Source organism: Anser brachyrhynchus (assembly GCF_964034855.1).
Source record: "Anser brachyrhynchus genome assembly, chromosome: 2".
In the NCBI taxonomy this organism is placed as follows: Eukaryota; Metazoa; Chordata; class Aves; order Anseriformes; family Anatidae; genus Anser; species Anser brachyrhynchus.
In genome coordinates, this window is record NC_137695.1 from 101,102,094 (window position 1) to 101,246,272 (window position 144,179).

Here is a 144,179-nt window from a genome sequence, read left to right on the forward strand (position 1 = left end):
CATCTGCTAAAGGCTGAAATGACTGTGAATGAATTGTGACTTTGTTTAGAAATCTGGTAACAGTTATTTATGAAAAGAGGTACAAAATTTTATTTTTTAAATTTTTATTTTTATCGAGCCTTTTGATCTTTGACAAAGTTTGTGATGTAGAAAGTGAAACAGAAATCTAATGAAAATGTATATGGGTGATTTTATAATGAAGCATACCAACAAAAGAAGTAAAGCAATAAAAATGTCCATTAAACATTCTGATATTTTAATTCCATTCCTATTTAGGCCATGTTTTGAAGATAGTATTCGTTCCTCTGTACAATACTGTGAATATAATAAAGAATTTACACTTGATTTTAATTTTCCTGGAAAAGTGATTAATTTGTGATTTATTATTATTATTTTTTTTAATATATATTCATTTGGAGTTACATCTTTTGACATCTGTTCCACAGTGTTTGAACCGTATTGGAATCTTTATGCTTTTAGTAGTTTATACTGGTAGCAAGTGGCAAGGCAGACTCCTATGTGCTCATTGTAAAGACAAAGCAAAAGTGTGTCCTGCAATTGGTTTAATTAGCAGAATATTGCTAGTTCCTTAAAATGTCCATGCACAACGAAGTTTTGTAGTTTCTTGATGACAAGTATGCAGGACAGATGTATTTAGTCAAGAACCCAAGATTTTGGTTATGAACTCAAGCATGAGAACAGTGCTATAGAAATCATGACTCATTTTTTCTCAGCAACAATAGTGTTTTCCAAGGCATGCTACAGAATAAACCAGTATGTGATATTTGTGCACATTCTTTGTGTTTTGTTCTTATTTTCTGCCTAAATAGAAAGGAGAAATAATTTGTATACAGGAGTGGTCTAAATACCTTATTGCTATTATGATTCTAAGCAACATTTATTCTTGTGGCAATGGATGATCATCTTTGTTATTCTCATCTATGTTTGAAATCATCTCTTGTGATGCATATTGAAAATTCAGAACAAACTAAGAACATATCCAAACTTTTCAAAGATCAAAAATCATCCTTCATTAACGGGGCTAAATTCAAAAAACATTTTTTCTTTGTTAATAAGAGCTAACAGCCTTTCCCAATAATGAATGTAGTCTTCCAACATGTTTTTTAGAAATATGTATTATACTTCTTCATGATTATCAAAACATTAGTCATTCTTAAAGGTTTCCAGAGCACTAATAAGTTTGGGGACATAGTTCTCACGAGGTCACAAGTTGACAAATGAATACAGCTATACCTTATTCTGTATTATCGTTCTATATTATCCTTCTGAGCTTATCCCTTTGCAAACTACTACCAGCATCTCTGTTCTAGAAAAACATGTCTTTATTTGTACTTGATGGTAGCCATTTATTCTGCAGGACCACACCTATTGTGAAGAAGAAGGTGTGAATAAGAGAACAATAGAAAAATAAGAGCCTTTAGCAGTTCAGTCTTTAAGCTGAAACCAAGAAAAAAATAAGTAGATTTTTGTGGTTCTTGGTGGCTCTGATACAAAACTCCTATGTATTGTTGAGGAAAGCTATCATAACACCTATACGCTAGAGGGATAATTAAGTCTAACTTTTGAATGTTTGATTTTGCAACCTTAATGTTCTTTTAATGCCTTTTGTATGCTTTATACATCTATAAAGTTTCCATTTATTATTAAAAATTGATAAAGCACTAGCTTTTAATGACATGAATGCTTAACTATGCATCCTTAATGTTCTTGAAATAATTTTTAAATGGGATTCTGCATTCAGTAGTGTCATTCTTTAATCACCTAATATAAACAAGGGTCCTCCCTTGTTTAATAAATTGCAAGAATGGGTTATTAGACTCTAAAATATCTCTGACTGTAATTGTATTTTTTTCATCCTGGGTATCAAGATCCATAATCCTGACTGAATACTCAGTGGTATACAACATTTGCAGCTTATTGGCCTTGCAAAGTTGTGACTGCCTTGGTGAAAGATGCAATCACTTATCTTGCTATTCATTGCAGAGATAGATCTGTTACTCTGATAGCACCCAAGGAACTGCCCTTGTGAAAGGAGATTTTAATTTTCCATGAATGCAATCCATAAGTTGCAGATGGTTACGAATAAAAGATAATGAATTAGACTGATACCTTGATACTTGCAGGGTTAAAATATGGACAGGCAAGCAATGAATAAGAATGAGCACAACACAAGATTTTATGTGCTGTTGGAGGAGTATAAAATCTCCAGAGGTGCTCTGTTGCACAGCCATATGTTGTTTTTGCACTTAAAGCTTGTGAAAGTTTAAAAGATTAATATGATTACTAATATTAAAGTTTAAGCCCAGAGAGTTCCCCAGAATCTTAAGTGTAAAAAATAACTGACAAATATGTGAAAAATGTTGTCTGAGGGAATGAGGGGGAACACATCAAAATTCATGTTAGCTTTGAAAAGAATTTCATTATTTGTCAATAGAATAGACTTTCATCTGCACTAGTGCTTTCAACTTTATATGTTTATCTGTTTGATATGTGTCTTAGTAAATAATGAAATGAGTTTTTTTTTTAAAAAAAGGAACAGTCTGGGTATTCTTTCATTTTCTGCAAAATTGAAAGCAGTTAAAAATACCACAAAAAGTTTTGACAGTAAGCATATATTTTATAAGACGAATCAGTATCTTGGTTAAACACTGCTTATCTTTGAGTCTTGTATCACGGATCTAGGTTAAATGTAGTCCTTCCTGGACCCTTGGTTTAGGAGCACATTTGAGCACTACTACTACTACTACTACTACTACTACTACTACTACTACTAAATGGAAACACGTATATTTTTTCTCTTCCAAAAAATAATATATATATATATAATATATATATTGTGAAATATCTGAAGGCCTGAAAAAGTTATATATGAACACAAATGCCCTTATAAGTTTTAATTATATCCAGTATTACATCACTACGTTTTTCAAAGATTAGAATAACTGTTGTGGGGAAGGTAGTATTCCATTCCCAAATAAATATAGATATATATTTATTTGTTTGTTTACTTGTTTGTTTTTCTTTTCAGTGGACACATTTGTTTCTTTGGCCAGGCTAGCACAGCACTGAGTTGAATCTGTGTCTGTCAGGTGGTAAAGCTGCAGATGGACTAGTTTGGTCTGCTTCGACATGACCTTCAGAATAACAACCTGAGTGCTCCCTTGCTTTGTGATGGTCTGATTGTTTCTCCTCTCCATGTCTGCCTTTTTCTGTTTCTCCTCTCCATGTCTGCCTTTTTCTATATGGTTAATTAACAGCATGGAGAGGTGATTTTCTCTTTTAAACATTCTTTAAAGGGGTAACATTATTTGATTTACAGTGCCAGTTCTCCCAACATACTCTCAAAAATAAGTTACATGCTCAAAATTTAGATCTCTACATGTCTACCATATAGTGTCTTCTCCAGCAAAACTTCTGATAGTAAACCTGTGTAGTCCAGTACTAAGAGGCATTTTGCTGCTCCAAATATTTGTATACTATAGGTAACTGTGATAGTCATGCCACTTTTGGTAAACAACTGAACACCATTTTAGAAACAAAAACTGATGGGAAGGTCCCCAGTTCTGCAATCTGTTTTACATGATTGCAGACGTACTAATGAAGGGGACTTTCACAGTATGCTTCACAAAGGAACATCAGGTCACTCACGTTGAAGAAGATTACAGACTGGAGACCAATACCATGGCTTCACCAGTTAAGTGGTAAACAGACCTCAGCAGACCAAATAGTTTGCAACAAACGAATTACCTAAAAGGACAGCCTCTTTATATAAAACCATTTATCATTCTAAATAGATGTATTAGTTAAAATATTATATAAACTTATAATATGAAAGTTTAGTGTTTTCTTAAAAGTACTGACAAACTGATCTGTATTTAAAAAAAAAAAAAAAAAAGCTAGTTGAGCTTTATTGTGTTACTGACTGTGAAAGTACTTTTACAATAAAGATTTTTTTTCCTATTTCTGCCACTTTATTTCAAAGAATATTTGTGGAACGTATGAGATAATGTATGTATAATACATATATACATGAATCATGCAAGAATACAGCTGAAAAAAATGAATTACATATTTGATGAGATTTCATAAGAAAAATAAGTTCAGGTGGATTGATTTTATTCATAAATCAATATCACACGAGTGACAGTCATACTTTCTACTTTTATATATGCTGTGCTTTCATTTTTATAGTGAAAGTGTGTATGTAGTTAGTGAGCCAATAGTTCAGGACAAAAATTTAAATATATATATATTGTTTTCGTATAGCTTAAGTTCTCGTGATTAGCTTTAAATACTCTGAAATAAATAAAATTAGTTGGGAAATTAGAATACTTTATTTGAGAAAATTTTTAGCTGCAAAACTGAAAAATATTTTAGTATTTTCTGAAGCTAAAATATGTGAATAGCTTCACACATGAATGATAATTTTTTGAAGAATTGATTGCCCACAGAGAAAATATTACCTATATGTTATACATATTATTAAAATAAGAATAAACTATTAATATCTATAGATGAGTAACACATTTAGGTATTCGCATTTTTTAACCAAAAAAAAAATCACAGAAATGAGTGTCAGAAATAATACTAATGTTAGTGCTAGTTCCTACAAATGTTAAAATCTTATTGAAGAAAAGAAAAAATATATTTTATTTTTTTATATAGAAAAATGAAAACTAAGTTAATAACTTTATTTATACAGAGTATAAATAACATTAAAAAATTAGAGAGCACCTTTTCAGCTGATGTAAATTAGAATTTTATTAATAGGCTTGATTTCCTGACACTGAAACGTGGATTTTTATTTAGAAATCTAGAAAAGCTTTGGTTTCTGTGATAATTCTCATTGAATGAGTAGTGTATAGTTAAAATATTACATCATTGATTTTTTGCTTGTGTTTATTATTGATTATGTTTAATTTGTGGAGATAAACTGTTGACATAGGGAACAGTAGAGATTTCATCCAAATGGACCTTGAGAAATCTGAGAAACTGGTTGATAAATACTTCATGAGGTCAACAAATAATGCAACATTTTGCACTTTACGTGGAACAAGCAGCCCTGTGGATCTGTATAGGCTAGGAACCACCCTTCTGAAGAGCTGTGAGGGCCATGGCAGATTTCAGACTAACCATCCTTGGATGTTACAAAAGGAAAGCTAGGAAAAATAGAGCTCTTGCTGAATGAGGCGAGAGCCCTGGTGACATAGAGCATGGAAAAGTATGAGGTCCTGAAGTCTTCATTAGCAAGACCAGCCTTCAGAAATCTCAGGCCCCAGAGACCAGGGGAAAAGCCTGGACAAAGGAAGAGATATTCCAACAAGATCAAGTCAAGGAATACTTAAACTGAACATACATAAATGCACGAACCCTGATTTGATGTACCCATGACTGCTGAGGGAGCTGGCAGATATCATTGTTAGGCCACTCTCCACAAACCTTGATCAATCATGGCATCTGGAAAAAGTGCATGAAGGCTGGATGAAAGCAAACGAGATTCCTATATACAAGAAGGGCAAGATGGAGGACCTAGGGAACTAAAAGCCAGTCAGCTTTACCTTGATCCCTAGGAATGTGATGGAACAACTAAGTTTGGAAAGCATTTCCAGGTACATGAAAGGTAAGAAAATCATCAGGACTAGCCAATATGGATTCACCAAGCGGAAGTCATGCTTGACCAATTTAGTAAGCTTCTATGATAAATTAATTAGCCTGATATATGAAGGGAGAGCAATGTCCAGCACCTTGAATTCAGTAAGGCCTTTAACACTGTCTCCCATAAGATCCTCACAAACTGTTGATGCATGGGCTGGATGGGCAGACAGTAAATAAATAAATAAATAAAAGTATGTCTGAATGGCTGAACCCAGAGGGTGATGTTCAGTGGTGCAAATTTTAGTTGGAGGTCAATAATTAGTGGTGTACCCAAGGGCTAATACTAGGTGCAGTCCTATTTGAGATCTTCATAATGATTTGATGATGGAGCAGAGTGTACGCTCAGCAAGTTTGCAGTGGACAAAAAACTGGGAAATGTGGATAATGGACCAGGTTGTTGTGCTGCCATTCAGAGGGACCTGGACAGGATGGAGAAATGGACTGTCAGGTACCTCCTGAAGGTCCTGAAGGTTATATGCAAAGTCCTGAACCTGGGGAAGAAAAACACCAGGCCCCTGCAAGTGCTGGGGACAAAACTACTGGAAAGCAGCTCCTCAGTAAAGTACATGGTCATCCTGGTGGACATCACACTGAATATGAGCCAGAAATATGCCTTTGCTGTAAAGGAGGCTAATTGTATCCTGGGTTTCATTAGGCAAGTATTGCCAAAAGGTGAAGAGAGTTGATCTCTAATCAGCTCTAGTGAGGCCACACCTGGAGTACTATGGCCAATTCTGGGCTCCCCAGTACAGGATAGAGATAGACATGGAGCTACTGGAAAGAGCCCAACAAAGGGCCACAAAGATGATGAAGGGTCTGGAGCACCTCTCCTATGAGGAAAGGCTGAGAGATCTATGATGGTTTAGCCTGTAGAAGAGGAGTCTCAGGGGGAACATTATCAATGTATATAAACACGTGAAGGGAGGAGGGAGCAAAGAGGATGTAGCCAGAGTTTTATATATATATATATTTATTTTTTTTTATTTTTCCTCCTCTCTCTCAGGGGTGCCCATGGCCAGGACAGGAAGTAAGGGGTGCAAACTGGAACACAAGAAGTTCCATCTAAATATCAAGAAACAATTTTTTACTGTGTAGGCAATTGAGCACTGACACAGGTTACCCAGAAAGGTTATAAAGTCTTCCTCCAAAAGCTTCAAAAACCATCTGGAGATGGTCCTGGGCAAACTGCTGTATGTGACGCTGTTTGAAGAGGGGGGTTGGACCAGATGGTCCCTTGCAACCTCCAGAGGCCCCTTTCAACCTCAACCATTCTGTCATTGTTTGATTTTGTTATCAAGGCTTGATTAAACAAAACTTTTGCTGATATAACCTGTTATTGGTGATTCTGTTTGATCTAGTGCTTGGACTAAATGAATTCTAAAGATTTCTGTATTCCTTTGATCATTATGTTTTCAGGGGACAAGAGAAAGTAGGTGGAAGTAATCTCTGATTATATACTTGATATTCTCTTAGCAGAAGATAGCTGAGGAGTTTGTCATTCATGCTGAGCTCAGGCTGAAGTTTTGTTAGAGTGTAGTATTAGGAAACTTGGACAAATTCCATTGATTATTTTGAGTTTGGTCAAGTTACAAAGAACTCTGAAATTGCTTTAATTTAACACACTATCAATATATTCTTAAGAGAGCATAGTAGCTATGGCACTGTTGAACAGATGCAAGTTAATAAAATACTGTGATAAATCCCTTTTCAGACTATTGTAGTCTGTAGACACTGCGTTGTAGCAGTTTATTAGCCTGCCGTAAAGATCTAAGAAATAAAATTGTCCAACATTGCTACAAAAAGGAAATATGCTATAAACATTTCTCAGCAAAGAGCTTTCTTAGTATCTGTGAATTATGTAACAAGAAAAAGAACTAAAATTCAGGATACTTAAATGACATGGTTATGTTTTATTTAGCACCTAATACATTTGGTTTGTTTAGAAGCATATGAAGTTAAATAAGGTGCTACAGGGTGTACAGATAAAAGTACTTTGGGTGATATTACTTTAATCTGGTGCCTTAAAGACTCTAATTTGAATTCCTGTTTTGCTGTTTCCAGGTCTCTGTTAGAAACACCTGTGTCACTGCTTCATTGCTTAGTTTTTAAAAGCGCTGCAATGCAGAGAAAAAGACGTGTGCAATAAACTGAATTTTAAATTTCCATCAGTTTTGTCGGAAGGCACACTAATTTTATACTATTATCTTTCAGTCATCCTATCTTACAATTGAATCACATATACACCATCTGTGTTAAAATGTCTATGGGGATATTAACTTTATAAAGTGTACGAACTTTACTGCTAATTCTGTCTCAATGCCAAATAACTAAAGAAATATGTTTTCTGATGTTGTGTATACATCTAAGTGTTCTGTTTTAAAAATACTGCTTTGACAATGGGACATACTCATTGGTCAAATCCAAAGAGCATTGCTGGTATTTATATTGGTTGCAAACTTGAATTAACTTTTTATTTAATGCATGTCTTTGTTGATAATGTACCTACCTTTTACGCTGCATTCTTAAATAACTGGAATAAAATGAAGGAAGATTATCTTCTTAGTTGAAACCAACCAGAAATTTTTCTTAACTGTAACAAGCTTCCTATCCACTAGAAATAAATCAAATAGGACTAAGGTTGTCCACACAAGGATTTTTCCTTCCAAATTCTGAACTGAGCTCTTAGTGTTAGCAGCACTTTCTTTCTAAAATAGTAAAGGAAAGTCAGATAGGTACCTCATGATGCTAGGATGGCCAACAGTGAAAACAAAAAGGCTCTCTTCAGTACTTCAGTGCTGATGGAGAAGATATGGAGGACTTATTCGGAACTAACTTTACTTACAAGCCTCTGTTTCTGCATTAAATGGGTTATCTCATGTTGTTATTGACGACTTAATTCATGGAGTTGTTCAGCATTATCTTTTAATGGTCATCTCTTGTGTATAAATTGACTTTTTAGATCTAATTTGGCTTTTTATGAAGTATGAAGATGTAGTTTTCTTGTTATGGATACATTTGAAATGAAAATTATCCTCAAAACACAGACACTGTGAGAACATTGTTTCCTGGACTCATTCATTACCATTTCTCAGCTGTGAGTCTGTAATTATAATGTTACAAATCTATGCACACTTAGTACCAGCTTTTAACACTGTTGGAAGTGACATCCTCTGTTTTGCAGGTGAGAAAGTACAGGAGGAAATAAAGAAGAAAAAAAAAAAAAGAGAGAGAGGAAAAACAAACAAAAAAAAACAACACACTACTTTTCCCTTCACCTAATACCTACTATAGCGGATATCCAAGGGTTGTTGGACCCTTATTTCAAATAAGGGCAATGGCCTCCACCCCTAGAAACAAATTGACTGGGAATTAGCCCCAAGTAAGGCCACCTTGGATTTCAGTAAAATAGTACAGATACCACAAAATTGTTAACTGGGGACATAATGACTGAAAATGTGAAACAATATTTAGCCTTCTGGTATATCACAGTCATATGTATTAAGGAAATGGTGTATAAATCTAAATGCTATTCAAATTGCCAAATGTCATCTCAAGGCCTATATTCCTACCTTGTTTTTGTGGTGCCAGAATTGATAATGACATTACTTACTAAACCGTGAATGAACACTGTCTATGTGCAACTGTCCTGTCTTTTCTGTGATTCTTTTTGTTTGTTTGTTTGTTTGTTTGTGTTTGTTTTTTACTGAATTCTGCTAATGCAGGACAAACATGACTGAGCCAGCTGGATTTTGTTATCCCTTTTTGCTGGCTGCTATACAAGTCTTATTTGCAACTCTCCTTTTCTCTACTGCCTTGTCCTTGAATGTTGTTGGTTGGAGGTAACTAGCAGGTTGCTTGAATAACTTCATCTTCCCTTTTGCTTACTACGAGATTGATCTTGGTAGTTCACAGATCCTTCAGAAGTAGCCTGGCATGAAGAGACATTTGTGGTACTTTTTCTTCTTTCTGACTTCTTTTCAAACTGAGATTCTTTCCAGTGAATTATTTAAACCAACATAAACTTACTTTTTTTAAAGGGACTAAAAATACTTCTGCTTATATATCTGCCATGTGTTGCTTTTTTCTTCAAGACATTTGCTTTTGGCCACTTTCAAAGATGATATACTGGGTAAATGTTCTTCTAGTCTGATCCACAGAAATTTTTCTAGTGTTCTTACTAAAATAAAAGTATCAGAGACAGCCATCAAAATAATATAGAAAATGTAATTTTTGACTAAATTTTTACATTTAATGTAAACACAGACAATTTGCAGCAAAATATTGAGTAAACTTAATTGCTAGAAAACTGAATTTCACAATATTCAAATTTAACATAGATTTGGTTTGGGGAAAATGGTGTGAACTGAGTTACATGGCAAAGTCAAGTCAAATTTAGTGACTGCAATTATGGAGATTCATGCAAAGGTCTTGATTCCTCTTAATGACAAACTCACAGTTCTATTCTGTGTGCAATCTTTAATGAAATAGAACAGCTTGAATTTGAGTGAAAATACAAAATTTTCTACATTGGAAGTTCCTTTTGCACTCTGAGAGGACAGTAAAATCTATGAAAATTAAAATGAAACCTAAAATTGAAACAGATTTAGAAAAAAAAAAAAAAAGAAAAAAATACATTCCTTCATTAGACTCATTAGATGATGACTCTTTGACATTTATTTTGTGTTACTTTTCTTATTATTAATTTAACTCTTAGAGAAAAAAACACAAACTTGAACAGTATTTTACCTCCTTAAATAGGAAGTAAAACGAAATGAAATCTGTTTTCTGTGTTTCATATTGTTTTACTTAAAGTCTTTTTGCCTCTAAGTAATATCCTAATAAAAATCAACTTGCAAAAAAATCAAATTTTCCTTCTTTTTTTTTTTGGGGGGGGGGGGAGGGGTGTTTTTGAAAGAGTGGGGTTTTGTTTCTGTTTTCTGTTTCCATGTTTACTATTTTAATAGAGTGAAAGTTCCCAGCTTGTGGCTTGCATTGTGAACCATAAGCTTTTATAATGTTGAACATAAAAAAAAAATAAAATAAATAAAGAGTTTTAGAAATGTTGTTTATGTACCTAATGGATATTCATCTACAATATATTTATTCAGAAAATTAACACTTTTGTAAAGGTAAGATAATAATGAAGCTAAAAAATAACCTGATATGGGATTTGTACCTCTGTGCTACATCACCAAGTGGCTGAAATATTATTACAATTACTTAATATTATTCCACATATTGAAGAAATAAGCATAGAGTCCTGATGAAATGTCGCAGAAGAGATTTGCTAAAAATTCCTGCTTGGGTGTTGGATCTTGTTCTCCTGGTTGCTCAGCCCATGTTGTAGGTAAAATATCCTAAACCAACAGGTCTTTCCAGTGACAACAGCAGGATAGGTTGCCTGGGGGCAAACTGGGTCACCTGGAAGATATTTCATACAACGGTCTTGCCTCACACTTTTACAGACATAGCAAATCTCTAAAAGAATTTAAGTTCTGATAAAGACTTTCATAAAGAATATGTTTTCCAAATAGAACAACAGTGACAACAACAAGGAGAAAACAAAACAAAACACCGGAAGATTTGTGAATTTAAAACAACCTTTTCCTTCAAAATTTCTTCAAGGAAAATGTTCATTTTTAGATATATATTTAATCAATGTCTATATTGGTGTATATCTATGTTTCATTCGGCCACTGCTGCAAGAAATTTTATGTTACAATTTGAACATATCTTTCTCGTCAGTGTGATTTTCTTTAATGTCAAGAAATTTTACTAATTTCAATGTTATTTTTACTAAAATTTTACCTGAAATATGAATTTTACCAAAACAGTTTTAGATTTCTGGGGGGTAGAGGGGTGGGAGTAAGTACTGCAAGCAAAATAATATATATATATATATATCTGTTTAGATAATCCAGAATGCTTTGTAGTGATGTTTTTCACTATAAAAGTCAATTTTCCTGTACATTTATATATGTATGAAGATATTTATTATAAATATTTCTGTGTGTATATATATATATATATTAAAAAAAAAAAAAGTTTAAAACACTAAGTCAGCTTGTGGCACCAAAATAAGATTTTCATGTTCAGACAGGTCTCCTGGTGCTTAACTAAGTCTTCAACTGTCCTTAGGGCTTAAGTATCCTCAGATTTAATTCACTTCTAATGTTAAAATGAACAGTTTATATGAAACTATCGTGTTACATTACTCAGTTATAGAAGGAATGCTACATTATTATTTGATTTTTATTAAGGCTTAATGATCTTTTACTAAGATTGTTCCATAGGCATTCCTTAAGACATAATGTTAAAGAGCAGTAAGAAGACTGGTTATCTTGAAAATACAAATTAAGCTGATGTAAACTTTTTATGGGACAGGCTGGAAAACCTAAAATTTTCATGTAAAGATTCATATATAATTTTAATATGTAAAACAATAAGCACATTGTTTATATAAAAGCACATTGGCATTATTTTGTCAGTGCATATTCGGATATCCAGATTCCCTGTCTTGGATTCAGTATTCAGCACAATCTTCTGTTGCTACCCTGGTGACAGAGAGGGAGCTCAAAAAAAAAAAAAAAAAAAAAAAAAACCAGTCTTCATTTACTTTCAGGTTTCAACTACTGTGACATTTCTAGTCAACTTTAAGTAAACCAAAGCAGCTTCAGCTAACTGATATATATATTCAGCTAACTGGCCTGATTTGTGATTCATTTGGATCCTTTTTTCAGCTTCGGTTAGTCTGTTCTTTTATTATTGACTGTTGGGTAATCCATTGAACCATGGATTGCTTTATTCAAGGTAGACCTCAAGTGCCGTTATTCTACAGACGCACAAACACACAAAAAGAGCAAAAAAAAAAAACATCATCCAAAACTACAGCAAGACTGTTGCAACAAATATATGAGTAGTTAATTAATAAGAAAGCTGAAATCTAGAAATAATAGGAAATCTTCCAGATTGTACAATATTTTTCTTATTCTTTTCCTTCACATTAGAAGATATATAGTTTGTGATCCATTATGGAATCATTTGTATACTCTGTACATTATAGGTCAGTTTATAATTTTAAGCTTATATAGATATCTGATCCAAAAATATTTGATGTTATAGTTAATTATTTGGAAAATTTTTAAAGTAAACCTTGTGTAATTTCTGGCTGAATTGAGTTCTATATCAAGAACAGTCTGTTTCCAATAATGATATTATATAGTGATATTATATAGGTAATATCTGCTTTTTATATAAGTCAGAATGTTTTTTCTTTTTGTTTTTCTTTGTTTGTTTTTTAATATATGTCCTGCATTAAAAAAAAAACTCTTTGGTCATCCAGACGGCATACTCAAATACTAATAAAAATATGCCGTGAAATAAACTTTTGTATTATAAACAATAAGAATATTTTTCAGTTTATTCCACCATTTTCAGCACTCTTTCAGATAGCACTTGATGGATCTGAAAGTCAAAAAGTGGAAGATATTCTTCCAGCTGTGGCATCTGACAAAGCCAGAGGCAAATCTCTGCATAAGCACACTGGGCAGTGATTTTGACAAGTCCAGAACTGCCTTTGAGTCTACCACATAATTATACTCCTGACTGGTTTCCCTTTTAGTTCTATTATTTTATCCTCTTTTGATTATTGTTTTACTTAGGAAACACTTCACATTCTCATTAAATTAATTAACAGATTCTGTGGAGGTTTTCCTTTCCTAATGGAGGGAATCCTTTTATGTTCACATATTTCCTTTAAAAAACTTTTCTTAATTTTTGCAAGCGATAGCTAGATGTGTGTTCCTGTGACTTTCTAGCAAGACATTAAGAATTACAGGTAAGAGTTATTTTTCTGTAAAACATGTTAGAGATTCACAACAAAAAATCAAAAAAAAACATTGTAAACCAGTACAAATGTGAAGAGAAGGCAAATAATATTTTGTTGCTTTTCCTCAGATGTATCTATATATTTAAATAAGTAAATATATATATGTATAATACCGATGTCAAACATATTTTTATTAATCTGAACCATTCCTAAGCAATTAATATGTCATTCTGATTGCTCTGTGTCCTCTGCAGTGTGCTTAGTGGAAGTGTAACTCCTGGTTTATGCTTCACTGCTTAACTGTAAACAAATTAATCAAGTATGTTTCTCTTATCCTTTTAAGACATCCTCTTAGCTACAGAAGTGAAATGGAAACATAGCAGAATGAGAAGCTTTGTAATTAACAATCATACTTTTGTTTGTTTTCAATATGTTATTCATCTCAAATACAAAAATACTTATACAATATTTAACAGTTTTTGAATTAGTTGACTTTGTGAGACAAGGAAGCCCTGCCAAGTAAGCCTGCAGGTTTACCCAAATAAAATATTGCTTGACCTTCAGTATCTTATTATATAAATTATATATATATGTATATATACATAAAACAAACAAACAAACAAAGGTAAAGCAATCTGGGATTATCTTTCTTATCTGCCAATTAAAGCTACTTAATCTGTATGTACATGAATAATTTAGTAGCTTAAAAAGAAGATGAATTTAGAAAAGTGCTTACTGCTGAGATTATGGATAATTAGTTGTTCACTTGTTCACTTTAGTTCACTTGTTCCATTTGATAGTTCTTCATTCTTTTTTTTTGTTTGTTTGCTTGCCTTTTTTTTTTTTTTTTTTAAGTACTGGAAAAGTGAAATCCTCATCCAGTGAACTTAGCATCAGAAGAGTGTGCACTTCTAATTAGGCTAATAATTTAGAATTTTTTTGGTGTTCCTTTTTTTTTTTTTTTTTCTTTTTCTCCACTTTCCTTAAAAGTACTTAATACCTATAAAAATGCATGCATTGCTATTTACTCTTTAGGCTATTAAACATTCTCAGTCAATGTGCTTATCTCATTTATAACTTTTATGTTTAACTAAGGACAGAAAACCTTATTTTTTTAGTTCTTAAGGACAAAAAAAAAGAGAGAGAGAGAGAAAATATGCCTCATTTTCTTCTTATTTTGCTCATATTTGCATACAAACAGCACACAAAGTTCAAACTTTGATGTACTGTGAACACATATTTTACAATATATAATTAACCACTGCATAAAACATAGATTTCATGAAAACACTAGATGTGGAATTCTGCTATATTTATTTATCAAGGGGAACAAAATCTTCCAAAAGGGTTTATTGAAATAAATCATTCATTTTTTTCTCTAGAACTTTTAAAACATAAGCTTTCAAGAAATTTAGTCCCAACACATTACCAGAAAATACCTGTTTTAACTGACATTAAAACAAAAATTCTCTGTCAGAGAGTTCCTTTTCTTTTTCTCTACATTTTCTTATGCTCATATTCATGGGATAAAAACAGACAAACATTTTAGTTTTAGCTGTATGTATTTTTTTTTTCAGACTTTATTTTTAAGACTTTCTATTTTTTTTCCTGCCTCTGTTATTAATTCAGAGTATAAAGTCTCATGAAAAAGCTATAGGACCAAATTTTATGTGTATTTTGTTTATTAATGTTAGCCAAACTTATTGGATGGATGTTTCAAGACAATCATCATACATTCTCTTTTTAATCAAGGCCAACAATTTGGAGGCTCATATCTTGGGGTATAACATAAGATTCGCTATGTCTTCTCTTTGCTGTCTGATGGCTAAAGAAGTTGTGTGACTAGTCTTTTCAGGAATTCTACTATCCAGAAGACTTAGTTTAGCCATCACCAAGCTCTAGGCTGGCCTCTGTAGTTCATGTTATTTTTGAACCTTAGCTTTGAAACTTCACTGTTCTTCTTAATGAAGCCACTTAGGTGATATACAGTGTAGCAATCTACTTTCAAAGTGAACCTGTCTGCCTCAAATACATACTTTTACTCTTTTACTGCTACAGGTTTTTCCATGATTTCTAGCTGTAATTTTGCTTCCATTACCGTTTTTTTTTTGTTTGTTTGTTTGTTTTTTTAAGTTTGAAATCCTATTCTAATCTACTCTGACCTGTGTGGGCCATAGAGACTCACATATATAAATCACATATATAAATGTATGTGTTATGGGGAATAAACCCTCCACTATGACTAAGATGGCAACTAATCGCCACTTCACCCATGAGACCCTTTCTGTTTACAAGTAACAAATCTAGGAGGGCACCTTTTCTAGGTGGCCCCCTTAGTACCTGTACCAAAAAGTTTTCATTAAGGTGTTTTAAGAATCTTCTGGACCTGTTAGTATCAGTAGTGTGTTATTCCAAGTTAATATTTGGCAAGTTGAAGTCACCCATAAGGACAAGGGCAGCTGATGTGGAAGTATCTCTTAGTTCCTTAAAGAATAATTTATCAGTGTCATTATCCTGGCTGGGTACCAATAGCAGACTCCCACAGTGACATCTGTGTTATGTGCTTGTTCCTTCATCCTTACCCAGAGGCTCTCAACTCTGTCATCACCAACTGCAAGATCCATACAATCCATCCTCTCCATTACTTATAGCACTACCATCCTGCTTCACCTATCATTTCAGCAGGGCTTATGACTATCCAATGGTCAGACACAGAACTCTCTTCCCACCAGGTTTCACTTATGTCAATGATGTTATTGCTCTGGAACTCAGACAAGGCTTCTAGCTCCTCTTGCTTGTTCTTCATGCCACATTGTTGTAGAAACATTTTTATCTTTTAGTCTTTTTCCTGAAGTACTTTGGAAGAGAACTGTTAGCTTACTAGGATTCTTATTACTAAATTCTTAATCATTCTTGTTGAAAAGATGATTAATATTTAAGTAATGCTTGCAACACTGACAGGAGGTATACTCAATATTCAGTTTCAATGCAGTATAGTGTGAAATATTAAAATATGTCATCAGTGTATCTTAAATTGTTAATTTCTGTGTAAAACCCTAACAAGACAGAAAGTTTCTGTCTCCTTTAGATCCTCTTCTGCATTAACAGGGATACACCATGCTGATATTGAGCCAAATTGATTTTTGTGTCACTTCACAAAAGAAGAATATTTGCAGTGTTACATTATTGTCATGTATCCACCTGTCCAAGTGTAACTATTGTCATTCTCTTTCTTGTTGTCCTGGTTTATCATCTGGTTTTCTAGGACGATAAGTTAGTACAGTCAGCATCTTTTTAGTGATTTCATGAAGTATCAATCTTTATCATATATATACATTTATACATATTACTTATGAATAAATTTACATTCAATAGCCATTTATAGCAGTGGTACACATCCATACCCTATTGTTGTATCTTCAGGAATAGAAAGAAAATTAAAAAATATATTTTCTCTCTACCCCTCACTCTACCTCTGTTACAAGTTTTGAAATAGTATTTATTTGTAAGGAAGATCAAAGAACAGGAATGGCAGAAAATTGAATCAATTGACTTTTCCTGAAGAGCTCTGAGTGTGTAGAGTGAATAAGAGAACTGTGCATTTCAGAATTTCAGGAAGAAAGGCAATGTCACAGTCATTTTGTTCTTGCACCAAAATGAAGAAGAATATTTTTGTTATGGAATATTGCTGTCTGAATCACATAATTACAACAGACCCATTCCTTCTCAGCTGGATTGGAGATACATTCACAAACTCTTAAGTAATTCTGAATGTTTGGTGGAAATCTTGTATTGATGTTTTACAAATGGATGGTGAAATAAGTTGCCTGTGCACATCTATTTCCCTACCAGTGCTTTTCATACAGCACAATACTGAATTTAGAATACTGAATTTAGAACTAAAGCATCTATATGAGTCAAATATCTTCTGGAAGAGAATTCCAGGTCAAAGTCATCTGCTAGCTTATTGACTTCCAGTCCTGGCTTTGCCCATTGTATCATTTACATCACATAACACAGTCCACAGCCTTGATTTTATCTGAAGAGGAAACAAAGAGACTTGCAATTTACAGGCTGGAACAATGAATAAAGAATAAGGAGTATCCTGTTTTCTAATCTTGTTGAACCAATGACTCACTGTGACAAGCTGGTAAATTGACATTGCTCAACCAAGAAAGCTGACTAGCAAGACTAGCAAGCTGAATAGCAAGAAATGGATTCAAAGTTTGAAGCTATATTTCCTGAGTAAAGGAGAGTAAAAAACAGCTATGACATAGTCCTCTATGAGATCTCAGTCTACCATCACAGAGCAGAGTATCTAAAATTATTGCTATGTTATGAATACTATTATGTAGAAAGAGAACACTTATAAATTTACTGGGTGTTTATGAATTTCAGCAGTGACAAATGCCACAGTAATATCAGATTAAGTTAAAGATAGCTTTGCTGTTTGAGTGTAGTGATCCCAGAAAAGAAGCATTTAATGGGTCTCATGGGCAAATTGTTGATTTGTGGGTGAAGTTGTGATTGCTGTCCATCTTGGACACAGTGACCATGAAGTAGTGGAGTTTAAAATCTTTGGTATTAAATAACAAAATAGATAGAAGGAGGACAAGAGATAACATTGGTCCATTACTTGATGAGGATGGTCACCTCAAAAATAAGGACATACCAGAGGCATTTAATGCCTTCTTCACATCGGTCTTTGTCATGGTTTTGTGTGGGACAGAGTCAATTTTCTTTGTAGAGAATAGAACTGATCTTGGCAAAGGATGCAAGCAATAACAAGAAGAGATTCTATAAGTACATTGGGCAGAATAGGAAAGCTAGGGAGAGTGTACACCCTCTGATAAATGAGAAGTGAGAACTGGTAATGACAAGCATGAAGAAGGCTGATGTACTCAAAAACATCTTTGCCTCAATCTTCACTGCCAGTTAGGCTTCTTACATCTCTCATTTCCCAGAAACTCTAGGCAAGGAGTGAGGGAGAAAAGTCTGGCCCACTGGAAGCAAAGAACAGGTTTGAAACTACCTGATGAAAATGAACAGATATAAGTCTATGGGGCCTGATGACATGCACCCAAGGGTCCTGAGGGAACTGGCTGATGGAGTTGCCAAACCTCTCTCCATCATATTTGAAGTCCTGTCAGTGTGACAAAGTCCCTAGTGACTAGAAAAAAGGAAACATAACTTCCATTATTATAAAGGGTAGAAAGGAGGACTAGAGGAACTACAGACTGGTGAGCCTGACCTCTGTGTCTGGAAAGATCATGGAAGAGGTGGTATAATATCTTTATCAATGATATAAACAGTAGGATCGAGTACACCCACAGAAAGTTTGCAGATGACACTAAGCTGAGTGGTGCAGTTGATACAACAAAGGGAAGGGATTCCATCCAAAGGGACTGGACAAGCTTGAGCAGTAGACCCACATGAAACTGATGAGGTTCGACAAGTCCAAGTGCAAGGTGCCGCAACTATGCCAGGGCATTGCCAGACATGAGTATGTTAGTGTTAGGTCAGAGGTTGGACTAGATGGTCTTGGAGGTCTCTTCCAACCTAGATGATTCTGTGATTCTGTGAATACAGACTGGGAGAAGAACTCATTGAGACCAGCCCTGCAGAGAAGGCCATGGGGGTTCTGGTGGATAAAAAACTTGACAAGAGCCACTAGTGTGTGCTTGCCCAGAAGACCAACTGCATCTTGGGCTGCATCAACAGCTGCATGACCAGAAGAAGGTTGAGGGAGATGATTGTCCCCCTCTACCCTTGTGAGACCCCACTTGGAATCTTTCATCCAGGCCTGGGGCCCCCAGAATATGAAGATATGGACCTACTTGAATGGGTCCAGAGGAGGGCCATAAAGATGATCAGAAGGGCTAGAGAACATCTCCTGTGAAGACAGGCTGAGAGAGCTGGGGCTGTTCAGCCTGAAGAAAAGAAGGTTCAAGGGAGACCTCACTGCAGTCTTTCCATTCTTAAAGGCTTTTAAATAAGATGGGGAACAACTCTGCTCAATCAGGTAATGACAGGATGAGGCGGAATGGTTTTAAACTAAAAGAGGGAAGATTTAGATTAGATGTTAGGAGGAATTTCTTCACTCAGAGGGTGGTAAGGCACTGGAAAAGGTTGCCTAGAGAAGTTGTGCATGCCCCACCCCTGAAAGTGTTCAAGACCAGTTTGGGTGAGGCCCTAGGCAACCTGAGCTAGTGGTTGGCGTCTCTTGCCTATGGCAGGGAGGTTGGAACTAGATGATCTTTAAAGTCCTTTCCAAACCAAGCCATACTATGATCCTATGGTTTTAGGTTCACACAATTATGGGTTTTGGATTTCTGATGAAAACTGTGGTGATAACACACCAATGTTTTTAATTGTTTCAAAACAGTGTTTATATAGAACAAAGTTTTTTTTACTTCTTATGCTGTCCTGCCAGTGAGGAGGCTGGGGTTGCAGAATAAGCTGGAAGAGTGCAGTTGCTGAGCAAAGACAGCCAGGACAGCTAACCCAGGCTTACCAAAGAGATATTCCATACCATATGATATCATGCTCATGATGGAGGGGGGGAGGGGGCGGAGACATGGATGACAGGACATTGGGCATGATGGCATTTGTCTTCCCAAGAAAACATTATGCATGATGATCCCTGCTTTCCCTGAAGTTGCTGAACATTTGCCTGCCAATGAGAAGTAGTGTAGTGACTTCTTGTTTTGCTTTGTTTGCATGAACAGCTTTTGCTTTATCTAGTACGCTGTCTTTATCTCAACCCATGAATTCTTGGACTTTTACCTTTCCAGTTCTCTCCCTCAACCCACTTGAGAAGAATTAGCCAGTGGCTGTGCGGTACTTAGTTGCTTGCCAGGGCTAAACCACAACAGTCTTCAACACCGATGACAGGCTCTGGGACCCTTGAGCCCTGAGTTGGAGGTCCATGACTGCAGAAATGATAAACTCCCAGACAACCCCAAACTTGTGCAAGATTTGCTGCTCCAAGTGTAAGCATATAAGTCCACATGGCCCAATGGGATTCATCCCAAGGTGCTGAAAGGGCTGGCTGATATCATCTTGAGACCTTTCTCAATTATTTTTCAATGGTTTTGGGTATATGGAGAGGTCCCAGTGGACTGGAAGATGGTAATCGTTGTTCCAATATTCAAGAAGGGTTAGAAAGAGGACCCTGGTAATTACTGTCCTGTCAGTCTTGCTTCAGTGCCTGGTAAAAGAGAGAGAGAATCTTTGCAGAGAACATTATTCTGAGAGCTATTGAAAAACACCTGAAAGACAATGCAGTCACTGGTCACAGCCAATGTTCACGAGGGTAAATTCCTATTGAATTAACTTGATTTCCTTTCATGACAAGGTTACCCACCTAGCTGACCCAGGGAAGCCAGCTTATATAACCTTTCTGGATTTCAGCAAAGTTTTTGATACTGTTTTTGAGTATCCTTCTGGACAAAATGTCCAGCATGCAGCTAGAAAATACATAATGTGATGGGTGAACAATTGGCTGAAGAGTCAATCTCGAAAGGTTATAATAAATGGAAGGCTGGACTGGCTAGTGGCCAGTCACTTGTGGGGTACCCCAGGGCTCCATTTTAGGGTCAGTTATCTGTAATCTTTTCATAAATGACTTGGATGAAGGACTTGAAGTTTGCAGTTGACACTAAATTGGGAGGAGCTGTTGACTTCCTCAATGATAGAGGTCTTGCAGAGAGAACTTGACAATTAGAGGGCTAGGCAATCACCAACTGTATGAAGTTTAACAAGAGCAATTGCTGTATTCTGTACTTGGAACAGGGCAACCCTGGAAGTATGTGTGGACTGAGGATGAGAGGCTGGATAACAGCCTCCCAGAAAGGGATCTGGGTGTTCTGGAAAGTTGAGTATGAGTCAACAATACATACTAGCAGCCAAAAGTGCCGATCATATGCTGGGGTGCATCAAGCACAGAATTGCTAACATTTGAATGCAGTGATTGTCCCACTCTACTCCATGCTGGTGCGATCTCACCTCAAGTACTGTGTGCATTTTTGGGAACCATAATATAAGAAGGACATAAAATTTATTAGAGAGCATACACAGGAAGGCTATGAAGATGGTGAAACTTTTATAGGGGAAAAAAATACAAGGAGCAGCTGAAGTCACTTGGTTTGTTCATCCCAGAGTGAAAACATTAAGGGAGACCTTATGGCAGCCTACAGATCCCCCGTGTGGGAGAGTGGAGAGGGAGATTCTGATCCCTTCTCTCTGGCAACCAGTGAAAGGACCTGAGCAAATGGTATGAAGCTGTGAGTGGGAAGGTTCAGGCTGGATATTAAAAAATTATTCTCTGAGAGGATGGTTGTGCACTAGAAGAGGTTCCCCAGGGAAGTGGTTGTGGCATTGAGCCTGCTGGAGTTCAAGAAGTGTTTAGACAATGCTGTCAGACATGAGAGTCAATTCCTGAACTGATCTTGTGTGGGCTTTCCACAGGCAGCCGATCTTCAAGAACTTCTCCAGTATGGGTCCGTACCACGAGGTCTATCCATCAGGAGCAAACTGCTCCAACATTTCTCCACCATGGGCATCAGCTCCCACCAGATCACCTGCTTCTGTGTGAGATCCTCTCCATGGGCCGCAGCTCTGGCCTGGAGACTGCTCCAGTGGGGGACTTTTCAAAGTCCACAGCTTCACCCAGGCCAGATCTACCTGCTCCACCATGGGCTCCTCCACGGGCTGCAGCGTGGAGATCTGCTCCACTATGGTACACCATGGGCTGCAGGGGGACAGCCTGCTCCACCAGGGGCCTCTCCGAAGGCTGCAGGGAAACTTCTCCTCTGGCACCTGGAGGACCTCTTCTCCCTCCTTCTTCATGGACTTTGATGTCTGCAAGGCTGTTTCTCATTCCTTTCTCTCCTAACTGCTGTTGTGCAGTATTTTTTTTTTTCTTTTCTCTTTCTTGAATCTGCTCTCACAAAGACACAAGCATAATTGCTCACTGACTCAACTCTGGCCAGCAGCGGGTCCCTTTTGGAGCTGGCTGGAGCTGACTCTTATCTAACAAGGGCAGCTTCTGGACTCTTCTCACAGAGGACACCCTTGCAGCCCCCCTGCTACAAAACCTTGCCATGTAAACTCAATACAAACACAAGTTTTGGATGGCTAATATGAGACTGCAGAGAGAATATAACAGACATTGTGGCATCAGGAGGTCCCTCCACCAGTGAGTAGAAGGAGAGGACTCTTCTGCAAAGAATTTATAGATTGAAAGTCTGTGATCAGTGATCTGATGCTCAAAAGAATGTTAGTAACAGAGATTCAGTATTTGTAAAAGATTTTAGATTTAGACATGTGCATGAAGAGAATCATCAGCCTGAGAAGGAAATGTCATTCAGAGCTAGAGCATATTTATTACCAAAAAGTCAAAGACACTCTCAAAGACACTTGAAGACATTCATTTCAGTTGTAGCACAGATTCCATTCATTCTTCTGAAAATAAGCATTTGCTTAGATAGTACTGAATCTGGATATTTTAAGTGCTTTCTTGGATCTTAGGTAGAATGTCTAACTCAGCTGTTAAAATCTCCAGCCTTCCGTGATAATGTCATGATACACGCAAGAGTTTTCAATACAAGGAGCTGCAGTATTTTTTAATATAATAATTTTGGATGCAAACAAAAAAAAAATGGAATTTGCTGCTATTACTACTAACAGCTGTAATTCAGTTGGACTAGGTGATCTTTTTGGACTAGGTGATTTTTGAAGGTTCCATCCAAATGAACTATCCTATTCTATTCTAATGTAAGGTGTACTGAGAAAATTGTTTTATTTATAATATTGAAATGTTTAATTTATAGCTTCTTTTTATTTCTTTTTAGTCTCCTACATTAAATATATTTCTTCTTAGGCAGTAGAATTTATCCCTTATTTCTTGCCTTAAAACCCTGTTTACAGAATTAAGTTCACATTATGTTTATCTTCATCTATGTTTTCTCAACAAGCCAAAATTTTTATATTTTTAAATGAAAAATTGAGAGCTCTTAAGTTGTCTGATACACTGGCCAGGACAAAGCCTGTGAAAGATGTGATTATATGCCCATCTTTATTATTACAGCTATATTACTGATGTACTTGAGACAGAGGCAGTTTAGAGGGTGGCTTAGTAGGCACAAATAAAGTTGTGTGTTCTAGGTAGTGTTGGAATAATGAATGAGCTTGATTTAAAATATAAATAAATAAATAAATAAATAAGTCAAGGTAACATTAGACAATGCTGGAAGGTAGCATTTACATGTTGATTAAATGACAGTACTTCACCTTTCTTGCCCTTGTGTTTCATTCTTTGCCATCTATCATTTGAAATCTTTTTGCCATTAAAGCACAACTGAATTTTCTTCAGTACAATGAAACTGATTATATGGGACAGAAGTCAAGATTTAATCATTAGCACAGAAGGCAACTACGCCTGTTAACTAAGGAAAGCAAAGGCAAAGCATGAGGCCTCTCAGCTCCTAGTTGTATATCTTCACTTCCTGCTGAGAGCAAACTTATGGCCAGACTCATTTGCTGCATAAAATTTGAGCTTTCAAGCACACCATCATGTAGGGCCAATGTGGGTCCTCTGAAGCCCCAAGTGCCGTGTGTGTTTCAGTATGGCATTGGGCATACTCGTCTAGGCTAATTTTTATACGTATACATTCTCTGTATGTAGGTTTTTGTTTTGTTCTGGTGGGTAAACATTAGTTAATAATTTTATACAATGCCTACAAATAATTAATGTACATAGTTATATACTAATTAACACAAATACTTAGAATCTAAACCAAGCATGTTAATTGGCTAATGAGTGGTAACTTCTGTGTTGGTTAGTGTTTCTCCAGAGCTTTGACCCATATGGAAAAGCAGTCATTGAATTATTGTGTTGTGATTATAAATCACCTGTTAGATTACATTCTGATTCTGCTTTCAATAGAAGGATCCTTTTGGCACGGCTCAGATTTTTGGTTTTACTTTTTTCACTGTTAAAAGAGTACTCTGCTCCATAAGTTGATTTGAGTGATCCTTGTTTTTTAGGTTTATCTAGGCATATTTTTAATTTTGAGACAACTTCAGACCTTTAATATAATGTACTGGTCCTTCATTATTGAGGGGGCTTCCCCTTTATTTTTTCCCCTCTACTGGCCTTGTTCTCAGCCTGCCAAGGCACTTCTGCTTGTAAGAAACTGGCAGGAGTATTTGCAACCATGTCCACATGAGGGTTCCTATAGGTGTGCCTAAACCAGAAAATTCTCTGATGTAAATACAGCTTCAATATCATACATTTTTAAAATTCTGGTGCAACAGTAAATAGACCTCAGATAACTGAAATGCTTTACATCCTGGTTACCATTTTTTTTGGTGTTGTAAATTCATAGTAATAAACTACGAGATAGCACTAGAGCTGTGTGATAGTGGTAAATCTGGGGTTGAATATGTGATGTACAGAAATCAAGATTGGCTGAAAAATACATTTCTTTCTGCATACATCTCTTGTTTGTTTGTTTCTCCTTCCCCCTCTCTGTTTCTTTCTATCTCAACTATCTTTTCTTTCTTTATCTTTCATCTGTGGCTGCTGATGGTAGTATGTCCCCTAGTCTGATTCCTAATTGCTATGAAATGAACAAGTGGTAAGCAGCCAAAGTGATAAGGAAGAAGGAAGATTGATTTTATTTATTTATTTATTTATTTATTTATTTTTCTCAAACCTGACTCAGCATTTGGCAGGGAAGAGACCGTGCTGTTAAACCACTGAGTCATCAGTACACTCATGCTCTCTCTCTAGTGCTACAAGCTCCATCAGTGACTGATAGGTCAGGAGCTTGAATGAAGACGTCCTACTTCTCAGGTTCTATGTCATCATAACGTGCTCATTTCTCTCCAGTTCTCCCTACTGTGAGTGTTATGACTCATCGGACAGTGCAAATCACCTTAAGTGGCAGCTCACAGAACACACAGTAAATTTAAACTGTAATCAGGTCACAAGTGGAAAATCAGTTTCGCCTCTCTCACCCTAATGGACATTTTCCCATGTCCATAAAATTGTTGCAGTACTTGGAACTGCTGGGCTAATTCTGATGAAGAGACTGGAGCTAGGGTTACAGGGCCACAGCCAGAGATACTGATCTTGCAGTTATGCAGATAAACCTGCACTTCATCTTCCCAAATGATGCCCAGAGGCTGCCAGAACAGTCATTCTTTCACTTTTATGAGTAGTGAATTTACATTAAAAGGTATTTAAATAAAGGCTATAGAGTACTCTTAAAAGATGTTTTTCCAATTTGGGACTTTATTATGGTGTTGTGGCATGGAGAAGTGACCCCATGAAGGATCTAGTGAGTAGCCAACTTGCCTTAGAGCTCTGTTAATAAGGATTGGTGAGACTAGAGGCAGCAGTGTTGGCAGGAATGCTGATGAGCCTCGTTAGCAATAGTCAGCATGCATTCTTCAGAGAAGGGTACAAAAGCCTGCGGGGGAGAGATGGTAGTAGAGCCAGGCAAACGTTTCTGCAGAAAATAATTTATTTGGCTAGCTCAGTCCACCATGGTAAACAAGTCTTGCTTTCTGTGAATATACTAATTAGTCTCCTGGTTTTGGACATTTACTTTATGTGGACAAATTGGAGCTTATGGCTTGACCACACTCTCCTCTGTAAGTTTAGGCACAGATAACTGTTCCTTTAGAGAAATAATTTACACTGCTAAAAGGGACCTGTCATACTTACATTTTTGAGGATTCTTGCTATGAATAAGCTACAATACTCATATTTCTTGTCACAGCAGTCATGTCAGCTTTAGCAGAAGTCCTCCTGCAGCTGCTTCCCAGTCCTGTGAGGAGATGTATTTGCCAGCACATATTGTTGTCTGTATTTGCAGCAATGAAATGAACACAAAGTGTATTTGGGAAGAACATATTCTTATATTTAAACCTCTGTCTTTATCTAAGAGTTCACATCAGCAGAAATCAGATGTTACAAGGTGTCTGCTCTCTTTCCAAAGGGTTTGCTTTCCCAAGGGCTTCTCAGATGCAGGATGAAAGTGGCAGTGAGATGGATCAGCTGCTTTAGATAACGGTGGTCCAATCCCAGTGACAGATATTTCCCAGCAGCTGTGCTTGTCTGCAGTGACTGTACTGGAGCACTTCCATCCTGAGGTGGGGACAACTGCCTCCTGGTTCAGTAAATTGTCTGGAGGCTCCAAATCCACACATAAAAGAAACACTTGAACAAATTCACAGGAGAGAAGGAGTCTGAATATTCTCGCATGAAGAAGGCCATTTGTATGGGCTGTTTTTGTTTGTTTGTTTGTTTGTTGTTTTTAGGACTCTTAGGTAAAGTTAGAAATTACCAGAATAGCTCTGTGTAAATAAATGTTTTCTTAATATGGCAGGTGAATTGAAATAAATCAAACAAAAATAATTGGATGTAAAATTAAATATTTAAGTTCAGAGTTTAACATTTGTTTTTCAATGCAGTTGGAACACATTTTATATTAAAACATGCCAAATAAAAAGCTGTGAAAATGTTCCATTAAGCAAGATAGAGGTTGGCTCATGTATGTATTTTTCTGAAACAATTCTCCGCATACAACACAGATTAGTGCAATATGCTAACCCAAGTCTACGTAATTCTTAAAAAAAGGTGTTGTATTTTGTTGTTGTTGTTGTTTGTTTGTTCAAAAACTCATATTTCAAACACATATTTCAAACTCAACCTTTCATTTTTCCACTTTTAATCCTGACCTTCCGATAGCTCCATGTTCCCTTTTACTTTCCTCCCACAATAGCTAGCACCAATTATACTAAGCAGTGAGAGCTTATGAGTGGCTTCCCTTTCATGGGCAGTGTGCTTTATATCTACTCTGGTTACACAGGCACAAGGCAGATATATCTGACCAAAAAAGGCAGACCACTAAATGCATTCCGTTAGTGCTGCAGACAACTATAAAATGGATAAGAAGCTAATGCTTCAACATAAAACATTTTAAAATTGCTTCTCAGTTGGGTTTTTTGAACGTGCTCTACTTTATGGCATGCTAGACAAACCCTTCCAACTCAAGATATTCTGTGGTCCCATGATTCCAGACTAACTTTCATAGAAACACTGTCAAACTCTTTAAAACAAAGCATAGACAGACAGCTATCCTGCTGGACACATTTGTAACACTGGACCTGACTGCTCATTTGTTAGTGTTCATCTCTCAGAAAAGAAGAGCTTCTTTTAGCAGTGTCCACTTAATTGTGATTCCTGTCTCATGTTGGTAGAATGCTCCTGTCAGTCTCAACCCACATGCTGATCCTCTCATACTTGTGGCATCTTTTTGAGATTAATTATGGAAAGCAGCACCACACAGTACAATTTCAGGTGGTGAACTTACTTTCCAGTGAAAGACCTACGGGAAAAAAGACCTATGACTTCCAAGTTTCTATATTTCTTTGCATGGCTTCACTAATTTCACAGAATCATGAAATATCCTGACTTGGAAGGGACCCACAAAGATCATCAAGTCCAACTCCTGGTTCCATACAGGACTAGCCAAAAATTAAACCATATGTCTGAGAGCATTGTCCAAACACATAAACTCCAGAAGGCTTGGATCTCTGACCACTTCCCTGGGGAACCTGTTCCAGGGCGCAACCACCCTCTCGGTGAAAAATCTTTTCCTAATATTCAACCCGAACTTCCCCTGTCACTGCTTCACACCATTCCTTCAGGCCCTGTCGCTGATCACCAGAGAGAAGAGATTAATGCCTGCCCCTCTACTCTCCTTGTGAGGAAGCTACAGGCTGCCATGAGGTGTCCTCTTGGTCTCCTCTCCTTGAGGTTGAACAAACTAAGTGACCTCAGCCTCTCCTCATACATCTTGCCCTCTAGACCCTTCACCGCCTTTGCTGTCCTCCTTTGGATGCTCTTTAATAGTCTTATGTCCTTCTTACATTGTGGCTCCCAAAACTGGACAGAGCACTGGTGAGGCTCCACCAGCATGGAATAAAGTGGAAATTTGAACCTTTCTTTTTTTAATCCTCTAAAAAAACTTATTCTATTCTATTCATTCATTCATTCATTCATTCATTTTTATTTTTTTTCCCAAGAGTTGCTTGATTTTATTTTTATTTTTATTTTTATTTTTATTTTTATTTTTATTTTTATTTTTATTTTTATTTTTATTTTTATTTTTATTTTTATTTTTATTTTATTTTTATTTTTATTTTTATTTTTTTATTTTTATTTTTATTTTTATTTTTATTTTTATTTATTTTTATTTTTATTTTTATTTTTATTTTTATTTTTATTTTTATTTTTATTTTTATTTTTATTATTTTTATTTTTATTTTTATTTTTATTTTTATTTTTATTTTTATTTTTATTTTTATTTTTTGTCTTTCTTGTTCATATTTTGTAATAGCCACTGATAACAATATTGCTGTTGCTGCTTTTTTCCATCTCTCTGGTATGCTGAGGTAGAGGTACCTTTGGAAGTCCATCCTTTTGTGTAAATATTTGTGCTGATCCACACCAACATATTTTATCACCTTTTCCTTTCTGATGATTGCATTAGAGACAAAAGCTGCAGGGACACTTATTTGCATAGCTCTATTTTCACTTGCACTTCTTTAATAGCTAAGTCATTTGCAAAAGTAATTTCCTAGTCAATGCTCAACCACTATAAAGTATTCCATGCCTTAAACATTTCCAGTGAAATAAGTCTGCAGAGAAGACCACAGGAAGAGATCAATACTAGAGAAAACCAGTAATGTTATTATTACATTTTCTATAGGTTCTTATTCCTATATTCTTTGTGTTTACTGTCTCCACAATGATTTCCCACATCAGAAATATATTTTATTACACTTTTCATTATGCCACTCTGTTAAACATATACTTGGGACAGAGTGGCTTAACTGGCAGGTAATTCTCTCTCAAATGCTCTTAAGCCTCTCAACTCTGTTGACTGTGTCCAGTTTTCCAAAACTGGTGTTGTTCCAGGTATGACTCTCTCCTATTCCATCATGCACATAAAAATGCATAGCATATTAGCCTCTTGAACACTGGTGTTTACATCCTCATTTCCTGTTGCAGATGAAAAAAGAAAATCTCCATCAGAAGGAAAAGCAGGTTTTTTTTCTTCTCCAAAATTTTAACCTGTGCCTCTGGTTCAGGAAAATTACAAAATACATCTTGTTCTAAGGTGATTTTTTTTTTTTTTTCCCGTAGGCTGAAAAGCAAGTCATGGGAGCCACCTTTTCTATTGTTTTGGACAGGCAGGGTAATAGGAGAGAAAGAAAAAGGATGGTTTAGTTCTACTATGTTGCACACAATGAACTGTTCGGTAAATAGACCATGAAGAAAACCTCATCCTAACAGGAGGTAATAAAAATACTGTTTGGAGTCATTCACTATCAGGAAAAATAAAATTAATAAAATAAAATGAAATAAAATGAAATGAAATAAATAAAATAAATAAAATAAAATAAAATAAAATAAAATAAAATAAAATAAAATAAAATAAAATAATAAAATAAAATAAAATAAAATAAAATAAAATAATAAATTAAATTAAATTAAATTAAATTAAATAAATAATAAAATAAAATAAAATACCCAAACATCGAGATAATTAAAGTTATCTTTAAATTAAAAGACTGATGATGAACGTCTTTCTTAAAATAGACTTAATTTAAATTCTTTTAAAAACAAAACCTAATAGTTAATAGAAGAAGAAAAGTAAAGCTAAACACAATAGAATAAACATAACCTCACATCTTAACGTTTTAATCCACAAAATAATTAAAGAAAACAAATAAGAAAATAGAAAATTTTGCATCTTTATTCTGTGTAGTGACCTAAATGCTAAAAGCAATATTCTTTCAAACCTTCACCGTGCTTCTAAGTTTGCTTTCATGATCTGAAATCTTGGTGATGGACTCTTGATTTTCAAAAATGAACAGAGGATAAGGTAGAAGACTTGCTACATGCATTCATGTTACAGAAGAATCCTACTTAATATGCTAAATCCTTGAGTATGACCCGTCTGTTTTCTCACCATTATGTCCTACCACTCGCATGCCAGAAAATCCTTCACATCAGTAATAAACCGTGATTTAACATACCTTGCTCTAGCTTAATTTTATAAATATGAACTAGTAGGGTCGTTCATGTGTATAACTTTAATTGAGAAACTTCCTGTAATAAAGGATTTACTCATTCCAAGTTCAAGTTAAATTTTTTTGGTTTAAGAAAATTAAACACTTTTATGTGATACTGATGTTATACTTTAAAAATTTTCTTCTTGATCCCATTTTCTGCCACAGTTGCAGATGTTGAACTTTATTTACTCTGCAAGTCATGGTTTTCCCAAACAGCTTATTGAGAGTCTTAGTGGAATAAGTTACTCTCATGAGTGAGAGGGTCAGATTCAGGCTACTAGGTTGGAAAATGCAAAATTAATTATTAAAATAAATAAAGTATTAAAAAAATACTTCATTTATAGATGCCTTGATGGTGACACATACTACAACTAATAAAAATGTTTGAAAAAAAAGAATAACATTTATTATTTTTTACATGTAAGGTTTGAAAGTTTGAATTAGAATGTGTTCTATTTATTTATTATTATTATTTTTTTTTTTTATTGAGTCAAAGGTAGAGTGTGTTGGTGTCCCTTATTTTAGATAATTCAGTCTGTGGTTGCTAAAATAGCTAAGGCCTGCCAGACACAGTTCAGGAAGATATATTTTAGAGGTATATTTAGGTATTAAGAAGATTGTTTATTTTTATAGCTTTTTATTTATTGAGTATAACCTTTAAAATTCCATTATATTTCATCTTAACCTTACTATCCAAGAGAGGTGTTTTTTTATTTTTTTTATTTTTTATTTCTTTTTATATTTCTTTGGTTACTGAGACACTGACATTGTGTAAGAGCAAAAAAAAAAAATTAATTAAAGCTATTAGTCAGATATTAGAATAGTAGGTATATAGACAGTTGTAAATATGTGAAAGTTAAGCATTCACTGAGTAAAATATACACAGGTTTCCTAACACATAAGAAAGGCAAGACCTAATTTCTTTCTTTTATTGATTTACAACAGAATATTCAGTATGTTGGTCAAGAGCAGCCACCATATTACCTTAATTGAAATAAAAGGCTTTTAGAGAACCTCTTTGCAACCTTTTTGCTACAGAGGATGTTAGTATGGATATAACTGTTGTTTCAGCAGCAGTTTTTTGATAAATTCATCCAGTGTTGAAGCAGTGAAAGGAGCTGCAGTCTGTGCTGTACTTCTGAGTTTGACTTTTTAATCAACTTTCTGCTACTGCAATTATTAGTTAATGCAGTATCTCTGTCAACTGGAGCGAAAAGTCTTGTCCAGAATGAACACAGTAGGACTTTTCATGCTAATGTTCATGTATGCCCCCCACTGTTGGTTAATTGCTCTTGAAAACACAGTGTAGACATCTATTTCATTTCCAAGCACGCAGCACATTACTTATGCCTTTTGCGTAAACTTCAATACAGCTGAATAATCTATTTTGTTTGTTTACTGGGTCCTGTTTGCTAAATATACAGTGTCTGTGAATTCTTCTTCACATAGTCAGCACATCCACTGAACAATGCTGTCAGGTGAGGATCTTCTAATCAAATTTATTGTGTCAGTTTTTGTTGCTATGGATAGAGAGTTGTGCCAGTTAGTTGAACCTAGGTATCCCAGAGAAGATTAGCATTTTCTGAACTTAACTGAAATTTAAGGTACTCAGCATTTTTCAGATCCAAGCCTTCTATTTATGAGAAGATAACGAGAATGCAGAATATTTCAGAGCAAAACTATCCAATATCAAGACATAAGCAGACAGAAGTCATGACATAGGGCAGTGCTAACATCTGCTTCTTCTGACATATTGTAAACAGCATAAGGAATTTCATCAAAGCTCCTGACATTGTAATGCTTGTCAAATCTCCCAGAATGTGGAGTTAGACAGTATATCAAATGCCAAGGTGACTGGCATCAGCCACTGTCATGTTGGTCCTGCAAGCCATCCTTCCTGGAGACAATGGCAGTAGAAGAAGCTACCATAGAGGCTATGTAGTGCTCCTGTTTTCATGCTGGAGCTGGAGTCCTAGACTAAACAGCTAACAGGATTTAAGAGGATGGCCAACCACAGAGCTGATCAGATTGCCTTAGACCAATGTTAACAGAGCTTGTTTGTTCCAATTTGAATTCTTCTTATAGTTGTTTATTCAACACTAATTGAAGGCTCGAGAAGAGCTTTGTAATATGGGAAAAGCCCATAAGCCTTGCCTTTTGCATATAGGCTTAGCTTCCTTGACATATCAAATTACATAGAATGTGCCAAGCCTGGAAGCCTAAGATAAACTTTCTGTATGTATATCTGGACAGCTGGCTAAAACTGGTCTGGTTAGGGGGAGTGTTAGGCCAAAAAGACTGTCAAAATCAGTAAGTATGCCTTTGTTATACTTTTTAACTGAGTTCAGCTAAGCCTATCAGTTTGTTCCAGTCACTCCAGCCACCCTGTCGCAATAGACATTTCAACGTTGCCTAGCAGCTGCATATGGAATCCCTGTAGTCATAAACTCCAAATACCAGAAATAAATTAATTTATAAGATAATCTAACAAATATGCTGTTGACAATGCAGATAGAAATAGGGACTATGTTCAAATAATCATTGATTAAGAAATATTTAATAAGTAATATAATTTTCAATAAAAGAATATTTATTTCACTTACTATTGTGTTACTCTATCACTCTATTATTAATTTTTTAGATTTACTGACTTGTTAAATATTTGCTATATTCTTAAAACATTAATAATTACTCCTCAGAAATATGTTATGGTTTCTTGTCATCAATATTTTGAGAGAAATACTTAAGTGCTTTCAGTGAAGTGGTTTTGGTCAGAAGAGTTTTCTACATAGGAAATAGAAAAACACTTCTGACTGAACACTGGGGAGTAAATAAATCTATGCAAAGTAAAGAATAGATGTTCAAAAAAATCCTTGAAAACTAAATCATTGTGAAGACCTCTAACAGAAAATAAATAAATAAATAAAAAATGCCCTAAAGAAGATAATCTGAACTATTTCTCTACTTTCCTTATCTTCATTCCTTCTTGTCTTCAGAAGACTCAGTTTTGACTTCACTGTTTATCACAGAAGAAAAGCCAGATAGAAATTTCCAGTAAAAGAATTATAAAAGAATTATGATTCCTGTAGTATGTAGATATTTCCTATTTCTTTCCTACTGTTCCTTGCACTATAGGAATTATATTGGTGATACATGGATTAAAGAAAATAAAAGAAAACCATAATGATAAAAGCAATCACTTTCTTGGTTATAGTAAGAATAACCTGAGAATTACTGTGTATTTTATGGTTTACACAAAGATTTTTTCCCACCTAAGTTTAAATCCAATGAATTTTATTTATTTATGTATTTATTTATTTACCTTCATGTAAGGTGCCAGAGCAGAAAGGGAAACAAAATTAACAAGGGTCAGAAAGAAAGTAGAAATGAAGAATGTGACTCTCCAGATAGTTTTAGTTTTTCTTATTTATGGGAGATGATTGTTTTCTATGATTTTTTTAAAAGTTCAATTACAAATATAAAATGCATGAACAGTTAAAAGAGCAAAACCAGAACAAATGTCTTTTCTCTTTCAAGACAAATTTTCTGAGCTGAAGAATTATATATTTGTTTATTTATTAACCTCATGAATCCTTCATGCCTCTTAAGCAGCTTGAGTAAAAGCTCTTGAGGGAAACTTCACAGATACATATGTAGTGCATTGGCTTGATGTATTTTTTGGAAAAGGAAAACATTTAAAGTATCTTGGATGATGGAAAACAAGGTACGCATATCTCCTATTTCCTTGGAGAAGGATGTATAATTATTAGAATGCAATAGTGAAAGATGGATAAGGAGCTGGCTCCAGGAGAGACAGTAAGAGGTGATAAGAAAAGGGAAAGTATGATGCTATAGGGTAGTCAGTAATCAGTTTTGGAACAGTACTTGTTTAGCATTGTCATCTTTCTTGGCACTAATAGAGCGATACTTCTCCTAAAAGTGTTCCCCAAAGAAAAATAAATAAATAATGAAAAAATACATTTTTCTAGAGAAAAATGTGTCAGAATATCCAAAAGAAAATAACTAAAATAAATAGCACAAAATTCGCAACACTATTTTCCAGAATGTCAGAAACTCACTGAGATCTTTTGCTATGCACTGAGATGTTATCATCTAGAAGCCCCAAACAGCCTTTAGGAGCTTTTAAATTAACTTTGTATGAACACGTGGAGGTTGTCCAGTGAGAGCATACGGTATCTACTCCATTCTCTGGGACTAAGAAGTAGGAAAGATCTAATAAACAGATATTTGAAATGTTTATATTCAAAATCAAACAAACACAAAAATAAAAATCAGAGAAAGATTTATGACTCTTTCTGAGATCATCTGTGATAGGTATGGAATCCAACTTCAAATTGTAGCTCTGAGTTTGGAATAAATATTATTATGTTCCTTCCATGCTCTATTCTAATGTTAAACATTAAGCGATATGCAAGACAACTGCATGTCATTGTATATCATATTACTGGTCTGATTACCAGCTATATTTTCTTATAAAAATCTTGTATCAGTAAGGAGGGGTATAAGAGCTGGTAATCAGAGCGTCTTGTTAAAATCTGGTATCATAACTTTTGAGTTTTGACAACGATCAAATCTGGAATGACATTTTGCACATGACTTTTATTTATTCAGAATTTGTCAACTGTGAATCAGACCCAGCCATACTGATGTGTTTTACAGTTGATCTTGAGTTTTGATGAAATTCTTATTAAAGTAAAAGAAACAAACTAAACATGAAATTGACACTGCTAATACCTCACAAAGGAAGTTGTGGAAATTTCTTTACAGTATTCCTTATTCTTTAAGGCTTTCACCTTTGCAGATTTTAGTAAGAGCTCACATCTTAAGAGCATACAAAATAACCACTGTCATGTTATTTTGTATTAGCAACATTTTAAAATCATAGAATCATAAGATCATTAAGGTTGGAAAAGACCTTGAGGATCATCTGGTCCAACCATCACCCTACCACCAATATCACCCACTATACCATGTTCCTAAGCACCAGGTCCTACCTTTCCTTGAACACCTCCAGGGACGGTGATGCCACCACTTCCTTGGGCAACTTGTTCCAATGCCTGACTACACTTTCTGAGAAGAAACGTCTCCTAATTTCCAACATGAACTTCCTCTGGCACAAATTGAGGCCATTCCCTCTAGTCCTGTCACTAGTTATCTTCGATAAGAGGCTGACCCCCAGCTCCCCACACCTTCATTTCAGGTAGTTGTAGAGAGCCATAAGGTCTCCTTAGTTTCTCATTTTTAGTTGTTTTTAATAGATTTCATCTCAATGAATGAGAGAATAAAAGGAATAAAAACAAATTTCATCAAAGCCAAAGTAGGTATAAACATGAATACTGTAGAGCTGATGAGTTTTATTTACACAAAGTTAATTTAATCTTTTTCACTTTCAGGTAACACAGAAAAATTCTACTTGAGAAATAGAAAAAGAAATTAGAATTCAAAACATGTCTATTTCTGCAGTTTAAATATAGTCATTTTGTCTAATCATGTCTTATATATTTGCTCTTTTTGATGTTATAAATTTTGCACTGAACAGGAAAAACTGACAGAGATGCAAAATATTTAAGAACAGGGATTCTCAAACCTGTCATTCATGGTATGTCTTTTCAAACCTTTTCAATTCAAAAGCTCCAGTGTTATTGGAAACCTGTGGAATTGAATTTTTCGTGTTTAAATTCCAATGACAATCTCCAAAAGAAAGCATACATTTTTTTTTCCCAAACAGGGATAACAAAATATGTCCCTTTAAATGCATTTTATAGTGATTTTGACATTTCTTTTTAGAAAGTACTGTGCTAATTTCAATGCAAATTTTCTTAGCTCTGTTTTTTACTTAAATTGCAGTAGGCTTGTTGTTTGGGGTGATCTATTTATTTCATTCTAAGCTGTATGTTGAATTAAATCTGACTTTCATCAAATAATGTAATTAGAATAAGCATAGTTTCTTAGCAATGCACAAATCCATATCTGGTGACCTCAGTTAGACCACAAATGAAGAAGGTAAGTGGAGCTGCTTTATTCTTTATTTGTTTATTTATTATTTTATTTGCATAAGAAGAGGTAGTATACAGAATTTTAAATGTATTTTTTCCAGAAGGGAATAGAGATGGGAATAAATAACCCTAGCTAAAAGTAGCCATAAATACAGTAAGGAATTGCTTCCCAAAAGAAGACTGCTTTCTGAGTCAGTGGTCTGTCTAGCACCTAAGTGGTTAACACTCTATCTGCTATATCGTGAGATGATCATACAATATTTGTGAAAACTTCAGACAGGAAGAGTCACCTGCATTTCTGTCTGCAATCAGGCAACTAGTTTAATTGGGCAATGGCTGAGCTTTGCGGTATATCCTAATGAGCCTAATTGGTAGAAGAAGTTTGACTCCCCAGAGAACAGAGGTAGAAAACAGACAGACAAAAATCCATGTAAAATCTATGGAATAAGAGACAAAAATAGAAGGGCTCTGGAAGGGCTTGGTTTTGCTATGTCCATCTCTTTGTATTCATTCTTTTGTTAGTCCTTCTCACCACTTTCTTTACCAACTATATGCCCATGGTATTATTGTCAATATCTTCCTTTCTATTTGAGTAGTCCTGTGCATTTTTTTGTGTGCTTGTTGTGGCTTTTGTCCCTGCTTGATCTGAATATGCAGAAAGTTCTAGTTTGAAAAGCTGGCCAGTCTAATTACAAATCTACTTTCACAGTATTCAGTGCAATGTAGAAAAATAAAATAAAATTAAATTAAAATTAAATTAAATTAAAAGATGATCAAATTGGGTGCTTCTGAGAGCAAGAATGTTCAGTATAGTTTGGACCACCTCACTAAAATTGTCTTCAGCTGTCACTGTTCTGTAACTGAAAGTCCTGGCAACAACTGAATTTTAATGAAGGTTTGTTATGCTTTAGAATTTAAATGAGATGTTTGATAAAAGAGGAAACCTTCTGCATACCTACCTTATGTTCTTAATGCATCCCTCCTAGTTAAAAATAAATAAAAAAATACATTATTTTTTCACTGCTTGTTTTCTACAGAGACTTCCTTGCAAAGCTGCTAAAATATCCCCCCAAGTTGTACAAAAGCATTTTCATACTAATTTCCCTCTGCTTCTGATAGAGCTTATCTTCCGTATTTACAGTTCCTGTTGCTTCTCTTGCTTCCTTAGCTTCCCAGACTGACAAGGATATTTGTTTCTGATAGTTTGAGTTAGTGTCAAAGAGTCTGAGGACCGCAGCAAGCAGATTAGTGGGGTTTTACTCATGTGGGAAGAGTTTTGGCACAGCATTTTACAAGATTTTTGCAGGTGAGTTGGTTGTCAGTCCCATGTATAAGACAGTTCCTTTGAATGCAGGGTACCTAAGATTTTAACAATGCAACGAACTCTTTGCTTGTTTTCACTGGCCTAAAACAACTATTATTATTATTATTATTTATTATTGTTATTGTTATTATTATTATTATTATTATTATTATTATTATTATTATTATTATTATTTTCCAGATGTAAAGCCAACCTCTATACTTTGATCAGATATAACTGTCTCCATATCAAAAGAGTACTGATGGTAGGGTGCTCAAACAATTTCCAAACAAGTTAGGTGTACAAAGTTTTCAAACTCAAAATGAAACACACTGATTAGGGGGAAAATAAAAGGTTAAGTATTTTTAGTACATTTGCTGTGCTTTACTTCTGCGCAGTGTGTGACACTACCTAGACATAAATGTTGTCTTACACAGATGTGCTAAAAGAATGTCTTCTTTTATTTAATTGTTTCTGGGGGACCAAGGGGAACTTGAAATGTTCTGTTTTAATTACAGATGTTTCTTTGTGTTGCTGACTGTGGGGATGCATGTGTGTGGGCATATATGTGTGTAAGGTAAAGATATAACTCATCAACAGAAGATTTTAATAATGGTAATATTAACTGAAAAATTTTATGGGCTTACAAACTTGTAGAAGCCCGAGTGGCTGGAAAGCTGCCCAGCGAAAAGGGTCCTGGGGGTATTGGTCAATAGCCATCTGAATATGAGCCAGCAGTGTACTCAGGTAACCGAGAAGGCCAACAGCATCCTGGCTTGTATCAGAAACAGTATGGTCAGCAGGACTAGGGAAGTGGTCGTCCCCCTGTACTCGGCTCTGGTGAGGCCGCACCTCAAATACTGTGTTCTTGTGGCCCACCACCACAAGAAGGACATTGAAGCACTGGAGTGTGCCCAGAGAAGGGCAACAAAGCTGGTGAAGGGTCTAGAGAACAAATCTTATGAGGAACAAATGAAGGAGCAGGGGTTGTTTAGCCTGGAGAAAAGGAGGCTCGGGGGAGATGTTATTGCTCTCTACAATTGCCTGAAAGGAAGTTGTGGTGAGGTGGGGGTCGGCCTCTTCTTCCAAGCAACAATTGATAAGACAAGAGGAAATGGCCTCAACTTGTGCCAGGGGAGGCTTAGGTTGGATATTAGGAAAAAAAAATTCTTCACTGAAAAGGTCATGATGCATTGGAGCACACTGTCCAGGGAAGTGGTTGAGTCACCATCCCTGGAGGTTTTTAAAAGACACGTAGATGTGGTGCTTAGGGACATGGCTTAGTGGTAGACTTAGCAGTGCTAGGTTAGTGGTTAGACTTGATGATCGTAGAGTTTTTTTGCAACCTAAACGATTCTATGATTCTATGATTAGATAGTGTGGGTAACCTACACATAGTATTCTGCACCACCAGTTTATTTCAAATTTATTTTCATGCTCAGCATTCTAACTAGCACCTAGATTAAAAATAAATAAATTAATTAATAAAATAAAATAAAATAAAATAAAATAAATAAAATAAAATACTCAAAACAATATACAAAAGGTCTCTGAAGAGCACCATTGGAAACAAATAAGATACATCTAACACATGTAGAGAAGGTGTGCCAGCAGCTAGTGCTTCCTACGGTAGGCTGAAGTAGTTTCAGTAGTGAGGAAATCTGTATTATAGCATTTCTGAAATGCACTACCTGTTCCATGATCACTGAAATTCACTGTATTCTGCATAGAGAAAACTGCAGTTAGAAACTTGAATTCTATCTTACCTTCCTGATATCTCATGAATTATCTCTTGTTAACTTATTAAATATATCATTACAGTTCTTAGTACAGGCTGTCCTTTGAAAGACACTTGTGCTTTTGCTTACTTTTCCTAAGCAAGGAAATGAAACCATTTAAAGGGTAGGTTTAAAGAAGGTTTCACATAGGCATTTTGATACCTGAAATCAGATTTTTTCTTCTGATTTTAGTATCTCTTCACTGTCATAGGACATTTTCAATTTCCTATGCAAATAACATAATGTGTGAAATGAAATTTAGAAACAGTCTTGAGGAAAACTAGGGATACCTAGCTGATGTCAATGCAAACTACCTGTAAGGGCACAGCAGAGTTCATACTGGGGAAAAAAAAAATGGCTACAGTAATCAGAGACTGACTTTAATACAGTGTTATAGCACAGACTAACAATGAGATTTTCTTCGTTCTCTTCTCAGCACTGACACTGATGATAAACTGTTACATTTACCAGGCATTTACCATATGTCTATGAAACCAAACCAAGAATAATTGGAAGAGGGATAAAGAAGTACCCCATCATTTATTGTGCTTGATCACATTTACTTATCATCTTAGATCTAGAACAGAAATTGCTAAAGGCTTCACATAGCTTAAAATGGTGTTGGAGGACAGCTTGCTGCTTTTGTACTACTGAATAAATTGTAGTATATACTTTAATACCATAGAATTGTAGAATATCCCAAGTTGGAAGGGACCCACATGAATCATCGAGTCCAACTCCTGGCTCCACACAGGTCTACCCAAAAATCAGAATTCAGACCATATGACTAAGAGCACAGTCCAAACACTTCTTAAACTCCAACAGCCTTGGTGTCATGACTATGTCCCTGGGGAGCCTGTATATACCTATATATACCACTATCATTCTAGTATACTTACCTGTATTCTAAATACTGCATGCTCTGTGTATCTCCTAAGCTCAGGCAGGCTGTGTTTTTCCCTCTTCATCTTTCACTACCAGCAGACAAACATAATAAATGAAGACACTTGCTCAGTCTAAACTTCCTCTCTATGCTGAATAGACAGTTCCACGTGACGGTATATCTGACACCTTCTCAAGGCAGTGGCTGAACAGATGGAAATGATAACTCTGGAGCTGAGTCCCTTGGATCCTCACCGCATTTCACCTCTGATGAACTCATTTCTTGGTTTTCATAAGCTTTAGGTGAAAACCCAGGCTGAGACTGAAGGTTTTGAGTAACAACAACAAAAAAGATGCTTGCTTGTGGCAGACTTTCAAACTAATGTATGGTGGAGCTTAGTACAGGTAAGACATTTCTGACAAGCAACATTGCTATACTTGTTTGTATTGCATACTTCTACGTGTGCAGGTATTAACTTAAACTCTGTTCAGTCCTGTGCTGGTATCTGTCAGCACCATGTTGATTATCCATCTTCTTGAACTACTGGTGTTTTTTTGAGGTAATTATGCAGGAAAACCAGAGCTGTCATCATCTACTGTGTTCCTAAATTAGTCTCTTTCTTTCCTCCTGACTTGAGGACAGCAATGTGCAGGCTACATGCTGCCAAATGGCAGGCTTTTACCAATTATATGGTCACCTGCACAGGACATGGCTAAGGGAACATGGGAACGGATATCTACTGTACTGTTGACAGAGGCTTTGATTGAAATCAGATGTGGTTTGTATCTATGTGGTTTGAATCCAAGCAGATTATTGTTTTCCAAGACCAGTATAATGCTTTTATTTATTTATTTATTTATTTATTTATTTATTTTTCTTTTTTATTTTATTGTTTTTCAGAAGGAGCAGGCTGGCTTATTCATTTTGGATCCCAGAAGTGAACTGGAATGGTTGCTGTGGAATGACTGGAGAGGAACAAGCACAGAAGACATCAAGGAGTGAAATAACTTTATGTACTTAACAAAAATCATAAGAAAATAAACAGAGCTGCTATTTGATCACAGAGTCACACACAGAATCACAGAATAGTTTGGGTTGGAAAGGACCTTAAAGAACATATAATTCCAGCTTTCCTGCCATGGAAAGGACCTTAAAGATCATATAATTCCAACATCCCTGCCACGGGCAGGGACACCTCCCACTAGACCAGGTTGCTCAAAGCCCCATCCAACCTGGCCTTGAACACATCCAGGGATGGGGCATCCACAACTTCCCTGGGCAACCTTTTTTCCGTGCTTCACCACCCTCTGAGTAAAGAACTTATTTTAACGTCTAATCTAAATCTACTGTCTTTCAGTTTAAAACCATTAACCCTAGTCCTATCACTATACTTTTCTGACGAAGAGTCCCTCCCCAGCTTTCCTGTAGGTCCCCTTTAGGTATTGGAAAGCCAGTATAAGGTCTCCCCTGAGACTTCTTTTCTCCAGGCTGAACAACCCCAACTCCCTCAGCCTGTCTTCATAGGAGAGGTACTCTAGCCCCTTGATCATCCTCATGGCCCTCTTCTGGACTCTTTCTAATAGGTCCATGTCCTTCTCATATTGGGGGACTCAGAGATGAACATAGTACTTGAGGTGTGACCTCACCAGAGCCGAGTACAGAGTGATCATCACTTCCCTAGTCCTGCTGACCACACTATTCCTTATACAGGCCAGGATGCTGTGGGCATTCTTGGCCACCTGAGCATACTGCTGGCTCATATACACTGACTATCCACTAATACCCCCAGGTCCCTTTCTGACCGGTAGCTTTCCAGCCACTCTTCCCCCATCCTCTAGTGTTGCATGGGGTTCTTGTACCCCAAGTGCAGGACCCGGCACTTAGCCTTCTTGAACTGTGTACAGTTGTCCTCAGCCCATTGGTTGAGCCTGTCCAGATCCCTCTGCAGAACCTTCCTGCACTTGAGCAGATCAACACTCTCTCCTAACTTGGTGTCATCTGCAAAACTTACTGAGGGTGTGCTTGATCCCCTCTTCCAGATAATTGCTGAAGGTACTGAGTAGAACTCAATATTGAGTCCTGATGGACACCATTAGTGACCATCCTCCAACTGGATTTAGCTCCATTTACCACACTTTTTGGGCCTGGCCACCCAGCCAGTTTTTACCCCAACGAAGCATACACCCATCCAAGACTTGAGCATCCAGCTTCTTCAGGAGAATGCTGTGGGAAGTGATGTCAAAAGCCTTACTGAAGTCTAAGTAGATGACATACACAACCTTTCCCTCATCCACTGAGCAAGTCACCTTGTTGTAGAAGGAGATCAGGTTCGTCAAGCAGGACCTGCCTTTCATAAACCCATGTTGCCTGGGCCTGATCACATGGTTGTCCTGTAATTTCTTCATGACGGCACTCAAGACAATCTGCTCCATGAGTTTCCCTGGCACTGAGGTCAAACTGACAGGCTTGTAGTTCCCCAGATCCTCCATCCGGCCCTTCTTGTAGATGAGCATAACATTTGCTAGCTGCCAGTTGACTGGAACCTGCCCTGATAGCCAGGACTGCTGATAAATGATGGAAAGCGGCTTGGTGAGTGCTTGTGCCAGTTCCCTCAGTACCCTTGGGTGATAGAAGGGAACATCCTTTCATGGGTTGCTAATTGGATAAAGAGAACTGTTTTGAGATGATTTTCACAATGGTTGAAAATGAATAGTAGATTTCCATAGGGGTTTATGCTGGGACATATTGTTTGCAATTGATCTAAAAAGGGAAATGGGAAGTGAGGTGACGAGGCTTGCTGATAATGCTAAATTTATTCAGAATATTAAGTAAGAAATCTGAATAAGGAACACAGCGTGCATTTTGTGAAACTGACTGACTGGTGATAAAAGGGCAAATGAGATTCACTTTTCACAAATGCAAAGTAATACTGGTTGGGAAAAACAATCTATCTCTACATGTACAGTGAAGATCTTTAAATTAGTTATTACTATTCAGGAAAGAGATCTTGGGAATCATTATATATTTGCTCCCTGAAAACATCAGGTCAGTGTTTAGCAGCAGTCAGAAAAGTAAATAGAGTCTTGCGAACCAGGAAAAGAACTGAGAACAAAGCAGAAAATACCATTATGCTGCTGTATAAATCCATGTTTTCCTCACATTGTGAATACTATTTGCAGTTCTGATTATAATAATAAACTATTAGAAGTGGAAAAGGTACAAAGAAGGTACAGATAAGGTCAACAAGTATGATAAACAGCATGAAATAATTTCTGCATAAGAAAAAGTGAAACACTTTTGAATGCTTTGGACTGAGTAAGAAATGGATAATGACCAACAACGCAGAGGGTCAATAGGAAAATGATAATTAATTCTTTCCTATGATACAGAAACAAAGTAGTGACAAATGAAATTTTAAGCTCATGTAAGTCAAAGAGTAAGAAATATGCATACATTTTTCCCACGAGGTGTAATTAAATTCTGGATAATCTGGATGATGAAATTACAGATGATTTTAAAATGTCAGTTACTGAAATCTATGTAATAAATGTTCATTATGTGCTAACAAACACAAAAATAAAACCCAGGGCTCAAAGCCCTTAAGCAGCACATTTTTGTTACCTCAGAGGAACTGTAAGAGTAAAGTGTCACAGAATGTCTGCCTTTTTTTTTTTTTTTGATTTGTATTCTTAGAGATGACATATGTTGGTAGGTGGACCTTAGTCTGACCCAGCACAGCTGTATTCATGTTAAGGTTTAATCACCCAAATCTGTACCTCACAACACAAGACAGCATAACAGCTGATTAAATTAGTTTTCAGAGCAGAATTCAGCCTAAAGTAATCCAGTCTTTTAACAGAAACTAACCACTGAGCTCAAAAAGGATAAAATACATTTATTATGTACTCAGACTACAACGGATTGTGAATCTGCTGTAAAAATCATAGCTGTGCTTTCATGTGTAAAACTTTCCCTGTTAAGCACTATTCCAGCCTCTCTCTCCCTGGTTCTCTCTCCCTTTCTCTGAAAAAAAAAAAAAAAAAAAAAAAAAAAGGAAATGGCATATGAACACATAGGATTACTTGGTAATAGTTCTGCAAATGCAATAAAGAAATTCTTTTTACAAAGAGAAACAATAATATATTTTACTGTAGCAGTACAGTGAACATTGTATGCTGAATAGTGCTATGAAAAATATATGCAAGAGGCAAACAGAGATGTTCAGACCTTTCTAGGCTCAGGAACACTTTGTTAAAGGTGAATTTGCTGCAGTACACTGCTCATTTATTCCTTGCAGCTGAGGAGGTTTTACAGTGATGCTGTATCCTGTGCTAGGACTGGGAAGAGAATGAATTTTCAGTTTAGGACTAGACAACAGTTTCAAAGATGAAAGGAGATAGAAAGCTCTGTGAATCCAAAGATGAAGAAACTGGACTTGAAGAACAAAACAGTTAGATGAGCTGAGAGAAATACTGGGTACAAGGTTTTTGAAAAACATAAGAGCCACTGAAATGTATATTATTTGCTGAAAGGCATTTCATATCCCACTATCACATTTATGTTAAACAAAAGCTTTTATTTAAATATGTCCTTAAATACCGAAGGGTCTTTTCCAAACTCTTTCATGACAACAGAAGTGCAACTTATGGGTGTAACCTTTGAAATACCTTAGAAGTCTCCTTGCACTCTGGATAGCCTCCTGCTGTCCCTCCTCAACTCAGATCTAAGTCAACACATCCCATGTTGTATATGCTGCCACTAGTCTGCAAAGATTGTGCTAAATGCACGTTTAGGTACCTGAACCCTACTCTGCATGCTTTTTTCTATATAATGAAAGCACTTCTGGAATATCATGGAACTATAGAATAGTTTGGATTGGAAAGGACCTTAAAGATCATCTAATTCCAACTCCCTTGCCACAGCCAGTGACACTTTCCACTAGACAAAGTTGCTCAAAGCCCCATCCAACCTACCTTGAACACTTCAAGGGATGGGGCCATATGGGGAATATGAAGGAGCTCTGTATACCTGCACTTGACTTGACTAAGCTGTCAGTTTTCACACAGGCTAATCTTTCATCTGGAGTGAGTTTGTCATACAATATGCCTGACCATTTTGTTAGTAGAAGAGTTTCATATATTTGTGTTTGGGCATTGACTTGCATGAGAAAACAGTATGGCTGGGAAAATCTTCAAACCTGGGAGCTGGTGTATCATGGGAGTTCCCAATGGTCTTAGAAGGTCTTGACTGCGGGGATGTAAAGTATTTGAAGGTATTTTCCTGGAGTTAAAGTGAGTTAAGCTCTCTTAGTTAAGTTACTAAGCTCTAGTAAACATAGCCAGAGGCATATAAAATGCAATAACTTATTGAAAGGTGCATTTTTCCCCAATAACCTCTTGGAACCAAAGCCACATTTATTTATTAATTTATTTTTCTATGTTAAATTGAAACAGCAAAGGGTAACAGGTGTTCTTATCTGTAACGGGCAAGTATTAAGACTGACATGATGGCCAAAGAGAAACCCAAATATCCACTTGCTTGATTAGAAATTTTGTGCTGAAGTTGTTCATGCTGAAAATGATAGATGGAATAGATGGAAGGAGTTTGAAATGAGGATTTATAGATTAAAAAAAAAAAATCCTTAGAAAAAAAATAAAATCTGTGCAGTTATACTTGAAAAGATGGAGAAAAAGTATTTTCTTACACTGGAGAAGTTTTCCTATCATTATTCTGTCAGTGTTTTATTTCTAGTTTGCTATAGAATAAATAGTAAAATAACTTTTTTTTTTTTCCCCTGGGAGATTTTAGAATTTTCCTTTTTTCATCTTGCTAATTTGTCAAGAATTTAAGGTTTCATTTTTTTTTTCCCCAGTACCAGGCATATCTCCATAACATTTGCACAGTTTAATAGGGAATGTATCTTCAGCAGATGCAGTACATGTGTAAATTTTTCCAGAATTACTCTAGGTAGACAGAGACCTACCTTGTAAGAAATTGGGCCAGACTGGTTAGAAATCAGATGAGAAACCTAGATCTTTCATCATCATGGTTTCATGCTTCATACAATTTCCCATACTTTATATATATATTTTAAAATATATATATACTTTCATATAACAAAAAGAAGTGAAATGTACATTGTAATTCAACATTATATTTTTCACCTGTGTTTATTAATAAGATTCACTTGCACACTGTAGAATAAGAAAAGACAAATGAGTTCACTACCAATTCTTGCAACTTTGAATTATGAATGTATAGTCAGATGATGGTCTTTTTACACTGAAGATCTTTGTTGATGGTGTTGGATTTATAGTCCTGTTATTTTTTATTTTTTTTTAACATTTTGCAAACTGAACCCAGAATAAATATCTTATCTGGACCAGATATCTACATATCACAAGTGCACCACAGGAGTGGGAGAAATGTAGAAACACATGACGGGGTAATGTTCACTGAGGCATCAGCTGAATGATAGGAGCAAGCAACCTATATTTATCCTGCCCCCTCTGTTTCAAGAAAAGCTTGTGCCAGAGGGGAATCAAACTCAAATGGCTATCATGCTTGACAGCATACTACTGTTTCATCTCTTATAAGAAAGTAGATTCTATAGTAAATAACCCATATATATGTGTGTGTGCATATATTATATACATACGTCAAAGATTTTCCTATTAGATGCTCTTACTTAACAGCTACATAAAGTCACATCTCTTCAAACTTCATATATTCCTTCTTGATGATGACTTTTCTTGGGGGATGGATTTAATTACTTTATATATTGATATTTCAGCATAAACACAGTTATTGAAACACTTTTCTCTTTCTGTTCATCTTGGATGTGTCATTCATAATGCTACCAGGGAAATAAATTTATTAGAAATTTACTTTCTTCTACTTTTTTTTTCTTTCTTTTTTTTTTTTTTCTTTTCTATTTTTACCTTCTATTTGCTTCTGTTTGTCTGTTGCACAGTAAAGAATCATAGAATAATTAAGTTTGGGAGAATTTTTGGAGATCTGGTCCAATTTCCTTCTTATTGCAAGACTAATTTCAAAGTTAGATCAGGTTGCTTGCAACTATTTGTTTTAATTCTGCCACATATCTCTAAGACTCCTGCTCTTTCATCTCTGTTTAGCCTAATCCTTTGCAGGCACAGGACTTTGTATTTGTTTTTTGTGAGCTTTATGATATTTCTGTCTACCCATTTGTTTGAACTACTGATATCCTTCTGATTCATTTTCAAAGTCTTCATCCCAATTTTACTGATCATGATAGATCAGTCAGCCTCCATTAAGTTCCCAGTAAGGTCACAATGCAAGTCTTCTTTCAAACTATTTCTGGACACTGAAAGAGAAGGAAGTGAATGGGAATAGCTGGCAATTAATGATCATATTGCATCTGAAGGCCATTTAGAAGTGGAGCTCCACTAGGGTTTTTTTTTGGTACCTATCCAATTTAATGTCATAGAATCATAGAATCATTTAGATCAGAAGAAGACCTCTAAGATCATCTAGTTCAACCTTTATAACCTTATTTCTTTATAAGTGGTCTGGAGAAGGAGGCAGAATGCACAACTGTTGTGTTTGCGAATGATATCAAACTGGGAAATGCAACTGATAATGCTCAAAGGCAGAGCTTCCATCCAGAGGGCTCTAGACTGGATACTGTAATGGATCGACAGGAACTTCATTAAAATCAGCAAGGGTTAATGCAATGTCCTGCACCTGGGAAGGTGTAATCCCTTAGTAATACGAAGTGGACAGTCTGACTGGCTGGGGAGCAACTCTGATGGGGGTCCTGGTGAGCAATATGCTGAACATGAGCCAGTTATGCCCTGCCAGCGAAGGTGACCAACAGCAACCTGGGCCATGGGAAAAGGGGTACAGTCAATATACCAAAGGAAGTTATTATTTTCCCCTTTACTCTGTAATTGTTAGACCACATTTAGAATCCAGTTCTATGAATGATTCTATGAATATGTAAGAGGAGATTACTGAGAAAGCAGCTCTTGGCTCTTTACTGAGGTGTGCAGCAGAAGAAAGAGAGGCGATGGTGAAAAATTGAAACAAGAGATGTTCTAACAGGAGGTGGTGGTGGTGGGCAGATAAAATCACTATCGGAACTCTCAAGCTCTGGAACAGGTGTTCAGAGAGGCTGCACAATCTCTGTCTTTGAAGTTCCTTGATACACAACCAAATAAGACCTTAGTAACCTGGTGACTCTTACCAGGCTGTTGGTCGCCTGAGGTCCTTCCAAACATGGGTGATTCTGTTTCACTCAAAGTTAGATCCAGGATACCAAAATTTTGTATTTCAGGTTTACCAGTTTTGCACATGGTAGGAAGTCCCTACAACTATCACTACTGTAGTATATTATCCTTTTCCAGTAATATAATTTAAATAAAACTTGTTGTTGTTGTTTGTTTGCTTAAATCTTTTAAAAATGAGTTGAATAACATTGGTGCTTAGGCTGCTATTTTGCTTGAGACCATTACCTGTCATGTTGCCAATACTGTGTCACTGTTTCCTTCTATTCCCTTCTTGTCTGCACTTTAAGTACAAACTTTCCAGATTAATAGCTGTGGTGGTTTTACTCGGGTGGGCAGCCAAATTCCATCACAGCTGCTCTCTCACTCCCCCTCCTCAAAGGGGAAGGGGGGGTGGGGGGTAATATGACACAAAAGGCTCAAGGTTTGAGATAAGGATTTAATCAAAGGGAATAGAAAGATGGAAAAAAAAAAAAAAAAAAAAAGCAAAGGCTGCGCGGAAACACACAGAGAGAAAAGCAGTTACTCTCTACTTCCGATCAAGGAGCAATGTTCAGCCAAGTCCTGGGAAGCAGAGCCTTAATACACGTAGTGGTTGTTCGGGAGGACAGACGCTTCCACAATGAGAGCCATCCCTCTCTTTCCCCTTCCCCACCTTTTATTGCTGAGTGTGACATCATATGGCATAGAATATCCCTTTGGTCAGTTTAGGTCAACTGGTGATGTTCCCTCCCCATCTCTTGCCCACACCCACCTGCTGGCTCTTGGGGGGTTGGAGGGAGTGCTGATGCTGTGCCAGTATTGCGCAGCAAGAGGCACAACACTGGAGTGATAATGGTGCTGTTCTAGCTACAAGTGCAGAGTGCAGCACTGTATGGGCTACTGCAGGGAAAGTTAACTCCATCCCAGCCAGACCCAGCACAACTGCTACCCCTTATTCCATAACATTTGTGTCACACTCGGGTCCCACATACTTTACTATATAGGTATTCTCATCATCACTGTTCCCTGTCCATTAAAAGATTTATAGGTATGCACTTCTTTTAATTCTATAGGCCTCTCCCCAAAACGTTCATAAGAACTGTTGATGATTTCAGCTTCATCTGCCAAAGAGGTCACCCAAGGCAGGCGGAGTTCTATTTCTTGATGCCAGCACCAGCTTAGCTCGAGTCACTGCTGCAGTTGCCCAGTTCCTTGCAAAGTGGACCTGTCATTGGTTCTGGCGTGTCTTCCTACAACACATAACTTAGATTACAGATTACTTTTCTCCCAAGGTTAAATGTCCTTGAGGCATGCACCTGATGTCCCCATCCTTTTGCATCACCCACCAGGTATACCCTGGTCCTTGGGCAAAGACAATCCCACGAGTGGGTCTGCCTTTTCCCATGGCAGGAACAACACACACCACCTTCTCCATCCACTTCCCTACATGCATTATGGGGACTTTAGCTCCTCCCATGGTGTGTAGGGGTTTTGTTTCAGCAGGACCAGGACGGCTGTCAGACCCTCTGGTGTTAACTAGCCAAGAGGCTTCTGGTAGATTTATGTCCCAGTGTTTCCATGTCCCAGCACTCAATGCTCATAACATGGTCTTTAACAGTCCATTGTACCTCTCAACCTTCCCAGAGGCTTGTGGGTGATAAGGGATGTGATACACCCACTCAATACCATGCCTCTTGGCCCAGGAGGTGACAGGATTGTTTCAGAAGTGACTCCCATTGTCAGACTCAATTTTCTCTGGTGTACCACAATGCCACAGCACTTGCCTTTACAGGCCCAAAACAGTGTTTCAGGCAGTGGCATTGTTTACTGGATATGTTTCCAGCCACCCAGTAGTTGCTTCTACCATGGTATGTACCGTTTGCCTTGGCAGGTTTGTGGGAGTGGTCTGATGTAGTCAATATGCCAGGCCTCACCATACCGAAATCCAGGCCACCTCCCCCTATGGCAGGGAGACTATACTCTCATGGCTCATTTGATCGCAGCACAGGTTTCACACTCAAGAGTGACCTATGTGACGGCCTCAATGGTCAGGTCCACCCCTTGATCATGAGCCCATCTTTATGTGGCATCCCTCCCCAGATGTCCTGATGTTTCATGGGCCCATCAAGGTACAAACAGCTCACCTTTACACCCCCGGTCTAGGTCCACCTGAGCCACTTCAATTTTTGAAGCTCAATCCACCTCTTCGTTATTCTGATGTTCTTTTGTGGCGTGACTCTTGCGCATCTGAGCATTTACATTACGTTCCTTTACATCCAGGTTTTCTACCTGGGCAGCAATATCTTGCCACAGGGTACCAACCCATATAGGTTTACCTCTGCACTGACAGTTGCTCTGTTTCCATTGCTGCTGCTACCTCCACAGGGCATGTGCCACCATCCATGACTCAGTGTAAAGATAGAGTACTGGCCATTTTTCTCTTTCAGCAATTTGTAGGGTGTGGTGTAATTGCCTAAAGTAACTAGGAAAATAAAACTAATATTTACATTTTAAAGAAAATGTACAGCATTGAAGAAGCTTTCAGGGTAGGGCGTAGCTGCATTACCTGAGCGTTCCCTAGGCTTCCAACCTTAGATGCTATCGCACTGAGGGAACCTGGTGTGCTGATTCTAAGGAACAGAACAGAGCGTAGAATGGAGTGGAGACACTATGGCTAGGCTCTGTGACCAGGTGAGGACTTGATTCTTCTTGTGCACACTGAGACCGATAAACTGCACTTTCGCTACCCTGAGCCAACGAGCGGTCATGTTTTTGGCAAAATGTTGTACTCTAGTGTACTTTTACTCATTATAGTATCATTATGATACCAAAACACACCTCCATCCCAAAAGCTACCCGCCTCCAAGGTGTGACCACCCCTCACTGAGCATGCACTCTGAATTTCTCAGAGCCTATTCCTTTAAATGGAGACAGGAAAACTTTTCACCAATCATAAATAAGATATGCTTGACTAGAATCACTGAAGCTCCACCTAAAAGATAGAAAATAATATAAATTGGCCTTAGAGAGAGGGGATGTCAGGGAAGATACCATCACCAGGGGAGATACCATCACGAGGGAATACACCATCCTGAGGACCTCCTGACTCCTGGGATCAGTCGACAGGCTGAGCCTCTCTTCCCCCCCCACATTGGGACACCTTTGGGTGAGATTTGAATGCTTGGTTATACTGGGTGTCTCCGCAGAAACGTAGAAATCTCTAGAATCTTTGTGCCTTGTAACACGTTAATTTCCAGGCTGTGCACCTGTGTATTTCATGCATGCTAGCTTACTTTTGCAGACAGTAAATTATCGCCGGCAATCTAAAGAACCTGTGTACCTGTTGCTGTAATAAATTGCACTTAATTGCATTGTTCCTAGCTGTGATAGTTCTCACTGAACGTGACTAGAGTAAGGGTGTGATATGTTATTGATGAATCCATGACCGTGGTAGTTCAGTACCCTGAATCCGACCGGACCCGTAACAGTTAATTGGCTACACCCCTTAACGCGACATAGGGACAGTTGGATGGCTTTCACTTCTGCATACAGACTTGACTTGCCTTCCCCTTCCATGGCCTCCACAACTCGTCGTGTGGGACTCCACACAGCAGCTTTCCACTTCCGGTTGCTCCCTGCCACGCGACAGGATCTGTCAGTGAACAACACATACTGCTTTCTGTCTTCTGGCAACTCATTGTATGGTGGTGCCTCTTCAGCACGGGTTACCTCTTGTGTCGGCACTCCGAAATCCCTGCCTTCCGGCCAGTCCATGATCTCTTCCAGGATTCCTGGGCGGTTGGGTTTCCCCATTCAAGCTCACAGCGTAATTAACGCTACCCACTTACTCCACGTAGCGTCAGTTGCATGGTGTGTAGTGGGGATTTTCCCTTTGAACATCCAATGTAACACAGGTAGCCGTGGGGCCAAGAGGAGTTGTGCTTCTGAACCCACAACTTCTGAAACTGCTCGAACCCCCCCATATGCTGTTAGTATCTCCTTTTCAGTTGGGGTGTAATTGTAATTCTGATCCTCGATAGCCCCGGCTCCAGAACCCCAAAGGTCGACCTCGAGTTTCTCCTGGTGTTTTTTGACAGAGGCTCTAGGTGAGGCCATGCTCCTCAGCCGCAGTGTAAAGTACATTTTGCACAGCTGGTCTGGTATGGACAAGCCCAAGAGTTATTGCACAGGCTATTTCTTGTTTGATTTGTTCAAAAGCCTGTTGTTGCTTGGGGCCCCACTCAAAATAATCCCTCTTTTGAGTCACTTGATATAGAGGACTCACAAGCTGACTATAGCCTGGAACATGCATTCTCCAGAATCCCACAAGGCCTAGGAAAGCTTGCGTTTCTTTTTTGCTAGTTGGCAGAGACACAGCAGGTTTTTTTGTTGATCGCATCCATTGCAATGTGGCGACATCCATCATGCCATTTAACCCCCAAGAACTGGATTTCCTGTGTGGGTTCCTTGACCTTACTCTGTTTAATAGCAAAACCAGTTTTCAGGAGAATTTGGATTATTTTCTTCCCTTTCTCAAAAACTTCTTCTGCTGTGTTGCCCCACACAGTGATGTCACTGACGTACTGCAGGAGTTCAGGAGCATCCCCCTGTTCCAGCGTTGTCTGGATCAGTCCATGGCAAATGGTAGGGCTGTGTTTCCACCCCTGGGGCAGTCGATTCCAGGTGTAGTGAATGCCCCTCCAAGTGAAAGCAAACTGTGGCCTGCATGCTGCTGCCAGGGGGACGGAGAAAAATGCATTAGCAGTTTCAGTTGTGGCATACCACATTACTGCCTTTGACTCTAGTTCATATTGAAGTTCTAGCATGTCCGGCACTGCAGCACTCAGTGATGGCGTGACTTCATTCAGACCCTGATTTTCCTATGTTAGTCTCCACTATCCATTAGACTTTCGCAATAGCATACCTAGCAAATATGGATCCTCTTTCCAGTGCTAGTGTTCTCAGGCAGTTCTGTTAAAGAAAAAAATAAATAGCTGAAATAAAACCTCTTCAGTATAATTGGAATAAAGTTCTAATTCAGAATAGCAGTTTGTGTATTTGAATTAGATTAAAGGCATCCCAAGGGATGCAGATCCCAAAGTGTAATGCAGAAATAATGTTTTATGATGACACAAATAGTTACACGTGTGTTAGTCTCAAGTCCACTAAGGTTGAGCCATTGTAAAGCTCAGCTTACGGCATGAGATTGATTGTGGGAACTTACAAAGTACAAGCAAAGCTTCTCAACAGTTTATAGCATGCAGTAAAAAGCATCTAATTCAGAATTTTGTCTTTCATATACTAAATCTTACAGCTACCACTGTCTCCTTGAGGACTCTGAAAAGGATTCTGAGGGGGAATATGGAGAAATCAGCACAGAGCTTAAGTAGGTCACCTAAATTTTGATATAAGTAGTGAATTTTTGGGCTCAAATCTAATCTCAAGGAAATAAGAACCTACTCTGTAATTAGAAGGTATGATCCTGGCTTTGGGTATATCAGCTGCAGGTGTGCTAGTGATTCCTGTGTCGTTATAACTGCAGTGGTGTTAAAGAAAACAGAACAGTGGTGTAAATATAATGTAGGAACAGCAGTAATCATTGCTGCTGCACAAAATAAAACAGGTTACCTAAACTAGATATTGCGTCACATCTGTATATATAAATATTTTTTGTGACACTTGTTTGTCACTATTTTTTTTTTCGGTAGGTGGTTCATACATATATCATTTTTTCCACTGCTGGATCTCTGCCATCTAATAGCAGATTTAACGGCTCTAGAGGTCACCATCTTATTTGGGTCAGAAATTATGGATGCAGTGTTGATTATTATATTACTTTAATTTCCTTATTTACATATCTGTGACCTATTTTTTTTTTTTTCTGAACAGATGTGGTAACAGACTGCATATGGGCAAGTGATTTTTGAACAGAAACCTCAGGTGAGGTATTTTTGGTCTTTCACAAGACAGAAGCTGTTGCTAGTCTAACTAAACTATTTTTTTCCCCAGCTATTTTACTGTGCTCTTTTCCACATTGTCCTCTCTAATTCACTATAGCTCCCATTTGTCAAATCCCTCAGGCAGAATGGTCTGGGAAAATGGATGAACCTCCTCCTGACTGTCAATGAAACAATAAGAAAAGTAAGAAAATAAAGGAGGATGTAGCCTGAAAAAAAGGAAGCTTTGCCTTGTGGAATATTGAATAATGCTATAGATAAATAAATATATAAAAATTTGTCTTTAAATAACACATGTAGTGGACCAAATGTTTACTTTTTATTTCTTTCTGCTAGTCCAAGTATGTAACTTTCATGTGTAAAGTCCAGTTGCTGCTGTGGCTACAATGAAAGGCATGCATTTGCCCATGCATTTGTGTTTAAAATACATGGGCTGTGTTATAAATTACACATCACAGGCTGTGCATTGTTATCGGTGCAATGCAGCAACTGCCCCAAAAGCTAAGAGAATGCTTGTTCTACGCTGAGTCAAATTAGAGATACCTCTGGATGGCCTCCACAATATTGTAATCATTGGTGAGTCTACATGGAAACATGAGGATTCCCTATCGTGTTGGGTAATATTGCCCTATTGTGTAGCTGCCTTTCCTCTTTTCTCTCTCTTGAGGGTAACTCTTGTCTTGTGGCTGAATATTGTTATGGTGTTGTATTTGTATAGCACTTAGGAGGAAAGTATCACTGAGAGAGGTGTAAAGGAAGATAAATGAGCCTTTGAAGAGAAGAAATGCTGGAAATTGGTATTGTTGATGATGTTGGGGAGTAAAAGTTCTTTGCAAGTTAACCAGTGCAGACAGTTCAGCAAAGACTTCTTGTCTTCTCCTTCACAACGTTCATAAATTCTAAACATTACATTTAAACAGTGATTTATCATTTTTTTTCTGTGGTGATACTTCTTTTACATCCATTTGTGAACTCTTTTGACTTTGGTGCTTTTTATCTAGAAAAAAAAAAAAACACTAAAACCCTACCCCTTCTGTTTTCTTTCCCTTCCTGGAAGCCTATTATTTGAAAAGAATGGAAACTATAAGATTTCTCTTTAATAAGAAAAAAATAAAAGACTTTATTCATTTATTTATTTTTGAACATTACTTATGTTGAAGCTCAGGAGTTCATCTGCACTCTCAGACTAGAGACTGCTTTTTCTAAATTCTCCATGACATTTCTCTGTATTAAGCCATCCCAACTAGCTGTGATAGGCTGGACAATATCAGGACTTTCCAGGTCACCCTTGTTTTAAAGATAACTATTTTTAGGTTGACTGGACAAAGACTAGACATATGGGTAGCATCAGATTTATACTCTATAAAGAGCAGAGTGGAATTTATACAGGCTGAAAGAACCCTGGGGGTTTGGAGGGGTCAAGAGAATAAGAGCAGATATAATATGCTGATAAACCTCAATATAAATACATTTTAGGGTACAAATACTGACTTTGTGTCTCACAATTAGCTGTTAACACCTTCATTTCTCTCTGGGGAAAAATAAAAAAAAATGTTTAAACATGACTGAAGAATACAGTCAGAAGTTTTAAGTTCCTTAAAATGCCTTTTACTCTGGAGCAAAGTTTTCTGTGTTCTGCTGCATTCTGCCTTGCCTCCAATTACAAGTGGCTTTGCTGCCCTCTCTTTAGAGGGATTTCAGAACATACATAGAGATGCTGCAGGGTCTTGCATGAACCTCTGCTCTCTCTTGCCTGCAGAGCAACCTAGTAGTCAAACCTTTGTGCTTCCTGTTGAGAAAAGGTCCTTAAGCTCCTTCTCAGAAGTTCTCACTGACCTCAGGGCTCAGGTTGTTCAAAAACCTATTGCACACGAGTGTTTCCAAAAATTATTCGTCTGTCAGAGGAAAAGAAAAAAAGGAGATTTTTTCCTAGGAAGTTTTCTGTCATAAACTATTAGTTATTAATAAGGAAATTCACTTTGGAATTACTGTCAGTCAGGCAATGACATCCCTAATTATCAACCTTATGGCATTTCATCATTTTATGCAAGGGTGTTTGTGTTGTCTGCATTTCATTTTCCCATTGTAACTGCAGAAAATCTGAAAGTAAGCAAAAGTTAAAATGTAAATGCCATGGTCTTTGCTGTAATATTAAATGTTCCCCATGGTTTTACGATTACCCTTTACAGAATCTGTTGATGCATTTTGGCAAGCACAATATTAAAAATTTGCTTGGCAAAAATCCCCTTAGCAGAACCTGACAGACAGTAAGGTCAATAAAGTTTTAATCAACTAAGGAGAAAATACTCTTCTTCCAGATGGGTACCATAGAACAATACTTGCATGAAATATTTATGATTCACTTTAGAATCTCAAAGTCTGAAACATAAATAAAGGTTGGTGAGTATTTCTGAAGTAAAATGTGTTCATCCTTACAATTTCTAAGGATTAAATTGCTGTGACATGAATGCCAGTCTTGTTACTGAAAGGATACAATTTTAGTATTCAACTGAACACCAAGTTTGTTACTGAACTTCCCTGTATTTCATAACCTAGCATCACTTTTAAGAAATCATAATTGCATATATCATTTTAAGTGTGATGATACTTCAAGTATGCCTGCCTCTTTATATTGTAATTTTGTTTCGATAATATGTACCTATATAGTTATTGTTGGTAAAGACATCATGCTGTCATTAAGATTTTTGCTCTAACAGAAGTCTTCCTTGAAAGGTTTATTCAGCATCCAGTGGCACTCTAAAAATAAAGTGATGTATGTTTCACTATGTAGCCTGGGTATTACACTCAAGTGATTCGGGACATCTGAAAGGAAGAGAATTCTTGGTATGGAGAAATTTTCCCCCTGAGCCCTGAACCTTACTCCTTCTCAGACTCAGACCTAAAGAGGAGGAAGACTTGGAAAATGCTGACGTAGTGGGGGGATGAATGGCTTCCTTATGTGTTCCCAGTCCACTGCTGCTGTTTAGCTTTCTGTTGTAATATCTTATGTGGTCTTGTCACAAGAACTAGAATATTGAAACGGATTGCCTGAAACTTTTGTCTTTCCAGAAGAGGAGTAAATGAATACCTGCCCAGATTAAGCCAAATAAGACCAGTGGCCATGACTGTATTCTGATTCTGCACAAGAGAGTAACGTAAAAAAAAAATAATCAAGTTGTGTAGAAGATATGCCAGTCACTTTACACCTAAGCAAAGCCTGAATCTATTCAGAATTAATTTCTGTTACCATTTTAACACTTGTTAATTAACAATTAATGCGGCCATTAATTAACACCTACAGCAAGCTTCTTGGCCATCATACTGCGAGTTTGAAAGCACTGAAACATGATTTGTGGTTTTGAATTCATTAGGAACTCTGAATAATTCATCTTGTTTTCAAGAAACTGCTATGGTTTGCACAGAGAAACTTAAATTGCAGGTGTACAATGAATAGAATTATCAACTATATTAGCATATTTAAAATACAAAATACATTGTTTTAATTCTGATATTAAAGATGACTGAAATATTTGATGAGATGTTTCTAGCTGTTTTGGTGCTGTATTAATTTGTGAATTTAGTAATGACACTGGACTTTTTATGTAGACAATGTGGATGAGTGTGCAAAAAGAAAAAAAAACTACTTTGGGATCAAAATAGTATAAAATTAATAAAGAATATATATAAATTGTTACTTTTTGTTAACTTTAATGAGACTATTACACTTAGAGTCACAGAAGATTAATTGTCTAGATTTTCCATTAAAACACTTGAAATTATTATGAGTTATGACTAAGTTGTCTCTACTGAATAGGAGTGGATAAAATTCCTATATCATTTGTATTAAACTCGTAACTTATTTCAAAAAAAATTGTCAGGTGCTGAGTATTTTGCATAAAATTCACATAATCTATTATGTTATTTAAAAAAAAAAAGAAAAAAAAAGAAAAAAAAGTCTTTCCATCTAATTGTTTTCGTTACACTTATTTTAGCTTTAAAATTCTGAAAGGAGCAGTTTTGGTGGGAGTGTTTTGCTTTCTTTTTCAAAACATTGAGGTATAGATTTAATGTATTTTTAATGAGTATGTGATTCTTCTATTGTCCATTCCACAGTTCCATGTAAAATGATTGGCACTATCACCGTGTCCTATTGTTCATTCAGACTACATGCACATACACCTGAGTAAGCTTAATTGCATTTTTTTCCTGTCAAGTCTTTAATTTTCTCACAGGCAATTTCAGTTGATGTGTTTGGGGAAAGCCAGAATATCTTTATCTTCTATCTAGCATGCATATTTATTGCTGCCTACTACTGGATTGAGTCCACACAGTATATGAGTATATTGCTGGAAGATAGTAAAGTGCTAGTTGCAATTTTGTTGGCATGAGTTTTACAAGTAAGCAGATGTGAGTTCTGACCATACTTACTGTGATCGGGATGTTTCTAGTGGCTGTAATAAAGCTGTATTGTGGCAACCAGTCTGATGTAGTTGCATATTCTGTAGCCCCAGTTCTAGTACAATCCTATAAAGCAAATTTGCAGTTCAGTACTTGTTACAGCTTTGTACTTCCCATGTCTGTTTCCTCTGTTCTTCCTAAAATGTATTATGAGAGTCAGTTTCTTCATATGTAAGTTGCTCAACCCTGGCAGTCCTTGTTGGTGCCATTATGTCTAATAGATGTCAAAGGAAGAAGCTAGCTGTGTCTGTATCTTGACAGAGCTAGGCACCTGCTCCCTTTTTTCTAGTTGAGCTTATTTCATGTTATTAAACTGTCTTATATGGAGTCCTTCATGAATCAGTCCTCTCTGTTATAAAAGCAGTGGTTGCAGATCAAAGGTAGTCATGGCAATCGACTCATTCATAGCATGTAGATTTGAAGGTTTTGGTTGTAGTAATGGAGACTTGCAGCATGGTTAGAAACCTGCAGCTTTCCTGCACAGTAAGGTCCATAAAAATTTATAGTTCTAATTCACTGTTTTCTACAGTGAATGCAGGCTGAACACAGCAGATGGGTTTCACATAGCTCCATGGGATTTTGCCCTCACTGAGTAGCAGCATTCCTCTCTTCAACTTTGTCTCAGTGATAGCTTAATTTATTAAAACAATGAAAATATTAAGTAACAAGGGAGACTTGGATCTGCTTGAGACTGAACCCTCACCAAAGTCAAAATCATACAGTAATAATATATTCTGTAGACACTGAGATTAATATAAAACCTAATTTGTTGTCCAAGTATTTCTTCAAGATTTCTTTTTTCAAGCACGGCAGTGTCATGGGTTGAGCAGACAGTTTCACATATATCTAGTCTGAATTAGTATCTTTTTCCTTATGAACACTAGTCTGATTATTTAGGATTTTACTTTAAAAAAATAGTTCTCAGGAGACAGATTTTCCTTGCTTATTTTCTGTCTTCCTTCAGGTTGTTTCTCTGAAAGTTATTCAGAATCTATCATTTTTAATTGCTTAAAAAAAAAAAAGGCTAAATTAGGAAAAAGTCATCCTTCCAATGTTCTTAAAGTGCATCTAAATATAACATTTTCATATACTGTTGAAAAATTACTGTTTGAACATGAAAATAGAACCTGTTTTGAAGCATGGTTACGCATTTTTCAGCTAAGCTTTTGTAATGGTTTCACCCTGATGGACAACTAAACTCCACCACACTGCTTTAAATCCCCCTGCTCAAATGAAGAGGGAAAGAAAATATGATGGAAAAGAGGGGCTCAAGGGTATAAGGACAGGGAGATCACTCACCTTTTACTGTCATGGGCAAAAGAGACCCAGCATAGAGCGATTAATATAACTTATTTCCTATCACTAACAGACTTTAACAGTGAGAAACTGAAAGCAAAATAAAAAAACCTTCCCCCCATCCTCCCACTTCTACCTTCTTCCCCTGTGTGGCAAAGGGGACTGGGGACTTGGGGTTGAAGTCAGTCCATAACACTTTTTCTCTTCTGCTCCTTCTTTCTCACTCCCTTGCCTTGTTCCAGTGTGGGGTACCTTCCACAGGACACCATTCTTCCTGAACTGATCCTATGTGGGCTTCCCAGAGACAGCAGAACTTCAAGAACTGCTCCAATAATGGGTCTGTACCATGAAGGCAATCCTTTGGGAACAGACTGCTCCAGAAGGGGTCCCCCATGTGTTGCAGACCCCCTGTTCCTGCGTGGGCTCCTCTCCACGGGCTGCAGCTGCGGCCCGGGGCCTGCTCCTGCGGGGGCTCTCCATGGGCCGCAGCCTCCTCCAGGCCACATCCACCTGCTCCACCGGGGGCTCCTCCACGGGCTGCAGCGTGGAGATCTGCTCCGTGTGGGACCCATGGGCTGCAGGGGGACAGCCTGCTCCACCAGGGGCCTCTCCACAGGCCTCAGGGGAACTTCTGCTCCGTGCCTGGAGCACCTCCTGCTGCACTGACCGTGGGGGTCTGCAGGGCTGGTTCTCACTCCTCATTCTCCCAGCTGCTGTGGTGCAGCAAGTTTTTTTTGCCCCTTTCTTAAATCTGCTCTCCCAGAGGCCCAACCAGTGTTTGTCTTGGCTTTGGCCAGCAGCGGGTCCCTTTTGGATCTGGCTGGAGCTGGCTCTGACAGGGGGCAGCTGCTGGACTCCTCACAGAGGCCACTGCTGCAGTGCCCCTGCTACCAAAATTTTGTGAAGTAAACCCAATACAGTGGTTTTCAAAACTTTTTTTTTTTTCCTCACAAAATAATAATAAAATTTTCCCTGACAGATTTTGTCTATTAGGCTCATGATGGATTTGCTGACCAAAGTCTGAGCGCCATCCGTTCCTAAACAGCTATCATTTTGCTGCCATACTAACATACAGAAGGCTTGACTGCAGTTAGCTGTCAAAAGTAGTTACTCTTCTTTCCCTCAGGTGACAGAACTGTGTTTCCATGCTTCTTGAACCTCCTTTACCTATTACAGGAATGTTTACTGCACACCAGAATTAGGTGATGGGTTATTTTCAGATATTTGCCGTTTGTGACACTGCAATGTTTTACAAAGCTTTCACTGATAATACTGTTAGATTTCTATTTTGAAAATTATCAATTACTTTTAATTTGCCATTAAACATGGAATTCTAATGCTTTGAATGGTGATTTTTTTTTTCTGATTTAAACCTTTTAATATTTACTCAGTTATATTCTTAATTTTTCCCCCACTTAATTATTATATACAATCAATTGTCTGCTCATTACAGATTTTCAGTAAGCCATGGTAAGAATCTTGACTCCACTGGTATTAAGTGAAGGAAAAGGATTTGACAAGTCTAGATATGAAATGAATGGTGACTTTCCTCTGAAAATATGTCAAATTAAAGCAGGTGGGGTGAGGAAAACAGCTACAGTATGTCAACTTATACAGGCTTTGATTTATTTTTAATGATGCAGTGCACTTTAGGCAGCCTGAAGATTTGCTCATTCACAGCCCAGGTCTCATGGTGTGCTGTATTGTTCAGGTATTTCTTCTAAGTTGGGTGCAAGATGGTGTCATGACCTAGAACTCCTGTAAATAGCAATTACCTCTTTGGAAAAAGAATGATTATAGTTTAGTTGAATGTCAGCAAACTATTCACTCCTCTCTCTTCCTCCCTCTGAAACTTATTTATATTCCTTAACCACACATCCTTCCAAAGTTTTTCTATTGCCAATTCTCTTCATGTTTTATTTATTTATTTATGTCTGATGGGTCACATAGCAAAAAGTGGAAATATAAGACATTAGTAACTATTATATAAAAAATGGATACATTTATGTTCAAGCTAAAAAATGGTGCTTGCAAAAGAAAAAAGAATGTTTAAATACTTAATCAGAAGGATTTCATTAAAAAAAATAAAATAAATATGATGGAACCACAAAACAATTCTGGTGATTCATATGTAATTCCTATTGACCAAATGAAAATCTTGGTATTCAGGTATTTAGGTATTGAAAATGAGAACACAGATAATTCAGCCAGGAAATACATGGATTTTTTTTTTTTTTTGAGAAAATGAATGTAGTAAAACTCATCCGTTTCAATGTCATGAAATAATTTATTACCAGAAATGTAAATTGGACAAGAATCTGGCTAAAGAACAGATCACATTTAGTTACACCAAAAGGAAAAATAAGTAGGAAAAACATTCTTTAGGATCTCCAAAAATAAAATATCTCAATACTGATATTTTGAAACATTTTAATTAATGACCTCAACACAAAAATTAGAGTGTTCTGGTGAAATTTGCAGAAGATCATACTACAGAAATCCTTAGTATTAAGAATAAACTGTGTGATCTTGAGAATTTCAGTAATGAATTGAGTATTCCTAGTTTAGGACTATGCATTTAAAGCCAGAACTAAAATTTATGTTGTAAAGTGACAGATCAAAGGAGAAAAAGGAGAACCCAGTATCCCCATTGACAATGATTAAGCAGTGATCAGAATACCTCCCTGAATACCTAGATTTTTATGTGGTCAATTGGGATTGATATGAATCACCATTGGTGGGACCTCATTGGAGGTCTAAGTAAGGTAATGATACTCAGGATTCTGTTACTAATGCCAAATAATAATAATAATAAATAATCTGCAACAAGAACCAGAAAGCTTTCAGGAGAGCAGTGATTCTGTGTGATTTGTATTCACCTTTCCTGCAGCAGGGACACACCTCATGGAGCCAAGGTAGAGATTGACAGAAAGGGAGACAGAATCTCACAATACAATTAAGTTAATTATTCTTGTTGTTTTTGTTGTTTTCTCTTTATCTAAAGAGATATAGTACTACCTGGGAGTTACAAAATCAAATCAAGCAAATTCTGGAATTCCTGTAATCTCATACCTGATAGGTGTGATGGTGTACACCAGGCTGAATATCTTATTGCCAGGCTCCAATGGGAATAAGTAGCTAGGTAAAAAGAGGTAAACTGAAAAGTAACCGGTATAAATTAACATGACTGTCAGGAGTGTAAGGCAGAAGGATGTGTTGGGGTGCCATGTGAAGCATCAGATCATCACAAGAACGGAGAAGGCTAGGGGAAGTACATCAGTCCACACCTCAGATGCAATAGTAAGAAAATTGCTGGGAAGTACCTAAAATAGGAGACATGGAAGAAACTGAAAAAAAAAAAAAAAAAAAAGTGAATAAATGCATGTGGGCTAGGAAAGACACAAAGCATGCATCTCTTCATTCAAGACTTTTTGTTGGAAATCTTTAGAAATGCTAGCTAAATGAATTGTTCAGTGAAATGATTATTGGACAACAGAAATTCTTGTGGAGTCAGGCACTTCTAACTATGCTTTAAACAAGTAGCTTAAGCTCTGTGCACAAATTAAATTATTCAGTATCTTAAAAGATGAACACATTATGACAAATAGTATTAGTGAGACATGATAGCTGCAATGCAGCCATTCTCTAGATAACATAGTGAGGATTATCAGGTTTCGTTCAGAGTACTACACATGCCATGGTATATAAGAAGCTTAAATAATCACAGTATAGAAAGCGAGAGTAAAAACAGCTGCACAGTTAGCATTACATGAACATCTCTGAGACCATTTTTCTCTATTGAAACAATTTCTGATCTTATTTCAGTGTTGTATTCTTATGTGTTCCTGTCTAAAAAGATCTCATGTTTGAAGATATATGTGAGAATAGTTTTGATGTCTTGAATAGAGAAACATAACTTACTATCTATTAAGCAGAAGAAACATGGAGAAATACCTTAAGGAGCAGAGAACTTACACTGGAGAGCATCTTAATTGTGGGTAAGTCATAGCCAATGTAACTTAATAAAGGTCTTTTATCCACCTCTCAGCTGTGATTTGCAATAAGGAAGAAAATACATCATTTGGGCAAGTGAGCTGTTTTAACTCTATGCTTCAGCATAAGCTACTATTTTCAGTAACCGCAGCATGGAGCAGAGCTAACTTTATAATACATATTACTGACTCTTCTCTATCATCAAACTGAAGAACAAATGCAGATTCAGTGAAGCTACTGATAAAAACCAAACAAACGAACAAACAAAACACACATATCAGGTATTTTTTTTGTGATTTTTCTCTACAGGAAAAAGGGAAATTTAAAATAATAAAGAAAATCTATTTTTAGATTTGAGGAGGAAGGAGATGCTGCTTACCAAAACAGTGAGTCAAATCATTGGTAATTGCATCAGAAAAGAGAAAAAGGTTATTTGAAGTGTGGAGCTTTACTTCAGAGCAACCTAGATCTTATCATAGAATCATAGAATGGCTCGGGTTGGAAGGGACCTTAAAGATCATCTAGTTCCAAGCCCCCTGCCATAAGCAAGGTTGCCACCCACTAAGTCAGGTTTTCCAGGGCCTCATCTAACCTGATCTTGAACACCTCCAGCGACGGGGCATCCACAACCTCTCTGGGGAACCTGTTCCAGTGCCTCACCACCCTCTGAGTGAAGAATTTCCTCCTAACCTCTAATCTAAATCTCCCCTCTTTTAGTTTAAAAACATTCCCCCTCTTCTTATCATTATCTGATTGAGCAAAAGGTTGCTCTCCATCTTTTTTATAAGTCCCTTTTAAGTACTGAAAGGTCACAATGAGGCTCTCAGCCTCTCTTCATAGGAGAGGTGCTCCAACCCCTTGATCATCTTCATGGCCCTCCTCTGGACTTGTTCAAATAGATCAACATCTTTCTTCTGCTGGGGGTCCCAGATCTGGATGCAGTACTGCAAGTGGGAACTCACAAGGGCACAGTATAGGGGGACCATCACCTCCCTCGACCAGCAGGACAGTCCTCTTTTGATGCATCCCAGGATGCAGCTGGCCTTCTGGGCTGCGAGCACACACTGCTAGCTCATGGTCAAGCTTTTCGTCCACCAGAACCCACAAGTCCTTCTCCGCAGGGCTGCTCTCAATGAGTTCTCCCAGTCTGTACTCATGTCTGGGATTGCCCTGAGCCAGGTGCAGCACCTTGCACTTGGCCTTGTTGAACCTCATTAGGTTCATGTGGGCCCACTTTTCAAGCTTTTCCAGGTCCCTTTGGATGGCATCCCTTCCTTCTGTTGTATTGACTGCACCACTCAGTTTTGTGTCATCTGAAAACTTGCTGAGGGTGCACTCAATCCCACTGTCTAGGTCATTGATACAGATACCAGTCCCAGAACAGATCCCTGAGGGACACCACTCATCACCGGCCTTCACTTGGGCATAGAGCCATTGAATACCACTCTCTGGGTGCGACCTTCAAGCCAACTTCTTATCCACTGAGTGGTCTACCCACCAAATCCATATCTCCAATTTGGAAACCAGGATGTCATGTAGGACTGTGTCAAAGGCCTTACAGAAATCCAGGTAGATGACATCGGTCGGTCTTCCCTTGTCAATTTATGCAGCCACTCCATCATAGAAAGCCACCAGATTGGTCAGGCATGATTTACGCTCGTTGAAGCCATGCTGGCTGTCTCGGATCACCTCATTTGTCCTGCATGTCCTGCAATGTCCTTGACATTGCTTCCAGGAGGATCTGTTCTGTGATCTTTCTGGGCATAGAGGTGAGGCTCACCAGTCTGTAGTTCCCCAGGTCCTCCTTTATACCTTTTTTTAAAATGGGAGTGATGACCTTTTTCCAGTTCCTAGGGACTTTGCCTGACTACAATGACTTTTCAAATATGATGGATAGAGGCTTGGCAACTACACCAGCCAATTCCGTCAGGACTCTGGGATGCATGTCATCAGATCCCATAGAGTTGTACCTGTTTGGTTTCATCAGGTGGTCTCGAACCTGCTCTTCACTTGCGGTGGGTCGGACTTTGCTCCTCCAGCCACCATCTCTGGGTTCAGGGAAATGAAAGACTTGGGAAACCTGACTGGCAGTGAAGACTGTGGCAAAGAAGTTTTTGAGTACCTCAGCCTTCTCCATTTCTGTCATTACCATTTCACCCTTCTCATCCATCGGGGGAGGGGTACACTCTCATTGGCTTTTCCTTTCTGACCAATGTGTCTATAGAATCCCTTCCTGTTATTCTTTGCACCCCTTGCCAAGGTCAGTTCCATCTGTGCCTTGGCTTTCCTAATCCCATCCCCACACATCTGGACTGCATCCCTGTACTCTTCCCAGGCCAAGTATCCCTGCTTCCACTGCCTGTGCATTTCCTTCTTGTGGAGTATATAGAAGTAATTTGTTAATGGAATTAAATTGTCTCATACTGCTATGCCAGTCTAGACATCGACCCTGTAGTGGGTTTATGTGTCAAGGTTTTGGTAGCAGGGGGCCATAGGGGTGGCTTCTGTGAGAAGGATCTAGAAGCTGCCCCATGTTAGGTAAGGGCCCCACTGCTGACCAGAGCTGAGCCAATGAGTGATGTTGTTTGAGCCTCTGTGAGAGCATATTTAAGACAGGAAAAAAAATGCTGCACCACACAGCAGCTGGGAGAGTGAGAGGAATGAGGAACAGCCTTGCAGGTGCCAAGGTCAGTGAAGAAGGAGGGGGAGAGGTGCTCCAGGCGCTAAAGCAGAAGTCCCCTGTAGCCTGTGGTGAGGACCATGGTGAAGCAGGATGTCCCCTTGCAGCCCATGGAGGAGACCATGGTAGAGCAGGTGGACCTGCACTGATGGAGGCTGTGGCCTGTGGAAGACCCCCACCGGAGCAGATTCTGGGCCGGACCTGCAGCCCATGGAGAGGAGACCACGCAGGAGCAGGTGACCTGGCAGGAGCTGCTGCCCGTGGGGGATCCAGGTTGGAGCAGTTTGCTCCTGAGGGATAGACCCCATGGTATGGACCCATATCTGGAGCAGTTCTTGAAGAGCTGTTACCTGTGGGAAGCACAGCGCAGGGGACAAGAGTGATCGAGAAGGAGTGGCGAAGAAGTGCTATAGACTGACTATAACCCCTGTTCCCCCATTCCCCTGCGCCGCTCGGGGGAAGGAGGTGGAAGAGGGTGAATGGGGGGGAAGGCACTTTTGGTTTCTTTCCTTTGTTTCTCACTTCTCTAACTTGTTAGTAATGGGTAATAAATCTTACAGTCTCCCTATGCTGAGTCTGTTTTGCCCGTCATGATAATTACTGCGTGATCTCCTCATCCTTATCTCAACCCTTGAGCCCTTTTCATCGTATTTTTTCCCCATTCCTCTTTGAGCAGGGGGAGTGAGAGAGCAGTTGTGGTGGAGCTTGGCCGCCCACCTGAGTAAAACCACCACAGACCCCTACTACCTAATTCTGGTACTTGTCACTCATCCAACATTAGGAATTGCAGGGCTGTTGTTCATTCCTGCTTGCAAGTTATGTGCCTTTACTGCTAAGAATGAATTGATGATACTGGAATTTCTAAAATACCTCTTTGTTCTGGGTGAGAATTTTGTTGTTGTTGTTGTTGTCCTTTCTTATTTTTTTGTTTTTAACATTTCAGTGATAATGGATCTTTTAAAGAGAGGAGTGACTGGGTAAACTGTATATCTTGTGAAAAGAGGGGACTTGTCCTTCTCTGTTGAGCAGTCAAGCAGGATGAAAAAACTTTGAGATGTAGCAAGTAGGAAATTCACAACATGGAGCTGCAAGCTTGCAGCTCAAGCAGAGGAACTGACAGCAGAATGGAGCAGTAAACCTTAGAGCTAATGAAAAGGACTGTCTGAGGGACAACAGGGAATTGCAGCACTGTTTAGCTCAGCTCAAAAAGTAATACAGTTATGTAGAACTAAGACTGGGAGTAAACATCTGCCTGAAAGATCCCAACAGGCAGCTAAAGCAGGTACAAATCTTCTCTATTTCTATTCTCTCAAACCTGCTAACTTCAACTGTTTTTCTTTTTTCTTTTTTATTCCTAAGCTTTCCTTTACCTATTTTATTTTATTTTTATTTTATTTTATTTTATTTTATTTTATTTTATTTTATTTTATTTTATTTTATTTTATTTTATTTTATTTTATTTTATTTTATTTATTTTATTTTATTATTTTATTTTAATTTTATTTTATTTTATTTTATTATTTTGTTATCATTTTATTTTATTTTATTTTAGAAGCATTCCAGTATTCTTTAGAGCATACAGAATTAGGAAAAGGTCTAGACAGATTCACCTCATAGTTGTAGCTGACTCAAGGTCCCATTCTCTAGGGTTAATGAACTTTGATTAAAACAATTTGCCCTGAAGGCAACTCTGCTCAACATTCCTATGTCTTCACTGAAACATCAGTTGGCAAATAATGTCACTGCAGCTCAGATACAAAAGTGCACAGAAGGCACCAGGAGCCTTCACAACGTGTGACCAATAAGGTATTGTCAGAGTTTCAGAAAGACACTTTGATAAATTATAATGAATTAGTGCCAAATCAGACCTATAGAATAAAAGACAAGAAAAGCATGTGACTTTGTTGTTTCCACAGCTTGCCATGTGGCAGTTTTGTACATGGCAGAGTCCAAGAGATTGGTTCCAAAATAACAGATTTCATTATCAGATAAAGTTTCTGTAGGTTTCTTTGAAAAATTGTCACTTCATGTACATAATATATGATTACATAAAAACAGCTGTGCTGCTACACTGGACTACAGATTAATTTCCTGCTTTGCCAAAAGCTTCCTTTGTGGCTTTGCGTAAGTGATATTAAGCCCATGTATTGAAAGATACCTGGATGCCTGCCTGCTCTTGAACTGATTAGGAGACAGACACATAATTTTGCATCTTATCTTATTTAGTGCCCATCTTTTATATAAAATGTATGACTTTTTATCTAGATTACTTGTGAATGTACCAAACTGTTATTGTCAAATGAATTTTCAGAAACATCTATTCAAAAAAACAAACAAAAAAAAAACACAACAAACCATACAGCATCAGAGAAATTTGTAGCTCCTTTACACTTTGTGCATTCATTTACCCAGCTGTATAATCTAAATACAGAATTAGAAGCAGTTCTCAGCTAAATTTACCTTTAGCAGTTCACAGAGGGAAAAAAATATTCAACATTTTTCAGGCTTTTAAAACCGAATAATTAGGTCTGTAAATCTACCTGCAAATAATTTGAAAGCAGGATATTGACAAAATATTGAAAGCAAGTCATCCCACTGACCTTATGGTATGATACAAGAAGATACTTTTCTTTGATGCAATTTTATTTATAAAATTTTCATGAGCTTTGACTTTTGTGACTTCTGTATTTTTTATTTCTTTTCAAAATAACGAATTTAAATTTACTTTTTTTTTTTTTTTTTTTCAAAAATTGTCTTCACCCGGCAAGTTTTCTTGTACATTTTTTTTATATTTTTGACTGGGCAAATGTTAATTTTATTTATTTATTTTTTTAAGATTATCTCTTTTGCAATAATTTAAAATTATCTCAGACTTATACAAATTAGATGCTTTTCAACAATGAAAAGAAGATAATGTGCAATCTTAGAACATATCTGTGTTTATTTTTTTACTTTATTTTTATTATTTTTTTAATGGTGGCACTTTTTAACTTTTTGGATTATACTGTTGAGCCTTTTGCTTGATATCATTGTAACAGCATTAGGTGTCTTTCTACCATCATAAAAATGTCTTATCTTGGAATTCTGCTGGTAGAAGTGAGAAGATTGTTTGCAATTCCAGACATGACCAGAAACCTATTGTATTTAATGACTGAGTCACAGTTCTCTGTGACAATGAGATAGTCATGGTGTTTTTTGTTACAATATTTTAATTATTTTGCTCTTGCTTCCCAGTTATGCAAAGCTGACATTGGCTTGTTCTTTGTTTGTCTATGATTTATTTATTTATTATTTTTTTTTTTCATACAGTATTTCAGCAAAGGCTGAAATAAGAGAGGTTTAAACTGCATATAAGGGACAATTTCTCAATGAGGAGAGACCAGCAGTGAGGCACTTTGCCTAGAGAGGCTATGAAGTCTCCTTCCTTGGAGGTTTTCAAAGTCTGAGTGTACAAAGCCCAGAGAAACCTGGTCTGACATCAGAGACATCTGTCTCTGCTGTGAGCAAAAGGCTGAACCTGATGACATCCTGAGATCTATTCCAACCCGAATTGTCTGTGATTCTGTGAATTTTTAAACCCTTTTTTCTTTTTCTAACATTTTTAAACTGTGTGTGTGTGTTTCCTCCATTATCCATTGTGTGTGATTTTCTTTGTACTAACATGTAATTTCTCCATTCCTGTTGTTTAAGATCTACTCTGCTCCCCAGATTGTTTGTTCCCTTTCCCTTTCCCTTTCCCTCTCCCTCTCCCTCTTCTTCCTTCTTCCTCTTTTTTTTATTATTTTATTTTATTTTATTTTATTTTATTTTATTTTATTTTATTTTATTTTATTTTATTTTATTATTTCCTTCTACTAGGCAAGATGATGAGTTTTCATCATTTGTTCCTCCAGTCATTTTGTTCTTGACCTACATCCTGTTAGTAAAGATTTTAGTTAATATGATAGATTTATACCACTCTTCATGTTCTCAGCTTTAGGAAGGAATGAAAGCTTTTTATTTTCATTTAGTATCTTTTCTCTCTCAAAGATGGACCTATCTTGTAAAGCTTAAGTCTGTTTATTCAACATCCATTATGTTGTGTTTCCGGGATGAGTAAAAAATTAAGAACTATCATATCAAGAAGAGAAAAAATAAAAATCAATATTTGGTTCACCAGCAGTACAAAATATTTAAATTCCTTTCATTTTTTAAAATGTGCCTACAAACAGTAGTTATATTTTTTCTAAAGATTGTATGGTGAATGGTGTGCAGATTTTCAATGATGTAAGGTTATAAAATGATTTTACACTATGTAAAACTAGAATGGACTACTGTGATTAGATTTTTTGTCTTACTTGCCTCTTGGATAATAAAAACCAAAGATTTCCCTTGGATTTTAAACTTTCATCATATCAAACTGAGTGTAACTTTCTCCTTTTTCTTTTTAACAAATAAATACTTTAGAAAGAAAATATGAGAATGATGACCTAGTATTGCTAAAGGTAACTTGTGGGTTTTCTAGTAGATTTGCTAAGTAGCTTTCTGGTAATCATAAAGATCAATGCTAGCCATAAAGATGCAAACCTGCTTTTCATCTAAACTAGCTGTGTGTGCTCTTATCATTGAATCAGAATGGTTTGGGTTGGAAAGAACCTTAAAGACCATCCAGTTCCAACCTCTGTGCCAAGGCAAGGGACAATTTCCATTAGATCAGGTTGCTCAAAACCCCATCCAACCTGGCCTTGAACACTTCCAGGGGTGGGACATCCACAGCTTCTCTAGACAACCCGTTCCAGTGCCTCACCACCCTCAAAGTAAAGAATTTCTTCCTTCTATCTAAACTAAACTGACCCTCTTTTAGTTTAAAGCCATTACTCCTTGCCCTTTCACTACACTCCCTGATAAAAGAGTCCCTCCCCAGCTTTTCTGTAGCTCCCCTTTAGGTATTGGAAGGCTGCTATCAGGTCTCCCTGGAGCCTTCTCTTCTCCAGGCTGAACAGCCCCAACTGTCTTCTGTCAGCCTGTCTTCATAGAAGGGGTCCTCCAGTCCCTTCATCATCCTTGTGGCCCTCCTCTGGACTCGTAAGTGGGATGGATGATCAGGAACTCGGGTGTGCAAGTCCTCTTCTCCTCCATTCTCCGCAGTACTGATGGTGATGAGAACAGAAGTATAGCATCCATTAAAATGTGTCTCCGTGGCTGGTGTCATCACCAAAATTTCGGGTTTCTTTGCAACAGGAAGCCTTATATAGTATCAGAGCTATCAGGGCTCATTGATCGGGCTTTAAACTAGATTTGGTGGGGAAGGGGGGTATCATCAGGGATGCTGGAGATAAGGTGCGGGATGACATGCCAACCCAGTCACAGCAGCTGAACACCACAGCTGGCAAAGGATTCCCAGAACCTAGAGAGGGAGCACAGCCTAACAAGAGAGCTACCATAGGCCCACATGGTTGAGTTATAGTTGCTCCATCCAAAAAGACAGACGTATTGGGAGCCCAACTCAAATGCCTCTATGTAAATGCACGCAGCATGAACAAGGGGAACTGTTCATTCAGGGGAAGGTGTGCATGCAATTCCAGGGCTATGATCTTGTCACAATTACTGAGACATGGTGGGACAGCTCTCGTGACTGGAATGTGGCCATGAATGGCTTTGTGCTTTTTAGGAAGGACAGACCAGGAAGGTGAGGTGGTGGAGTTGCTCTTTACGTGAGTGAGCAACTGGAATGTATGCAGCTCTGCCTGGAGGGAGACAAAGTGCAAGTCGAGAGCCTATGGGTGAGGATTAAAGAGCAGGCCAACAGGGATGACTTCTTGTTGGGTGTTTACGACAGGCCACCAGATCAGGAAGAGGAAGTGGATGAGGCCTTCTACAGGCAGCTGCAAGTTGCCTGACGTTCGCAGGCTCTGGTTCTTATGGGGAATTTTAACCACCCTGATATTTGCTGGGAAGACAACACAGCTCAGAACAAACAGTCCAGAAGGTTCCTGCAGAATATTGTGGATAACTTCTTGACGCAGGTGGTAGATGAGCCAACAAGGAGAGGGGCGCTGCTTTACCTGGTACTAACAAACAGATATGGTCTAGTTGGAAATGTGAAAGCTGAGGGCAGTCTCGGCTGCAGTGATCACAACGTGTTGGAGTTCAAGATCCTGCGAGGAGGAAGCAGGACAAAAAGTAGGACCACAACCCTGGATTTCAGGAGAGCTAACTTTGACCTCTTCAGGGACCTAACTGGAGGAATCCCCTGGAACAGGGCCCTAGAGAGAAAGGGGGCCCAGGAGAGCTGGCTAATATTCAAGTATCACTTCCTCCAAGCTCAGAGAAAGAAGTTGAACAAGGGGGACAGGAGACCTGTGTGTATGGGCAAGGAGCTCTTGGGAAAACCTAAACAGAAGAAGAAAGCATACATGATGTGGAAGAAGGGACAGACCACTTGTGTGGAATATAGGAATATTGTCAGAGAATGCAGGGATGCAATGAGGAAGGTCAAGGCCTAGTTAGAATTAAATTTAGCAAGAGACATCAAGGACAGCAAGAAGGGCTTCTTCAAATTCATCAGCAGTAAAAGGAAGATTAGTAAATATGTGGCTGTGCAGCTAAATGAGGTGGGTGCCTTGGTGACAGTGGATACAGAGAAGACAGAGTTACTGAATGCCATCTTTGCTTCAGTCTTCACTGCTAAGGCTAGGTGCTGCTCACTGCCAAGCCAAGAAACAAGAGAAAAGGTCTGGAGAAAGGAAGACTTTCCCCTGTTTGAATAGGATCGGGTTAGATGTTATGGAGGTAAGCTAGAAACTCACAAATATATTGGCCCTGATGGGATACACCCAAAGGTGCTAAGGGAGTTGGCGGATATGATACCTAGGCCATCTTGAAGGTCTCTTCCAACCTTAATGACTCTATGATTCTATGATGATTCAAAATAGTACTATGTAAGTGATTACAGATGGCGAATTTTTTATATTAGAAAAACTGAGTTTCTATATCTTAATAATTTTCTGTTATTACAAGTAGCATTGTGTGGCAGGTACCATCCTATTCTTTATTACTATTATTGCGAAACAGCCATTTTTGTACATGGTAACATCCGTGTGCACCTACCTGCTTACACCAGAAAGCACGTATGCAAAGCGCACATGGGAATTAGGGCTGAAGATACATCTTGCTTCTGTTCTTTTCCATAAAGAATAGAATGAAATTACCTCAAAACCAGTGTTAAAAATAAACCCAGGGCACAGGATGGGAGGTGGAGGGCAGTCCCTTGTGGCCGAGGGGCAGCCTTTCTCTCTGGCAAACCAAATGGCTCGGGGGAGCCAGCCCCAGAAAAGGGGCCCTTAGCCCCCTCCCAACCCTCCTCCTTCTTCCACATGAGGGCATCTTGCAGGCCGCTCCCAACACAGCTGCCTTTGGCCACACATGGGCCACTCATGTTGGGCATCACAGAGACTTGCTGAGGTCACAGTGGCCACCACTGCCCCACCTTTGCTTGGAGCCCTATAAAACAGAACCCCTTGCAGCTGGCCCACCACTCGCTGAGCTTCTAGGCCCTCTGACAGCCAGCTTGTTTGGCAGCAAGAAGCCCAGAAGCAGGAAGGCGAGTGGCAGCCCTCCTTGGGGTGGGAGGACAGAGATGCAGTCCCAGGAAGCACTGAGAAGGAAGGCACCTGACGGGAAGAGGAAGTGGCAGTGGCATGGGCAGAAGGATAGCGCCTGCAGCACAGGAACAGACACCAGTGCTCGAGGGACCTCTGGCATGCAGCCCACGGAAATGTATGAGTGTGCCAAAGACACGAGTCCCTGCCATTACCACTGGCATTGCAACGGCATGAGGCATGGGCTGTGAGCACAGAAACAGCATCGCAGGAGTGCCCGGCCAGCTCCCTACCTGGGGCTCAGCCTCTACGCCAAGCATTAGCTTGGAGCTGCCAAACACCACGGACATCCCTCAGGCTCACCTGCAAGATGTCCCGGCATCTCTGCTGCCAATTCTCAGGGGTTGTGTGAGTGCTTCTTTCCCGTCCCCCAGCCCTTGTGCAAGAGGTGGCATCTCTTCTGCACAGAGCCTGGAGGAAGAGCACGAGACAGGACCCAGCTCCCTTTGGGCTGCTGTCCTGGGGTGACAGGAGGAGTCCCTGAGGGCCACCATGCGCCTTTAACTTTTGTGAAAATAGACTGAGGGGTGAAAATAGTAGTGTGTAAGCAATTATAGCTGGCTAATTTCTTATATTAGGAGTGCGCTTCTATATCTGAGTAATTGGTAATGACAGACATGGAGAAGGCTGAGGTACTCAATAACTTCTTTGCCTCCATCAGGTGATGAGCTTTGCCTCATCAGATGAGCATCCCAAGTCTTATTTCCCTGAACCTGTAGATGGAGGCTGGGGGAGCAAAGTCCCACCCACTGTAAGTGAAGAGTAGGTTTGAGACCACCTGTTAGTTATAATTCAAGCTGGCAGCAATGAAATTGCTGAGAGAAGCCTGAGGGCTATCAAAAGGGACTTCAGGGGACTAGGGCGGTTACTGGATGGAGTGGGTGCAGAGGTGGTGTTTTCCTCTATCCCTTCAGTGGTGGAGAGGGATATTGAGCAGATCTGGAAGGCCCAGCTGATTAACACATGGCTGAGAGGCTGTTGCAGTAAATTTTTTTTTATTTTTTTTATTTTTTTTGATCACGAGGAGGTTTACTCACACCTGGCCTGATGGCTGCTGATGGGTCCCACCTGTCCCAAAGGGGGAAACAGACTCTAGCCCAGGAGCTGGTGGGGCTCATCAAGAGGGCTTTAAACTAGGTATGAAGGGGGAACAGGGGGAAATAAGACTCGATAGAGTTGAGCCTGGGGGAGCAGTCCCAGGGTTGGGGGTGAGGGCAGTGGTGTGACTCAAGTGCATCTATACCAATGCATGCAGCGTGCACAACAAACAGGAGAAGCTGGAAGCCGTTGTGCAGCAGGCAAGCTATGACCTAGTCACCATCACTGAAATGTGGTGGTGGGACCACTCCCATGACTGGGGTGCCGCAATGGATGGCTACAAGATCTTCAGAAGGGACAGGAAGCTAAGGAGGGGCATTGTCATGGTTCTCTATCTTAGAGAGTGTTTTGATTCTGTTGAGATTGGGTTTGGGAATGAAAAGGTAGAGTCCTTGTAGAAAATGATCAGGAGGTTGGCCAATGAGGCGGACATCCTGGTGGGGCTCTGTTATAGACCGCCAAACCAGGATGAAGAGACAGATGAGGCGTTCTATAAGCAGCTGGCAGAAATCGCTCAGTCTCCAATGCTTGTCTTTATGGGCAACTTTAACTTCCCAGACATATGCTGGAAATACAGTACAGCCCTTAGAAAGCAGTCTAGAAGGTTCCTGGAGTGTGTGGAAGCTTCCTGACTCAGCTGGTCAGTGAGCCTATCAGACGGGGTGCCCCACTAGACCTGCTGTTCAAGAACAGAGGAGGACTGGTGGGAGATATGGTGGTAGGGAGCTGTCTTGGGCAGAGTGACCATGACACGGTAGAGTTCTCTATTCTTGGTGAAGTCAGGAGGGTTGTGACTAAAAGTGCTATCTTGAACTTCCAGAGGGCAGACTTTGAACTGTCCAGGACACTGGTAGGGAGGGTCCCCTGGGAGTCAGTCCTGAAGGGCAGAGGGGTCGAGGAAGGCTGGACACTCCTCAGGAAGGAAGTCTTAAAGGCTCAGGAGCAGGCTGTCCCCATGTGCCATAAGATGAGCTGGTGGGGAAGAAGACCAGCATGGCTGAACAGGGAGCTTTTGCTGTGTATTTGGGACAAAAAGAGAGTTTATGAGTGGTGGGAGAAGGGGCAGGCAACTCGGGGAGAGTACAAGGAAGTTGCCAGGATATGAAGAGAAAAAATCAGGAAGGCCAAAGCCCAGCACGAGCTCAGCCTGGCCACTATGGTCAAGGATAACAAAAAATGTTTTTATAAATATATTAATGGAAAGAAGAGAGCCAAAGAGAATCTCCATTCTTTACTGGACGCAGAGGGGAACACGACTGAAGAGGATAAAAAAAAGATTGAGGTTCTTAACGCCTTCTTTGCATGTGTCTTTACTAGCCAGACCACTTGTCCTCAGGGTACTCATCCTCCCAGCCTTGAAGCCTGGGACGAAGAGCAGGAGAACCCTCCCACAGTTCAGGTGGAAACAGTTAGAGACCTGCTGCTCCACCTGGACTGTCACAACTCCATGGGGCCAGATGGGATCCACCCAAGGATGCTGAGGGAGCTGGAAGATGTGATTCCTAAGCCGCTTTCCATCATCTATCAGAGGTCATGGTAATCCGGAGAAGTCCCAGATGACTGGAGAACTGCTAATATGATGCCCATCTGTAAGAAGGGTCATAAGGAGGAGCCAGGGTACTACAAGCCTGTCAGCCTGACCTCGGTGCCAGGAAAGGTAATGGAACAGGTCATTTTAAATGCAGTCACACAATGTATGTAGGACAACCAGGGCATCAAGTCCAGTCAGCACGGGTTCATGAAAGGCAAGTCCTGCCTGACCAACTTCATTTCCTTCTATGACCGGATGACCCACCTGGTGAATGAGGGAAAGGCTGTTGACATAGTCTACCTAGACTTCAGCAAGGCCCTTGACATGGTGTCCCATAGTATTCTCCTGGAGAAGCTGGCAGCCCATGGCTTGGACAGGTACAATCTTTCCTGGGTTACAAACTGGTTGGACGGACAGGCCCAGAGAGTGGTAGTTAACAGAGTGAAATCCAGCTGGTGACTGGTCACCAGTGGTCTTCCCCAGGGGCTGGTGTTGGGGCCCATCCTCTTTAATATCTTTATTGATAATTTGGATGAAGGAATTGAGTGCACCCTCAGTAAGTTTGCAGATGACACCATGTTGGGGGGAAGTGTCAAATCTGCCAGAGGGTAGGAAGGCCCTGCAGAGGGACCTGGACAAGTTGGATTAATGGGCAGGGGCCAACGGGCTGAGGTTCAACATGGCTAAGTGCCGGGTCCTGCACTTTGGCCACAACAACCCCATGCAGCGCTACAGGCTTTGGGGAGAGTGGCTTAAAAGCTGTGCAGAGGAAAAGAATCTGGTTGTGTTGGTCAATGTTGACCTGAACATGAGCCACAAGTGTGCCCAGGTGTCCAAGAAGCCCGACGGCATCCTGGCTTGTATCAGGAATAGTGTAGGCAGCAGGACCAGGGAGGTGATTGTCTCCCTGTACTCTACTCTGGTGATGCCACACCCCAAGTACTGTGTTCAGTTTTGGGCCCCTCAGTACAAGGACATCAAGGCCCTGGAACATGTCCAGAAAAGGGCTATGAAGCTGGTAAAGGGCCTGGAGCACAAGACCTACGAGGAGAAGCTGAGGCAACTGGGGTTGTTTAGTCTGGAGGAGGCTCAGGGGAGACCTTATTGCTCTCTACAACTACCAGAAATGAAGTTGTGTGGAGCTGGGTGTTGACCTCTTCTCACATTTAACTAGTGATAAGACAAGAGGGAATGGCCTCAGGTTGCACCAGGTTGTAAATTAGGAGACATTACTTCTCAGAACAAGTATTCAGGAATTGGAACAGGTTGCCCAGGGAGGTTGTGGATTCACTGTCCTTGGGGGGTTTTAAGGAATGTTTGTACCTGGTGCTTAGGGACATGGTTTAGTGGGTGATATTGGTGGTAGGGGTATGGTTGGACCAGATGATCTTGGAGTTATTTTCCAACCGTAAAATTCTATTATACTATGATTTACAAATATTTATGTATGGTGTGACCACTTGTGCAGTAGGGGCTGCTCAGGAGAGCCTTTGGAAACTTCACCCATAAAAATAATTAGATGAAACAGAGCAAGAGCATCCTCAGGAAATTTCAAGAACTGTCCAAAATTCCCATCAAGAGGGATCCTGTTGATCAGTTAAATACTTGATATTGAAGATTCATTCAATCACCTTGTCTCCAAATAATCTCAAAAGTGTCCCATAGTTCATCTGTGCAGTTCCTGGACCACCCAAGGGCTTAATGATATAAATACACTCAGAACATGTGTTAATAATCCCAGTCCCGATACCAGAAATACAGCTGTAACTAAAAAACAAATGTGATTTGCATGGTTATAATTTAAGTCTGATAACTATTGTCACACTTAATATAGTAAGGTTGTTATCGTGACTGGTCTTAACATCTCCTATATAAGAAGGAAGGGATACTGAACATACAGTATTATAGAGAAGATTGTGTTGCCTTGCCTGTTGCTCATTATTCCTTGCCACATATGTTATAGATGCTGCAGATTTTGAAGTGAGGTTGGGGTGTGCCTTTCCACTCCTTTCTCTTCTGACATCAGAGGACATAAATAAGAAATTGTGACCCAGCTTTTCTATAACGTGGTTGTTTTGCAAAATGAGTCTTTAACAATTTGGATTTTGTGGTATAAGAAAAGAAGAAAACTTCCTGTGAAAAGAGATATTGCTACAAGTTCAGACACTTAGAATCCTTTTAAGAAGAACCAGTGTTCTTTCAACTGATTCCAAAGAGGCACTATATCATCACTCAAAACCAAAATAAAAACAAAACAAAACAAAAATTCTTCTGAAAACAAATGGTGATTATTGGTTTACAAACAGTCAGCTAAACAAAGAGCATAAATAATAAGGGTTGTGTGAATTTGAGATCACAAATGTTCCACATATTTCTGATGATATATCTGTTTATCTGCAACATACCAAATGACTGCCTACTCTGGCTTTTGATTATTGTAGTTCCATAGAAACACACATCTGGACATATTTCTTTGTGTGATTTTTCCTAATATTACACATGCTGTAGTAGTAGATACGTATTCATCTTCCCAAAAGGAGACCTATTCTAATAATCTAAATTTATATAGAAATTATTTTTATATATTAATTAATTAATACTAATCAAATTAATTTTAATTTAATTTTATATGTAAATACTTTTTATAATTTCATCTAATTCTCCTATACATTTAATACAAACTTAACCCCAGAAAACTCCCCACTGAAGCTGGGCCTTCATCTTTAAAAATGCAGGTATGTTCCTAGAACTGCCTTCCCTTTTCCTTTCATGGAATATATGCATTCTGCTTTTGATATCTTTTAGATATTCAGCACTAAGCATTTGTTTGAAGAAAAGTTGGACAAGATTGTAAAGAATAAAAATCCATGCTACAGTTTTGTAGATCCTTGTTGGTTCTTTTTCTTTTTGATCTACTCCATCACACCAATAGCACAGATTGCACCTTCATATTATAAATATAGTGCAGTGGTAAAGCTAATTTCTGCTGCTTTGTTTACATTTATTTATTTATTTAATTTTGCTTTGCTGCTCTTTTAAAATGAAATGTAGTTCAGGAACTAATAGATTCATTCTTGATCCTCAGAATCTTGAGATGATTCTGTCTGTTTCCAAACACATTTTGGTATATTTCTTTTGCTGTTTTAACACCAAGGCCAATGTTCAATTCAGCTATGTAGAAAAAATAATATCCATATGCTGTTTTTGTTGGTGTGTGGTGGTGGTGTTGTTGTTTGTTTGTTTGTTTGTTTGTTTTCCACTATAATCTCTAAGTTGTCATTGTGAAAAGTCACATTGATTCACTCACATTATACTTAATACCTGGAAAATCTTGGGATATCTAGAACTCAGAAAGACAGTGAATTAACCAAGACTGAATAGAGCTTTACATGACAAAGACAGACAACGAGGTATTACTCTTGACTGTTCCTTCTCTGGGTGCACAAAACTTTTTACACACAAATGATCTCAAATGTACCGTTTCTTTTGTTGTTGTTGTTTGTTTTGTTTTGATTTCCCTTGTTTGCAGTTCTCAGGGTAATCACAATAGTTGTACTATTTTACATTTTAAAAAATGCTTTATCACAGAATTTTAATGGGTTGTAAGTATATTTTGGGTAGCTTGTTTAATTATTCTGGATCAAACTTTGTTACTGGTGTTGGAGAGAATTTACTACTGCAGGTAGTTTTGCTGACTCGGGAAAAGGTGGTGTCAATAAATAAGGAAAATGCTGAACTACAATCCTCTAGACCTTGTTACGTAGATAAGCAAGTGTTGTATGTGGTGTTTTGTTTTTTGATTTTGTTTTTTAATCTTCTGTACTCATACATCCTCTGGGATGTTTGATGAAATAGTTTTTTCTCTGGTCTTGGTCTCCAGAGGCAAGTTATGAAACACTAAAGCAACTTTTCAGGATGGATTTAGGGGACAGTGGATGTTCTTGCTTTCCCAATCCTGTGGTGACTGTGTACAGTGCACAACAGAGACCAAGTTCTGGCACACTGTGAATTTCAAAGACTTTATCTGTTAGAGCATCTCTTGTCAGCCAGTTCCCTAGAACTGTACTAATATTAATTCAAAGAAACTAGCTTTATCCTCTTGACTTAGTGGGATGATAGGAAAATGTTTGAAAAGAAGAAAGTAATACAGCAAAGGTAAACTCACAGTAAGAGTGAGCCTGTGAAAACAATGAGTGCTCCAAACTTAAATATAATAAACTAAATGCTCTTTTTGTGGAAATGCGTACATTCAGTCACACATCTCTCATGATTTTTTTATTTTTTTTTGATAGGTAACTCAGAGAGAACAATTTTTTCATAATTTGTGAAGAATATTCATGTTCTATTTTTGTGTATGACTCAAGGGATTTTGTGGCCTTCAGGACATGAAGGTACTAGATGCCATGAACTACACAAACTGATAATAAAAAGAAGACTGAGAAATTAACAGATTGAGTGAAATGTAAGGCACAGTCCCACGAGGTAAATATCTCCTTTCTGTTTCCCTTATCATGCCTTAGATCTCCTGCCTAAACACTTAGGGAAGATGGTGTAATCAAAAGTTACTTGAAATCCATGCCATTTATAGTTTTGTGTTTATGATTTTTATTTTATTTATTTTTGTAACTTCTAAACAGTGCCAGAAGGAAATTGTTCATTAGCAAACTGTATTCCCTGAATACACCACTCCCCCCCCCCCCCCCCCCCCCCAAAAAAAAAAAAAAGGTTTGTATGAAACAAACTAGGTCACAACTATGACCAGATCCTTTCAGGCTAGGAAAAATCTGAATTTAAGATACCTTAAAAGATATAAAAAAAAAAGTGAAACAAATCTTAGCATATGCCACCGGCTGAATTGCAGACACAAATTTATCCCTTAGTGTTCAGCCTAGGGCAAGGGAACCTGAGAGCAGAGGTTCAGTGAGGATCAGAAAAGTCCATGATGTGTCCATTTTTAGCTTTCAGTTGTGAAGTGGAGCAAATTTTTGCATCAGGTCTTCCCTCAATAGAACAGGAGGTGTGAGATGCTTTGAGGACTTCAGTGAAGGTGAAAAGAAATGTATTCAAGTAATCAAAACAAAGGTAACAGCAGTCGGATAGATGAAATAATGCTGGGAAGTAGTTTACAGTCCAAGACCTCCTCTGTTGTGTATGTTTTTTCCTGCTTTAGCATAATCTCTCAGAATTGCTGTGCTGATTACTGTTCCCTCGCGTTGTCTCTGGAGATTGGTTTACTTCTGGCATATCTTTACAGGAATATTATTTCCTCAGTTCCAATAGATGGATCTCAACTTTGATATTCCATTAGTATGAGATTCCCTGTGGTGAAAGTGGGGAGGATTTAGCTTTTTTTATTATTATTAATTATTATTTTTAATGTTATTCAAATTCCTTTTTATTCTGCAAAATAATATGACCAATGCATGAAAAGAAGTCATATAATATTTACTATTAAGTTGAAATACCTTGTAATTGATATACCAGCTGTCAATTCCTAAAATAAGTTAATAATTTCATCAAGATGTATTTCTATTACCTTAAATCAAAATAAATATTTTGTTACCTTCAGTTTATTCTGATTATTAATACATGTCCTTACAATTTCTATTTATTCAAAACATGTGCTACCCAGAATATTTCCAAATGCAGGAAGATTGGGGGTTCTCAGATTTCTATCTTTTGTTTTATTTACAGTTTAAGTGTAGAATTATAAATGCTCTAAAGCAGCTGTTTTTATTCTACACCTTCAACGATTTAACAATGGAATTTAAAAATCCTGTCTGACAACCTTTAATAAAATTATAACTGTGCCATGAAATCAAAAATAACGTAAAATTATTGATTTTGTCTTTTAACTAATGCTTGAATGTGCAGCTATATCCGAGAGATTTTTGTAACTGATGAGACAATTCCATTTCATAGTTGGAAAAGTCAGAAAAGGCAGTGACGTACCAAAATAATTGTGTCAGAGGGTAAATTCCAGTCTCAAGCTTGAAAAGGTAAGGTGTAATGAATTATTTCATTAAACTATGCTGTAAGAACATTCACACTCTGAAAAACAATTTTGAGTCCCTTCTGTATTTCTGGATGTGTAATGTAAAAATGATGCTTTTCCAATGCAAGAATACAATTTCCTCATTTACACTGTACAAAACTTTATAATGAGTTAATAGGAACCCAAGATTTTAAACCCTGTGTTTTGTCAAATAATTGCTTTATTTTTACTACCCTGTATTTTCCTTGGATTACATGGAGCTAAAAACTTAATAACTGTAACAAACCTTAGCTTGACAGCTATATACTGAATGTTATTGCTACTACTGTTTCTGCTTTATACTTTCGGGAATACATTTTATGTGTTCAAAGCTTCTGTAATGTACTTCAGGGAATGACTTTTGTGTGGTCAAATCTACCATAATGCAATAGCTTTCTAGAGACATGCACTTCAACTCTCTAGAGGGTCCCTTTAATTTCTGTTAACAGAATATGTTCAAATACACCAAGACATACAATGGTATAGCAACATATTTTCAAATCAATGGAAATTTTACAGGCATTATTTCTTAGCTGACTCTTCTGTCTCAGCTGATCAAAGGTGTTTGGCAACTAATGTTAATTTGCAGTAGTTTCTGATCACTGCAGAAAGAAACAAATATATGTTGATACCCTATTGATTCACTTGTGTGGGAAATTCTAGGAATTAAGACAGAAATACGGTAAAATATGGTAAGTCTTTGAAATCTATAGCCAAAGGAATTATATAATTAAAATTTAACATTCAAGAAATTATTGTGAATATCATGGAAAGTACATGAGGTGGCTAGGAAAAATATTTTTACATGGTATAGCAAATCTTAATCGAATCCTAATGTTGAGGGGTGGGGAGAGGTAAGATAAAAAGTAGTTAATTGAACAAAATATTAATTATTACATGAAATAGTCTTTACCCCTGGAAACTAGGGATCAATCAAGATATTTCATTAGATAGTCTAATGGTAGTGAAGCTACTCAAATCAACTATTTGTGAACTAGCTTCACAAGTACTACATATTTTTCTTTGTGCATGTCTCAAAAACCTGAGTGGGTTTTAACTTTGGATAATAGAGATAAAACTCACATAGCCATCTGACATGACACTAGTGAACAACCGCAGAGTTTTCAGAGCAAGCAGAAAGACATTTTTCTAATCAGAGTTTAACCTCATGAGAACAACTTTCTCATTATTGTAACAATAGCGGTCTTTTAGTTGCATACTTCAGTGAGTCTGGGAGACAAAACAATTAACAGTCAAGCTGGAGGTGAACAACAAGAAACCCATGAGGAATTTATTCAACAGAAGTTTATTATTTTATTTTATTTTATTTTATTTTCCATCTATTTCTACTCCGCCAGTTATCTTGCTATATAGATGACAGTAATCAGTGCAGTAACTGGTATTACTTATCCCAAGTACTGCCAAGAAACTCTTGGTGCTATTGCAAAGAAAGATAAAACATGAAAATTAAATGCAAAAGAAAGAAGTCCTCAGAACAAAGCACATTTGTTTTTAATTCCTCAAGCTCCTTTTCTACTTTTCACACGTACAAGTCACTAATTAGTGTATCTCAGTAATGGGAGACTCATGATCAGTAAATCTTTCCACATTGCACAAGGAGTTGAGAAACATCCATAATCAGAGAAAAGATTGCCTGTTTTTCCACAAGGTGTTCATTTGTTCCATCTGCATGATATAAAGTCCTACTCTTAGCTAACAAAAGTGGTATTAACTTCTAAGACTTTTATTTTTTTATTAAATTTTAATTTAATTTTAATTTTTTAATTAACTTTTATTTTTTTAAGAAATGTGAACAACAACAAAAAAAAAACTATAAGAATGGCAATTCTACAGGCAAAACGTCCTTCAAAACCTTGTAAAATAAGAATCTAGATGATCTACAACAAAAGGGTGGCTCTGCTGCTCCATAGATAGAATTTGGAGATAGAATTTAATGGAAATCTCTTCTTGTGTTCTTCAAAAACAACGTGTTGGTTCTGCACAGTACTTTCTGCCATGTTTATTAATTGTTTAAGGAATAACTGGCAATTTTACAAGTAGTTGATTAAAGATATAAATAGTAAAAAAGAACAATCTTGAAAACAAGTTGCATCTTCCTAATTGGATACTGACATAAAACCAGGTACACAGCTGCTTAGTTAAGAGTTTTTGGTATGTAGCAATTGTAATGCAAGGTGAGGTGGAATTTTGCAAGGAGAGTGAATTGATTCAGATGTCATAACCAACACCGGGGGAAAAAAATATATATATTTATTTTTCTTTCTTTATTGTCACTGCTCTAATAACAGAGCTTTCCCCAATCTGAAGCTGAGGAGTCATCTGATTGTTGCGGCAACATGGGAACAACCTTTCTAAAACAAACCCAACAAATAAAATAATGTAGGTTGCAATGGAAAAACAAATTTGTGAAAATGATCCTTTGGCAGCATTTCTCTCTCAGTCCACCTGCCTTCTAGTTCAGGGGTCCTCACTCCTGCTGTAGAAGATGAGTTCTGGCATCAGGGAGCAGCTGCATTGACCTCTGCTCCCAAACACTTCATTCAGTGCTCATGCTTAGGAACTGTGCCAGCATGTTACAGCTGCTTCCTAATGCTGGGAAGCTGAGGTCATTTTCTGCAGAGGACAGGGGAATGGTGAAAACAATAGCCATCTCCATTAAGGGAATCTTCTGCAGTATTGTAAGAGGCATCCATGCCCAAATCTTAGTCAAGATTAAAACAAACCCACACAAACACACAAAAACCAACAACTAACGACAAAACAAACAAAAACAACACCAAAGCAAACAAAACAAAAGGGAGGAAAAACACAACAATAACAAAAACCACAGAACTCACCAGAACAAAAACAAATAAACAGAACCAAAAACAAAATAACCAACCAACCCAAAACCTTACAGCTCATTTAAAAGCTGAGGAAAGTGGTAAGCAGCAGACAGCGTACAGCACTGGAGAGGATTATTTTGTCATGGATGTGCCTGCCTTTCCATTTGATTGCTAGAATAAATCCTTGGCATCTGGTCCCAGGTGCCTGAAATGACAGAAACTAAAGCCCAGATGCCATCTTTTGGTCCTAGTAGTTTAAAAATCAAAACAAGGTGGTAAATCGGTTCTTTTTTAGTATCCTCCTTTATTTTTTATAATATTAATAAAATTGATATTCTGGAAAATTTCATTTGATGAGTGTCCTGTTTTTTACTCAGATGTAAGATATTTTTCCCTTCCCTTTGTTATTTTCTATCTGTATTTGTATATTGAAAAAAGTTGTTCCTTGGCCCATGTTCTGCAAATAGATGTCTTAAACAGAGAATGAAAAAGAAACAGCAGCAGAAGTGATCTAATGTACTACAGTCACATACGTAATGACTGTTTTAAATCTGGGAAGTGCAGTTATCATCATTCTTAGCCCAGTATTTTGTTGCCTTAACTCTCTAAGTTGTTTTCTTCCTGTTGGATAATTATCATTCTGAAGGTTGGTTGGCTTTTCTCTGTTCTCCATTTAATTTTAAAATAGCAATTTCCACTTCACAGGGATGATGGGCATGGGGGACAATGGTGAGAAATGTACTATTTGGTCTCAGCAATACCTCTCACCTATTGTAAACTACACTAAGTAGTTTCTATCCATTCTGAATTTACACTTTCATCTGATGACACTCCCTATAAATTTCTCTGTCATAGCAGTATATTTATTTCCTGCAAATTAACTCAAGGTGACAGGCAAATGTCACAGATATTTTACCATTTGGTATCCAGCCTGAAAGAAGTGTTGCAGACATGTAGCCACACACAAAGAGGTGCTGGTTTTCCCTTGGAAGGTTCTTCCAGAGAGCACACTAGCTATTAGAAATTCTACACATGCATAAATTTATTTTCTTCTTGTAATAACCCTTTAGTCACTACTGTGAATGCTTACAATGAAGCTTTGCTTTTAGGATTAAGAATCAACAGATCAAAGCATTTATTAGGAGGTTATTCCACTGCAGGGGCTCCAAAGCAAGGTTTTTATTCTGTTTTTACATCTGTGTTATATAATAAGTACTTTTTGTTAAACAATTTTTAGCGCCTTTTTTTAATTTTTTAAGGCTTCTGTGTTTCCCTTTGCATTTAATTAGCAATGCTTGAGTTTGTGAGAGAAGAAACACCCAATCACCTGTGAGTCTAATTTTCTATGACACAGCTTAAATGATCACTGAAGTGGGGAAGTTTTTTATATAGCTGGCTGGAGAGTTTTCCTTTTTAGCTATCATTTATTGATTTATTTTTTTTAAAGCAATATAAACAGTCATAAGTTAATGTGTTGGAGCAATTTTCAAAAAAAAAAAGCAGAGGTAGTTAACGTAGTAATTCAATGTAGATGTTTATATATATTTTAATCATTTAAAGATCATTAGAAACTTCAGTTTTATTATAAAAAAATAATATAACTGCTTACCCCATAAGCATTTTAAATTATTTATACATTCTCTCTCTTTGGTCTTTCTATTTGTGTGGGAAGTTGGGTGCTTGTTGGATTTTCTTCTACTCAGAATAGCTTTCTGGATCCCTGTAGCGTATATTATGCATTAGTTGAAAATGTAGTTTCTGTGGCTAGCAGCAGTCTCTTAAGAATAAATTCACTACTCAAGATTAAGACTCAAGATAAGCAGTCTGGATATGAATAGACCTAAATATTTGGGCTGCTTTGATTTGCGATATTGTTTAGACCCATATGTATTATTAAATTCTGAGTACTGAGATAGTAAAGTTTGTCTCATGTCAGTCTGATCACTGTTTTACGCCAAATTGCTGTCTCTCAGATGGGGAGAAGCTCCTCTCTATGTTCTTTCCAGTTCATCTGAAAGATAATCTGAATACTTTAGATGTTCCTCATTTCCTTTACTGTGATAAATCACTTGTGATCTAAAAACATGTGCAACAGAAATCACATTCATTGCTTGCATGTGACATGTCATATCAAAGTATTTCAAGGAAAGAAGATCAAAGTTTATAAACTATCATGAATTTGAACTGACATTCAGTTTTGTTCCCCATTAAGTCCTATTAGTTTATAGCTATAGAATAGATCTATATCTGTGCATGTGCAGCTGTGAAACTAAATGCTTTGCCACCATTTGGGACTGGAAAGTAGCACTGACTTCCTGAGGCAGGTTTCACTTCCAGAAGAATTAATGTATTAGGGATTACTCCAGAAAGATCCATAAAGCATATTTCTCAGGCATCAAAAGCCAAAAATATCTCCAATATCCTACTGGGGTATTAAAACATAGGTAAAAAGAAGTCGTCATCTATAAGTAACAGGAAAAGAAGAAATGAAGGTTATTTCCAGTGTCTGTGTTACACCAAAAAGTCTACTTGGAATAATGCTTGGAGGAAATCATGTTCTTTTCTGCAGATTAAGACTAAAACTCTAATCCAATGAAGATCCACCCCCCCCACCCCCCCTCCCCAAACAGGTCTCATCATCACTTGAATACTAAGTGAGTGAACAAGATACACCATCTAAGGACTTGGGAGGAAAAGCACTACCTTTGGGAGTTTTCTAGGACCATCCTGTCCACCGCTAAGACTAGTTTCTGGCAGAGAAAAGAAACCTCTACATCAAATTATGATGCCTGCTCTGTAGGGTGTGAAAATTTCCATTCCAATCATTGTAAACAACAAGCAGAAGCCCTGAAGCCGGTAATGAACACAGTATAAATGCAGTACAATAAACCCAAAACAACAAAAAAGAGGCAAAGCTTCCATTTAACAGCAATGTGGGGATAACGAATTGGAGAAACTAAGATGCAGACTTTGATTCTTTGGTAAGAACTAAGCAATTCAAAACTCTAATTCCAGGCTTAATCTTTTACTTTGCCATTGTACTTACATTTATTAAAGGGCAAAAAATCAATGCCTTTAACAGCATAGTCTGGTAAGTCTGCACCTTTCTGGCTGAATCAGAAGATATTTTTGATTATGGCAGGAGAGAAAGGAAGACATAGGGAAATGTCTTATGTCAGAGATCTCCCAGGGTTTTGGAACTCAATATAAATTGGACTAAAATTTATTTATAATGTCTTCAAGTCATCCAGCAAAGTAAAATTGTAATGTATGAATGCATATATGGTATGTCTGTTCACATATCTATTTTATATATATATATTTTTAGTGGTGTAGAAAATAAAGGATAAACCTTCTAAGGCTGATCATCATTGAGACAGTCATAGGTTGTAATCGTGTCAGCAGGTGAGAAAATCTCTGCAGAAGCTCTGTGTTTTTCTTTTCTTTATAGGCTAGTGGATCTTTGTGGATTCAACATCATTTTTGTTGAAGTGATATGGTTAATACTTGGCAAATTAATAAATGCTATTAACTTTCATAAGGATTATCCACAGTACTGGTGAAAGCCTGCCAAGATATATCTCTCTCTGTCAACTGCATTTAGTTTTTTGCCAGCCATCACAGAACGAAGAGATCTGCTTTGTTTTGAAAATCTGGAAATAGTATTTTCTATTTCAAGTGTTTTCAGAGAAAGGTTTTGAGTTTAATTGACTGTTCACTGTGTACTATGTCATAATTGCTGTATCCCTGAAAGTTACCCAATCATAAATGAGTGAAACAATAGAATGCCATTAAAAATGGCAAATCCATACCTGTCTGTTTTCAGAATTTCTCAGCCAACATTTACAGATTGACTGCTGTTGATTCATCCCAATAATGTATTAATTAGGGCTCTCAAAGAAGGAAAATAATGTGTTGATGACAAGGGCTATGATGTATCAAGTGGCAAGCAATGTGATAAACAGGTCATTGAGTACTTTTATAACGTCAGGGTATTCACAACCCAAACTAAGTTGGCAATATCGACCGAATAATTTAATATTGACATTTCATAAAGTCATTTCCAAACCAATATATTTCTGTAGATTAGTAAGTTATTGAGCACACTTTACTCAGGATACCTATGGATTTAAAACAGTCTCCTACTTCCCCATTCCTCAGCAGTGACAGCCACTAATGTGTTCATTAAAGCCTGCCACTCCGTGTTGCGTATGCATACTTTTTACTTTACTGATTGTATGAAAACGGCTGTTGCTATAATTCTACCCCAAATCCATGAACATATTTTTATATATATATATATACACATATATATATAAGTATTCTTCTGCTTCTTCATATATTCTTCATATATATATAAGTATTCTTCTGCTAGAGAGTCTACAAAGAGTGCATTACCCAATAGCTTTTTGTATTGGGTTTATGTGGCAAAGGCCTAGTAGCAGGGTCTGCAGGGGTGTCTTTTGTGAGAAGAGCCCAGAAGCTGCCCATGCCAGATAACAGCCATCTCCAGCCAGCTCCAAAAGAGACCTGCCACTGGTCACAGCTGAGCCAATAAGTAACATTGGTTGCACTTCTGCGAGAGCAGATTTAAGAAAGAAAAAAAAAATGCTGCCTCACAGCCACTGGGAGAGAAAGGAGTAAGAAACAACCATGCAGACACCAAGATCAGTGAAGAAAGAGGGGGAGGAGGTGCTCCAGAAGTTCCCCTGCAGCCTCTGGAAAGGCTCTCTGGTGGAGAAGGCTGTCCCCCTGCACCCCATGGTCCCACATGGAGCAGATCTCCACGCTGCAGCCCATGGAGGAGCCCCCGGTGGAGCAGGTGGAGGTGGCCTGGAGGAGGCTGTGGCCCATGGAGAGTCCCCGCAGAAGCAGGGAGTCTGGGGGGAGTCGCCGCCCGTTCCTAATGCCTTCTAAAAGTCTACTTCTTCAGGTCTGGAAGAGGGGTAAAAGATGATAAATTTGGGGTTCACCACTTTGAAAGTTTAGAAATCCCCCTGGAATAGTGAAAATTCAGCGTTCACGGTGGATGTTGTTTGAAGAAATATCGTGACATTCCACTAAGTACGCAGAATAAGGAGAAAATTAGAACAGAGATTTTCATTTTAAGGTCTTCTTGCTCTCCCATCCTCCCACCCTCGTCTGTGGACTATGGCAGCAGTTGATTTAAGCCTGGACCTTATGGGCAAAAGCATCCTACATGCATCATTGTGACAACTGAGACAGTGCAGTCTCTTTTGTAGGAGCTTGAAAGGGCTGCCACATCAAACTGACTCCAAAGTGACACAGTCAATTTTAGCTGGAGAAACTGAAATCCCCCTTCTACCCTCCCTGCCACCATCCTGTCACACACCCAAATGTCAAAGGGTTCATGGTGTTCTAGTGAGAAGTTATGGTAGTCATTTGTTTTTCTTGAAGATCTAGAAGCTCAGCATGCTGAATATTCTGTTTTTGAAGAAATGAGAGAGTAAGTTGATCAAAACAACTGAAATGTCTCATACAGTGGGAGTTTTCCAAGTGAGGTAAACAAGTCGGTGTTGTTTTATAGCTACTTATTTTACATATTTCCTGGAAGCATGAAAGTTGCTGCTTAATAAATGAAACATTTCCTAAATAGTCAGGAAAGCTAGTTGTTGTTGTTATTTCCATGTGGAAATGACTGCTAGGAAACAGTGACTAAAACAGACAGTTTTTATTTTACCTTTTGAAGAGTGCTTTCCAGATTCTTTATGGGCTATCAGAGATTGCTGGAAGGGGATTTCTGGTTATTCTAACTTAAAACTGTGTTAGTAACAGATGACCGTAAAAAAACCGAGAGGGCTATTTAAAGAAATCTCCACAGTGAATTTTGACTGCAAGAAAATGTTAACTGGCAAAACTTGGATTTGACTAGACTGGCCTAGGGTCACTGTCAGCAGGGACTGTAATGAGCAAGACTGCTGCAACAGAAGCCAGAAAAATATGAATTTGTCTATATGCTTGTCGGGCATCAGCCATTAAGAGAAAAAAAATCAACCTCACATTATGAAGACATGGTGAGCCTTCACCACAAATTGAAATGGATGCTAAACTGAGTCTGCAGAGCTTATTATTTGTTTAGTTCTAAAAGTATTCATGGAACATTGCAGACATATAAGACATGGACCTGTTGGAGTGATCCCAGAGGAGAGCCATGAAGATAATCAGAGGGCTGGAACACCTCTCCCACGAACGCAGGTTGAGAGAGTTATGTTTTTTCAGTCTAGAGATGGAGAGGGGCTTTTTTACAAGAGAGCATAAGGACAGGAAAAGGGGTAATGACTTTAAAGTAAAAAAGGTTACATTTAGATTAGATTTAAATTAGACATTAGGAAGAAATTCTTTACTGTGAGGGTGGCGAGACAGTGGAACATGTTACACAGAGCAGTTGTGGATGCTTCATCCTTGGAAGTGTTCAAGCCAGGTCGGATGGGACTTTGGGTAACCTGGTCAAGTAGGAGGTGTCCCTGGCAGGGAGCATTGGAATTAGGTGATCATTAATGTTCCTTCCAAACCAGAACGTTCTGTGATTCTGTGAAGATGAGCTCCTTACCCTAAACAGCTTGCAATCTAAGCTAGATAGCAACAGACAATAAATATGGGCCCTGGTGACTGAATGAACAAAAAGGAAGGACAGGATGCCAGATAAGGAAAAAGGGGATAGTGCCCTCAGAAGAACTTACTTTATTATTATTATTATTATTATTAGTAGTAGTAGTAGTAGTAGTAGTAGTTTCCATGTAATTCTTATTTTTTTATTAGCTTTTTTTTTTCTTTTTTACGTTTTCATTTTAGACTTTTTTAAAAGTCCATATCTAAGTGTTATACAAATGATAATACCAGTATAAAGTAGAGTTAATTTTTTTTAATGTCAAAGTGCATATTCAGAAGCAGAAGAACAAGATGAGATTGAAAACTATTCAGGAGGAAAAAATCCTTTAAACATATAACAAGCACTCTGCCCCCCCCCCCCCCAAAAAAAAAAAATACAGAACTGTAAAGATTATTTTTGTGTTTGGGTTGTTTAATATGTTCTTTGAGTTACTTAAGATCTTGCGTCTTACTTGTAATGAGATTCCTTTTCCCTAATCCCTTTTCAGTTATCCCGTATTTTACAATAAGGGATTGTAGCACTCATAGGTGCTGAAAGACCAATTCAAAAGTACCCCAAAGTGTGGTTCTGCTTCAGACTTGCCCGATGCCTAACATGGGCTTCAGGAGCGCAGACTGCTTCCACCAAGGCTGTGTGCATGATACTTCAGGTTTCTATTTCATCAGCAGAGGCAGGCTGAACCTTGGATAAAAGACTGAGGCTGGCAGATGCAGGAGCACTTGCTGTCTTTGGCTGGTGCACAGTCTTCCCTGACTTTATAATCACAGAATCATAGGATCATAGACCCATAGACTCATCACAGAATCACGGAATCAGAGAATCATATAATCATAGAATGGCTTGGGTTGGAAGGGACCATAAAGATCATCCACTTCCATACCTCCTGTCATAGGCAGGGATGCCACCCACTAGATCAGGTTGCCCAGGGCCTCATCCAACCTGGCCTTGAGCACCTCCAGCGATGGGACATCCACAACCTCTCTGGGCAACCTGTTTCAGTGCCTCACCACCCTCTGAGTGAAGAATTTGCTCCTAATCTCTAATCTCAATCTCCCTTCTTTTATTTTAATCATCTCCCCTCTTTTAGTTTAATCATCTCCCTTCTTTTAGTTTCACATCCCCAGCTTTCTCAGTCTTTCTTCACAGGAGAGGTGCTCCAGCCCTCTTATCAACTTCATAGCTCTCCTCTGGACCCACTCTACCAGATTCACATCCTTCTTGTGCTGGAGACCCCAGACCTAGATGCAGTACATCAAGTGGGATCTCACAAGGGCGGAGAGAGGGGGATCTTCAGCAACTCTAACTAGACACAGAATACATAAGCATTAAACTGCTTGTTATACCATGTTGAAGCAATGCGGACTACTGAGAGAAAAGAGACATCAGAATGTTTTACAGGTTTCAAAGGTTTTTATTGCAAGAAAGTGTAGCTCATTTCCGCCACTAGTTGCAGTTTTGTTATTGTATGTTGCAATATGTTATTAGCATAAATAATTTTCCATGTAATTTTTTACCATGGCTATCTGCAAGCTTGGCAGTTAACATTGCCCTTACACATCATGAAACCTATACTTGTAGACATAGCCTTACAGGCTTTAGACTGAAAGAGATACAGTCTGACTTTTGGATTAATGCAGGATCTATACGTTATCATTGTTTTAAATAGAATATAGCTCTAAACAAAACAATTTTTCATGAAATTAATCTCCTTCCACTATTAACTTTAAAATTGGTAATAATAGAAAGAGTCCATCAGTAGCCTCAGTAAGCCATTTGGTGATAAATTGCCCACAATTTCAGTTAATTGTCTTTTTAAATTTAAATTCTAACTCATTTTGTAATTTGAATTTATCTAGTTTCAACTTTAAATTCCTAGCTGAAAGAATCTCAAATTCTTTACTAATAATTTTGTCAGATATATTTATCAAGGACATATCAAGACATTTCCAGGAATTTTTGCTACTGAGTGGATTCATAATCATTAAAATTAGGTAAGTGACCAAAGTTGCTAAATTTTATGATTTTGATGAATAACAGGAGGGTTGCTATAACTGACTTTGCAAAAACTTGCAAAATAAGGCTCAAATTCTTGAATCATCTACTGATCTATCAAACATGGATGAAAAGTAATACACACAAGGGGAAAAATAATACCAACTCTTCACACATAAATGCAGATCCTAAAGAGGCTCTTTTTCTCAGGAAAGACATTTTGAAGTGACAAGGAAAATCCTCTGAAAATATGTACTCAGTTTGACAAGTCAAAAAGACAAAATTAATGTGAGATTTTCAGAGGAAGGAAATGGGAACAAAATATAATTATTATGTCAGTGTGTCCATGGTGTTCCACAACTTGAAACTGTACCATTTCTGCCACTCTTCTCAAGAGGATATGGCAAAAAGTAAAGGAAACAGCAATTCGTATCACAGAACAGCAACTGGCTTTCTTAAAAGATAAGTTTACAAAGCTCAGGACTCTTTATTCTGCAAACAGGTGATAGAGCTCTATAAAATCAGGACTGTTACAGCAAACTTGGAAGAAATAATGGGCACTACTTCTCGGAGCAAGTGAATTATTGTTGGCCAATAGTTTGCTCTGAAGCAATAGGTTTAAAGCAAACAAAATATAGCGTGAAAGATTCTGTGAACTCCTGTGAGAGTTCACATCCCTTTGCCATGGGATTCCATTGAGAAGTCACAACCTGGCAGATGCAAGAAAATTGTGGTTGGGAACATCTGCAACAATGGGGAGGCAGAGAGGGAAAGGGACTTTATTTTCCCCTGGCAGTGTGGCAATTGCTGGTACTACAGGAGAGTTTAGGTTGTTTGCAGTACAGAGATACCTGGAAGGATAGAGAGAGAATAGGTCACTGCTGTGATTGGAGAAAAAAATCCAATTACTTGAAGTCATACTACCTGCAGCTGAGTGTATCATGAGTGTTATAATGATATGTTTATTATGGAAAAGTGTTAACCACTGTTCTGAATTTCTCTCTCTATATATAAATTTATTTATTTATTTATTTATTTTCTGCCAGAAGCCCATTCATCTGGTTGTTTCCCTGTGAGTGGAAGGCAAGTCTGTAAGGTATAGAGTATAGTAACCCGACTTTGAAAATGTAACCTCCTCAGTCTGTTGCTAAACTGCACAAAAAGAGGTTTCATGCTGTCTTTTGGGTTGTCAGGCTAGCCACATGGACAAAGTGACACACTAGGTAGGTAAGGTTGATCGGTTTTGTATTTGGGAGGTAGGAGATACTTCCATAAATCAAGGTCAAGGTAAAAAGTTTCTTTTGCTTCTTTCGACATTAGGAACAGAGCAGAATGAATGGATTTGGAAAATGTTGCAGAGGGATTGCCAGCTGGATTTAATACAGTGCCAAAATGAAAGGATAAGAAAGGGGGAAAAAATGACTTATGCCTTACCTCTTATCTGACAGATTCTGCAGACTCAGTCTGCTCTAAGGAGTGTGCACTTCCTCCTGATAACTTCTCTTTCAAAAGACAAATCCTACCATCTGGTTTATAGGTTAGGTCTAAAGTAATTTTCTTAATTGAAACAATCTAGACAGAAATACCGAGATGTTATTTATGGGATTCTTTCATACTTCTGACATGATTTAGCGTGAGACTATTTCCCTGTAGCAGGGACCATATGTGACAAAACAAAAAGTCTGTCTAAACTAACATAAATCCATACAAACACAGATGATTCCAGAAGCATGCTGTGCTGTAAGGTAAACTTTTCTGTAACCTACCTCTTCTCTGCCTTTCTAGTACACCTTTTCAGTTTTGTATCAGATATGGTCAGCTTCAGACTGGAGGTTGTTACTGGTGTGTGAATGAAGCATGAACATCTGCACATCACACCTCTGCACATCTAAGTCAATAGGTTCAAAAACATGAGAAAACACAAGATAACATTATCCTGCTCTTTTAGTTTAGATGTGTGTGTGAGAGAATACACACGCGCTATTTGTGTCTCATAACGCTTCTGCCTATCCAACACACTATGATCGACACTGTTCTGCTTATAGCGAGGATTATTTCCAGTCAGGCAAAGTTAGCCTCTCTCCTTCCTCCTCCATCCAGTCTCATCCCTGTACTCCCCAGCCTATAAATATGTCTAAGGTAGCTAACTATGCTATGTGAGTTACAATGATGTTACTAACAAGCTTTTAATTGTGGAACCATCCGGAAGTCCTACAAGAGATTTAGATTATATGGTATAATGATGTTGAGTTTAATATGTAAATTGCACTGTTTCACTAAATCTTGTTGTTAACAAAGCTGTGGTCTCTCCCCAACGAACCCAGTCTGTAATTTAATACATTGATGGCATGTTTCTTGGGACAATGCACAAGAATGGAGAATGCACTGTATTTTAATATAATACACAGTAATATGGCTGTGGTAATCTGGCATTACATATTGTTGACAATTATCAACTTCATTTAATTTACATAATAAAACCATGCCAAATAGCTTTGAAATTGCAGTGCTTTCTGTGCTAAAGACTAGACGGTAGGTCTTTTGTAAAAATAATCTAACTACTTGGAGAAACAGACTTTTAAATATATTTACTTATACATTTGCATTACACAGGGTTACACACTATTCCTTTCTTACATTTATCTTTGTTTCTTTTGTGTATAAAATGAATTGTTTAATTATTTAATTTTGAGAGAAAAATGGTAAATCATTATATATAATAACTAATTCTGCACTTCATTATTATTATTTATTATTTTTGTTATATTTATATAATCTGTAAAATGAAGAGAGTTTGGATTCTAAGGCTCACCATGCTGGGAAAACGTATTGCTGCAAATGAGCTAGTATGTCTTAATCTGACACCAACCAGAAGGAGAAGACTTACAAAGTGTAAAAGTTAGGTAGTGAATACTATGGAAAATATTTTGCTTTTTATTTTTATTTTTTCCTTATTTGTTTTTTAGTATATCTATTGAAATCTATCTGCTGCACTGCAGTGTGGAAGAAGGTAGCCCCAGCTCATCTGTTCTCTGATAAACTGCAGGGCCAGGTCAAGGACCTTCTGTCTTCATTTCAGCTTGTAGATACAGTGATCTTATTTTTTGTTTTGTTTGTTGTTGCTTTGTTTTGTGTATGCCTGTGTAAGTTACAGATATGATGCTTACGAGCTTGAGCAATAATAATTTGCATCAATCTTTACTGAGGTTGAACATCTTTCCTTGAATCTGTTCATAACATTACTTTAGGTCTCTTTTATGAAGCTTGTTGTTTGGCTTCTCATGTTATTATTAACTTCACTTATATCAAGAAGTAGAAATAATAGTGATATAGGAAGAATTATTGCCCTATATATCAAAGACTTTTGATCCCCTCCTGTTTCTTTTTTTTTTCTTTCTTTTTTTTTTTCTCTCTAAATAATCTTCCTTTCATTGATCATGTCACTATAATTTTTAAAAGTAACTTTATTCTAGGAAGTGCACTTATCTATTAAAACATAGTTTTTTGTTGTTGTTGTTTGTTTGTTTTGGTTTGTTTGTTTGTTTTCCAAGAGAAGGAAAAACATTGACTTATTTATTTATTTAGTTATTTATTTATTTGTAACTGTGAATAGACCTCATTACACCTGCTCTATGAATACTTTGGAGGCTTTGTTTGATGCTGTGTAATTATCTCCTGTGCAGATACAATTGTTAACGTTGAAATTATTATCCCTAGAAAATCACTATGGGCTAGCAGATCACATTTTATTATACTATTTTATATGCAAATTTAAGATTAGTTTTATAGCAGGCATTATGTCCAGTGTCCGTAAAACCCATTAACTATTAAAAATAAGGGTTGCAGTAAATATCTTGTGTTATTTCAATAAAAGAAGATTTGCAAGAAAGTATATATTATGATATCTTTCTGCTGTTTAAGGTATGTTGTTGCTCAGCAACAGCATCTATTTGGATTGTAGAATTAGATTGTAAATTAAAGGATTCAAAGGAATTATTTTTTTTTCATGCCAATAAGTGAATCAAGCTATACTAGTCTATAAATGTACCCTTAAGGATGTTATATGTGAGCATAAGCAAAAGCTTATGCATAGGAGCAATTTTTGCAATATAAAATAGAAGATCGTTCCAGTGATTAGCCTATCAGGTTTGCCTAGTTGCAGTAGACTGTCTTACAAAAGACACAAGTGTAGTGTTTCTACACTTGTGTCTCTTCAGGATTATCCTTATAAATAACGGTTGCTAAATCTGATCTTTATGTTTCTAGAAATTAATGATTTATTATTAGCATAATCATAGAAACATAGAAATTTCTTTTGTATTTTAAAATGTATGAATGGAGCTTGAAACATGAATTTAAGAGACCTTATTGATGGCTACCATTAAAAACAAACAAACAAACAAACTAGCAGTGTAAATTAGTGATTATCGATAACTTAATATACACAAATGCTCAGAATATTGGGTGTCACTAATAATAGTGCCACCTATACATAATGACACTAAGCATATACAAAATTTTAAAAAAATAAAAATCATTCATTTCACAAAAGAATTGCAATCTAAGCACATTTGAGGGCTGGGTAAATTGAATAAAATAATAATAGTTTTGACATTTTTTTTTTTCAGCAATCTATCACTGAGGGCTAGAAACTGAAATAATACATGTATGCACACTTTTCTCTTTTTTTCACACGAGTTAACTGAGACTTCTGAATATCTGCTTTCTAAAAAAAAAAAATAAAAATCATAGAGTGAAATGTCTAGTTAAGATTGGTCTCCAAGTATTGCAGAAAGAAAAACTGTACTTCTAATCTTTTGGAAACTAATATGGGCAGACTTTTATGTGAGGAGCATGAAGTAAATTAAAATGTAGAAAATTATTTGTTTACTGTCTTAGTTGCTTTTTGGAGGGTCAGAGAAGAAGTGATTTTTTGTTCTTTTTTTTTTTTTTTTTTCCTCGTAGGATTATTTATGGATTCACTGATGGAGAAGCAGTAAAGTCATGAGAGTTGAGTCAGATTAACACCCTTAGAAATTTAGTAGCATACAATAAACAGTGCAGCTGAGCTTTGATTTGAATATCTAAAGTAAACTTTCAATTTTCTATTATCATTTTCAGTATGCATATTAGTTTTTATTAGCTTAAGTGAAATGAAAAAAGTGTTAAAAAGCTGTTGCTTATTATTAAATAAAAATGATGAAATCTCTAATAATTATCTCTAAAGACAAAAGTTTCAGAAAATATTCTTTTGTCTTTATTTGGATTGTAAAAGAAAGCTATGTAAACATCAGGAAACACTTCATATTTTAAAATTATTTCCTAAGGGTATTTAGTACTTAATATAGCTGTATTTTATTATACAAGTTCAAATAACATACAGCAAGGTGGTAGCCAGGATTTCAAAGAGATAATCTTCATAATCTAGGTATTTCTCATTCTTTCATATTAATACAAAAGAAAATTATACTTGATACTAAATTAGATACTAAGGAGTCTTACATTATGAATACAAACCATCAAAGATTTAAAAATATCAAAAATCAAAAATATAGTCTGTCAAACTACCTTGGTGCTTTTTATTTAATTATTTATTTTTCTAGTTAACAAAAGTAATATTGATGCAATAGTTCTATATAATCAGTTGGCTTTATGTTACAATGTATTTTTTTTAAGGAAACCAAACAATTACAAATCAACCTGGCTTGTAATTGGTGGACTATAAACTGGTTGATTGAAAGGCCACAATTGTTAATGGGATATTAAGCCACTGTATTTTTAATGTGATTGTGCAGATAGTGCTTTTTGGATTATAATATATATATATATTATTACTTATGTTGAGCTCTCAAAAAAGTAGAAGTTATGTAAAAGATGTAATAACAATCTGTTTGGTTTATTTGGAAAAAATAAAATTTACAAGGAAAAAATACTACTTATAATTGCCAAAGAAATCTATGTCCCAGTGAACAAAACACGGATGGCATTCTTAGTAGAAAAGGCTGTTGTGAGATGCCGTGGCTCCATGGGATTCTTGGTGTCATCTCACCTGAAGAGAATGATTCAATCTGTGACTGGTACAATAGACCCTACAAATTTATAGGTATCCATGACACAAGGTATCTTGAAGAGGTTTACAGAAGATTGTATCCCTCATATATTTGGATTGTGCGTCACCAGTGGATGTAGGAGATAGATTTTAATATCAAGTGTAGAAAAAAAACTCAAAGGGTTTGTTGTAAATACGTCTGTACAGAAGCACAGTAAATGAATTCCAAACGAAATGGCCCACAGATATCAGTGCATTCCTCTACAGTAGCATGGTCAAACTGGATCTCTTTGTGACCTCGAAACAGGTGAATATTGAATATTAAGTTGTTTATTTGTATTTAAAATGTGTTATATTGTTATTGAGTGTAACTGGTATTTTTGGTTGGGGTATTTAAGTGTGCTCTTTTAAGAGGCATTCACAAGATGCAGACAAAACCTGTTTTTTTTGGGCAAGGAAACTCACACTGAACAATATTGTCTGATACTCAACCAATGAATCAAGGAGGCCCTGTTTGAACTCTTTCAGTCTTAGTGACCTTGCAGAACATGCTAACAGTGGTCTCTTCAGAGACATTTTTCCTCATATCTTTATTTAATTTGCTTTTTTTTAGCAATATATGATTTCAGCTATTATACCTGCTTTTTTGGCTTGGTAATAATAATTACATCCTTATCATTAGAGCCACAGATTTTGTCTCTTAATTTTGCAGTAGGCATTAGGAAACTTCTTATTTCTTATATGGTAATGCTTATTATCAAGACATTAAGGTTGACATGGTAACTATGAGTGCTGAACATTAGGAAGAGGATTAAATCTCCTCATCACAAGACCTCACTACAAGAAAAACATCAAAGCCCTAAAGCATGTCTAGAGAAGGGCCACGAAGCTGGTGAAGGGTCTGGAACAAAAGTTCTATGAAGAGCAGCTGAGGGAACTGGGGCTGTTTAGTCTGGAAAAGAGGAGGCTCAGGGGAGACCTTATTGCTCTCTACAACTACCTGAATACAAGTTGTGGGGAGCTGGGGGTCAGCCTCTTCTCGCAGGTAACTAGTGATAGGACTAGAGGGAATGGCCTCAAGTTGTGCTAGGGGAGGTTCATGTTGGAAATTAGGGGAAATTTCTTCTCAGAAAGAGTAGTCAGGCATTGCAACAGATTGCCCAGGGAGGTGGTGGCATCACTGTACCTGGGGGTGTTCAAGAGAAAGGTTGGACCTGGCACTTAGGGACATGGTCTAGTGGGTGATATTGGTAGCAGGGAGATGGTTGGGCCAGATGATCTTGAAGGTCTTTTACAACCTTAATGATTCTATGATTCTACGAAATGCAGAGTGATGGCATAAGAATAAATTTTTGGCAGGTATGCATCAGGACCAGACAGGGAAAGATAGTGAAACTCTCCACCAAACCCTTTTACCCTTGCATGTTTGCTTTCAAAGGTAGGTGGATGGGACCCGATTCTGGCATTTCCGCTCCACATTGCTTTTTGTGCTGTGAGATGGACTTTGTTGTCATTGCTCTGGTTATAAGCCATCACACAATTGGGAAACAGAGGTTTCTGCCTCTTCTGATATATATGAATTTTATGTTAGGTTCAAAGAGTCTGTTTTTGAAATGCAAAAAAATATTCCAACTACAATTATCCTAAAACTCCCTTGCTACTCACCCCTCCCTTTCTAGATTATAGAGTTTAATTTTCATAGAGAATGTCAGTAACACTTTGAGAGACTTCTGAGAGAAACATGATTTTATTTTCAACAGTAATTTTATTTTGACTAGACCAAAGAAATCTAATATATAGCTTTGTAATAAACAGCCTTTTTTCCTTCAAAAGGTCATAAAACAGTCTTACAGTTCTCTTGAGGTATCCTCTAGATCTCGGTATGAGACACAGTATTTGTTTTTGTATAGTTTTTAATTAAAAAAAAATAAAATACATATCTCTACAGATCCAGACACAGTCTGTTCCAGCTGAGTGGATAGGAGAGAGACAAATATTTTGGAAGTTATCATTTCAGTTTTTAGCCTATTGATAGTGCCTTGTGTTCATGATCACCAGGGAATCCATATACTAACATCTTCTTGCTAGAGGAAAACATTATATATATATACGAGCTTATCTGGATACTAGTTGGGGGCAGTAACAGCCATGAGAGAGACTATTCAATAGAGAATGGAACTATGTTACCTGTTTATTATCGATGTGGTGGGTAATTCTAACATATATATCATGGGAGAATAACTTCTATTGTCTTCTCAAAGCATTATGTACCATTTTTTTCAAGACGGCCCATGGACATCAGCAGGTAAATTCTGAATCCATCCAATGAAAGAGGAGAGAATGCATAACTTGTTTTGATCTTAGAGCATGTATTTTAAGCATCCTTTGGTTTAATCTTCTGTGTACTATGTATTGCTGTAAGCAGATGGAAAACCTACAGAGGTACCTTCACGTTGGTGTTCTTTAAGTTCTTTGCTGTTTTAGGAGATTTAGCATCGCTTATATATACAGTTCTAGAGACCTGTAAACAAAGCTGCAAAATCTTGCTACTAAGAAAATAAACCGTTCCTGTGCAAAAAATTCTTTGTCAAGTGTCTGTTGCTTAAATACCCACTAGTAAGCTTAACCCATCACTCTTGATTTAAGCCAGACACAGTACTAGGGAGTGATTATGGCATTAAAGTGACACTTCAGGTTTAAAGGGCTGATGTATTCATTCTAGTGCGGTCCAACATAGACAACAGAGTAAATTAATCTCTAGTGCAACTCAGGATGACACTGAAGATAAATTTGGCCTGTTGTATTCAATAGTCTGGCCTATTGTCTTTAGAAGTTTAGAGTCTTTCTTTTATAAGATGTCTTTTAGCACAGATTGAATTCAGAAGGGTGACTTTTCTTTGGCAAGGTGTTATAGCTCTTAAATTACTTTGCTTTATAACATTGAAAATTTTGTCAGATTAATTTAACCTTGCACTTCCATGCATACAGATCTTTTGTGAAATGGTTTCTTAAGCACCACAGTTAGGGATCTACTAAATAATTTGTATGCTCAAGAGTCTGTTTGCAAAGTGTTCACTTTTTTTTGCTGTATTTTTTATATTGTTGATGGTATGTGATTGACAGACATGGCTGACTACTTAAGGTTCTGTCCTCTGACTGAATAGGTACTGTATTCATTTTTATTTATTTTTTAATAGAAAAGCGAGTGAAAATTGAACACTGACTATCACTGTGCATGAATATCACATTTCACTTGCAAAGCAGGCCTTTTCATTTCTACTTGCCATCCCAGATACTTGTTCAGAAAAGCTGTTCTTGTTGATTTGAGTCCATTAACTAAATATCCATTGTTGTGGTGTTCTACAACAGAGGTAGACAATAAAGATTTTCCAATACCACTTTTTGTATCACCAATTACAAGAATACATTGACTTTTGGAATCAATATTATGTCAAATTATCTTCTACTTATTTGTGTGTCAGTGTGTTTCTATGTGTATAAGTGGTATAAGGATAGTTCACAGTTTTAAGTATTGGATGGAAATAGAAAAATCACTTTTACTTCTTAGTGGTGGGAGAAAATTGTGCAGACTTTGGGGTGTCCAAAAGCTACCTATTTATTTGTTTGATTGACACCAGTATGACATTAGTAAAATCTAATGTAAGCTTAAAGTGCTAAGTGTGCTGTTCAATCGGTCTTATTACCTGTAGTTCTCTAAAACTAATTTTAATCACCTTTTAAATGCTAACCTTTAAAATATTTATTAGACCATTTAAGCAAGTTTTGTGAAAAACATACATCTATCTTACTTAGTTTTCTTCACTATGTCCTATCATTTCTTGTGGGAGAAGAATTCGCAGGGAGCTTTGTGCTGTTTTGTGGGAAAGGAATTCGCAGGTGGTTTCACACTGTTTCACACGTCCCTGAGTTAGAGATAATGAGGAAAACAGCGGTAGAACCAAAAAGGATGAACCAAAAAGGTAGAACCTTGAGCAAGGACGAGATAAAGTAAATTGGCTACAGTGTTAAAGATGAGCTTTGGGCAGTGGCCAATTGCTGGCTGGCTCAAGGCACGTCTGAGAGTCTCTAACCAATTGTAAGACAGATTCGGGAGGGTGGACAGCATGTGGGGCTACAGGGAAAGTATATGCAGTGGTGAAAATTGGCAATAAAGGTCCTCCTGTTCAAGAGCCATCAGGAGTCCGTGTCATGCGTGCCTTCAATTTCTAATATTAAAGACAACAAATGAAGCGCTGTTGTAGAGTTTTAAGCTTTCTTTCAAGTATATTTGAGTATATTCAGATATATCCAGCTTCCTAACCTTTCCTCAAACCTTTCCTCATCTCATCCTTTATTGCTTGGACTTCCTCTAGCAAGATGTTAGTGAAAGCTCCAGTAACAATTATAACTAGCCATTTCCATGTAGAACACATTGAAGATTAAAAAATATGTTAAAAATGTGCTTTATTAATAAAAAGAAAAAAGATAACCACCTCCATTTCTCTAACAGACCTTCGAAAAAAAAAAAAAGGAGCGATAGAGAAATGTGAATAAAAATAATTTATAATAAGACAAAAAAGTCTGCATATTAGGCAAACCCTAGGAATGCTACTTTCATTAATGGGGATCAGAGGGTAATATACCTGTCTTCAAGACCTGAAGGGATTTTTTTTTCTTTTCTGAAACATAAAATACACAGGTTTTGGTAGGGATCTTCTTTTCTTGTGCCATCTACTCTTTTTTTTTTGAAGTAGAGTTTAATTAAGGGATCAACCATCTGGAAAGATGTTTATTAACTTCAGCTTCCAGTTTCTGAAAGGTATTATCAAGTCATTTCCAGCTAAAGCATACTGGTAGCAACACTATAATTAATCATACACATACAGATATAAGCCTGGAACCCCTCAATATATAAACAAGTCAGTTTTAAACTAGTCGTTTTGTGTACAACCCACCAGCAGCTTGCAGCGGTACTGGTTAACATGTTTTCCTACTACAGATTTCCCGGCAAGAAAAGACAAAAGCAATTTCTCTGTTTATATACATGATGTAAAAGTAAACAGACCAGTTATAGAGTTTAAGTCTGTATCTGAACTTTTTCTCAGCAGGAGTAAAGATTACCAAATTTAAAATGAGGGTTTCCAGTCTCATGCTAATTGGGGTGGTATGGAGATAGGTTTCAATTAAATCACTTTGTCACAATTAAGCTATACTAAAGGCAATATTAAGTTTGCAAAGCAATAAGAAACCAAATTATGAAAAAGGGTAGAGTGATGGATATAGTGGTAATTGGGATACTGCATGAATTAGTACTTTGAGTATATGACCATATAATAATCTCTCCAACTGACAGGAGTCCTTCCTCATTCATTAGACAGAATTTGCTTGATGCTTACTTGACAGTAATCACAGAATCATAGAATCATTAGGGTTGGAAATGACCTCCCAGATCATCTGGTCCAACAATCACCCTACTACCAATGTCACCCACTAGACCATGTCTCTAAGCACCAAGTCCAACCTTTCCTTGAACACCCCCAGGGAAGGTGATGCCACCACCTCCCTGGGCAACCCGTTCCGATGCCTGACTACTCTTTCTGAGAAGAAATGTCTCCTAATTTCTAACCTAAACCTCCCCTGGCGCAACTTGAGGCCATTCCCTCTAGTCCTATCACTAGTTATCTGTGAGAAGAGGCTGACCCCCAGCTCAGCACAAGTTCCTTTGAGGTAGTTGTAGAGAGCAATAAGGTCTCCCCTGAGCCTCCTTCAGATTAAACAACCCCAGTTCCCTCCTCATAGGACTTTTTTTCCAGATCCTTCACCAGCTTCGTAGCTCTTCTCTGGACATGTTCCAGGGCCTTGATATTTCTCTTGTACTGAGGGGCCCAAAACTGAACACAGTACTCGAGATACAGCCTCACCAGAGCTGAGTACAGCTGATCACCTCCCTGGTCCTGCTGCCTACACTATTCCTGATACAAGCCAGGATGCCGTCGGGCTTCTTGGACACCTGGGCACACTGCCAGGTCACGTTCAAGTGAACATCGATCAACACAGATTCTTTTCCTCTGCACAGCTTTTGAGCCACTCTCCCCCAAGCCTGTAGTGCTGCATGGGGTTGTTGTGGCCAAAGTGCAGGACCCGGCACTTAGCCATGTTGAACCTCAGCCCGTTGGCCCCTGCACATTAATCCAACTTGTCCAGGTCCCTCTGCAGGGCCTTCCTACCCTCTGGCAGATTTGACACTTCCCCCCAACATGGTGTCATCTGCAAACTTACCGAGGTGCACTCAACTCCCTCATCCATATCATCAATAAAGATATTAATGAGGATGGGCCCCAACATCGACTGCTGGGGACACCAATGGTGACTGGTTGCCAGCTGGATTTCACCCCGTTCACCACCACTCTCTGGGCCCAGCCGTCCAGCCACTTTTTAACCCAGCAGAGAGTGTACCTGTCCAAGCCATGGGCTGCCAGCTTCTCCAGGAGAATACTATGGGACACCATGTCAAGGGCCTTGCTGAAGTCTAGGTAGACTACGTCAACAGCCTTTCCCTCATTCACCAGGTGGGTCATCCGGTCATAGAAGGAAATGAAGTTGGTCAGGCAGGACTTGCCTTTCATGAACCCGTGCTGACTGGACTTGATGCCCTGGTTGTCCTACATACATTGCGTGTTTGCATTCAGGATGACCTGTTCTGTCATCTTTCCTAGCACCGAGGTCTGGCTGATAGGCCTGTAGTCCCCCAGGTCCTCGTTACAACCCTTCTTATAGATGGGCGTCACATTAACAAGTCTCCAGTCATCTGGGACCTCTCCAGATTACCATGACCTCTGATAGATGATGGAAAGCAGCCTAGGAATTACATTCGCCAACGTCCTCAGCACCCTCAGGTGTAACACATCTGGCCCCATGGAGTTGTGACAGTCCAGGTGGAGCAGCAGGTCTCTAACTGTTTGCACCTAAACTGTGGGGAGTTCTTCTACTCTCTGTCCCAGGCTTCCAGGTCAGGAGGTTGAGTACTCTAACTGATCAGAAGCTTTAGTAATTTTGATATCATTATTTAAAATATGGCCAAGAACTTTATATCCTATAATTCCTGTTCTGATAACAGGATGAATTAATTTTCTTCTTTTTTTTTTCTATATTATTGATCATGTTTGTATCTAAAAAATTAATAATTACCATCACAGAGTTGCAGCCTGCTGTAAAAAAGAGAGAGAAAAGATTAACAAGTATTCGCTAGGGTGGACAAACCCTCACTTTTGTAGATGCAAACTGTAATTTGATTGGTATGGTTTCTGCTGTGAGTAGAACTGAAGGAATCTTTCTTTATATTCCAGTGAAAATATCAATATATGAAAAATAATTTTCTTTCTAGTTTAGAATGTACTATGCATTTATTTATGTATTTAAAATTATTTAATTAAAAATTATTTTAATCCTGCATCAAAAGAAAAATTCTCTTAGTAAAATATTTTAAAAATTGTCCTTCTGGATTTCTCCAGAGCTAAAGGGACCACCAAGCTGCCCCAGCTTGGGGAAGCCTCATAAGCTGCTTTACACAGAAGCAAGAGAGCTTGCAAGCTGTCAAAGTTTGAGGTGCAACTAGGGCTTCCTTGATCCTCCAGCCCTAGTGGAGACCCCACCAGTACCCAGGTGGTAGAGCCCTGACCTCTTACAGGATTTACCCAGCTGTAAGGCTGCTGTCAGACAGGCACTGCAGCACCCTCAGGAGCCAGATATCCCTGGTTATCCAGGCTAGGAGCTTGTTGAAGTACTCCTCAGCTCTTGTCCTGATCTTTCTCTTGTATTTCCTTTCTTTGTAAACCAAGGTGTTCAGGAGGTGTGGAAAGGAGGCCTAAGTCTGGGCCAGATCTAATGTTTCCAGCTCTTGATGCCTATGTTTAGACATAGTTTGAGGCTTTCATGTCATGTTTCACTGTCTCTTGAGGTGTGCACGATGGTGAGCCTAACCATAAACTCAGGTTAACCCAAGTACAGGGAATTTTTCAGACAATCCATAAAATGACGTGATGGTGAAAGAAGCAAAAAAAATATTTTTATTTGGGATATTTTGGCGTAATATTGAATTAATCTGAAAAATAAATTATGTGAAAATTTAGATGTGTATTTTAACTTTTTACATATTTTAGTTCCACAAGCTTCATTAAGATATCCATTATTATCTAAGTATGAAACAAGAGCGAATGGTATTATATATTACTTCAAAGAATGGACCTTCCAACTGTGAAAAAATAGAGAAACAACTGTGAATGAAGTGAAAAGTAGTAGACCTGCAGGAGGCGTAAGTACTGGGATTAGTAGTAATATAAACTGACAGGCATTTTTTGATAACTGCAAACTGTTTTTCAAGTACTGGTAAAATTACTCAGAAGAAATCAAGTGCAAATTTGGTGTATGTGGAGAGGAACTTTCACCACTCAAGAGTTCTTATAAAATATTTAAACACATTTAGTTTTTATCTACAGCTACCCCATAAAATGTGTTCTACCAGTATTTACCTACCAAATATTGAGATGTCTTAGCTTTGTGTTTTATATTAAATTTTCATGTCTGTCAATTTGTATTTCAAGTTCCAAATCAAGAAGCTTTCAAGATAGTTTTGATTAATTTGGGACAAAACGTGTCTTCATTTCTTTTTTTACGTTTTGATAGTAATTTACCATGGCATAAAATTGCTTTGCATTAAACAATATTCATGAATCAAGAGTCCTTTCCAATAACAAGATCCATTTAAGGATTAAGACCACCAACAAATCAACTATTTTGTGTCAGTTTCAGTAATTATTGTTTAACAAGAACTGGTACAGTGGCACTATGAATTATTTCAGCACATAGATGACAGCTAAATAGAATGCAAATGTTAATTCAACTGGCAGAGACTGTTTTAGGGTCTTTTGTGTTCCAAAGTGCACAAAAAAATAAATAAATAAAAATAAGCTTTAGTTTATACTGTTTTAAATTACAACAGTATTTCTTACAAAGAGCTCTATTCATTAGGAAATAATCCAGGGCTATTTTAGCTCTCCAGCTGGGAAGTAAAGTAATATCTAATGAATGGAGCCCTGAGGTACCTTAACTACAGATAAATATATATTTTTGTATATATACTTATATATATATTTACATAGACGTATATAAAGGGTGCATTCTCTTGCTCATTAAGTTGTTTAGTAAGACTGGTTGTCCTGATTTCAGCTGGGATAGAGTAAATTTCCCTCATGGTAGCCGGTATGGTGCTGTGTTTTGGATTTACGATGAGAATGTTGATAACATACAGATATTTTAATTGTTGCAGAGCAGTGCTTACACTAAACCAAGGACTTTTCAGCTTCTCTCATCACCCTGCCAGTGAGGAGGCTGGGGGTGCACAAGGAGCTGGGAGGGGATAGACCCAGGACAGCTAACCCAAACTGGCCAAAGGGATATTCCATACCATATGATGTCATGCTGAGCAATTAATATGGGGTGGCTAGCTGAGGTAGGGAGGACCGACAGCTGCCTGGGGATAGGCTGGGCATCGGTCAGTTGCTGGTGAGCAATTGCGTTGTGCATCGCTTATTTTATATATATATCAGACTTATATATATCATTATTATTATTAATTCTTTTCTGTCCTAAGAAACTTTTACCTCAACCCACAAGATTTTAATTTTTTCCAGTTCTCTCCCCTATCCCACTGGGGGAGGAGGGTGAGAGAATTGCTGTGTGGCACTTAGCTGCCGGCCAGGTAACAATAAGAAGAGATCAGGTAGTATCCATTTAATCGATGACAGCTGTAAATAATGTATCTCTGACAACATTTGTTCTAAACAACTTTATTGAGATTATTTCAGTTGATTTCAATGCAAAAGATATTTATATTATGCATTAATTTACACTATTTCTATTTGTCACATAACTATGAATTTGAAAAACAAATACCTCTTGTAATTTTCCAAATGTGTCTGTGTTTTTGTCTCCATGATTTCAGTAGATGTCATCAATATAGTAGATGAAATCATCTGAAGGTGTGCATGAAAATTAGAGAATAAATTTTGGGCTTTCAGCAAATACCTGAAATTCAGTGGCTGAGTCATTAGAAATATTTTTCTGTTCCTTTCCTTCTTGTAACCTATCTCCTTATCTCCTTGGGGTTGTTCTAATGTACTAAAGAACATGTTTATTAAGCATTTTAAATTTGATATTTAGAGCATACTTGTCAAAATTCTGACAACCGAATTTGGCTTCCACCATAAATATTAGTAAAGGTACAACTTATTCTAAAAGCAAAAAACTGCAAAAAAAATCAGAAATATTTATAAGTGATGATGGAAAGTGTCTTATGCTATGCTGTGGCTGATAAAATTTCAGCAGCTAATGATCAAGTTAAGACTACTTTATGTTAATGTATGAATATAGACAAGCTCCCTTTTAAAGGGGCACTTTTAAAAAGAAGTCATGAAAATTTGCCGGTTCAACCTTACCTTTAAACCCCTGTAAAACTGCCAGTTTCTGTCTGGTGAATATATACATTTTGCTTATGAAATATTGGTGAGGCCCACAGATAGACAACTCTGCAAAGCTTGGTTAATACAGAAGGACAACATCTCCATTCCATTTTATTTAAGTTTGCCTCTTTGATGGCTACATGTATTTCTTGGTAGGAGTAGAATATTGCTTAGAACATGTCTCAGCTGGGCTAGCCTTCCTGCTCTCAAAGGAGTAATTGGATCGCTCCTACCACTTGAAGTGATTAATAAAACATGTATCTGACAAGTGAATGAAGTCAACTGATCCCCCAGACTAGGTAAAAGCTTTTAAACACCAAGTTCTAAAAACTTTAGGAAACCCTCAAAAAACAACCAATCTTTTTGGCACCTCAATTTGAAATGAGATTCCTGAAGTGCATGACAATTAACTATAATGAATGTTCTTTCTGAGTCTGATACAGAGCTTTTTTTTTTTTTTTTCCCTTACAGTGTTTAACTGCAGGTAAATATACCACCTTGACATTTGCCTGCAATTATCATGGATCCGTATTGAGTTCTTCACTCTCTAATGAGAATTTGAATGACTGCAGCATCTTCATAGAATAACATATCTTGTTTTCATTAATCTTTGTAGTGAATTTCACTGCTAGCAACCTATGACCAGAATCCAGCTCTCATAACATCTGAACTACGGTTGTCTTTTCTGACTTCTGGCTTCCTTTGGAAGCTCGCATAACTTTTTCTATGAAATAATAAATAATAATTAAAAAAAAGTCCTGACTGAATTTACAAACAGTAGCCATTATTAAATAAAGTGGTTTAAGGTCCTCAAATAATAGGTCCTAGTTGTATGCAAAGTTACTATTTTATGTCTTTTATTACAGTGTTACCTAATAAACTGAGGAAAAAAAAAATCTAAATATTATCATATATAAACCATCTAGTCTCTAAATAAGTGCATATCCTTACTGTAACTGAAGTCAAGATTGATGTCATACTCTCAAATTATAAGATGGTCATGGGGAGAAAACAGGAAAAGATTTGTCCAAACAGCAGTTAGCAATTCTTTATATTCTCCTCTTTCCAGACATGCTCAGAATTTTGAATCATGGAAATAACTTTTTTAATTACTGAAAATTTAAACTAACTCTGTAGCAAAGCTTGTTGTTTAATCCTTGTGATTCAATAAGTGTTTACTCTGAAAGAACAAATAACAATGCTAGTAGAATTATAATTGTCAAGGGAAACATCCTGTTTTAGTATTATTATTATTTTTTAAAGTGTCTTGGAATTTCTGGTAGGTGATTGTCCATAGTGCTTGATGATGATTTTACAATTCTCTTTGAAGGGTGAAATAGAGGACAACTATTTCTAATCAAGGATACTTACAAATATAACAAACCTGACAATATGCAGACATGAATGAAATGAGCTATGTAATAAAGGTATTACACACTTGTATAGGCAGAGGGTTACATTTTTAGAAAGGAATTAAAACTTACTGGTACTAATTGTCAATGAGTGTCAATCACCATCTGAGTGCCAGCAGTTTCAGGAAGCATGCCTCCATTCTTCAACCATAGACATTGATTTGAAGGTCACTAATAACTTCCTCTCTCCTTTTAACATAAAGCAAAAAAGCTAAATCCCAAATAAGAACTGTTGACTTCTACATTAACAAAGAGAAAATCTAAGGTTTACAGAAGCAATCTGATATGTGGTAAAATTGGCTGTTTTATTTACTAACAAAGTAAACTACAGACTGGGCATGATTTGGATTTCTCAGTTTCCTAGTTCAAGGAAATAGGAAGTAAATCATAGTGATTCTCTACCTCACTTCAAGAAGTTGAGGATAATAGATTAAAGATGGTGAACTGCTCAGGTAGTGATATACAAGCTGTACAAGTACCACAGAAAGAAAACACTCTTTGTTTCTGAGCAACAGTTTCAGCGCAGTTTTCACACACTGAGACATTTCTTACTAACAAGTTGTGACAAGACCCCAATTTGGCCTGATCCTTGAAGTGGAACAATTTTTGTCTTTTCCTTGAAGTGAGAGTGCTGAAAACCACCAAAGGCTTTCCAATTATTAAAGCTCTGTCTTATTTGAGTGCAAGGAACAAAGAAACTTTTGAAATAGAGAGAAGTCTGATTTTCTGGGTTAGACATATTAAAATAAAAAAGGTCTGACATTTTCTTTCTCCCCAACCCCTACTTCTTGTATTCTTCTAGGGCGGGATCTTTCCTCAAGTCCTTATCTCAGTCTAACAGTTTCCAATAACTCTATTTATTTATTTATTTATTTATTTATTTATTTATTTATTTATTTTTCCCTGTTCCATGAAGACGATTACATTGTTGCACCCTACTATTTTTGATAAGCTTTATGTCTTCTTTTGGCAATAAGATTCCTCTCCTGCTGTCTAGAAGGCTTCTCCCAGCTGACCGTGCTCAGTGACTTCCATGGATGGCTCCATTTTTCCTTCCAACAGTTGTGTGGCTCTCACTGATCTAGAAAAAGCAGTGAGCAGGCATTTCTGATGATCAACAGAACTTTTAAAAATAAAATATACAGCTACCAAGCCCATCACGTGCACTAGATATGTCACTGTCAGTGAAGCTTTCATGTTACTTCACCTTGACTCTTGAATCAGCCAATGTTAGCAGTACTGAGCTTATTGCAAGCAAGATTCGATGTGGCTGCACTGAGAAATTTCTGGAGCTTCAAATAGCCCAAAATGAACACATCAAATCAGGTAGTGCATATCTAGTGACTATGCTGCTTATTTGTTAAGTATTCTTTCTGTAAACATTGCAGACAACTAATCATCCTGTGCTTAGGCAGAGGTTGTCTCTCCTGAAAAACCTAGTATGGGATCGTGTATTGTACTGTAATGTGTTTATGTATGAGATCATGAGGGGTGGAAAAACTGTAGTGGTAGCAGTTTTTCCTAACTGGTGAGATCTTGGCTTTGTAAACTGCATGACTTCATAAGACTATTTTCTGTAAATACTACTGTATGTACTCAGATTGTATCTTCTATGCATGTACATAGTAGCTGAGATTTTTGGCACCATATAAGTGAATCAAAAACATGGATGCAGGGTTTATAGGTGAGCATGGAAGAAAGAAGGAGGCATTACAAGGCAAAGTGAGCTGCCTAGAGTGGCACATAAGGCTGGAGACTATATATATCCAGTATAAGAACCGTTATCTTTTGTCACATTCAGGACGATGAATTTTGGAGAGGAAATACACCTAGAATATTGCTAATTTAGCTATGTCAGTCATAAGCATGTGTATATTTATTATTATTATTTAGTTATGTAAGTCCCAATAAATCTGAAATTTCAAAAAGTTTAGTCTATCCTTTTAAAGGAGTGGTTTTGTGGGTGAAATTTTTCACTTGGTGAAGCTGTGTAACTTCAGCAAAAAAATGGGGATCTTGCAGATTCACCCTTACTGATAAAGCCTTTACAGACCTTTACATTACTCTACCTGATGAGTATGTTGGTTATTAGCTCTAGGGGCAAGAACTACCTTGGCACTGATTGTTTATTATGACATAACAGGTTCCTAACTACTACATAAAGTCTGTAGGAGAAATGATTGCAGTGGAGGAATACAGAAACAAAAGTGGTCTTCTGTAGCCTAGATGATGCTTCCTGGGAGAAATCTGCTGTGCTATAAAAAAATAAAATAACAGTTCTCATCCTTTCTAGTCTGCATTGATCATCCACGACACTGCAGTTGTTCATGATCTAGTTACAAAGATTTCCAGAAAATGACACCTTTCTTAAGAAGTATTTTTTGTTAGATATTAATGGGATATTATAAATATGTTAAAATCTCATACTAACATGATATTTAATACATGGATATATTATTTTATGTGTGCATTCATTGGTATGGGAATAGGATTTGTTATTTGTGATAGGAGGGGAGGTTATTTGTTTGTTCTCAGAGCAGGGACAGTTTGGTAGACCTGACTCTCAGAAGCATGAACAGAAGCATGGACAGAATTTATGGTTTTTTTTTGTTTGTTTGTTTGTTTGTTTGTTTTTTATCCCAAGAATGAGGGCTGTGGCTGATTCATTCCTGCCACAGAAATGAGTGAGGAACATCAGGAAAAAGATCAAAAACTTCTGGGTCGACCTGGAAGAGCAGGCTTGTTCTCTTGTTTGTAAAGAGTAGAAGGAAGTGATCGCTGACTTCCTTTTTTTTTTCCTTTTTTTTTTTTTTTTTTAAATGCTGTGATATAGGCAAAGCAGAAAGAGGAATGATGGATAACAACTAAGCCTGATTTTTCTGTGTTTAAAGTGATCCTAGGTGACTTAAATCTGAATTCAGAGCAGCAGAAGCTTTAAAATTGTGCTGTGCCAGAACCATAGTATGGTTCATATATTATACATAGAAAGATGCATACATTAACTTTTAGTTACACCTACACACTTCCTCTCCACCCATCATGCCCCAGAGTTTCAAAGTTTTAACTTAGTGTGTGCCAAATCATTGTGACAGAATCATTCTACATAGACTTATAAATACATATAACCTATGGGTAAATAGGTTCATGACCCATGATCAATGTTGATCCTTCTCAGTTTGCACAGTTCTTTAATTCTCCTACTCTCCTCTTGCTGGAAGGAGAACATAGATTATCAAAAGAGGACTAGGTCTATGCATTAGGCATATGACTTACCATTAAATTTCTTGGTTTCCCTTTGCTATGGGAGCTTGGTCACTGATGGTTTTCCATCCAGTTGGGCTGTGAGTTCCAGTGAACAGGGGATCTCTACCAGCAGCTGAATATCCATATTATTCCATTTTGCCTTTAATGGGTGTTCTGAAGAAGAATTTCTAGTGTCTGGAGGCACTGAGGTAAGTATGAAAGGTGCCCCTATTCTACCTTAACCTTTTGATCCCAAACCAAGTAGAAATGCAAGTTGCCTATAATGTTCAAAGGAAATATTTTCTGGCTTGTCCACCATTTCAAGCCCCCCTGACTGAATGGTGAATGGTCAGAGTATGAAGGAGCCTGGCCTCACTTTCTGCTTGATTCTCCCTGCTGATTTACAAGCACTGCGTTTAGTCCCTGTTACAGGAGTTAAACATGGGGAAGCTACTGGGTAGTACTGTTCTATGTGCATTTCAAAATAATTGGATACCCCACCAATTTTTAAAAGAGTATTATGGTGTGGCTTTACAATTGAGATACTTCCTCAGACTCTTAAAAATAAATGCAAAATAAACAAAATAAAACAACTGAAGATAATTTATTACTTGAATTTCTTGTTGGACACCAGCTATTGTAACATGATCTTAGATACTGTAAAACTTAGACTGTGTAGTTTGATTTGTCTTTAGTCCACAGGTACTGGATATAAAAACTGAGTAATTGTAAAGCAATATGTTGAGTGTGCAGAGTGTTGTCCTGTGCTGAGAATCTATGTATGTGCTATGGGAATTCACTCAAAAAATGCTACAAATGAACATAAAAATGACTATGTTTTCAAATAAATTGCAATTGCAACTACGCAATAAAGCTATTTCAAGTATTATTTCCTTTTGTAAGAATGACTTCCCAATTAGACACCAAGCATGGTGGTTTGTTAATAAAATCTTTGCTAAAAAGTACATGCAGTTCTCAGGGCTTGAGTAGAGAAGAGAAGGTGTGGCTGTCCAGAGCTGCTGGCCCCTCTGCACCTGTTGGCAATCTCAGCAGGAACACCAATTACAAAATAAGCCTCTCACCCCTAGATGTCTCCCAAGGTCAGACTTAAGAAATGATGGCAAAATAATGTATAAAAGGTTTAATCTGACATTAACCATTCTCACCTATTTAATAGAGAAATGTTATCATCAACTACTATTAGATGTTTGAGATAAACGAACTTTTTTTTTTTTTTTCCAAAGACATTGGGAGGGTAATCTGTAGTATCAGCTTTTCAGAAAATATTACATTTTAAACTTCTTGGGATCCTTTCCTTTTCTGTGTAGTATAATTAGTTGTGCTTTATCTGCTGAGGTTTTGTTTTCAGTGACTTGTTAAGATCCCTGATTTCAAGTCTAAACAAGAAGCATATTTCAATTTCATTTTCTGCAAGAGGGGCATGTAGTCTGATAGCATATTAATATAAAACAAAAAATGTCACTGAGAACAGTAAAATTCATATTTTTTTCTTGGTATGTGTATGAATAATGTTAAGAATCAACATTAAATCAGAAATTAAATGAGAAAAGTGAGAAAAAGTGCTTAATTCTGGAAAAGGCTCAGATGCATTCATCAGTGTAAGAACTTGAAGACAGTAGAAAAACTGATAAACTGATTTTTTTCCAAACAGCAGGTGGGAGAGGGAGGCACAACTTGTACAACTTGTGTTTGTTACTAGAAAGATTGATTGTTTGACGGCAAGTTGCAGAAGAGTAAAGCTTAAGAAAAGTGTTAGAAGGTAAAAAAACAAACAAAAAAAACAACTCTTGTCTGTTACAGTGATTCAAATCATTCAGAAACTCTACTTTATATACCTTTCAGTCTATTTAACTTTAAAAAAAAAAAAAAAGCTTTCGAAAATGCATCTGCTGAATTAACTCCATAGTCAGATCTGAAAGAAATTTAATTTCATATTCTGAATTGTTCACTTGCAGTGGGTTTAAATACATGGTTCTGCTTCATTAAGTGAGACCCATCGCCTAGCTTATATATTCAATGGATTTATCTTTTCCTGTAGCACTAACAATCAAATTTTGAAATGCAGAGAAAAAAAAATCTTACAGTTTTTAAAAATGTTTTTTATTTGTTGGTTGGTTTTTATAGTGTGTGTTGAACTCACAATGCTTGTGAACCTTGATATTTTAGCCCAGCTTTCCAATCAATAGCTTAACAGAAACTGCTGCAGCCCTGAGGTCCCGAAGTGAGAGTTGGCATTTAACTAATCTAATCAGCTGAGAACATTTAGATCCATGGAGTCAGAGCTATCATACTTACTGAAAAAACAGGATATAGAGTTGAAACATGAGACACATCCATCATCAAGAGCTGTTTCTAAGGTAGGGCTTTGGATCTTACAAATGAATTATTGCTTTACATGGTAAACTTTGCTGCTAAATAAAGACAGATTTATTCTATCATGAATTTTGCTTATTGAGTGTTTCTTTGTAAGATGAAGGATTTTTTTTTTTTTGGGGGGGGGGGCGGGGAAGCCTTTTACTTCATTTCAGAGTTTTCTTGGCAGCAGGAGAGTACATTATTATTGCTGTCTTAAACACAACTGGGGTTTAAAGGCTCATAGGTAAAGTGTTTCTTTACACATCATAAGAAGTTTTCAGTGATTAATTTTGATTTTTATACTGTGGGAAGAATAAGGCTTTCTTTCATTTTATTTCTCTCTGTTCCCTTTTCAACCTTGGTTGGGGGGTGGAGGGAGTGGAGAGAGAAATTAAAAAACAAACAAACAAAAAAAACCGCTTCCTTTAATAGTACATCAGGTGAAGCTACAAATCTTTTGGATTTTAATCTTACTCTAGGAAGACCAACAATAGGATCTCAGCATTAGTGTCCTTTTAGTATTGAACTGAAACAATTTTGTAGTTTCTGCAGTTCACCTTTCTTCTTCTTCCTGTTGCTTTTCTGTGTTAGGAATCTAGGAGTTTGCAGCTGAGGAATCTTTTTTTCTTCTTGTAGCTACGGTTTACAAAAATGCACAGTTCAATGTTGTAAGGTTTCAAATTGTGGCTTCTTCCCTTAGTGCAGCCAGGTGGTGTTCATCATCAGGCTTATCATTTTCCATTGATTGGTAAAAACTGTATGGTATTTTATGCAATTCCTTTTAAATGGATATCCTACAATATCATTACTGTCTAGAAATGGTGCATTCTAGATGAAAAATATTGGTCAATCAGAAATCCTGGTGTAAGGATGTTAACAAGTATGCTAGCTATAAACTAATATCTACAGGAAGCATATTGCAAAATCTATTTTCTTTAGGAAGAAATGCAAAGATTCCCAATATAAGAGCTGTTTTGTGAAAATCTTACGTAATACCAAAGTTTTCTCAATTAATATTAAGTGGATTATTGTGTCTTTTGCCTTTTGCACATAGTGTAAACAGTTAAAAAAAAAAAAAAAAAAAAAGGTAATTCATTGAAATTGATCAATATCCCAAAAGCAATGCAAATGCTTGTACAGGTCACCTGTATGGATAGGGGTGTGTGTCTGTTGGGGGAGTTTTATTGTGTTTTGATTTGATTTGATTTGATTTGATGTTAAGGGTAGTCACGAGGAAATTCTGGAAGTTCTCTGGCCTGACATTAATCCAGATTTGTTCAGTTCTAATTTCTGTGGTCATTCTCTATATAATTTGCCACATTAAAGATCTAAAAATTTTTAGAAGTTTGTTATCTAGACTGCACTGTGATATTGTACTACATCTCCCTCGTTACACTAAACTCATGAGCGGAAGTATTAACTGAAAAAGAGTATAATAGACTCATTTTTATTTTTTTTCATACAAAGTACATTTATTGTGCAGTTGCATATAAGATATGTCCATCTGTGTGTAATTTTCTTATTTACTTAGCTGAAACCCACTTGATTTATGAGCAAGCAGAGTTAACACTTTTGATTAAGCTACACTCAGGAAAGAGCAATATAAGTTTTAAATGAGTTTCTGAAATGTAAGTTAACAAAAATCCTTTAACATCTCAAAACATTTTTTTAATTTATATATGTTTTATGACTAAATATCAGTTAACATTTTTCTGTGAACAAAATAGATATGTGCAAAGTCACACAGGACCTTTCAATATAGACTTGGTTCTTTACTTCTCTTTCAAAGTCAAACATCATTTAACACACTCCTATTGTGTTGTGTTGCTTAGAGGCAATAATTACTCTGTTGTCCTTTCTGGCTTATGAAAATATAACATTCTAAAAAATATTGGGCTACACATTGGTTATAATTTCCTGGTTAGTTATCAGGCTGGTTAGAAGAATGGACATATAATGAAATTATCCTTCTCCTGTTGTAGCATGCCAATTGGAGGTCTTATTTTATGACCAATTTTATGGTTTTAAATGATAGACTTAGACTGCTTTTGACTTTTGTTCCCTGTTGAAAGCGTGATAGAGTCTCTGTGTCACTTATAAGCTTTCTAATTTAGTGCTACTATATTTGAAAAGATTTTAGGTCAATACGGGCTTTACCTGTGATTCCCCAAAGTTAGAGTAGTGATAGGGTCAAAAGAGGAAACCTGTCACTTTAACCATTTCTGAGGTGCAGGTGAGGATTTTTGTCTACCAGCAGAAAAGTCATATCTTCTGTCAGCTATTGCTCATCAGCGTTTTGTTTCTATGTTGACAGGTGTAAATATTAAATAATATTTTTCCCTGGTCTCTTTAGTATCTTTTGCGCTTTGTGGCAGATCCAGTACTGTTTCTTTCAAAAGTTCCTGGAACTGTTATCATAAAATATTTATCCTGTCTAGCTTTGCCAACACTGTTCTATTTACTGGTACTTTGTGGGGATATGTCACCCAAAAGGCTCAACAGGGCTTTCCAAAAAGTTTTTTTTATTGATATCATTATTATATTTGTGTAAAGTAAAAGCTTTTTTTTTCTTTTTTTTTTAAATATGAAAACATCATAGACATCTTGCTTAGCTTAACATAGTCATTAAAAATAAATAAATAAAAATGTATTTATATATGTAATCATAATTACTGAACATTTCTACAATATGTTTTAATTCATATTTCTATTAACCCACCAGTCCTTTTCCCCATTTTCTTTGGCAGGTGGGGTGTTGTTCTGAGTCTGAGTTTTGTGGTTGTTTTGGTTTAGTTTGACTTTATTACTATTATTATTTTATTGCTTGCAATGGAAATCTTTTGAGTCCACATGGTTTTTGAGGGGTGATGTTTTGTCTTTCTGTCTGTCTGTCTTTCTGTCTGTCCCTCTCTCTCTCTCCTTCTTTCCTAGAAGGTTCATTTAATTCTTGTAAGGAAACCTCAACACCACTGTTATATATCAGGAACTAATTTTGATTAATTGATTACTTCAAGAGGTTAATTTTTCATTTAAAATTTTGTGTGTTATTCATTAGGTGAATATTCATTGTTAGGTGATTTCACAGCTAATCTCAAAACCAAACTTATTTTCTAAGTTCTGGTGTAGGTTAATATCCACTTGCCCTGGTTTCAGCTAGGATAGAGTTAATTTTCTTCCTAGTAGCTTGTAGGGTGTTATGTTTTGGATTTAAGATGAGAATAATGTTGATAACACACTGATGTTTTAATTGTTGCAGAGCAGTGCTTACACTAAGCCAAGGACTTTTCAGCTTCTTGCTCTGTCCTGCCAGCAGGCAGGCTAGGGGTGCAGCAGGAGCTGGGAGGGGACAGACCCAGGACAGCTGACCCAAACTGGCCAAAGGGGTATTCCATACCATCTGACGTCATGCTAAACAATATATAGGGGTGGCTGGCCGGGGTGGGGGGGCCGGCTGCTCGGGGGATAGGCTGGGCATCGGTCAGCGGGTGGTGAGCAATTGCATTGTGTATCACTTGTTTTGTACACATTATTATTAGACGGGCAAAATGATTTGTTTCCTGTAGTTATTTTCCTTTGCCTGCTGGAGGATCCCCTGGTGTTTATTGGTTGCTGGTGTCTCGCAGGGCATGAACTGCAATCTTTGTATGACAGTTAAGAAACTTTTGGTACTGCATGCAATGGTTTCCTGTTTTCTGCATATTGTGGCATCCTATACATGACGGGTGCCATGAAATAACCATAACCTCAATGTCCTTTTTCAACATGGTAGTGAAAATAGTAGCTCAGATAACTGACTCCCAAAAGGCAAAATTTATGTTACCTTCTGTTTTTAAATTTACTGGAAGCATATCTAATAATAATAATACATAATAATAACTAAAAAAGGTTATGTGTTAAAATGTGTTAGTTAGAGAAAAAGTTAGCTAACTAGTAGCAAAAATCAACAAACAGCAAAAGTTTAAAACATGCAGACCATTTCTAGATTTAAGCTTGGAGCTTGTCTGCCAGTTGCCCTAGGGCTGAACTCTCCAGGAAGGACATCAGTATGGATTTCTTACTGTTGGTTCTGAAGAGTGGCACTCAATGAATGAGAAATTGTCACTCTGAGCACCTGGAACATGATCCATTGCTCAAGAGACACTGTGCACGTCTATGTCAGATGAAACAGTTGAGCTAGTCTGTACCATGGCACTGGAAAGAAATGAGAAAAAAAGAAAGGAGGAATTGGCACTATCTCTGTAAAAGCATGTTGACTTCCGGACAAGGATGGGACACAGTATCTGTGCCTTTGTCTCAATTTATGCCAGAGGGACATTAATGTGCTGCAACAGGTTTCTGTTCTGTGTTTTGGGGCATGGGGACTGTGGAGTACATCAGAGGTCCTGTAGGGGGGCTGCACCTTAAAAGCACAGATAAACGGCATGGCTAACATGGGTCTCCTCTGCTGTGTGTTTTTGTTTTTGTTTTTATGGTGATATAAAAAGGCAACTATTAGACCTTATGAGAATGCATAGGATACTTACTTATTTTTATTTTTTCCTCAGGACAGATAGAGTAAACTTCATGGAAATGCAGATTCAAAGCCCTTGTATAACTATTTTCAAAACATCTTATGGAAAGAGATACAAGAGATCAAAATTTTGATGGAAAGATGGAAAAAGCAACAACAAAAAATAGTATACTTAAAGGGAGCTTTGTTTTGCTGATTTTTTGGGGTGAAGCACACTAGTAATAGTTTGAAATGGTATCTGTATACTGAAACCTCTAGAGGATAAGAGGTAACAACATCAGTGAGAAATTTAACTGTACCAGCATAGGTTAATATGTTTATGAATTGTTTTGATTTTTTTTTTTCCTCTTCCCTTCACACAATGTCTTCTCCTGTCCTAGCAGAATGAAAGATGTTGGATAAGTCATCATGCACAGAAGAGAGTTAGTATTTTAGAGGGACTTTAAAGCTTTTCGTAATTTTTTTTTTTTTTAACCTTTACTACTATGTGAGAGAACATTAGAAAGCCTCTGTGATTCACTTTGTTTTTCATTCCCCAGCTCAAACTGTTGAAAGCAGTACACAAAAGAAAGTGTAAGCTAGAAATTCACAGAAGTTTCATTTAGGCTCAGCATGTCAAAGTTACAGGTGTCAACAGTTTTTTCAATTCTTTTTTTCTCTTTTCTTACCACCAAATAGGGGGTAAAGTGCATGGAAAACTACTACATATTGTAAGAGGAAATGTTGCTGAGAATTTTTATTATTATCATTTTATTTTTTACTTGGAAAATTTTCTTTGGTGTTATTTGATAAGTCTTCATTATTGTTATGTAAACCTGTGCTTGGTTTCTGGTCAGCAAAAATATTGCTTAAGTTAATATAATATTAATAGAGCACCATGAACAGGATGCACAGACAGGACAGGACTGGCTTGGCAGTTAGCGCGGGCAGTATGTGTGGGGCAGCTCAAGCGGGTCAGGGAAGATCCTCTCCTCCCTTTCCCACCTCCCTTCCTTTTCCTCTCCTCTCCTCTGGGAATTCTGCCTCTTACAACGTATACTTCATCATGGTGGGCACCCGTCACAGCTCGGCTGGGCCAAGGCAGCAACCCATGCTGAAGGGACAGAGCCTCTCTGGGCTTATGTGGGCACTCAGGTGGATCCCCTGAGGGGTGAAATGGCAGTCCAGACTGGAGACTTTGGGGAGTTCTGGAATCTGGAGGCCCCCCTGGGCCCTGAGGGAAGACAAGGCTGTCATGTGTGCAGGTGTGCCCTGCTCAAGGAACTGCTTGAGCAGATGGCTGGACTGCAGCAAGAAACTGACAGCCTGAGGGGCTCCTGGGAGTCTCTGAGGGAGACAGATAGGAGGTGTCAACCTACCCCTACTGAAGGCCAGAAGCCCCCTCCTAAGTCCCTGCAAAGGGCAGTAGCCAATCCAGCTGCTCACCTGCAGGACAGAGGGCTTGACAGCCCACGAGATGAAAGGGGTTGGGCTCTTGTCTCTGCTCAAAGCACAAGGAGGCGTCTGCCCCCGACACCCACAGTGCCTTCAACTCCCACAGTGTGCCTGGGTAATAGATTCAAGGCTCTCAGGCAGGAAAAGGGTGAGGGTCTGGACAGGAGTCAGAACCCAGGCCCCGAGAAACATGTCAAGGTTGAGGGAAGTACAAAGCATAGGGAGTGGGGCCGGATGGGGCGCTGCCTCCAAACCAGTGCCACAAAAAAAGGTGAGAGAGTCTTAGTGATCGGGGACTCCTTGCTCGGGGGCACCGAGGCTCCTGTTTGCTGTCTGGATAATCTCTCCAGAGGGGTGTGTCGTCTTCCTGGAGCGAGTCAGAGACATCCTATTCTTGCGTGCATTAAAAGGAATGTGGCCAGCAGATCAAGGGAGGTGATCCTCCCACTCTACTCTGCCCTGGTCTGGCCTCACCTGGAGTACCGTGTCCAGTTCTGGGGGCTCCCCGCTATAAAAAAGACAGAGATCTCCTGGAAAGAGTCCAGTGGAGGACAACAAAGATGATATGGGGCCTGGAGTGTCTTCCCTATGAGGAAAGGCTGAGAGACCTGGGTCTGTTCTTCTTGAGAAGGTAAGACTGAGAGAGGATCTTATTAATGTTTACAAATATCTTAAGTGTGGGAGACAGATGGATTTGGCCAACCTCTTTTCAGTGGTTTGTGGGGATAGGACAAGGGGCAATGGCCACAAAATGGATCACAGAAAGTTCCGCACCAACATGCGAAAGAACTTCACGGTAAGGGTAATGGAGCACTGGAACAGGCTGCCCAGGGAGGTTGTGGAGTCTCCTTCTCTGGAGATATTTAAGACCCATCTCGATGCCTACCTGGACAACCTGCTCTAGGGAACCTGCTTTGGCAGGGGGGTTGGACCCGATGATCTCTTGAGATCCCTTCCAACCCCTACAATTCTGTGATTCTGTAATAGAATTAGTTATAGAATAATTAAGAATATCAAAAAAATTGTTCTAGCTCTCAGGGAAACACCATCCTTCTTTTCCTTCTTCTTGTCCCTTGACACCATTCTTTTTTTTTTTTTTTTATTACTCGGATTTTTTTTTTTAAATAAACACTACTGTTACTGATGCTAATACACTTAATCAATTATGTTATTATATCTGCATCCCTCTGATTTGGCCAACTTTTAAAAGGATACAGTTTTTCACTTAAGGAAGATCAGAGGAGATGGAGCATTTTCCACACTCCATATTTTACACGCTTCACCAAATCTCCACAGAACTGGGAAATGAAGATAGATAATTCTGTATCTTCAATATAATTGCAGGGAAGAATTAGCTTTTGTTCCTTGTTTTTCTTCATGCTGTCTTGACAGACTTCCCTCTTCCACTTGCAGAAGCACAACTCAAAAACAAACAAACAAAAAAAAAAACAACTCAGAGTACTTATATTATTTGGGCATATGCATATATTTATATATGCTCTTTCTGGGGTTAGTAAAGCCATAATAATACTATGGATCCTTAGAAACATGAAGTCGTAGAATAGCTTGGATTGAAAGAGAGTTCCAGCCCTCCTGCCATGGGCAGGGACACCTTCCACTAGATCAGGTTGCGAAAGCTCTATCCAATCTGGCCTTGAACATTTCCAGGGAAGGGACATCCATAGCTTCTCTGGACAACCTGTTCCAGTGCCTCACCACCCTCAAAGTAAAGAATTTCCTCCTTACATCTGATCTAAACCTACCTCTTTTAGTTTAAACATTACTCCTTGGCCTATCACTGCTCTCCCTGATAATGAGTCCCTCCCCAGCTTTTCTGTAGGCCCCCTTTAGGTACTGGAAGGCCTCTATAAGGTCTCCCTGGAGACTTCTCTTCTTTAGGCTGAACAACCACAACTATCTCATCTCCTCTTTGTAGGAGACGCAGAAGATAACAATTAGCACTAGTATTTCAAATTATGTTATTAAAGCTTGGAATTAATTTCTTTTTGATCATGCTCTCTTGTCAGTCTGAAAACAGAAATAAGTTATCATACTTCTAGATTGCCATCAGCTCTGCTTTTGATCTTGCAGAGAGGGTAAGTGCTTGCTGAACACCCGTTCATAGACTAGTTGACTTTGAGAGACCCTGGAGTGAGCAGGTTGAGGCATTTGTCCTTACTGTATTTTTAAATATGACTTCTGAATCCAGAACAGACCTGCAGATTTTTTTTTCCTACTATTACGTTTTTTCTCTTTTCCCATTAAAGTTGCTCTGGCAGGACAAAGAAAACCTTTAAAAGCACAGAATGCCCATTCTATGAAATATGTGTTTTGTTTGCAGATGGTTTACTTCATTTTGTTTTCCTCAACCATTACTTTTGAAGGAGTAACTGAGAAGGTAAAAATATTTAATATAACTGATCTGTATTAGGATTTACAAACTGGAATGGGGCAACACAAAATGAAACAAAACAAAAGTGTTATTGCGGAAAGTACAAATCATTTGTAGTTCTCACCCTTTGCATTTTCAGCAGAATGCCAAAATCAGTAGCCTACAAATTATATTTTACCTAAGAGTGAAAGGTACTGTATTTCATGGCCCTTTCTGTGATAAGAATATCAGTCTATGAGCAGATGCCCATCATGCTTTGCCTTTTAGTATAAAAAATGACATATGTTGTGCCTTTATAATTTAAAAGACCAGTATAAAAGGTAGTAAATGAACAAACATAGCTTCAGCATTAAGAAGATCAGTAATTAATATCATACTTGGTTTAAGGATATGGAAACTGAGGTGTTACAACCGTACCCAAGCCACAGCCAGATTCAAAGATCCCACTGAGGCTGAAGCTGATAATTTTTGCATATCTGTCTAACAGTTTCAATACAGAAATCAAATATCCATTTAAAGTATCATCAGATTTGACAAAACAGAGCTTTCATCTTTCTCCTGTTCCACCTGTTGTGTTGATGCAGTTAGGGAGTGCATTTTATGTATTGTGCCAAGGAACTGCATGTGTCACAAAGTTAGGTGATTCATATGTAATAACATAGCTATTCTGGAATTTCTCCCCATGTGACATTTTTTTTTTTTGACTGCTTCCAAACAGACATGATGGGCAATAGGTTGTTTTGCTAGTTTGTTTGTTTGTTTGTTTAGTTGATTGGTTGGTTGATCAGTTGGGTTTTGTTTGTTAAAGCTGACAAGCCTTAAGAGGTAGGAGAGTGCATTAGATATAAAATCAGACAACTCAGATGGAATTCTTGCTTTCTTGGGGAATTTTAGTCCCATATTTAACATTATTTTAACACACTGCTTCCTACTTAATTTATTTATCATTAAGAAATGATAAAAGGCAGTTAGCAGTCACCCTTCCTTCTTTCAGCTTTTTTTTTAAAAAAAAAAAACACTTTTCCTTGCTGCTTTATGTATCATTTCAAAATGATGTATAATAAAACGTCTACTGTGGTTGATAGATGAGTTTTTCAGCTAGTGAAAAATAATGAAATTCCTTTTTACCTTCAGACATGCAGAAAAAAACGTTTAAATAATTCAGTTTATTTAATTGAGAGATAAATAATTAATATGTTCTTGTTATTCACCTTTTCATGCATTCCTATTACTGCAGCAATTTACAGAGTGGAAAATCTACTCTCAGCTTTTATTTTTTTTTCCTACTTTCCTTATTTGGCTGGATCCTTTTAATTGAAATATAAGCCTTTCAACAATAAATTATGGAAACTTTAATAAAGAGGAAAGCTAGTTAGATATTTAAATGTATAAATCTTACTCATATGACATCAATTGTGTCATTTTATTTGTGACATCAGGTCTGTCTGTTTGGAATTTCATATTTCCAAACAGAAGGGAATGTAAGAGTTCTAATTCAAAGCATCAATCACAGAAAATGAACATAACCTAATGTCACTGCTGAATCAGGCCATCAATTTATTGCTTTGTAAAAGCAATCAGCAAGCTATCAAGCAATAAAGTGTATGAGATAAGTGCTTCTTTTGAGACAGCACACCCATTGACAATGATATACTGATGGAGAATAGCAACTATTATCCAGCATAGTATGCCTATTACTTTTTAAAAGCTCTGAACTGTTCAACAGATGTGAAATATGTTTCTTATTATTATGGACCAATCTAGTTTGCTTAATAGCCTTGTATGCCACTTAGATTTGCTGTCTTATTTAATGAGGTTATATTTGCACTTTTTAGCTTTTTTTTGGTTTGTTTTAGTTGAGGAAAGTATGACTTGAAAACTGTTTTTCACTCAATTTTCTGAGGAACAATAAATACCTGAACAACGTTTGTTTCAGTGGCTTATGATGGAAAGTGCTAAAGGGCAAAAGCAGAGCTATTCAAATACTATCATTGTATTACAAGAACAAATATTTTAACATCATGATAACAAGATACAACTGAGTATTTCATAGATGTCTAATATGCAGGTATTTGGTAGTGATTTATTTTTCTTTATTTCCATATCCTGTTTGATCTTACTAAAAGAGAGAGCTAGAAAAAGAGTAAAATAGCGTGTAATTAGCTCACCTGATTACTGATGATGAGGCTTATAAGCTATGTTGGTACAGTGAACCCTGCGACTGTTATCTGTGCTGGCCTAGAACTAACATCTCTAGAACTAACAATCACATCTGTGTAATTGGTGCTGGGAAAAGAAGATGTGGCCTGTGGGACAATGAACTATTAGAAATAAAACATTTAAGAAGTCTTCACTACTCTGAAGGATTACTCTGGAAGTTGGCACCACATAGGTAAATTTGCTAGCCTCTGCTATCAGAAAGTCTGATGAAATTTCCAGTAGAATTTTTAATCACTACTATTCTCATTGCATTAAGATTAGCTGCTAGAGGTTTACTTTCTTAATGATTAGTAAAAACCTCCATAGATTTACATTTGAATCTCCAGCACATTCCTAAAATGGTTTTGATCCTGGGGAATTTGTTGTCCCATTTTAAGATCATATATTATACACCTAAATGCAAAATATAAAAATTCTGAATGAGACCCACTGTTTTGTTCTATTTTTTGGTAGGATTTAATGTTGGAGTTTCTATATAAAGAAACTTTAAATGTATTAATTATAAATAAATGAAGTATTTTCCTGTATAATTAATCAATACATGGGTCTGTTGACTTTGAAACTAAATCTTTTTTTTTTTCCAGCTCTGCTCTAAAAAGTTGAAGTGTATATTCAGCTTCCATTTGCAAATACAAATGAAATAAGCATTACAAAATTCCACTGCGAATAAACAGTATGGTTACTATATAAATTAAAAAAATGAAAACTGAAGAATAGATATGGTAACATTTTCTTATAGTAGCATAATTAATGGTGGCAGGCTAGGAATTACTGATGCCCACATTAAGTCCTTTTCTTTAGTCATGAACAGTTCTTAAAACACACTTTTTGATGAGCGTTCAAGCACTGTCTGATGGTACATCAGGTAACATGAACCATAGTTTTCTCACACATTGTTCTTTCTCAGGCTGGAGAGAGAAGTCCCTGAAATTCTGAAATGAACTGTGTTGTGTTCAAAATGTTAATTTTATCTTATTTATAGATTTACATATATATGTATTTTAGGGAAGGTAACATGAAAAATATCCATTTTGATCTTGCTGCTGAAAGTGATGATTGTCTTCGATTTCCAGACAATGTCACTCATCAGTTTTTGGTCATCCCCTGAGGAAATTATGTGTCCTGTACAAATGACTCTATGGTTATTGTACATTTCTGTTGTCCCCCAGTGTTAGATTTCATATTCTAAGTTCCTTCACAGTTCTGTAGAAAACTGCTGATGAGCACGGGAGCAGAAATGCTTCTTCTGTTATAATTCTGGCCATGAAAGTTCAATAAATAGAGGTAATTAAAATGAAATTTCCTACTGTCTGGCTAAAATTTCTATCATGTGTAATTCAGTAGCACTACACTACTTGAATATTTGTTTTATAAAATTCCAATCAAGTAACTAAAAAATATAATGACAAACACTAAACAACTTTAAAAGTGAATTATATTTCTTGACTGTCTTAATTTAAAGTAATTCTCTTTCTCCTTCCATTGAGTTTGTCCTGTATAGGAAATAGGAAGCACTGATTACTCTTGTAACAAAAAAAAAAAAAAAAAAAAAAAAAAAAAAAAAAAGAGGACGATTTCATAGGTGAGTACTATGTACCAAATTTAAGTTTTATAAAACTCATTGAATAAGCTCTCTGTTTTCACTATGACTCTGGTTCAGATTTAAAATCTTAGTTGTTAGCTAGGTAATAATGTTAAGTAAATAGCATCTAGCTAATATGGACTTCTTAAATATAGAGGACTCTTTGAGGTCTTGAATTCATGAATTGGCTTCTGAGAACAGGTGGGGGCCCTTGTTAGAGCTGTTATTTCATCCATCCATGTCTTTCTGGAGTTAAATGGTTTTATCAAGAGGTTGGCTGACTGAAGAAAGTATATTGAATGTCGTGACTTGATGTCAGTAATGTTCCTGGAACAGAGGGGAAACTGTCCAGGAAAGTCTTTAAGATCTATGTTTTAAAATGCTCTTTTTAAACATCCTGATATGAATCTGAAATGTCATTCCAAGGCCCCTGGGCACATTTTGCATTCAAATAATTTCTAATATATTTGTCAAAATAAAATAAAAATCTACTATTAACTGTCCACCATAGGACTTACCAATATTTTTCCTCTTGTTACATTTAACCACAGCATTTCTTTCTGCTTAATGGCAAAGGAGCAGCTAAGTTCACACTGTATGTCTTTTTAGTTTATGTGCTAAGAACATTATTAAAAATCAAGTATGCTTTTAATGTAGTATTGTTTGAAATTTCAGTAATGAACATGTCCGTCGTCAGACTAGGAAATATATTTTCATTATAAACCTTATTTCCCTAAGCACATATCCAGAAGTAGTTAAAAATGAACAGATAAATAAAAAGCACTGGCACACCAACGAACAGGGCAACAAACTGATTATCTTTCATGGGGTGGACCAGTAGGCTCCAAAGGCTTGGATTCTCTGTGGAAAAATAAAAAAAAAATCCCTAAACATGACAGTACAAACACAAGCATTGCCAGCATGGATCTTCATTAAAGATCTGGTTGATTGATGATGTAGTGTGTACTCCCAGCAAGTTTGTGAATGACACAAAACTGGGGGGAGTGGGTGATATACCAGATGGTTGTGCTTATGTCCAGAGGGATCTCAACAGCTAGAGAAATGAGGTAACAGGAACATGCAGTTCAACAAAGAGAAGTACCAAATCCTGCATCTGGGGACGAACAAACCCCAGGCACCTGCACTTTCTGGGGGCCACCTATCTGGAAAGCAACATTACAGAAAAGAACCTAGGGATCCTGGTGAACACAAGCCAGTAATGTGCACTTGCTGCAAAGAAGGCTAATAGCTTCGTTAGCCATTAACATAGCCTGGGCTACATTAGAGAAATTATTGCCAGCATGTCAAGAAATGTGATTCTTTCTCTCTACTCAGCACTGGTGAATCCACACCTGGAGTACTGTGTCCAGTTCTGGGCTCTTCAGTACAAGAGAGAAATGGATATACGAAAGAAACTCCAGTGAAGTACCATGAAGACTAATAAGGGATTCAAGATGATCAGAAAAGTAAAGTGAGAAAACTGGTGGGTTGAGGTATAGTTTGTTAAGTGAAGCAAAGTTGCAAGTGGAGGCAAAGCAAAACAGGAATTCATTCACTCCTTCCCATTGTCAGGCAGATGTTCAGCCATTTCAAGGAAAACAGGGTTTCATCACATGTAACAGTTACTTGGGAAAACAAACACTGTAACTCTGAAAGTTTTCCCCTCCTTGTCCTTTCCACAAGCTTTTACTGCATAACACAGTGTTGTATGGTATGAAATATTCTTTGATCAGTTGGAATCAGCTGTCCCAGCTGTGGCATCCCCCAGTTTCTTACGCACCCACAGCCTACTCACTGGTGGGTTATGAGAAGCAGGGAAAGCCTTGACTTTATGTAATCGTTGTTCAGTAGTAACTAAAACATCAGTATACTATCAACACTCTTTTCCTCACAAATCCAAAACAAGTCACTATATGAGTTGCTATCATAACAAAACAAAACTAACTCTGCCCCAGCCAAACACGGTACATCTGGTAATACTAATATTGGTACTTCTAGTGTTTGGAAGTTTTTGTCTTTTCCATGGAGGGACCAACCTGTGAAATCTACTTTCCACTCCATGGAAGAGAACTGGTTTATTGTGCTGTTGTTTGGTGTGACAGTGATTGTTTATTTATTTATTTACTGTTGTTTGTTTGTTTTTCTATTTTTAATTATTTTTTTATAGGCTTCGGAAAATGAGGTTTATAATGAAAATAAGAAAATAAATGTATCTCTTGCAAAGTGTTACTGAGCACCAAGCAAAAGTGACCTACTTCTGTTTTCTTGATTTATTAGAGATTTTTTGATCTTTACTGGCCTTAAATCTGCATACTGATGTCTACAAACATACTTTAAAACCTTTTATTTCTTTAGCTTAAATATCTTTGAAAGAAATTGAAACTCCTACCAAGAAAATTTTAAGAACGACAGGAAAAGAACACATATATGCTTGTCCTGTGTCTAGAACTGAATATATTAAAAACAGAAGAATGTCTTACCTCATAAGAAAACTTAAATCGTCAAACTCTTAAATCTTTTAAGTTCTTTTGTTTATTTGTTACTCAAAGGATTCATACTTTATAGAGAAACTAAATAAATCTACTGTTAGACATGTTATGAAGAAATAGATGTTGGCAGAATGCTTCCAGTTTGTGCAATGATGTATTATAAAGTATAAAAGCTTGCAAACAAGATACAGAAGATTTTGTGAAGTTTCACTTATACCATAATTTTGGGAGTTACATAGTGAGAAATGGTACCCCGATTGAAGACTATCAATGAGAAATCAGGAGAAAGTTCTAATTTATGAATATTCTGCATATTTCTCCACAACAAAAGAACAGGGAATGTAACTGGTTGTCACAAATGCATACCCTTGTGATAATCATGATATGAATGTATGATTTATATGTCAGATTCTACAAAGAATCACACAGTTTTGCCTCTCTTTAAATTTCAGGTTACAGCTGTAAACTTTGGAGGTTACTGATTCTGTTCACTGTGCTCCAGCTTTTAGAACAATCTTTTTAAAAACACCTGAATATATGCTTCAAATTTGTATGATGCAATTTTGTACTGCAGCTGCAGCTTTGGCCTATTTTCTTAGGAAAGTTTTTGATACCTCCCTGTTTAACTTCCCAGTTTTGCAAAGATAAAAGAAGAATTAGATAATCATAGAATCATAGAATATCCCGAGTTGGAAGGGACCCATAAGGATCATCAAGTCCAACTCCTGCCACCGCACAGGTCTGCCCAAAAGTTTAGACCATGTGACTAAGCGCACAGTCCAATCTCTTCTTAAATTCAGACAGGCTCGGTGCAGTGACTACTTCACTGGGGAGCCTGTTCCAGTGTGCAACCACCCTCTTGGTGAAGAACCTCTTCCTGATGTCTAGCCTAAACTTCCCCTGCCTCAGCTTAACATTGTTCCTGCGGGTCCTATCACTGGTGATAATGGAGAATAGGTCACCTGCCTCTCCACTCCCCCTCGCGAGGAAGTTGTAGACTGCGATGAGGTCCCCCTCAGCCTCCTCTTCTCCAGGCTGAACAGGCTCAGTGACTTCAGCCACTCCTCATATGTCTTCCCCTCTAGTCCCTTCACCATCTTCGTCACCCTCCTCTGGACAGTTTAATGTCCTCCAACAGTTTAATGTCCTTTTTGTACTGTGGTGCCCAGAACTGCACACAGTACTCGAGGTGAGGCCACATCAGCGCAGAGTAGAGCGGGACAATCACTTCCCTCGACCAGCTAGCAATACTGTGCTTGATGCATCCCAGGATACGGTTGGCCCTCCTGGCTGCCAGGGCACACTGCTGGCTCATATTCAACTTGCTGTCAACCACAACCCCCAGATCCCTCTCTGCGGGGCTGCTCTCCAGCGTCTCGTTGCCCGCTCTGTAGGTATAGCCAGGGTTGCCCCGTCCCAGGTGCAGAACCCGGCACTTGCTTTTGTTAAACTTCATGTGGTTGGTGATCGCCCAGCTCTCCAATCTGTCCAGATCTCTCTGCAAGGCCTTTCCACCCTCATCTGAGTCCACAACTCTTCCAAGTTCGGTGTCGTTGACAAATTTGCTCAAAACACCTTCTAGTCCTACATCCAAATCATTTATAAAAACATTGAACAGGACTGGCCCTAAAACGGAGCCTTGAGGGACCCCACTAGTGACCATCCGCCAGCCAGATGTGGCCCCATTTACCACAAGCCTTTGAGCCCTGCCCATCAGCCAATTGCTCACCCATCGCATGATGTTTTTTTTAGCTGTATGCTGGACATTTTGTCTAGTAGGATCCTATGGGAAACCGTGTCAAAAGCTTTGCTGAAGTCCAAAAAGATCACATCAGCTGGTTTCCCTTGATCGACTAGATGGGTGATCTTATCATAAAAGGAAATCAAATTTGTTAGGCAGGACCTACCCCTCATGAACCCATGTTGGCTGGGACCAATGACTGCATTGTCCCCCAGGTGCGCTTCAATAGCTTCAAGGATCATCCTCTCCATAATTTTACCAGGCACTGATGTGAGACTGACAGACCTGTCATTGCTAGGGTCTTCTTTCTTACCCTTCTTGAAAACTGGCACAACATTTGCCAGCTTCCAGTCCAATGGGACCTCTCCAGATTCCCAAGATCATTGAAAAATAATTGAGAGAGGTCCCGCGATGACGTCAGCCAGCTCTTTAAGCACCCTGTTATTAGATTAAGCAGTTCTTCAAATTTTAGCAATAGGAATTTATTGCTGACAAATGATGAGGCCTTCATTTTGTGAAATGGCTTCCTTGGAAACTAGCTTTTGCAGAAAAGGCATCTTCTTTATCTCTCTGTAAGCCTGGTCTTGGGTTTGAGTGTCAGAAAGCCCATACTGATGCCAGTCAGAGGCCTCACTGTAATATAATCTGTAATAAATATAGGTTAAAACTGATGGATGATTCTGTCTCTGGGCAAAACAACAGAGTGAGCACTTACAGTTCCTTTCAGTGTTCTTCCCCTCTCCTCTCCCCTCCTTCTCTCTTTTTTTTCTTCTCCTTTTTAATACTTCTCTGACAATGACATTTTTTGCTCCTTACCAGTCACATGAAATGTCTCTGCTGTGTTTTTAACGGTTGGTGTAAATACATCATCCATGTAATACTTTCTCAATAGTCACAGCAGCCCTGTACATTGAGGATAATTTGCCAATATTTTTAATGGTTTTATTTTTATTTTTTTCTGACCTCGCTTGGAATTCCTCATGCTGCTAACCCACCACTGCTGAGAGTACAAAGTCTGTTTTTAGGTCAGTAAACTAATTTAATTCCAAACAGTTTAAAGCTTTTAAACAGGTTTCTTTTAAACATCTGTGGGTTTTGTTGTTCTTGTTGTGTGTTGTTTTGTTTTGTTTCCACTATAAGTGTTTCTAAAAGCCAGCAAAAGAACATGTAGAAGGTTCTCCATCCTAATGAATTCGTCTAGAGCATATGGAACTTGCAGATTAGTTTAAAAATACTCTTAAAGCAACTGAAGAAAACTATTGTTCTGTGAACAAGCTTAAAGAAGTCAGAACCCTTGCCTATGTGTACTTTTCATATGTCTATGTATACATTTTAACACAACAAGAAGGAGAAGGCATGTGTTAAGTTGCTGAAGAATTATTCACTGATATAAATGTTTATCAGTGTCAAATTTGTACAGTATTTTCATATGTTTTTCTCAACATTTAACGGAACTCCATAGAGTGTATTTTGTGTCACTAACACATGCTTGTCAACTGGATGAGCAGGTGATTTTTTTAATGTTTTATAGATCTTGTGACATAAAGTAGGCTTTATGCCCTTGATTCTTTCAGTTCCTTTTGATTCTCTCTCTTTTTTTTTTTTTTTCCTCTGTTCTTATTATTTTATTACTTTTTTTTTTTCCCTTACGGGGAAATTTTTGAGAAATATCCTAGCACTCATTAAATTCTCATGCCTTACACACAACATTTTCATGCATTTTTTTTTTTTGTTTCAGATTTATAGACAGATAACCCATTTTGAAGATAATTTATATGTGCAGTAAAGGTGAAGTACCTTCTTGTATAACAGTAGACTTAAGTGATATAGAAAAATGTAATATGATGCCACAGCTGTCACATCTGTAAGTAGCTTTTATGCCTCATAATATATGACTGCTACTGTATTTAAAGTTAAAATAATTATGTGCCTGAGAAAATGGCATGTAGTAAACAAACTTCTGTGGCATAAGGAGAAAAGCAGACATCTAGTTAGAAAATCAAAATTTCATAATACCTAGTGCCAGATAGTCATAATTCTGTCTTCACCACTTCACCATAAAATTACAGCATATTTATCCTAAGATCTTTTTTTCAAAGACTTAGTCAATGATTTTTTTCCTGGGAAGATTCAAATAAATTCATGGAAAGGGGAAAATATTTTTTCATCTTTTCCTTAATCATTTGTACATATGATTCATTTGCCATTGAAATGTCTTCATCTCCTATTTGATATGTCTTCTATATGCTTTTGATATGTTTGTATGAATGTATTTTATACATAGAATGTATTTTATATGTTTATAGGAATGTGTAGAACCGAATCAGCAAGACAGTAAAAACTATTGTTAGATTCATGTTCATAGTTTATGTTTCTTGAGAGTATCTCTGTGATAAAATATTAAAAGTAGCATTTTTGTTCTTTTTTCCCCTCAACATACCTTTCCCGGGTAAGAATATTTTCTCAGAACAACTACTTTTTAATAGTAACAACTAAGAAACAAAGTAACTAATTATCAGAGATTAGAAGTGACAGAGACAGGTAAACCAAGACTGGGAGATGTATTTGCGAGTTTAGTTTCTTTGCTAGAGGTCTAATTATAAGTGAAGATAGACACTGTGTTAGTAGTTACAGGGATTTTGTAACATTTCTAAAGTAATTACTTATCAGGAACAAGTGTGCACCCGTGAAATCTGTGCTACTGCAAGGTCTTTCTTCATTAATGTACCTACTTGATTCTACAAGGGTTTCTTATCTGTTCACAAGATTGATTTGAAGACCAGCATCTGCTTAAATTCTTTGCTCAAGAGAGAAGACAAGGATTCACTTAAGGCTGTTTGGAGAACTAGCTGAAGTTTAGCAAACTTAATATACAGGAGTTGTTAGAGGAAATAAATTTTGTTTATTTTTGTTGTGTTTTTGTTTTGTTTTTCTTTCTTATTCTATTTCTCTGACAAAATGTAGTGACAAACAATTCTTCTAAAAGAAAGTCATGTCAGAGAAATGCTTTTGTGCTTATAGGTGTATTATTTCCTTGATAGGGACCTGACCCTTGTAGACATATGAGAAGCAGATTTAATTATTTGGTAGAAGGCAGCCCCCGTTCATTGATGCTTTTCTCTTCCTCATACATGTGTTGTGTGCAAAACTTATTTTCACTAGATCCGACAAGGCTATGGAGCTGCCTCTGCTCTTCTTTCTCTGAGGTCTCACAGGCTGAGGGTGTAGGAAAGAATACTTCTGTTATGAACAGGTGCATTGGCTAATTTTATAAGACCTGAAGAGATGTTTTAGAGCTTTTATAAGAGATATACAGAGTTTTAAATATCTTGTTGGTAAACTGCTTCAAGGATCTGGGACTTACTCAAATCCAGTTAAAAGAAGTAAAAAGCAATAATACTCTGAGAGAAAATTTGACGATACTTGAAATAACTACGTGACAAATGAAACCTCACTGTAATAGAACTTCAAAGTAAGCGAGTTTCATTACAATCATAAGTTAGTCTTTTACTACTTGCAAATTAATTCCTATTTATTTAGTTATTTCTTGAAGGTCGGTGAGATCTGGTACTGAAATACTGAATGATCACTGCAAAAATTAACAGTCAAGAACATTTCCATCATTGCTGATGAAGCCCTAAATTTGAGCCCTAAATTTGAGGCTTTGGTATGAATATCTACCATTTATAGACTGTTCAGTAGTTGTAGTTTTTGTTCGTTCATTTTTCAGAAAGTAACCATCAATTAATGTAAAGAACACAAATAATCTTTGCAAGGGAGTTTTCTAAAAGTGTACATTTTATTCTTATAATGTTCAGGAAGTAGCAGATATGTAGAAGTATTACAAGGACCTGGGAGCAGTGTTTCCTTTCAGTGTCCTCGCTGTTTCCCAGAATTTGCACAGGAAATTCAGCTGTATTTCAGATCCAAACCTGAGCATTTTTACTTGTTTTGATTTTTTTCCGCTTTAGTCTCATGATTTTGCCATGGATAGCCAATGTCACTCCAGTCTTCAAGAAGGGCAAGGAGGATCCGGGCAACTACAGGCCAGTCAGTTTCACCTCTGTCCCTGGAAAGGTGTTGGAACAGCTTGTTCTCCATGTCATCTCCAAGCAATTGGAAGAGAAGAATGTTATGAGGAGTAGTCAGCATGGATTCACCAAGGGGAAGTCATGCTCAACCAACCTCGTTGCCTTCTATGATGGCATCACCAGCTGGGTAGATGGGGGGAGAGCAGTGGATGTCATCTACCTTGACTTTAGCAAGGCTTTCGATACTGTCTCCTACGACATCCTGATAGCAAAGCTGAGACAGTGTGGGATAGAGGAGTGGACAGTTAGGTGGGTTAAGAACTGGCTGACTGGCTGAGCTCAGAGGGTGGTGATCAGCGGCGCAGAGTCCAGCTGGAGACCTGTGACTAGCGGCGTTCCCCAGGGGTCGGTGCTGGGTCCGGTCTTGTTCAACATCTTCATTGACAACCTTGATGAGGGAATAGTGTCTGCCCTCAGCAAGTACACCGATGACACAAAGCTGGGAGGAGTGGCTGACACGCCAGAAGGCTGTGCTGCCATTCTGCGAGACCTGGACCGGCTGGAGAGATGGGCAGGAAGAAACCAAATGAGGTTTAATAAGAGCAAGTGTAGAGTCCTGCACCTGGGAAGGAACAACCGGACGTATCAGTACAGGCTGGGGGAGACCTGCTGGAGAGGAGCTCTGAGGAGAAGGACCTGGGGGTCTTGGTGGACGACAGGTTGGCCATTAGCCAGCAGTGTGCCCTCCTGGCCAAGAGGGCCAATGGGATCCTGGCATGCATTTAAAGGAGCGTGGTCAAGGGAGGTGATCCTCCCCCTCTACTCTGCCCTGGTCAGGCCTCACCTGGAATTCTGTGTCCAGTTCTGGGCTCCCCGGTACAAAAAAGACAGGGATCTCCTGGAAAGAGTCCAGTGGAGGGCCACAAAGATGGTACGGGGCCTGGAGCATCTTCCCTATGGTGGGGAAAGGCTGAGAGACCTGGGTCTGTTCAGCCTGGAGAAAAGAAGACCGAGAGGGGATCTCATCAATGTGTATAAATACCTGAGGTGTGGGAGACAGAGGGATTTGGCCAGATTTTGGAAGTTCCGCACCAGCACGAGAAAGAACTTCTTCACAGTGAGGGTGACAGAGCACTGGAACAGGCTGCCCAGGGAGGCTGTGGAGTCTCCTTCTCTGGAGATATTCAAGGCCCGTCTGGACGCCTACCTGGGCAGCCTGCTCTAAGGAACATGCTTTGGCAGGGGGATTGGACCCGATGATCTTTTGAGGTCCCTTCCAGCCCCTTCGATTCTGTGATTCTGTGATTTGCCAGGTCAATGGGACTCACAGACTGCTCTGTCAGGTAAGCCATGAGGCTGTTTCAAAGCTGTAGTTATACAGCAAAAGCACAGACTTCCTGTCAGCTTGATTAAAATTAATGGAGTTTTAAACCTTTACTAGTTCTGTTTTTTTTCTTTTTTTTTTTCTTTTTTTTTTCCTAGACCCTTAATGCCACCTTTCTCACTTTTTCACTACCTACCGACCCCAAGATTTTCCATACATGGTAAGTGGCAGAACTGAGTATTCTTTCAAAATGGAGACAAAATCAGAAGTGTAAAAGCACTCTAGATTCTCTTTTCCTTGCCAAAGTGTCAAAGTTATCAGAAGCTCATACAGTGGCAGAGTCTAAAGGTACTTGTAATACTCTAAATCAATTCTGGATGAAAATTAGATTAGAATCTCCATGTGTTTATGGTAGAGTGTTAGTCTGACACTGAGCAGTTGGGATGAGTGGTGGGACCACAGTTCCCATTTCATTAGATTTCACCATTTTTATTATAAGTCAGTTACCACTCCAATTTTCACAATGCTATTCAAATTTGTTAGAATTCAAAAATTTTACTGCTTCATGGCTTTTGCTTTTACTTCTTAAATCTAAATCAGCAGTGACATTAATGAAGCTTGTCCTTGTAACAAAACAATATGTTGTCCACAAAAATGTGTTATTCACCCACATATCTTCCCCCCCCCCCCCCCCTCAGGAAAAACATCTTTCTTTCTGTCCCTTCTGTCAGGGAATTCCTCCACATCCTTCGTCTAAATGAATTACATTATATGATCAATTTTGGCCTCATTCTTTTGGTAGCCAATAACCTAAACACTTAGCTGAACCTTTGCATAAATACATTCATATAAAATTTTCCTAGAAAATTTTAAATGGATGGGACAATAAAACTAACATCTCTAATGAACAGTCTCAGAAGCTTGTTAAAATACTGTTCAACCTTGTTTTAGTATTTCTGATTCTTTTTTAATAAGCATTTTTAATTATTTTTTTCCTGCTTCTTTTTATCAGTGTTGTCAGAAACATTTATTAATTAGAAGTATATTGAGCATCTAGTGGAAATGAACATGAAAAAAGGAATTGCACAGAGCTTCAAATTCATTTTAAAACTTAATAATGAATTGAGGGAGTTTACTGACTCTCAATCACAACTGAGACATTATAAAAATGTAGTAAGGGTTTGTGGGGAAAATAAACTGCCTTGGAAAACCACAGTAGATGTTTAAAAAAAGTGGGAAAATTTGAACTGGGAATTCAAATTAAGTTAGATTATACAAACAGGCTGAAAATACAGATTTAAGAGCCTCGCAATGTGCAGTCAAGATAGAATCATTCATCTGAACCCGAAATCCCTAAACTACCAAAATCTGCTTTTGGAAACCAATGATTATTTATTATAAGTATTATGAAAAAATGGTAAAGTGACAAGCAGGGTAGATATTTTTAACTTTAATGATGTCTTAATAACATTTAAACCTGGTTCTCATGACTCCAGTTAAGATTTCATAAGATATTTTAGGGCAGAGTTTGACATGTAGTAGAAATTTTCTTAAAGCAGATGGTTAATGCATGTATTTATGAACATTAATATTGTCTGAGCAGCATCAAAGATTTATTTCTTTTAAAGTCTTTTTGATAATAGGTCTGTAATGAATATTTCCTTCTTTGTTTAACCTTCCATTTCCCATTGCAGACAGAACCTCCCAATCTTTCTTTTTGTCATGTTTGCCTCCATCACAGACAAATATAAGTTCTGTTAGTTTTTGTCATAAAATGAAATGGTCATATTTGCTGAAGCTGAGCTCAAACAGTGATATTTACTTTAAAATACACAAACCCATTCAAAACTTCCCCTACGGCTAGTTTGGGCAGATTTTTGTATAGACATAGAAATTCTCATACACAGTAGAAGAATTGTATTATGGAGCTCTTCAACAGCAGACATTCACAATAGGCAATATTCATGTTTTTACCCTCTGCCCTGTAAATAATGTCTAAGAGTAATCTTTAAGTATGATGATGCCAGATGTATTTAACATAAATAAACAACCCATAGGAAAATAAATAAATAAATAAGTATACATACATATATATATATATATATATATATATATATATAAAAGGAGGGTGGTTATGGTTGCCTAGTGATTTTGGGTAAAGCAAGATATTTGTTGTTTTTCAGCTTGTTGTAGCAGAAATAAACATGACCCTGTACAAACCAAATAATTAAGGGAGCAAAGGGCTAACACTGTCTTCTTTAAAGGCTCTTGTCTACCTTGGGACCTTCTGTAGTAGTACCCATAAGATGAGTTGTTGTGGAAGATGACACCAGGCTATGTGGTACAATCTGGAGGGAAGGGATGCTATCCAAAGGGATCTTGACAGGCTTGAGAAGTAGGCTGAGGTGAACTTCATGAAGTTCAACAAGGCCACATGCGAGGCCCTGCAGCTGGGCCAGGGCAAGCCCAAACACACACACACAGGCTGGGCAGAGAATGGATTGAGAGCAACCCTGAGCAGAAGGACTTGGGGGTGTTGGTTTATGAAAAACTCAACATGAGCCAGAGTGTGGGCTTGCAGCCCAGAAAGCCAACCACATCCTGGGCGGTACCAAAAGAAACATGGCCAGCATGTTGAGGGAAGTGATTCTCCCCCTCTGCTCTTGTGAGAACCCACCAGGAGTACTGCATTCAGCTCTTGGACCCCCAGCATTAGAAGAACATGGACTTGTTGGAGTGAGTCCAGAATAAGGGCCACAAAGATGATCAGAGGGCTGGAGCACCTCTCCTATGAAGAGAGGCTTAGGAGCTGGGGTTGTTCAGTCTAGAGAAGACTAGGGAGATGTTACAGTGGCCTTCCGGTACTGAAAGGGGGGCTACAAGAAAGCAAGAGAGGAATTCTTTATCAGGGAGTGTATCGATAGGGCAATGAGTAACAATTTTAAACTAAAGGATGGTAGATTTAGGTTAGATATTAGGAAAAAAATATTTATTTAGAGGGTGGTGAGGCACTGGAAAAAGATTGCCTAGAAAAGTTATGGCTGCCCCATCCCTGGAAGTATTCAAGGCCAGGTTGAATGGGTCTTTGAGCTACCTGATTTAGTGGGAGGTGTCCCTGCCACTTGGGGCAGAGGGGTTGAAACTAGATGATCTTTGACGTTCAAAACATTCTATGACTGTATAATATAATGAACCATATAGTAGTGATATAAAGTTAGAGAATAGTCTTTTGTGTTTTTACAGGATAGTTAATATTGTTTGTGTATGTATCTTATGTACCTTTTTTTTTTCTTTTAATGCCATGTCCTTACAGCATTAGAAATGTAAATTGCACAGTCATAAAAGAAACAGAATTAAACATTCGTTATGCAATATTACATTGTTATATCCTAAGTTACATAATGACAAGTTAAAGTGACCAACTGTCTAACAAATAGCCTTGTGTCAGCACTATCTAGTACTGGAAGAAAGGAATCTGATACTGGAAGAAAGGACACCATGTCATATTTATCAACATCGGAAGTTTACATAAAGCCGAATATGTTTTATCCTGTCGCTCAGATTTTTGAGACCATCCTGATGTCAAACTGCTGTTAGATATTGCAGTTCCTCTCTCTCATGTACTTGGTGTTTTGTGTATAGATTGCTTTACAAGTTCTGCTTATAATGAAAGGGATATATCATTGTTCTATATGTGTACCTGTTGCTAGTTGACAGTCTCCAGCTGAGCAAAATGAGGTGGTTGTTATTACTTTGTATTTGAAAAAAACTAATCAATTTGGAGCTCTGTATGAGAAATACTTGTTTATAAA